Consider the following 121,896-nt stretch of genomic DNA (forward strand, 5'->3'; position numbering starts at 1 on the left):
AGGTAGAGCCCATATTCAGACCAGGTGGTATAACTGTACAGCCTATCCTGCAATACTGAAGCAAATAAACTTCCGTCAAACAAAACGAACAAACAAACAAAACCACTATTCAGTCTTCCAAACACAGAACTGGATGCTCGCTGGGTTAAGTTAGCAGGGCCCTACTGACTACCATGGGACTACATAGCTTCACCACAGCTAGAAAACACATCTTTTCTTAGAGAATGAAAAAGATCTCACTAAAAGAACCTAAGAAGACAACCGGTTCAATGGTAATCATAAAAACTGCAGGACATGTTCAAAGCACATGTCTACCCAGCCTAATACTCTTTCCCTAGTGTCCACCACCGCCTAAAAAAAAATTAAGCACAAGTCACCCTGCCCTCTGTTGGGAAATGTAAAGCAACCCCACTGTCAGCATCTCCACATGAGCAATCTAGAAAGCCTGAGAGTACAAGAGTCTCAGCACACTCAAGTGAACTAAATGGAAATGTATTTCATGGAAATGTTGAAGAGCCTCAACTTGCCTCAAAGCAATGGGACCAGATGGCTTGGGAACAGATGTCATCAACAAGATCAGAACATTAGTGAGATGCGAGAATTTTTGGAGATTACAGATTGTTTTGCTTAGAAAATATATCACATGTTCACATAGCCTTACACAGATTCTGGAGAACTACACTTTAGGAACAGTTCACATGGGTGAGGTATCAAAGTATTTCCTGTCCCAAATACATTAAGGCAGAAAAAAAAAAAAAAAGAGGCAGGGAAAAATCTTGGAATACTCAAATCCAAAGAAGTTTATTATACATTAACATTCTTGCTCACAAGGTACCAAAGAAACTCAGAAAGTGCATTTGAGCTTTCGTATTTCTTAGAAGAAATTGCACTTACTGCATTTTTTCTTTAAATAATATTAGCCAAAATATCTTTACTGCTGTATACAATTTCATTTATTAAAAAATATAGAGAGAGAACAGTTTTGTAGAGAAACAATATATTTACAAAAATAAACACTCTTTAAAAACACTATTCTTAAAAAAAAGTCTGAAAATATTAATGAAAGTTCTACAAAATGTGATTCCCCATACAATGGGAAATAATCACAACACAAGCACAATTATGAAGCTTATAAAGCTCAAACAAGAGTCCTGCTCAGAAACGTCCTCAAGGAAGCCTCTCTCTTGTAAACTACATAGGGAGCTTGACCTCCCTATTTAGGTAGGACTCATACTGACAGGCAGCTCACGAGACTATCCTCTTAAAGACAGGATGAAAATATTTCTCATTGTGATCACGAGAACTGAACAGAAACAGAATGAATTGCCTGGGTGGTCTTCCAAATTAGAAACAATTTTAAAATGATGCATCTTTTCAGTACTCATTCCCAGCAGGAGGAGTTAGAACACAAACTAGTGAGTCTGGAAGAAGCTCTGAGAGTAAAGGAAGGAAATACGTATTTCCTTAAGTTCCAGAAACATAGGCTGAAACTAAGGGAATGATTTGGGGTCAGCCATAAAAAGGCCGATGGTGATTGTGCTCTGGTCCACATTTATTGCTCCAGCAATGAATTGACACTACATGAACTACTAGTTTTTAGGCGTATGTACAGACCTCAAGGAAAAAAAGTAAATGATTAGTACAGGGCAAATAAAAGTAGCTCTGTCCTTTCTCTCTCTGTCAATTGCCAGAACTCAAATACATGCTGAGGAATGTCTACTTGACCCAATGACCCATGCCTTAGCCCCAGAGGCAACTGTAAAGTCTAGAACTTCTGGAGCCCACAAGCACAAAGCTGCTCAAATTACCTGAGGCTGTTTTGCTCATAACTACCATGATTTGGATGCGATGTGATGAAAGCTGCCTGTGCTCCTCCCTACCCTTTGGGCTAACCTTTTGTATTACTGAAGAATGTCAGCAAAGATCAAAATAAGCTTCTAGTGCCCATGTGACCCTATAAAGAGAAGTGGGCATTTTCTGATGAATTTTTCCATTCTTCTTTGTTGCTCAGGTCCATTAAAACAGCTGAGCAGGGCACATCCATAGCAAACGAGATGCAATCAACCACAGCTATCACAGCACTGGACGGGTCAAGTTGTTGCCACGTTCAAGTTGCAAAGAATCTCTGCTGATTTTTGCAGTATCTTCAGATCTTCCAAGCGTAGTGCTTCTACCAAAGACAGGTGTTTTTTGAGGTTTTCTTTATCCCTTTTCAACTGGGAAATCTGGAGTTTATACAAATAGGGTGAAATTACTCAAAATTCACATTAGGACATGAACACAAAATTTGTGGAAAGCTCATCACACAGTATTTTATTATTTATTTTTTTTTAATAAAAGGAAATAATCATCATGTGGATATGAAGCAGAACAAAACCAAGGAGAGGATGGGAAGGGAAACTGTTTACCTGATATCAAGCTCCTAAGTCCATACTATCCTCAAGATGTAGCTCAAGACCAGATTCACCTCATCCTCAGTGCATGCATTTCCTTTGCAAAAGCATGGTTTTCAAAACCCTTTGCCATTACAGCTATCCAACTTCACATTAAATACACGTTGCTTGCCAAAAATCAGAAAGGAAGCAGAGACTGTTTTTCTAAGAGCATAACAGTAACTTGGTCTTGAAGACCTCCCTCACAAATGGCTGGCTGACAAGGGTATTTAGCTTGGCTAGCTTTAATGAACGTACTTTCTGCAGCAAATGTACTCACAGCAGGTCTGTAACATCTTATGTGTCTACTTTATTGGAGTCTACACTTCCTTTTAAGATGTAAATGAAACTTAAGAAATTCAATAAACACATTGATATTGTGGGCAGAGCAAGTTTAAATACTATTCACTTGTTTACAGGGCTTTGTATAAGCTTTGTAACATGGTTCCTCCTTCTGCTGCAGCCACAAATGCTGCTGAGCGATTTATTTAGTTGTGTCAGTCACCCTGGGAACAAACACTACACCACACCAGTGAAGTCAATTCCCCCCACCACCACTCAACCCTAAAATTCTTAACCCTGAAAATCAGACTGCCATACATTTATGCAGGGAGAGAAAGGAATCTGGGCTACCTTGCTCTTCTAACCAAATTACCTGGAGAAGGACACGCTGTGTCTCCTCTGCTAAAAAATGGCATATTTTTGCTGTTATATTCAAAGCCTGCTGTTCGTTTCTGGCTGATATTACATCACCAAGCAGCACTCTCCTCCAGCAAGTACTAGAATCAAAATGTTTGAACAACACACAATCACTCACTGTGTTAACAACTAAATATTAAACACATGGTTATATTCATAATAACATTTCAGGCATAAGGCAAGTAGGGTTAACATGCATAAAAAAGGCACAGAGTGTACAGATATGAGGATGATGAATCAAGCAAGAGAGAGGAGATATTTAATGGTCCAAAGCAGCAGTTCTACCCCTACCCTTTCAGCCAAAGCCTCTAGTCTTCTAGAAGCTTCTAGTGCTTCTAGTCTTTACTGTTATGCCATGCTGCCACCAACTTCAGCAGCACCAGTAAGGACTAAAAGCTATTCAGTCAGGCAGATCTTATTAACATATTGACACATTTCATGTGCCTAAAACCAGTGTCATTGGGATTTATTTTTAGTTCTTATAATCAACTTCTTCCACTCAGCAATCAATGTCTGAAGCATAAATAGCTGCCCAAATCAAAACTAAGAGATAGCCTTTTTGATAACCATTTTATTATTTTTTTTTTAATTTACTATTACAAGAAAAGCTCGGGTAACCATTTTGTATTAAACCTGTGTGAGGCATGCTTGCCATTTGGAACAAATGATCAAAACTTCATTGATAGTCATTGGAGATGACTTTCAGCATCTTAATTGACCTCAGAATATCAGAAGCAAGCATGCAAGGTCAATAGCATATAAGAGTTCCATCAAACCAACAGAAAAATTGTCTGCAGTCTGAAACTTAAAGAAACCTCTGGTTTTTGAAATAGAAACGGAAAACAATGGAGGTGCGTCTAATACAAGAAAGTAAAAGAGCAAAGCAAGAAATAGGCACTCTTCACATTATATACTTTTCTCTGCCTTTCTTCTCTTCCCCTCTCACCTGGAGTCAATCAGACAGACACAGAAGACCCAAACCAGTCCCCAGTATCTCACACACAGGCAGCAAAGAACAAAGGGAAATGACGCATGCACATTGTCTAAATACTCAAAAAGTACTGAAACTTACAATTCATCTGCTCCAAGACTTAACAACTTGAGGGCTGTAAGAAGTCTCCAAGATGGTCCATCCCATCCAAAGGTCAAGTTTCTAAAAGGACAGAAGTGCTGAGATACAGAAAGTATAGGTTGTCTTCTACAGCCTGGTAGTTTTCTTCCTGATAATTATCAACAAGAGAAGATCTGCTCTTCAGAAGTAGAGGATTCCTTGACTAACCTTACCCTGCTGCTTCCCACAACTAGGAGACAGGTTGGGCCTTGAAGCCTGATATTGGTGTTTACCACTTGTATATTCTCTCACAAACAGCAAGCAAATCAGTTTGTTAGATAAAAATGATCTTATGGTGGACTTTGATATCAGAAGCAAAATTTGACTCCCAGAAAAAAAATACAAGAACACTCAACATGGAAACAAAAAACTCCAGATACCTACTGTAAGAAATCATGATCCTTCAGAATAGAAAGTTTTGCATCTCTCTGCTTGTCCAGTGGTGGAAAATATTTGAGGAGAATATCTACAAAAACACATTTAAAATATTTATGTAACTAATATGAAGAAGAAACCACAACCCTCAATTCTGAAATGATATTCCAACTGTATTTGTCACGTAGCTAAAAGACGAAAGATGAAAACTGCTAAATTTGGGAGAATTTGAACATAATCAAAAACGTATTTTGGTAGTGCTCACTACATCTTGAAAGCAATCAGCAACCTGCAGGATTTTATCCTTACAATGGAAATTCTGACTCAAACTGAAGTTATGAAAACCTTTCAGTAATTCCAGTTAGTGGGAATCAGAACTCCATTCTTGAAAACAATGATACAATCTAAGACATCCAGTTAGAAGCTCTATATAAATGGTGGTAAGAATCACAATTTTACAAAAGAAAGAGTTACCAAAACCACTTCCAATTCGAAAATGCCAATCTTTCAATTCTATGCAGTTCAAGGTGGTATCAACTCTACTCCACTTCTCAGAAGTACACAGAAATATTTTGATGGCAATAAAATAGAAGACCACAATGCCTTAATATGTATTGTGCATATATGTATATGCAAGCACATGAACTTCACTATCCTTTAGTTGTTTCTAACCACATCTCCTGTTGAAGACAATGTTAGCTCAGACACTCTGCAGTCTACTCTTGTACCTTTTAGTATCAAGACAATTTATAAATCCAACCTGATGAGACATAAACAGTGCTGTGAGGGTTATCAATGGCAACAAATCCATATTCTAGTAGCAGTCGCTGATTGTCATGAGGTCCATAGCAGATAAATACTTCTTCATATTTTTTGCACTGTGAATTTGTCTGTATTTCATAACTTCTTGCCTGTTCATTAAATGCAGCCTTTACCTTTGAGAAATCAAAAAGTAAAAGTTTTAGTCTTGGCAGAAGATGGGGGAAAAGGAATCAAGCCTTGAATATTTAAAGCCAACAGAACTGAACACTTCTCTAACACAGCAACAATGACAGGGTGCAAACAGATAAGCATTACAGATGTCTGAAAAGGCAACCCATTTGGACAATTTAACACTAGGATTACTCCAAAAATACTAGTACAAAGAACAAACATCAAAACCTTAGTCTACAGGATATGCCTGCCATCCACTCTGTAGACTTACTACAGAAGCCCCAAATAAAAGTGGCCACACGCACACTTTTATGCTGTCCCAGAAATATGCTGGCACAGTCCCATCTCTGTCACCAGGTGGAACTGCTCTGTACATTCTCCTAAGGCTAAAGGTGAAGTAACCCAAGGACTGTGTAACTCAAGATTTGTCTTAGGGAGTTAAGCCTGTGGGGAGAGCAAGGCAGGGTTATATTTACAAGTGGTTCCTCCCAATAGCTACCCTGGAAGCAAATCTCAGCCAGAAATAGAGAGCTCTCCCTGTACCTCTGCTTTACTGAGTAAGAGCCTCCAGGGTACACGTGAACCATGCATGCTCAGACTGCAGGTGTCCTCCAGATAGATAACTTCCCCCCATGAGATCTCTTGCTAACCTCCAGACACTCCTAATCCATCACATAAATGTATACTGCATTGGGATAATACATTCATAAATCAAGAAATTAAGTGATCTATTCTTAGTCTCTTACCTGAACATTTGGACTGTGGTTTAGCAAATCTAAATATGGTGCCAATGCATAAACATCTGGCTCAAGAGAAAAACATTCCCTCTGGGAATGTTTCATGTATATTGTTCTGGTATTTATAGTGCACCAAGCCCACTCTAAGGCACTGTAGTTAAAAATAGTTCCTGTGTTCTCAGCAAATAAAGACTGCAGGGAAGAGAAAAAAGCCTTGGAAGACGTGTACAATTCATGAACCATTGTTCTCTGCTCCTCAGCCTTACTTCTTAAAGGTTCAGGAAGAAGGCTCACTACATCTTGCTCCAAACACACAGGGCAAGTGTATGACTTTGGTAAAACATCAAGATATGGCTTCCACAGAGATTTCTCACCAGCATGCTTCTCTGCTATTAAAAATGTGCACAGTGCTATCAAAGGAGATACAGGAGGCTTCCATCTATTAAAAAAAAAAAAAAAAAAAAAAAAAAAAAAAAGGCAGGTACACAGAGGTGAGTTAGGAAATTGATATAGTAGTATTTTGTCTATCTTTTAATTCTTTGAAATGTTATAAATAACTTCTATTTTAAAGTTCTTTGTAGTTAATTTCCTTTTGATGATTTCAAAGGGGCTTTTGACTTCATTTTACTGAGAAGCTATAAAAGTCAGTTTGCGGTAAAAAATTCAGGTTCACCTGTTGTTGTGTTTTTTTAGTATAGATAACAAGTACTCATGAACCTATTACAGCAAATCATGGACCCAGGAGGGCCACAAGAATGATCAAGGGGCTGAAGCACCTCTCCTGTAAAGACAGGCTAAGGGAGCTGGGGTTGTTCAGCCTGGAGAAGATAAAGCTCAGCGGAGACCTCAGAGCAGCCTTCTAGTACCTAAAGGGAGCCTGCAGGAAAGCTGGGGAAGGACTCCTTTGTCAGGGAGTGCAATGATAGGACAAGGAGTAACGGTTTTAAACTAAGAAAGAGTAGATTTAGATCAGATACAAGCAAGAAGTTCTTTACTCAGAGGTTGAAGAACTGCCACAGACACTGGAACAGGTTGCCCAGAGAAGCTGTGGATGCCCCATCCCTCAAAGTGTTCAAGTCCAGGCTGGATGGAGCCTTAGGCAACCTGGTCTAGTGGGTGGTGTCCCTGCCCATGGCATGGGGACTGGAACTGGGTGGTCTTTAAGGTCCCTTCCAACCCAAACCATGCTGTGATTTTATGATTCAACCCAACATCCAGCACAGGCCTTTGTCCTGAACTTTCTAAAACGCTTGAACTTTCTAAAAGTTCAGGTGATTACTTTGCTGCCTCATGTTATTCACCTTCTTCTATTGAAGCATACTTTCGAATTTGTAAGAAACCATTCATAACTGGCATTTAGGTCCAAGATGGCTCTAGTGGCAGGTCAAGTTCAAACCTGTACCATGCCTCCAGCTCCACCTAGCCGATTATCTGAGCATTCCACATGCAGGAGAGTATGTAAAAAATACAAGTTAGGATACGCAGTTCAAAATTCTACCACCACTTAAGATGATTTATCTACTATTGAGCAACTCACAGGAAGGGTCAGCTGAGAAAGTTGTTTTCCTTTATTGCCACATGTCACTTTTCACTTACTTGATAATGTATTCTCCTAAACAGCTGCTAAGGACGGTGTCCGTGGTGAGTAAGCATTTTTCAGGCAATGAAATAACCAGTTCCCCTGCCTTCAAGGGAACAAAAAAAAGTAAAGGTCAAGTGTAAATGACTCATATACTATGTGATTTATGAAGAGAGAGCCAAGAGAACCCTAATGACAGGAAGCAATCAGATGTGATGTTGAATTTAATGGAAACTAACATGGCTTTAAGACGGTCACTGTCCAGGGAAGGAATGACCTGCAACTAGTATGAACTGTCACCTGCAGAAACTCACCTGTTCACAAAACAGTTTGGTGCCTGGCTCCTCAGCATCACTACCTTCTGTACTATATTTTATAACTGGTCTCACAAACACTGGCTCTTCTATCAACAGAGCAGCATGGAGTAGGGATGTTTAAGGTCATGTCTACCCTGACATTGTTCAAGCTGCCATGTGTGTAAATTAGCTTTCACCCCTAGCTTGAGAGGTACATGTCCATCCCTGTAGGGAGAAGACATAAATCAAGCCAATACTCTCCTCTTCCCATTTCTCTCCTGCATTTCCCTATCCTGTTCGAGTATAGCTGAGCATAGCTCTCATTTCATTAACTGCAGACTTCCAGCTCTGTGGATGATCCAAGCCTCTGGCTTCAACTGCTGGCTCTGGCCCCAAGAACATAGGCTGAGCCAGCATGAGAACCTACACTGTTCTCCACACAGACTCTCCACTGCATCTCCTTCCTATCTCTTGCCATATTCTGTTTCACAAAAGGCTCTGGGTCTAATTTCCCAACATTTGATATGCTATTCTCATGCCAGTTAAGAAACTTCTCCAAAAATATTTTCTGAGAGGCACTCTGCAATTGGAGATCAGTCTTGCTATGCCAGTATCTGAAGGTCAAAGTATTTTTTCTATTATACCCCATTTCTGCTGGGAATGTTAACAAAATTACATTTTTATTACTTGATTATCGACAAAGAAGAGGGCCATTGAAGGGCGGTTAAGGCTGTGGTTTCACATTATGGTTAAGATAATCTAACACCAAATGTTGCTTAAAAGCCTTGACCCCTTCCCTCCATCTCCCTCCCTGACGTGCTATTGCTCCCTTTGTACCACCTGGTCTAACCAAGGTGTGCCATTTCCAGGAGCAAATCTATCAAAGGTAAGGGAGAGTCTTCTACTGGTTTAGCTTCCTGAGGCAATTTATCCCACGAGCAAGGAAACTGCTAGAAGCCAGTGGCTGAGGAAAAATGCACAAAGCAAGAAATGGGCCTGCTCCTTCTGTTTTCAGTTAGCCACTGACTGCCTTAAATTGAAATGTAAGACTGCATACTAAATTGCTGTAAATGAGTATAGTAATGCCCTCATCCAATGAATCCTCAGAGTATATACAATATAATTTTGCAGATATGACAACATTACGATTTCTAGTATCAGGCTAGAAATTACATTCACAATGAGGACTGCAAACACCTTGTCCGGAATTTTGAGTTTCCTTGTTGCAAAAGTCACATTCTGTGATTCAATGATTACAATTTAACGAACCTAGAGGTTAGAGGAATCTAGAGGTTCGTTTAGAGGAGCTCCTGCATTACAATCAACATTACTAACCTGAAGAGCTTTTGTTGTCATCAGTCCTCTTCCTGTATCTGAAGCAGAAACAAAGAGAATGTTTATAGTAAAATACAAGAGACTATGGTAAGCTGCAATAAATTTACAGGCCAACACGGAATAAGTCTGAAAGAACATATATCTCTCTGAAAAATCATAAAAGCCAATTATGGATTGTTGTAAATACACACCACATTTCTTTTTCTCTTTTTACTCTATTTCCCTTTTTACTTTTCTACTATTTTTCAGGACCTGAAGAAAGCCCTTTCCCTGCAACAGTTGTCCAGTTCTAGCAATTACTCAATTCCTTCTTCCCAATTTTTTCTTTAAGCACATCTTTCATCACTGGCTCCTGGCCTTGTTTTCAAAGTTTTAACTTCACTTTACAATTTCTATTTGCAACATTTTTCTCTGATTCATACTACCTTCTCTACTCTCTCTTCAATATTGCAAAAGTTTTTGAAATGCTATCTAATTGAAGAGAAAAAATATGGGTAGATATCTTTACTGTAAAAAGTAGTATATGACTCTGACCTCTAAAATCATTTACTTATCTGTATCACTAGAACTGCTGAACTAGCACAGGAAAATAAAAGGTAAAGAAATGATACCAAGGTTAGATTCCGATACTGGAAGCACTTGAGATGATACTTTCTTATTGAAAACTGTACTATTAACACTTAAAATCTCCATTTCTACAAGGAATTTGGCATAGGTTTACATGTTTTACAGCATACCTGATAACTCTCATAACAGAGTTTTACACAAAAGTATCTCCATATAAGCAACAGTTTACAGTATTTCAGGCCTCCACATACACTTGTTCGTGTTAAAATGACATTAACGTGCACTTACCAAAAGTCCTTAAAAGACTAATGGTAATTTATTTTTTTTTTTTTTTTGCTAATATGTATGATTCAAAGTCAAAGTAGGATTACAACATTCTTAATCAAAAACATGTACCACCAATAAATAATTAGAACATTACCCCGGAATTGTGCTGGTCTTAAATTACTGTCTTCAAACCCTCTGTCTTTCAGCCACTTCTTAAGTTTAATATATTCCAGTTTGTGACTGCAGTTGACTAAAAATGAAAGAGAGGTTTAATGCTATAAAATAGTGCTCTACTATAAAGCAAAACAAATACAAAAATGTGACTGCGTGTTCATAAAAAAAATATATTTTGAACTTTTTAGTACAGCATAACAGAATAGCAAGAAAGGCTCTCCTTGAACTAGCTTACTAAATTCTGGGCCTCTGGGCACTGGGAGCTCTCAGAAGCGTTGGAGTTATTCAACAAATACAAGGGACAAAGAATTTAAGAATAACATGATGCCTCCCAACAGCCACAAAGTAGAGCTCACAGTATTCTGACTGGGAATGTAATGTTAGAATACTTGTATAGGAAAATAAATAAGTAAATAAATAAATCTGAATGTTATTTGTAAAATACAAAAATGTTTGAGAAATGTGCACCATAAAATGATACCTAGATAAACAACTATTTAGCAGTACTTTCAGGGACAGTACCTCCATGCATGAAACTCTGCAAGCGTTTTCTTCTTCTCTTTCGACCTGTCCGGCCTCTGTTTCTCTTCATATTAAGAAACAGATCTCACCTTTTTTAGAGGGCCTGAATTCAGGAAAAAAGAGAAAAAAAAAATATTTAATGACCACTTCAAATGTTGCATGTTTCTTTCATTTCAATAAGAGAAATCAGACCACGGCCTGCTTAATACACAAGCTCTTTAAATTTAAGCAAATGTGCTACAAGCAAACCCATAAACGAGGGCGGGTGATGGGGTGAGAGAAGATGGAAGCCTTTATCTCCAGCATCATCTTGGCCAAGGCATGGCCATAACCGGCTAAAGGAAATGAGACGCGGGTGCTTATATGCACAGAACTAAAACAGTTTCCGAAGAGCAAATATATTAAGAGTTATGGAAAATCAACAGCCAAAAACGGCTGCCCCAGGCACCCACCCAGCTGCCTCCAGCCCACCTGCAACAAGGGGTAAAGTCCCCACCGCCACCAACCCCTTGACCAGCCCACCCGCCCCGGCCCTGCCCGCCGCGGGAGGCGGGGCCCCGGCCGCCATTTTAGGTCCGTGCGCCTGCCCCTGGGGAGCGTGGTCTGTGGCGGGCCGCCAGGTCAACCTCCTGCAGCGCGGTGCTCGGGGTCCAGGGGCAGGCACGCAGAGCCAGAGGTGGGTCGGGGAGTGCTGGCTGCCCCTCGGGTCTGTCCGCAGGGCTCGTCCCGCGGCAGCACGGAGACTCTTGGGGACTTGGGTTGGGTCTTGGCTTGTGGGATGCTTTCTGCTTTTGTTTTAGGGCGAAAAAGGGGCGCTGGGGAGGTGGTGGGCGGCCAGCGGGACATCGGTGTTGAAGCGGGAGGGGAGGCTGGGCATGAGTTGTCCGGCATCTCCGGCGTGATGTGGGTGATTTTTGGGAGCTGGTGAGGGTTTCGTCCTGCTAGGTGCCTGCTCGTGGTTCCTTGCAAGCTCCTTTTGGAAGGGAATAGCAGTTAAAAGTGGACAAAAACTGCTTTTGGAACTTCATTATATGGGTATAATGCAGGTTTTAATGCGCTGCATCCACAAGAAGAGCCGTTTTCTGCAGTGGACTTTATGTCCGAAGCTGTCTGATGTGTTAAATGGAAGAAAAGTTGTGTGAGGGCAATGCATGGTCCTGTTTGTATCCCTCTGAAAACACTAGAACTAGTTCTGCTCGGCACTTCAGGATCAAGCTGCTCCTCTCCTATTTTTCAGCCCTGTTTTCCCAGTTTTGACTTCATCAGTGCTTGACCTGAACCAGCTGAATGCCTTGAAAAAAAGGGGAATGGTCATCCTATAAGGTGTACGTCCAAAAGACTGTAATCCTATCAAAAGTTAAGTTAGCCATGCAGACTAGTGACTTTTAAAGTCCAACCAGTGACAGAGTTCAAACTTTTTAACAGCGAATATATTTCTTTGCTAATACTCCCCACTACTTCACTAAATTAATGTACAGTTGTAGGTTTACATAATTCAAAGAGAAATTCTAAATTGGATTTTTAAGAAAAAAAAAATACTTAAATCCTTTTTCAGATATCCGTTTTGTCCATCAGAGTGTGAAACTTTTCTTGTTTACCATTTGCAGTTACTGTCACTTTGGTGTACGTTCAGAGAGGACAATGTCCAGCGTGGCTGTGGTGACCGGCTCCAACAAGGGGATCGGCTTCGAAATCGTGCGGGCTATGTGCAAGCGGTTCCCAGGGGATGTGTACCTCACAGCCCGGGACCCCGGACGTGGCCAGGAAGCAGTGGCGAAGCTCCAGGAGGAAGGGCTGCATCCTCTCTTCCACCAGCTGGATATTGATGATCCGCAGAGCATCAGAGCTCTGCGGGACTTCCTAAAGCAGAAATATGGAGGTCTGAATGTGCTGGTGAACAATGCAGCGATAGCTTTCAAAGGTAGGAAGCAGACTGGGTTAGTCATATGTGGTATAAAGTTATGTGAAGAAGGTTGGTATATGCATCAAGGGTTTTATAAAGCTGCTTTTATGGGATTTCGGTGCCAACACCGTACTGCTTTTTTTGGCTGGGCAAGCTGCCTGCTATCTCAAGTATGATGAGAGGGTGACGTGAAACAGCTCTTCTGTGAGCACCTGATGGGTTAACTGTGTATGTAAAGATGCTTCCCTGGAGTATTTTATTTGCATTGTGTTCAGAGCGTGCAAATACTCAAGATGCACAGTGCACTTGAGCAAAGGGATTTGTTGCCTTGGTGCACATGAGTTTCATCAGACCTCTGGCAGCCCATTATAGATATGAATGTTGGCCACATTCCTCTGGGATCTGAGTTTTCTGTGTTTTGTGAGCCTTGTACTTTGCTCTGTGCATTATCTGCTCAGGAGTTCAGTTGATAAAAAGAACCTTCAACTCTGCGTGTTCCTGTCACCTTTACTTCTCATTACCTTTCTCAGATTATTCAATTGTCTATAAGACAGTTAATCTAAATCTTGCTGTGCTGAGCAGGAATTTAAACTTTTCATCTCCTAGTAGATAGAAAGGCAGTGAAAGTGAGGAAGGCACCACAGTTATAACGTAGAAGAGTGCATTCTACTTGTAGATGTTTATAAAAACAAATTGAGAATCACGTTAGCTTCAGATGAAGCAAATCGCAAGCATGACTACTAGTTCATTTCCCTGCCAGTAAAAGCTTGCTCTTCTGTTTTTTGGTGTTGTTTATTTTTTGTGTGTGTGGTTTTTTTTTTTTTTAATCTATCTTCTGTTGGGTTTTGTTTTTTTTAATCTTTGCCTGGTCTGTAATTAGGACGTTAACTGTTCAAGCATAGCAAAAGCATTGTTTCATCCACTCACAATATGGGTTAAGGCAGCCTGTCAGGTAGTATGGACCAAACCTCACTTGCTGCTGAAGATGGAGCTTCTTACAAAGTGGAAATGTAGCGAGGGTGTTCTGAAGTCAAGTCATTGTTTATGTTTTGCTTGGTACTCTGCAGGAAAATTGCTCGTGTTAATGATCAGCTCGATAAGGGGCAACTCTTAATAGAATTCAAGTGCATCCTGAAGTGTGGACAAATAGAGCAGTGCTAAAACCTAACAGCAATGGTTAAATGATTGCATCTCTGTCCAAGGTTATTGCACAAAAAAGCCTGCAGGTCTCCAGGCCAGCATTTCTTCAGTTCATAATCAGGGCCCTAGCTCAACCTGCAAGTGACAACACGTTTGAGCTAGACTAGACCATGACTGCCATAGTTGAGGTGCAGTGTGTGTTTCCCCTTGCTGACTTTGCAGCGACCATAGCCTTCACCAGGATGGATACCGGGGCAGCTGAAACAAAAAAAAATAATCCAGAAATCACGCCAGCTAGATTGGCTAGGGCTCATCTATGGGAGATCTCAGGTATATTATTGTATAGATACTGGACAGATAAATCACAGAATTGTTTAGATTGGAAACAACTATAAAGAGCATGAAGTCCAACCATCAACCTAACACTACCAAGTCTGCCACTAAGCCATATCCCTAAAGCACCACATGCACAACTAGGTGAAAATAGCGTGAGCAGTGAGGTGTCTGTTAATTCCTTTACAACAACATAGATTTTTCTATTCATAAATTGCTTCCAGGCGCTTAGAACTTGACTCGTCATGCTGACAATGCACCGTGAGTCAGCAGTAGATCATGTGATGGGTTCCTCTATCACAGTTCTTATCTCTAACTGCTATTGTGTAAGGATCTAACAGAGGTTAGAGAGTTACACCTAAGTATAATTACTTGCTCTGATCCTTATCTCATATTCTGGCTTTAATTCTTGCTTTCTTGGTTTTTGCTGCCATCCCAGAATTTATGGTCTCCTTTCTTGATTGTAGTACTGTGTGTTATTGCAGTCTGTCAAAGATTAGATTTGTCATTATATTGAATTTATTGTTCAGTTTTTGTGCTGCGCTACAGGTAGTCCAGCAAAGTCCTTAGTCCACCAAAAATGTCCCTGTATGAAATGACTGTGTACTCAGGACTTGTTTTCTGGATGAGTTTCTGTGTGTCATTCTAGTAACATTTGTTAAGTCAGGGGAGGGCGTATCAATTGGATGTTACAAGGTTATATTTTGTTTGACAAATGGTTGGGTTTCTGAGAGCAAGGGAATTTTTGGATTGCGTGGATTTTTATCTTTTTCTCCTGTTGTCACAGCTTTTGCAATAGGCTATGGTCCGGCTTTTATCTCTGTTTTAAATGCAACCAAGTGATCTGCTTGAGACTGACTTATTTACAGTTATTTAAGCAGAGTTTTGCAATAAAACCATACCTATGTTAACCAGCAAGTGATCTGTTACTGCTTCTCTGAGTTTACGTAGGTCTGGACTATGGAGACCAAGTGAAGACCTACCTATTTTGTGTAGGTGGCCTTTATCACTGCAGAGATTGAGCTTGTAGCAGATGAGGGAGAATGCTGTCTCTTTAACTTAGTTCCCCTCAAACAGGAGGATGCACAGCATATGGCTTATTGCTGAGCCAAATTGTCAGCTGATGGCACATCCTACCCCACTTTTGGTGGTGGCAAGCTGTCAATTCTGTCTGAGATCACAGCCTTAAGCAGTCCATGGAACTGCACCGTACGATTACCTAAATCAGCTTCTTGCTCTTTCCTAGCTGCTGTTTCCTACTGTTGTGCTTGTGTCAGCACAGATCTGTCAGTTTAGGGAAATGATTTATCACACTGGTATTTATCTGTGGGCTTTTTTGGACTGCAGCAGATGTTATCCCTCACCCTTTACAGAATGTTTTACAGTGTTTGTTGCAATTCTGTACTGCTCTGACTCCCAAGTCCTGTCTGAGAACCCAAAAAGACATGGCAAGAAATGGGTCAGGATATGGAAGCATTTGTCTGCCTTGGTTTTGGATCTTAATGCCAGAGGAGTAGTCAAACTTCTGCATCTTCGGTGGCAGTATCCTGGATTCAGGATCTCTTTTGCTCTCAATTGCCCCTCTTACCCATCCTCTCCCAAAATATGTCAGGATGCTGGCAAAGTGCTGCACTGTGTATTTAAGAGGAGAGGGCACCTCCAAGTTTGCTTGAATGTGGTAGTCACAGTCCATACACTGAGAACTAGATGTGAGCAGGTAGGTCATTGGACAATGATAAGATAAATTTGTTTGTTTTTGTTGGTTGAAATAACTTCCTTTCAAACAGTAATATAATTCTGTTTTGTTTTGTTTTTTCCTCCCTTGCTGCTGCCTCTTACAAAAAGTTAATGACCAAACTCCGTTTGCGGTCCAAGCAGAGGTTACCCTGAAGACAAACTTTTTTGGAACTAGGAATGTTTGCACAGAATTGTTGCCTATCATGAAGCCTTATGGTAAGTGTAACATAACAAGTAGAGAAATAGTTTTATGTGTTTTTTTGGTGCTCATTAACTGGCAAAATCCTGTCATGTCTCAAGCACACTGGATTGAAGTGGAATTTTCATGGCACCCGCAAGAAGAAATGAAGAATTCACACGTTCTTTCCATGCTACTTGTCTACATAAATTATTCTCGCTTTAGAAGGGACATTTTGATGATACAATTAGGATAAGGAGGCCACTAAAAATAGTGTTCCTGTTGGGTTTGATGCGATACACCTGTCCTTGCAACTGAAGAAACCTTCTCGATAGGCTGTTGGTCTGTCTCTATTTAGATCACAGACTTTGCTGTATTTGCAGGTGTTTAGTGATAAAGTTATAAATAGCACTCAACGATGCTTTACACTGCCGTAATTTGGTGGTAGCAGGAGGAACTAGAGGAAAAACTTTACCAAAAATGGTAAATAGAATGGAGGAGACCAGGATAAAGGAAGACAGATGCATCAATAATAAACGGATGTTAGCAGCATGCAAAATAATCTGTACTCATCAGATGACTGTCCTGCACAGAATGCTCCTCTTGTCAAAACCTAGAGTGCTTGAATGCTGCTAATATGTCACAGACAATGTGAAAGGAGGGTATTTGGATCCAATTCCTACATCAAACTCAAAGTTGTTATGCTTGTTGTTGTTTGGTTTTTTTTCTTTCCAATAGCAGTATTTTCAAACTTGTGATTGAGTGATATTTCCATAGATATTTGGATAAGTGCTTGATGCTATAAGTGAAGTGTAGTCTATACTGACATCTAAGTACACCTACAATTTGCATGAGAAAAGGAGTAGATGAGATAAAAGTTGGGAATTCTGAGTCCACAGGGAGGAGGGAAAGGACACAAAGTGAATTTGAGTCAGTAGGTGGGGGAGAATAAAGAGCACCAAAATTGCAATTTAGTCCCCTGTACCAATGGCAAAGAACAGGTATTTTAATAAAGTCATTCACAAAAATGATTAATTTCTGTGGCTTTTAAGGTCTAAATCCTGCATTCGTTCCTTAGTTCATTCTGTGCTGAAGAGCTAGGGGAGAAATAGCTTACTGCAGTTTTGCATGCTGGGATTTGTAGACCATCAGGTATTCTATAAACAAGCTGATACTCTCAACCTAGGAACTAGGTTGCTTTTGCTGTATTATGCATTATTCTGGCGTTTGGGGTATTTTCCTGTGGCACCTTCTTAAGGCTGTTGCAGAACTGAGAATGTTTTCCACCAGAATTTCAAGACTGCATTTAAAGTCTGGCTGCCCTTAACTGAGAAAGCCACTTACTGCTCTGACTGTGCCTACAGACTGTAACAGGCTGTATCCTGCAAGCCTACCTGAAGTTCAGTAGAGAGCTTTTGCAGTTTTTGCACCTTAAATTATCCTTTCTGATGGAATTCACTAGAGGCATTGAACTCTGGGTAGACTGTGATCCTCAGAAGTTCTTCAAAATAGTCCACATAAAATATTTTACAGGTATTCACTTAAGCAGCAAACACACAACTGTAGAGCAAACTTACTTCAAGTTTGGGTGTATTTAGTGTGCATAAATGTAAATATTCTTTATTCTCTTTTTTTTCTCAGGTAGAGTGGTGAATGTCTCTAGCATGGCAAGTAGCTCGGCTCTGGGACGCTGCAGCCAAGAACTACAGAAGAAGTTTCGCAGCGACACAATCACCGAGGAAGAGTTGGTGGAGCTCATGACAAAATTTGTGGAAGATACCAAGAAAAATGTGCATGAGAAAGAGGGGTGGCCAAATACTGCCTATGGGGTGTCCAAAATTGGTGTCACAGTCTTGTCCAGGATTCAAGCCCGGATGTTTAATGAGAAAAGAAAAGGGGACCACATCCTTCTCAATGCCTGCTGCCCTGGGTGGGTAAGAACAGACATGGCAGGTCCTAAGGCCCCTAAATCACCAGAGGAAGGGGCTGAGACCCCAGTTTACTTAGCCCTTTTGCCTTCGGATGCTGATGGTCCTCATGGCCAGTTTGTTAGTGAGAAAACTGTTCAGACCTGGTGATTTTATGGTTAGTGGACCCATGCAAGCGGTAATATGGCTGTGTGCCTTGGTAGTGACACCCCGAGCAGTCTCATCCTTTCCACAGCAGTGTGAGGGTCCTTTGTCATTACGGTGGGGGTTACATTTCCAGTGTTTCTCTAACACTGTGTTTACGCTCAGAATCTTCCCAGCAGCATCTGTTAACCTCGTTAACACGTTAACCTCCGCTGAGGTGCCTGACCTTGTTTACCAGAATTTGGTCTCCATTAAGTCACTGCCAGCCCTTCACTTCTCATGCTACCCCTGAGACAGCCATGGATCTCTGGCATGGGGCTCTGATGAGACAAATGCCTTATGCTTTCTTAGTGCAACAGATCTTTTTGGGAACCACAGGTTCTTGAGTTTGTATGTGATTTCTTAAAGGAGAATTAGTTGTTCGTTTTTTGTTTTTCTCAGAGCTACAATCTAACCAGTTTTTGGGGGAAGCTAATCAGATTCAAACAGAACCACTTGTATAAAAATTCCTTGTCACTACAAAATGGAATTAGGTGAAAATAAAAATTGCACTTGTATACCATTAGTTGGAAAACCTGTCCAGTGGGCTTTATTAATGTGTACGCCAATAAATGATTACTTCTGGACTTCTATTATTGTGATACTAAAAATAGATGTTTGTTGAAAATACACTTTAATTTTTTGCATCCAGACCTGTAGCTGGAATATGTGATGTTTGGAATATATTAAGAGAAAATAAACTATAGAACTGATAATAGCAAACATCTCCAGGACTTCCAGTTCATTTATTGTGCAGTCAGAAGTTTCCTTATTAATAACCCAGATTATGTGTACTCTGTGTAGTAGAGCAATTGAACTATGAATGTTATGTTACTATTATAGGGTAGGGCTGAAATACACATAATTATCAGAGTAAAAATTTTCTCTAAGCAAAATTACAACTAGGGAAAGCAGTGACGTGTAGAGCACCAATTTTTTGAGGGATTTCAAATGTTGGTTGTTGCATTTCAAATGCTTAACCTTGAAAGGGTTGCCCCTGCACTTCAAGCTGGGAGGTGCAGGCATGTCACAGCAGAGGTGTAGGGTGAGGTAGCTGGCTGCAGCAGGTGGGAGCAAGGTGGGTTTAGGTCATCCTCAGGCAATAACTGTGCAGCCTTCTCCATAATACCTGGTTTTGTCCAGCACAAAAGCCGTGGTGGGGGCTCCAAGGCCCTGTCCCATCTTTGCTGCAGGGCAAGATGCACGCAGGACTGTGCTATGCAGGAGGAGGGTGCCACCCTCTTGCTGTGGGAAACTTAAAGGGATGGGGAAGAAATGCACACAAGCCTCGTTAGTTGTGAAAAATTGGTAATGGTTGTGTTGGTTCTTAATCAGGAGTCATCAAGATGATGCCAAAATGGCTTAGCTACCTGGGTTTTACACTGGCTTCCCATGGTATGGTTTGTGTTCAGGGAAGCCTGAGCTCAAAATGCACTGGGCACAATATGTGTGGCTTTAGTGATCGTTTAACAGTGCAGAACAAAGGTGTGATTATTAGTCAGTCTTTAAAGGACACAGTAGCGATTGTTTTTCATCAAGATGGAGATGTTAGCGCAAGTCGAGCCCCTCAGCCAGTTGAAGAGGACGAGTGCTGCCCCAAGAGTCCTCATGCTAATTTATGCTCCATGAAGAAGAAAATCTCCTGAGGCCTGATGTTTAAGGGCAGCAGATCAGTTACAAAATCCCTTCAAAAAGTTTTTAATGCATTTTATGTAGTAACCACAAGCCGTCTACTGTATCATAGCTCCAAATAGAGCTAATAGAGTAACTAAGGAAGAAAAGTGGAAGATAATGTGGTAGTCAATTTCAGAGATGCCATTTTTTGTGGTGAAATTGATAATATTACGGCTTTTTCCAATGCGGACTGAAAGAAGTAACAGAGGACAGACCTTTCCACAGCCTTTGGGTTGAGTGGTGCAGTACTGGAGGAAGGAGAAGCAGCTGTGTGGACCCAACCTCAGCGGCGGGAGGTGGAAACAGGTGTGTTGTGGAAGTAATGAGGCAGAAAATACTGCTTGTTCACAGCAGGGATCAGCAGCAGGAAGGCAGGAGATGCACAGCCCCCTGTGGTAATGGTGTGAGGGCTGTGTCCTGAGAACAGAGCTGGGACTGTGCAGGGCAGGCGTCCAGGGCAGGGCTGTTTGCCAGGAGCAGAAGGAGAGGACAGGCTGTACAACGTGCGTGGCAGGCTGGGCCTTTGGACAGGGCTTGCATTGTTCAACCATCATTTCAGTTTTTTATTTATTTCTTTTTTAGGCTGCTTCCTTGCTTCTCTCCCACGTCCATTATGTGTGAAGTGTTTTGTTGCTTTCAGGTTCTGGCACGCTTGTCGATTGTTTAAGGGTTAGGAAAGGGATAAAATAATGACCTGTTCTACTATATAAATCCTTTACACGTGATTTACTGTTTTTATTTTTACAGCACGTCACTACCATTTTTACTTTGGAATTTATTAGCCGAAGAAAATGCCTGGCAATGCAGTAACTGGAGTGACATGGGACAATAGAGGAATTGGTTTCACAATTGTGAGAGCCCAGTGGGGGCAGTACCTTGGTGATGCCATAGCTTGCACAGGATGCAGTCAGGCAGCAGTGGCAAAATTGGGAATGGAAGCTTTACCTGCTTCCCTATCAGCTGGATATAGACAGTGTGCAGGGCCCCTGGGACTGTCTGAAGGAGAAGTTACAGACATCAAAGTATGCTGATTAATAACGGAGCCATCACTTCCAAAGGGTTGCTGTTTGGCAGAGCTTTGCTTTGGAAAGCCAGTGACCCTTAAAGGTATGGGGGCAACCAGTAAGGAGTCTGGCCTGCTCTAAACCTTTATGACTCTGAAGTGGATTACAGACAGATAATTTCTATCTGAATCTTCTGTGACACTGATGACTGTAGTGTGGACCACACCTTTGTATCCATTATGGTTGCAGTGCAGTGTGTTTGGTTTTTAAAACTCCACTGCAGAGATGCCTAGAGAGGTTGAGGTCAGTTTACATAAAAACATGAAGAAATATACCTAGCTTAACAAGTTGTTTCCTTAAAATTTCATTTAAGTGTTTTCCTATATAAAAAATGAAGATGAAAAGAACTCTGGAAATTTATGTCCACAAATAATTTTAATTGAACCCAACAGTTATGGTAGTATGAAACAACATACTGAATGCTGCAGAGCTCCTCTCAGACTGAAAATATGCGAAGAAAATTTAGATTGTATATGCCCTTCAGTATTACTTAAAACCTTTAAATGCAGAATATAATTGAAACGCCAATCTAACATTAGTACAAAATGTTTGTGGCTTTTTGTCTCAAATAATGAAAAAAGCAAAGGGACAATAACGATGTTTTACATTGTTTAAATTTTTCAGTTTTCATTTTTATTGTGTAAAGATTTCATTTGAAACTGACAACAAAAGAAACCATCAGATGGACAACACTGTGGTCTTGTAGATTGTCTGTAGATTGCTTCACGAAGTTAGCTACCCATAGCACTTAGATCTGAAAGAATGTACCCAACTACACATTTTCCAGTTTCTTCTCCAGAAGAGAACAATTGTTCTCTGCGGTCCCTGCTCACCATGTAGAGTCACATTTACTCTGTATTCTTAAAATCCTACCCTTGCTATCTTCACGTACGCACCCGCACTCAGACACCCTGATCTGATGGGTATTGCCTGTTTTGTTTGATTGAAATTATGAAGTTATTTAAGAGGACAAATGGCAGTAGTGGCTCTGGTTTTATTTCTGAATACATTGGTTTACTTTTTGCTAAGGAGATAAAATACTGAAAACAAGCAACTTGTTAAACTTCACTCAGTAAATAATAAGGAAGCTGTATGTTTTCATTGTAGAAATTTGAGATTTTAAATTTTGAAAAATATTTCTATTAAACAGTAAGAAATAAAATCTGATAGGTGATAAACCCTTGGAGTAGACTTTTCCAGTATGAACCAAAGAGATGTATGTCAACATCACATGAAGGTTAAAGTGATGTTCATTAGATTGAAATGCATCCCGGCCATCTCCAGAGGTGATTACAGTAGTAAATCTACTGCTTGATCCAGTTCCAAGGGTCAGGAGTTATCATGGGCATTTCTGCAATGGTGCATACAACAAATTGATTTATGGCCTTTCCTGATAAAAAGTACTGAATAGTAGTACAATTATGCTTTGAATAGTAGTACATTTTATAGTAGTACAATAATGCTTTGAATTAGCATAGCCTCTGATAAAACAAACAAACAAAAAGCATTCAGAGTTATTTTTTCAACGATTTAAGCAACCAGCAGGTTTGTAAGCACCAGAGCTAAGGAGGTGGGTTGGTCTGGAGTCTGGTTGATTTTGGTGCATGCTCTGATCAAAACTCACCACCAGGCTGAGCACTTCTGTCGCCTTATCAGGAGACCTGTGCCTGCTTGTACCTTATCTGAAACAGCCGCTGCTGCTACAACTGGAACCCCGGGGAGTCTCTTTCCTCTGCTTGCCCATTTCTTTTAAATTCCAGAAGACCTCTGTCTTGTGGCAGAAATGGCAAATGGGTTCAAAAGTTGGGTAGAAATCTTAATGAAATGAACGTAGTTGCCTAGCCATGTGCAACTGGTGCAGCCAAGTGAGACAAATTTGCAGGGGAAAAAGAACTTCTAAAATCATAGCAAACCCTCAGAAGCTAATTTTAAAATATTCTAAGTGACACGCTGTATGCTGGGACAGAAATGTCATGTGTTAAGAACATCATCAAAAATATGAGTTCTTTGCTCAGTCAGGCACATATTCAGAAGCACTGAATTTCATTTCCAGGAATGAATCTACAAGTTTGAAAGGTACAAAAAAATAAAATTGAGAAATTGAAGCTTAAATTGACGGCATTGTCATTTAGAAAGACAAGCTATGTTGATGCCCATAGTACTGAATGTATCTACTGCCATCTATATCAAAGGAAAACTGTTGTATTCAAATGACCAACAAGTTAGTTTATTGTATTAGGAGGGTGCCTCAGATGAGTTTAGAACCTGCTTTTGCATACACTCTACTACCACCCCATTTCTGATAATGTATTGAGAAACTGTAGCAGATCTGTAATAATGCTGTAGATCACTGCAATATGTTTTAGTGTTTTGTCAAGTCACACCTTTATCTGCGGTTATGCAGTGCTTCATGCATACATACCAACCAGAGCACTGTCAGCAGATGCTGACTTCCCAAATGGATGGAATGTGCAATTGCCACATGGGCTGTATCAAAGCTTGTGAATAATTGCCGAGATTTTATAGTTAGATAATGCATGGCCAGTAGCGCTTTTTTAAACCTTTTAGCTTTGAAGAGATGGTGATGTACACAACCGGTGATTAAATGCACACACGGAAGCTTTCCTGCCACCACACCTTGCTTCCATTCTTCTAGCATGTGCACGAAGCAGTCTCATGAACTGCCCTTAGATGTTGCTTTTATTTGCTAGAGGAATATGTCAAATAATACTACTAAAATCTAGTAAGGGGAAAGGCAGGTGTCTCAAGAAAAATTTAGAGTGTATTAACGTAAAACTTACTGGAGATCATCGCTGAAACAGTATCTATCATAATCTTAAAAGCCACGAATGCTATTCTATCTGGAATAACTGAGCAGGCAGGTGGATGTTCCTTGAATTTTTCAGCTACTTTAACTACCAGGATTACATCCCGTCTAGACACACATGCGCACGGAGGCTAAATAGCATATACAAACACATATAATACACAGTATATAAATCCTTGTCTGGCAGGTTCACGTGATTTATTTTCCATGGGCATTATGCTAATTTATTTTTTCACCGTGAGTACGGTGAAAAAGCATATCGACTTTCGAGCATATCGACTTTCTTTGGAATCTTTTGAAAAGGCAGCGGGCAGAGATCCGAGCTCCCCCTCCCCGCCTCACACCGCCACCAGCCGCCATTTTGGGAGCGCCTCCCCCCCGGAGCGCTGGAAGAAGGGGAGACGCTGGGATGTACCATTCCCCTCACCGGTGGGGGGGGACAGGGGAGGAGATAACCCTCTGTAGCGCTCACCGACCCATGCAGCAGGCAATCTTCCCCAGTGAATTAAAAGCGAGTAGAGACAAGAGCCGCCTCCGTGTATCGAGGGCCACCCGAAGCCCTCCCACACCCATCTACCACCACATGCCCCCCTCGGGCTCCATTCAATGGTACCTCCCGGGCTGCCGAAGCGGGCGGGGCCGGGCGGTTCCCCCGCGTTGCCATAGGGACTGCGTGGCCCCGCCCCCCGGCCGCCCGGGACACGTCGCGCCAGGACCGCGCCGCGCCCGCACCGCGGGACCCCAGGTAGCGGCGTGGCGGGAACGGCTCGTGGGAAGGGGGCGAGGGGGGGGGGGCGTCGCGCGGCGGCCGCCGCCATTACGTGATGGGGGCCGTTGGCTCCCCGGCCTCGCGCGGCGGTCGCGTTGTCCCCCGGGTTTAGGGAGACGCCACCTGTCAGCGACCTGCTGCTTTAAAAAATAAATAAACCTTCCATCATCTGTGGGGCATGGGCATGGTTGGGTTTCCCAAAGCTTGCTGGTGTGCCTCCAGTCAGCGAGCCCATCGCTGCTGCTGGGGATGGCAGCCTGCCGCCGTGCTGCCCTTTTGTCAGAGCCAAGTGTCCAAATAAATTATTTTCCCCCCAGTTGAAGTCTTACCGTTGTTATATTTTTCCCTCTTGAGCAGTACCTTCTGTTTTATCCTCAAACTCTATCTAGATTCTACTCAATAGACCAGGTTTTAATGCTCTGAGAATGCTTCAGGCGCGACTATCACAGAATATTTAGATCATCCTTAAGTGCTGTCGATAATGGGATTGATTCGTCTTCAGTTAGTCGATCCCTGCCTTTATTTACCATTAAGAAATGGAGAAACTGGATGTGTTTTGGCAGCAAAGTGGCTGCACGATTCTGAATGGTCTGGGCAGATGCGTTATTTATGAAGCTGGAGGTACTCCTGGCTTGCACGGAGCTTCTGCAGTGCTTCCTAGCTCCTGCTTGCTTTTAGGCAGCATGAACGCAGTTCAGTGGTTAAGGTACTTACAGGAGCAGAGGGAAATAGGTTTTGTTTGTTTTTGTAATCTCCCTGCTGCGAGAAGTACTGCATACATCCTGGTGAAAACAGAAGCTTTTAAAATCTTTACCATGGTGGGGAAAGAAAAAAAAAAAAAAAAAGCAGCACGTGGTCTTCATGGCATTGCCATAATACTATATATGTGTATATATATATATACATATATATATGTATGTTGTGGGTTTTTTTTTTTTTTTTTTTTTTTTAGAGAGATGGTTTTAGGTTGGACAACATGAAGTGGCTGTATTAGCAATGACAGAACCCTACTATCAGGGCACTATCAAAGGCAAAACCTGCCTTTAAAATCATTTGCTGTTTTCGGGTGCATCAGCTGGCATTTTTCTGTTTCTGAGAGTTTGCTACCAAACCCTTATCTCAACGCAGTTATTGTTGTTTGCTAAAGTTTAAGGACAATACACAGTTGCTCATTTTTGTTGTTGTTTTATATTTGTTGTGTTTTTTTATTTATTTATTTATTTTTTAAGGGTGTAGATTACTCAGACTTATTTCTGTGACCTATCAGTAGGGAACTGAATGAAGATACCTTTCAGAAACATAAAATGTTTTTATAGGACTTCATTTACTTTTCTGTCAGTGTTAGAGCATGGGTGGACCTAAGCCTGCCATCCTTAAACCTAAGCATTTGTCTAAGAGATTATTGTGATACTGTCTGTCAGGAGAACTGCTGTCATGGCTAACATAGGAGTGCAGATCTGATTTATAGTATGTAAAATGCAACCAGGCCCATTTCCTTCTGTTCTAAACCAGGTTTCGTTTGCTTTATTTATTTTTTTAACCTAAATGCATTACAGAATATGAAAAAATCAGGCCTGTAAAACTCGTTTTTTCACTCTGTAAAAGCGTGTGAATACATTTTGGTGAGCTATAGGAAGACCTGAACGCATGGCTTGACAGTCCTGCACAACACCTCGAATTATACATCGGCTGCTGACGAGTAGAGATGCTTAGTTGTGAGGGATCCTGCTGCTTTGAGCCCTTTCACAGGATTCCCCTGAAAATTCATATTTAGATATGAAATGTTTCACGTTCCACTGCTACAGTTAACATTTCAAAACACTGCCCAGATAAGTTATGAAAGCTATGTATGTCTCCCTAACCGCTTCTCAGCCTGTTTACAATGAGACTTTTATACTTTCCTTTCCTTTTTTTTTTTTTATTGTGTGACAGTTCCACGTGCATGGAAGGAAAAAAACATGTTTCATAAATAGAAAAATGTGACTGCAAAACCACAAAAACAGGCAGTGGAGAGTTGAAGTCATGCTTGTAAAATGCTTTTCGGCTTCATGTTGCAACTTGATCAGATGACCGGTTTGTTGCAATCTGTCAGTGTTTCTATTTATCTATTGTTATCTTATGATTATTTTTGGTTTGACAGATCTTAAGTTTCCTTTTCCTCTTTGTAACTATGTACATATTTTAGTTTACCAGGAAATTTCACCTTGATATGAGAACCAAAGATGGATCCAGAAGAACAGGAGTTACTTGGCGATTATAGATACAGAAATTATTCTTCAGCAATTGAGAAAGCTTTGAGAAACTTTGAATCATCAAGTGAATGGGCAGACCTTATATCTTCCCTTGGCAAACTCAATAAGGTATGGTGTTAAAGGAAACTTTTTTCATTGATTTATTGTCTTTGTATTGTTATTAAATTTTCTGTAACTTACAGTACATAGCAAAATTGAAAAATCATTCAAGAAATACTCTTTCATATAGGAAGGGGTAATGGAAGCTACTAAATCAGAATCTTTTATATGAATATGAGAAATTCTGGTAAAACCAGCATAGGTTTCATTTGAATGGTGTTTGTTTCCTTTATACAGTTTAAGCCTAATTTAGATTTTACCTTAAAAAATCTTCAGGATGTTGGTTAAATTAGAGCAATCTAGAGCAGCTAAGTAATGCTTTATGTAGGACAAGAGCTCAAAGATTTTAGCATGGCTTTTGAGTCAAAATTCATATTTAAAGATCACACTTAGTTGACCACATCATTGTATTTGGGGAAATAACTGATTTGCTGGTGCATTTTGTATGACCATGGAAAATATGGCTGGACACGGGGAGAAAGAAAAAGACTTGTACAGGAAAACATCTAGGAAGTATGTCTTCTCTTGCCAAGGAATGAGGTGTATGTTATTTGTGTCCCATTTGGTCTATTTTAACATAACGCTTGTCGTGAGTGTACATGGAGCAAGAGTAGTTGCATCATCAAGTAAACAGGGATGGGAGGAGACAACTTGCAGAATTCATAAGGCAGCATCTGTTGTTAGAACAGATGCCCCACATGATTGTGCTGTTGTTGCTAAACCTTAATTTTACAGTTTGCAAAGGGGAGGAGAGTCCAAATCGAAGGTTTTTTTAGGGCAGCCAAGTTCCTTCCTCTTTGTGGAGAGAAGCTGGATTTGCTGTCAATAGGAGTAATGTTTCTGCCTTCACTGTTTCTGCCTTCACTGTTTCTTTCTGATTCCCGCTGAGGGCAATAAGGAGAGATAAAGGCCTTCAGAATGCTTCTCTGGAAAGGGAAAACCACACTTAGGCTTAGAGATTACATACCTATGTCAAGAATTCAGCTTCGACCTTTTATCATGACTTAGGTAAATACACTGAAACTGATTAACACCGATCCAAAACTCTTATGCAGGTACAGAATTGCCAAAACACATAGCAGCACAGCAGAAGCCAAGCAAGAAGGCTTTTAGCTGTTACATCAGTCCATCTGCCATAGTATTTTGTGGACTTAATCATCTTAGGAGCATAAGAGTTGGTAGAGCAATCAACCCCAGTGTTCATCTGCTTCTGCCTGTTATCTGAAAATAGGGATGACAACAGATAAGTCAGGGGAATGTGCCACCAGAAGGAAGATTGTGAAATAAGGCATCAATAGCTATTCTCTTAAATTCTATGATTGCTTGATCTATTATGATCTAAAACATAAATATTGTTGGTGAGTTCTGTTTGTAGAGGGTTCTAACGTAAAGAGCCTAATTTCATCTGCAGTTGGTTTCTTATAACCCAAAGATGAATGAGCAGTGAGAAAGTGGGGAGGAGGAAGTAGACTATCATTATTTTAGTGATAAAAATGTCTTTAAAAACATTTTTTAATGCTGCACGTGAACCTGGGTGTCAGTAACTGGAGAGCAGTGTTGCCTATTGCTAAGCAAACATGAAAATGGAAAGGGAGAGAGAGTGAAGAGGAGTAAGTTGAGGAGTTCTGGGAGGACTTTTCATGCTTTTATAAGCATAAGCTTTATAAGGATCTTTGTATTGCCGACTTCAATTGTGGGTGGTTTTGCTTATGTGCTTGTAATATTTTCTGAGGCTTTTTCTCCTATAGGTAGGCTTCAACAGTTACTTTGTACTATTGAGTCTCACAAGCAGACACCCACATCCCACTTATTGCCATAGAAGTTCAGTAGAATCACTCTTTCAGTGCAAGGGCTGGAGGAACCAGTGCAGTCTCTTCCTACTTAAAGGTGAGGGTAAATAACGGAGGGAGCAAATCCAGATGCTTTTGGCCATGACTAAAAAAGTGATCTTGGAGCTCCTGCTGCTGTTACTTTCGGTGAACAGAGACAGCCATGGTACTTCTTTCTATTACCTGTTTAGCCTTCTCTACTAAGGTTAAACTAAAGGTTCTTTTTCACAGCTTCTCTGTTGCTTCTCTCAATCAAAATTCTGTTTCATGGTGACTTCTAGAACCACAGAAGCAGCAGAGAAACTGGCCAGCTTCAGTCTGAATGATCAGCCAGAGTGGTCAGTTTGTAGATCTCTCAAAAGATTGTGTTTTGCCATTTGAGAGAGGTGAACCTTATCTAACTTTGTCTATATCTCTGCTGTGGACAGCTTTACTTCGAATCACTGTCAGGCAGGGAAAGGTTTTTAGTTAGTTGTGACTCACCTCTTGCTCTTTAAAGTAGGCCAGATGAGTCCTGTCCTAAAACTGCCTGTGTTCCTCACTGACTCTATAGGGAGCCTGAGGTGAATTAATGCAGTTTTGCCTGTGTTTTTTAGCTGACCTAGACATTTAGGGTTATATCAGGTGAATCTCCCCTGCAGCATTTGAACAGAATTGCAGGTACCAAGTGTGAGCATGAATGAAAGTCGGAGGGAAACTTCTTTTAACAAAAGCTAGCATTGGTGAAAGTTGCTATCTTACTTAAGCTACACTCTGAGCTTGCAGGGGAGAGATTTTTGGTTTTAAATTTGTATGGCGTGTGTTATCCCACACCATGGTGATGAGTCCTATCTCTAATTACATAAACGAGTCTTTTAGTAGCTGCAGCCTAAGCTACTTCATGCTTCAAGAGTGGGGTTATTCTCTTCCCATTACTGTTCGTGGATACAGCTTCGAACTATTCTTTTATTATTATTTTTGCAAATTTGCATATGTTTTGTGTTTGGAAAACACTGTTTTGTCGTTAAGGTTTTCAAATCTTCAGCACAGATTGCTGCATCCACAATTGATTTAGAGCTAAATGGGATTGTGCTGTTGTGGATTTTGCTGGCTTGTTCCAACATTGTAATAGGATACAACTGTATACAGCTCTGCAAAGTCTCTTTGATAGAAGAAATTTCTAGGGCTTTTCTTTTTTTTTCCCCTAACCTAGAAATAGGTAGTGGCTCAACATATGCAGGCCTGCCTGTGAAAGAGATGCTTTTAATTTTTATTATTATTTTTTTAATATCCAAAATGCCTGTAGCTCTATTCTGAATTCAAACAGAGTAGAGGGAAAGGGGGGAGAAACTACAAAAACCATTGCTGCTACACAAGTGTTATTTCAGTAGTAACATTTAATGCTACAATATGTCTGTTCTTGAGGGGAGGGAAGAAAAGGATTCTTCTGAAATGCAGAGCCCGTGAGCACAGGCATTAATTACACCAGTTACTTCATATGAGGAGTGTGACTGCCGTGCCTTTATGACAGCCGTTGGCTGAGTTGCAAACATGAGCACCACTTGCCTTCTGTTGAAGACAAGCCTTATATCTTCAAGAAAAGAAGCTTTGCCTTGTAATAGCTTTGTGAAACTTCACACCCAGTGCACAAACACAGTGTACGGGACTAGGGATATGTCTTTTTTTTTTCTTCTTTTGATATAACTCCAGCTCCTAGTTTAGTTTCCTCACTACAGTCTTTGAACTTCACACTGCTATTTTAGTAGAAGCTGGAGCTCTATTTAGATTTTTTTTTTCATACTTATTTGGAATATGGATCAGTGGAAAATGGAATCATAGGCTCTCCTTTATCCCCTCCCAACCAATGTTGACTTAAACAAGAGTATCTCCTGATTGAAGATAATCTTACAGATGGATGTACATGCTGCATTTTTCTAGAATTCTAGTTATGTGAATAAAAATATTTACTTGATTTTCTTATTTATTTTATGTCTAGACAAATTGAGCAAACTGATCTCTAGTGGTTCTATAAAGCAGTGCAGGTTTTCTTAAAACAGTAAACGTGGAAATAAAAATACTCCTGTTTGTGTATGTGTGCCTGTGTTTGTTTAGTGCTTTAGGTCATGTATATACACTGTCATAAAGAGTAAATAGTCCTTTCTTTCTACCCTTTATATCTCATGTTCAAAGAAACTACAAGCGTGGTTATGCATTAGAAAATCTTATGTGTGCATAATATATTCTCTGGTCAGCCATAAAGAAAAAGAACCTTGAAAAAGTTGCAATCTGGATATGCCCGTGGACACAAGTCATTGTTTTGTATGTCTCATTCTATTCATTACGCCAGGAAAAAAATCCTTATTTTAAAATCCAGTGGGAGGTCAAATGCTTCTTGATTTTCTGGGATTGTTGGTTTCTCACTGATCTATGAAAACCAAACCCTGTGATGATCTTACCGTGTGTGGAGTGCTTGCTGACAGTCCAGGCTTCTCCAGCCAACTCTTACTAGGAGTGCCAGTGACATTTAACGCTTCTGCCATCATAGCTGCTAACGTGGAAGGCAGTTGGAGAAAAGGAGAAAAAAGTGGGTGGGCTTCAGCCCATATGTAGCTGAACACCATCAAATCAAGCTCACAAGAATCAAAAGAATGGGTGAATGGTACACGTCAGTTCCCAAGCCCGTGAGGAGAGCTGTCCATCTGCTGTTTTCTACCTAGATAATATTAAATTTTGCCTGGTAGAATATTAAGATGGTATTTGTTCGATCTTAAGATCGGGGAGAAAATATTTACCACTAGCATATTTTTTGTAATTACCTTATTTTGTATATACAGAGGGTGTGGGCAAATATATACCAACCAATATAAACAGAATGTTTCAAAGTCCAGCTTTCAACCTGGTTTTGAAGTTGCTGCAAGACAACAACATATTAAGTATTCTTTTCTCCCTCTCAAATATGAAGATAATGTAATTTCATGTGTAAAATTCTGCTGTATTCTTCAATTCTAGCTTTTAATACCTATTAAAATGCAGATCTCTTTGTGAGGAAGAAAGGAAATTAATGGGCTCCAAATGGCACTTGTACTGTATGTATTTCAGAGTGGTGTGACATTTCTTTCTGTTTTACTGTAGTTACGGACTCACAGCCTTTTTCTTCTTGAATGAAGTTTATTTAATAGAAACTCTTCCCTAACAACTGATTTCTCAGCTTAGGCAGGGCAGCAAATGAGAGATAAAATGCAATGGTAGTGTCGTGGATTCTAACTTCTCGTGGCCACCTACTGCAAAGTCTTAAATGATACACTGCACACACTTTTAAATGTGATGTGTTCTGTGTCTTACTGCTGATATGAGTATTCAGCATTCAGTGTTCAAATGAATGCTGTGGTCATTGCTGAACTATTTTTTTAATTGAGTGAGCGTGGTTTAGCTTATTTGTCCATTGGTTTTTCAAAACCTTTTTCAGGCATGGTAGATGAACATCGAGTTTAAAGCAGCTGCACAGAATAAAGCTGTGGCTTACCCTTTGGGAGAGTCAAGAGTTTGCCTAATCCTGAAAACATCCCAAATGTCGACCTGCAGTAAAACACTTGTTTGCCTTAGCAGATGGTGATCAAAGGCTGAAGTAGCATTTACTTGTAACCTATTTATTTAATCATCTCTTTCTCAATTGCAGAAGCACATTTAATTGCCCTGCTGAAATGCATGCATCGTTTGAAGAAAAGTGTAATCTTCCCAAAGAAAAGTGATACAGCTTGTTTTTCCAGAGACCTGGCCTGTCTGCAATACTTAATTATTTCCTATCCTGAAGGTTTTTTTACTTATACATCTGTACAGTGGCTATAGTTACTAAAGCTTACTGAATATAGCCACACAGGATTATAAGTAACATCAAAGATGCTATTGTCCCATCTAACCATGCCTGCATTAGTGGAAGGGTTGTTTATTTCAGCTATAAGTGAAATGTTGATTTATGAGGAAAGATGGTTATTTAATTCTTATGTTATTACCAGACTCCTCTTGTCACTTCCCCGCTATTATTGGAGATAGGATAAGGGAACACTGTCCCTGTCCCCTCATTTGATTTCCAGTTCCAGTTTCTAGGGACAGCGAGACCAGACTTTTCTCTATTATTCATGACTAATTTATATGGAAACTCAATTGCTGGTTAAGTGTAACAAACTGCATTTATGGGAGAAAACTCTTGAATATGTTATTTAGTTCTCAGTTTGCTAATAGAAAACCTTTGAAATACATTTATATTATATATCATCTTTAACATTACAGCTGTTCATTCTAATCTCCTTTCTGCCACAGGCTCTTCAGAGTAACCTGAAGTATTCTCTGTTGCCAAGGCGTCTGATCATCAGTAAAAGATTATCTCAGTGTTTGCATCCAGCACTACCTAGTGGAGTACATTTAAAGGCACTAGAAACTTATGAAATAATCTTTAAAATAATTGGGACAAAATGGCTCGCCAAGGACTTATTCTTGTACAGGTAAGCTTCTCTTTAAAGGCTTATGCATTTCACACCCTCTTTTAATTGACTAAATTATATTTTTATTCTTTTTTTTTTTTTTTAATAGCTCTGGTTTGTTTCCTCTTCTGGCAAATGCAGCAATGTCAGTGAGGCCTGTTCTTCTTGGTTTATATGAAAAATATTTTCTTCCTCTCCAAAAGTCCCTTCTGCCTGGTCTTCAAGCCTTTGTAATTGGACTGCTGCCTGGACTGGAAGAAGGATCAGAAATTTATGACAGGTGAGAACTAACAGTAATTTAAAAGTAATACACAGTGTTTTGCTTTCTTAGGGAATTCTCGAGGAATTTCTTTTGGCTATCAATGTAAAGAGGTTTGATAAAGGGCTTCTAAGGGTTGAAGAATGAGGAGTCCTTGAAAGATGCAATGAATAGCGTTAAAAACCCTTTCCCCTTCTATTTTCATCTCAGGAGGAGGAAAGGACAGAAGAGGAAAAGGAGGGTTAAAAATAGATGTGTTGAGAGAAGAGAATGAAAAAGCATTTTTAAAAACCCTTCCAAACTCCTGAATAATTAACCTGACTCTCCAAACCACTGCTCTGTGGAAAATTCTATTTAAATGTTGTAACATGAGAGAGCAGCTGAATTGTATCTTCTTTTCAGTCTTTCTATAGCAGATACTTACCCTCAGGTTCTGAAAACATAAGCAAGCGGCAACCCTTCCAGCATCTGTTGAGGAAAAAAGAATCTCACTCATTCCCAGGTACCCCTGGCAGTAATGACAATGACATTTGGTATGATAAAGTCAGGATCAATAAGCGTGCTGAGAAGAGCGCCCATTTGCGTAATGGTTTTATTTCAGTTACGGGAAATGTTTTGTAAGATCTTATAAGAGCTCAACCACTGTAGGTTTCATTCAAATGTTTCTTTGCTTAAACAGTCACTAAACACTGCATTTGTAATGCACTTCCTTCTGTGTTTCCAATCTGGATGTGTTGGCTGCTCTCTGCCCTTTTTGAATGGTAAACTACATACACTACAGTTGATAAAACAGTTCTACATCTAATGCCTCCTCTTAAAAACAATTGTTAAACTGAAGACTTGTATCAGTCGCTGGAGCAGCTAAGAATAGATGGCATGTGTTCTCAGCTTGGTGAATAGCATTCAGTTGGCAACTCCAGATCTGTGGGCACGTGTATACCTCTTACACATCTGCTGTAGAAAGATAAATTTTAGTATGTGCTTTTTGTCAGGCAGGCTCATGAGACACAGTGATGATACATAGTTTTCCTCATTTCCTCAACAGCACTGGTTGTTGAGGACTTGGGAAGAAAGGGAATCTGTTGGAACTAAATTTTCTATCCATCTCGAGCCTTTAAAGGAGTTTCAGCTTATTCTGAAACTGACGTTACGGACTAGTACTAATATATCTCCTGCTGTTCCTGAAAGTGGCAGAAGTACTAGTTCAGGTTGTGTTTCAGCATAGACACTTTCCTTCTAATGCTTAAACATACACACATGCATGGAAAAGAAAAAATGGTTTGAAGGCTACTTTATAAAGAAATGGGTAAAGGTTTGGGATGACTTTTTTTTTCCTCTTCTGTACTGGACTTCTCCCTTTTCACTTCTACATTCCTCATGTGAGATTTCAACACCAGAGTACTGACACAGTTGCCAAAGCAGAGAATGTGCCTTTTAGTCATAGGACCTCCGACATGATTGCCATTCAGTGTACCAGTTCTGTGTGCAATAACTGACAGTGTGTCACTTTATCTCATGTTTTTATTCATTCAAGACTTAAAAGTTGAGCCCGTTGGTTTGTAAGTATGAATATATGGGATATCTGCCAATTTCCAGGCTGATAAAATTGGCTTTCCAAGTCTACTGTTAGCTTAAAGTATTTCCAGTTCAGCATTACATATGTTAAATATTTTGCAATCAGAGCTGCTGCCATAATTTCTTCAGAGCTTACTGTTTGCAGGTGATCACTGTAGAAGTTTCCAAAGTACGCAGAGAAACTTTTTTTCAGTGAGTAGCACAGTGACAAAGTATTGAGGCTAGCATTTTTGTTTGTTTGTTTTTCTTTTTTTTCAATCAGATGCTGGCCATCTTCATGTCAAAAGGGCAATACTGATAATACAAAGAGGATGAAATTAAATGTTGTGACCTAGAATACTAGCTTTGTGTAGAATTGCCTTTGTATGGTATAAAACTGTACTAACAAATCTGTTACTTCATGTCAAATATATTTCTGTACAGAACAGATGCTTTGCTTGTGAAGCTCTCCTTATTAATGGGCAAAGAAGTTTTCTATGGAGCACTCTGGGGCAGTGTTCTGGTCAGCCCGTCCATCAGGCTGCCTGCTTCTCTTTTTGTTGTCAGTCATATCAACAGAGAGCTGTCCGGAAAACAGCAGAAGTACATGCTTGGCACTGATTATAAGCTCACAGTAAGTTCATCACGCTCCTTGTGGAACAGTCTTATCTACCATAATGCCAGCATGCTAGCATGTTGTGTGCCTTCTCTGTGTTGTATTAGAATGGCACACTCTTAAGTCAGAGAAAAAAGGCTGAAAGGTCTACAATTAAGAATTGCTTGATACGATTTCTTCATGTGACCATTGTGTCTGAAATGTACCCGAGAATCTCCCATACAGATTTTGTTTACTCTGCAGAATGCAAATCTACTGAAGTTTCTGTGCTTTTTGACAATCAGTACTGTATAAGACCTTAAAATGTACTACGTTACATATAAAGATATATCTACTTATTCTGAATTATATCTTAGGCAAAATTCTGAATACCTTATATACAATTTATAATGTGGATTTCTCAAGTGTTTACAATCTAGAAGACAATTCTGAAATTTAGTATCTTTTTATTCAGTAAAATAGAAAACTTCAAGAGGTAGTAATTTATTTTCGTGATACAATTACTATAATGCTACCTTATGTAATTAATACCTGAATTTTGTGAGACTGGTAGCTAGTGATACCACATTGTGACATTCTGTATTGTTATAAAACCAAGTATTTTGTAAGTATTAATAATATTTTGACAACATTCCACAAAACGCTTCTTGGGGGATGGGAAGTAAATGTGTAATGTATCCTCTTATTTAAAACAATATTGTTCAATATTTGTAAATAAGATTTGTAAAAAAAAAAAAAATGTTTTTGCTTTATTTTTCTTCTTGTGATTATTTGCAGTGATTGTAGATTAAATATTATCATGAAGTAAAACACCATTGTGCTTTCTTTTCCTTTTACAGATGAAGTCTTTGTGCGTATCAGTACTGGATTCAAATGTTCTTGTGCAAAGAAACACTCTGGAAGTGATTCTCTTCTTCTTCCCATTTTATACAGCTTTGGTAAGAAGACTATTTTAATATTGTCACGTGTGCATTTTGTGCAGAAAAGTATCTTCTTTGGAACCAATCCAGCTGTTATTACCAAATGGCTGAATTTTGTCTGACTTCCAAAATCAGTAAACAGATTTTGCAGGTTTTTTTCTCCTCTGTCAATTTTAATAGGAGCAGAGAGACCTCTGTTACTCAGACCCCTTACAGCTAACTCAGTTTTACATCATCAGAATGCTTCAAATGAAGCTGTGCTTTGATGGTGAAAGTTGTGATAATTGGAAGGTGTTTGAAGTATTCAGGCCTGAGAAGCTGCACAGAGAAAAAATGAGCATTTGGATTTGTCTGTACTAAACTAAGATACTTCTGTGAAAGGCTAGAAAAACAAATACTGCTTAAAACATTAGCTGTTCCCCATCGTTTCCTAACTCACCTAGTAGTATAGTCAGTATTTTGAAGGTACCAAGTAATTTTAAGTCTTAAGACATAACATAATGAAGTCTTCAGTATTTTTAGCTTAACTATGGCTCTGTGCTATAAATATGAAAGTGGTCACACGACGGTCAGATTCCTTTTCTTGAATTTTTTAGTATACAAAATACTGCGTTGTTGATATTTTTTTCCAAGAACACTAATATTACCAATTTAAAAAGCAGCAACAACAACAACACCTCATTACAACTTTGACTTGTTTGAGTATTCACAAACAGCTAAGCTATCTTTGTTTTTCATCCTAGGACTGCGATGAAAGCGCTATTCTGCTGCGCAGGTCTGATTTAGTCCATATTCTGTCAGCAGCTACACAGACATTGCTGAGGAGAGACATGTCACTCAACAGAAGATTATACGCATGGTTGCTAGGTACTGCACAATATACTGCACTATTTAGTGTTCTCAATACCTAAGAAAACTGTTTAGCTGGTTAAAATGTAACATGCAATTTCAGCAGCTAATGGAAGATGATAAAATAAAATGTTGTTTAGCTTCCATTTATGAAGTACCTGTTTGCCAAATGAATGCTTGGTTTTATTGAACAGATTTTCTCTTCAGAGTTGAATTCATTTCACTGCCCTGAATCACCGGGTATCTGATGAGTTATTTCTGGCCTCTTCCACGGTTCACTCAGGAGTAGTTCAGTGCTCTGCAGAGTAGGTTGCTATTTTAAACTAGTCTATTAAAGATTTCTTTGTAGGCTTAATTGTCAAAGGAGTTGTGAAAGAGCTATTGCTTCTCCTCCTTTTTAATGCCAGAGGTGACTAAAAGTGTTATGATGAGTTCTAGCTGCGTAGTTAGTTGCTTGATGGCTGCCCTTGATGACCCATGTCTGGACCTGACTTTGGTTTTGATTTTAAGTTCAAAGTTCAGTATAACACATTTGGATGCCTCAAACTGGGTTATGGGGGCTCTCCTTGGGCAGCACGTGAGTTGCTTTCAACCAAAATGTTAAAATTACAAATGTAAAAAATGCAGTGTTAATTTCAGTACTTGTATAGACAATATGTGTGTAGTGTTCTGTGGTGTATGTAGTTGACTGTAATGCAGTGTTTCTCTGTACCTGTGATGCCTCTGTTTATCTTGTAGGCTCTGATATTAAAGGGGGTACTTTCGCTCCAGACTCAACATCTTCTGAAGACCATGCTATTTATTTTTTTGGAAAATACTCTAAAGATCTTTTAGTTGAGGTTGGTGGTCAGTCTATACAGATATTTTTCTGACCTTTGTAAATTTCAAACTGTGTTTAAAATGTGTTAGCTTGTCCTTCAAAGCTTTCTATCTCTGAATATAGTATCCTCTTAGTGGTTACATTTTCATCTGAGTGCTTGCTGTGCTTTATTTGTCCCGATATTATATGTCCTTACAAATACAAATGGAATCTAATGAAACCAAAGGGTAGCATCTTTGATGAACTACCTGAATTATTTAAGCATGCTTCCCTGAATAAGATCAGCTCTTGAGTGTTCATGATTGGAAGATGTCATTGATTTGTCTACCCTATATGGAAAACTGAAATTCGACTGTAGTTGGTGCTGTACAAAATCAAACTTAGGAAGACTTCAGCGCTTAATAAAATGGCAATCTCTCTTCTATATATAACATTGTGATGTTTTCTTTTTCCTAGAGTTTGGCTGAAATTTTACATCAGAAATTCTCAGAGTCTGATACAGAGGAACAGCATCAAGCCTATTTGAAACCTTTCCGCATCCTAATCAGTCTCCTTGATAAACCTGAAATAGGTAATGTTACTTGTCACATCTGTCCTGACTGCTAAAATCTGTTATAAGTTGGTGTTCATCAGCTTTGGAAGTAGGACTCTGGACAACACCCTGCAGAATTTTGAGTTTGTGTGCGTTGTGCATTACTGTGCAGGGGGACTGTCTTCCTTGCCTTTGAACTGGTTCAGAACAGTGCTCTGGAGCAAGCACCCTTCAGATTATCTCTGGCTTTTCTGAAGAACATTGTGTAGCCTGGAAGTATTGTAACAATAACTTTCTGCTGTGCCCAGACTGCAGTCTGAGGGTCCAGTCTAAAAGAAAACTGTTTCTGCCCTAACCTCAATATTCTGCTCCATTCGTTCCTTGGAGCTTAATCTTTCAAGTTTGATCCATTGGGCATCTTTCCCCCCCCCCCCCCCCCCCATCTTATAAGGAGGCTTCTACATGGAAAACTACCAGTACTGTTTCTGTTTTTCCCTGGACTTGTTTCCAGTGCTTGGCTGTGCTTGTGGGCCTTGCTATAGACTTGCTTCACGCTAGTGTTGATGTTTTTCCAGACACTGTAGGCTGCAACTTCATGGTGCTACTGCTGCCAAAATGGGCAGTGCCATTTACCTGCAGCTGCTCCACCTGGAAATAACCTGTTTGGGGTGTGGGGAGGTGGGGGTGTCTCTGCTGTGGGCGGTACAGTCTGAGACTTAATGACTGAGCTATGAAGCATTTCCTCCTCTTCCCTGCCTGTCACATGTCGGTGCTGTTGTGTACAAGAAGCTCCCTGAGGGTGAGGCCCTGCCAGCCCGCCCTTTAAAGGGCAACTTCTCTTTTCTGTGTCAAAAAAAAAAAAAATCTTAAAAGGACTAGACAGATTTTAGGGTTTCATAGGATTTTGTAAGAACCATGTACAGATAAATCTTTGCAATTATATTATGTGAATCTGATGGGTTATACGTTTTATTTTGCTGACAGTGTTAAACCAAACCACAAATATGGATTATTTTGATGAACTTCGTTATACAGCAATATTCTTTCTCTTTTGATCAGCACACAAATAATTTCTTGAACCTTAAGCTAGTATGACTTTCACTTCCTTTTGAAATTGTTTTAGCAATAGAACTTTATTTTTTAAAAGTAGCAGTAGAAAACATAACAAGAATCTTGGACTTTTTCTGCTACTCTTAGTGATGTATCTTCCTTTTTTTCCCCTGTAGAAACACTCATTGGAATGGTTTAAATATATATTTTTAAATTCAGTATTTGGGGTGTTGTGCATGTTTATTGTTTATACACAATTTCAGATAAAACAAAGAAGTACTGGCCATGAAAATCAGGTGTGGTTGACAGTACACATCTAACTTGAACTTCCACAAGTACATATCTTTTTTTTTTTTTTTCAGATTTTGTTCCTCAAAATTTAATCAAGGCTACTATGATAAATGTGTAGTGGGAAATCTGCTTATTTTCTCATAGATAGAGACATGGTGATTATTCTTGGTATGTGAATTGCAGGTTTATGGTGTGATTATGCCCACTTACAATTGCTGCAGTGTAGGTTTCTTACTGAACTGTCTCAAGTGTAGTGCAGCATCAGTGCTATTTCTTCCCAGATGTTACTTTTAAAAGTTCATAAAAATGAAACACCAGAGTGGTATTAACTAAAGTTTAGAAACAAAAACCACCACCACCACTAAAAAACTAAGTAGTTAAGTTCATTTTGACTGAGATGTGTCAAAAACATTGACATTTTAAAAAGCCACATAAACATTTTCCTCATACTTCAGGAATCTTGGTATTTTTGTTGTTGTTAATGTTTTTGTTGTTGTTGTTGTTTTGGTCTAGTAACCGCTAATTTAAATTTAAGTAAACTTTTAACTGAACTGCCTGGCACAATTACGGGATACTTTTTTTTTCTTTCGATTGTAGGGCCACAGGTTGTTGGGGATCTGTTCCTTGAAGTTATTAGAGCCTTTTATTCCTACTGCAAAGATGCTCTTGGTTCTGATCTCAAACTAAGCTACAATCAAAGTGGCAACGTACTTGCAAGGTACAACTACAAGTTTGCAATTATGAACTGAAATCATACCATATATGCTAAGCCAACTTCCTTTAAATAAGTTAATAATATTACTTAAGTTAATATTATTGTATAAAAGACCAGATTTCTTACGACTTTCCAGGTGTTTTACACACATAGGTGATTTCTCTTTGATTAGCACAGAAAAAAATGGAGTACACTGCATGGCATTGGTGTTGATTAAATAAGGTTTGATTTCTTTCATCTTGGAGAAAGATACTCAAAATTTAGCCATTCCAGTTTGATGTAGCTCTTGATTTAAAGCAATCATTTTTTTGTAGATTGCAGAGTAAGAAGGAAAAAAGTTTTTAGAATGCATTAGTTACTATATAACATGCATGCTCTTAAAATCCTCACTGACATCTTTTTCTTTTTTTCCATTTTCTTTCTCCTTTTACACAGTGCAATCAAAGAGAACAAAAATGCTTCGGAAATTGTCAAAACAGTCAATTTGCTGATCACATCCTTAAGCACGGATTTCCTTTGGGATTACATGACCAAATGTTTTGAAGACTGTTTCAGGTGTTTGTTATTAAACAATAACATCCCTCTCCATCCCCTGAAAATGCTGCTTAACAGATATCTATATAAGATCATAAAGAAATTTTATCAAAATATATTTTGGTAGGGCCTTAATATATGTTAGCATGCAACATAAATATCCATCTCATTCTAAAATAATTCAGAAATTCAATCAAGTAATCAATTGCATGAAAAAATAACCTGGAAGAAAATAACAACAAAAGAAGTGATGTTCAAAAATGGCAGCTGAGGGTGGGAAAGACTTAAGAGGGAAGATATTGTTCTTCCAATGAAGACAAAGAAACTGTTTTTGAGGAAAAAGATAACTTTTGTTTCCTTTTAAATGTAAGACATTAAGTTATACTTAAATTAATAAGATAGTCTGTAGAGATTTGATCTGAAAACTAGAAGCACTTTAGCATCTCACATACAAGCTGCCATTTAGGTGGTTTTAACAGAATGGTTTATGCTGCTGTATTAGAAGTCCCATTTTACTTTGCCTTAGAAGGCCTAGGTCAGTATTTTGTACTTATTTTGCTGAAACCTATTTTACTGTAATAAGAATTTTGATATGAAAAGAGTTTACAAAATGAAGTTTCTCTCCATGCCAGAAACAAATCTACAAAGACGAGATACCCTCTGGAAAATGTTAGTACTCCTCCTACAATTTCAGAGCTCTGTACACTATTGGTGTTTCTTCTTGACGTGATTCCTTTGGTAAGGCAAACTTGCAGTTAACTACTTAAACATCTTTAGATACTTGAAAACAAATAATTTGTATTGTGACTACATAAAATGGAAATAAGCAAATGAGCAGGCATGTGTGTATGCATGACATGTCCTGCAAAGTATAGTTGCGTGTGCTTTTATATAGCTATCCTTGCTATTGCCTAGCAAAATGAAAATTTTTTTCCTTTTCAAATATGGTGATTCTTTGAAAGGAATGAAAATGTGTATTTTTTTTTGTTTGTTTGTTCTTGGGTAAATCATTTGCTGGGACTTTGTCTCTTAGTAGCTTACTGATTATCCTAAAACATTTGGGGAATTATTTGTTTTTTATCATACAGAATAAAAGAAGAAAGAATAGCACCGAATCAGATTTTTACAGTTTAACTATTCGTGAACCGATGTTATCAATGATTAACTAGTGCTGCTACACAGCTGAATAATTATGTCTGATAACTATTTTAAACAATTCTTATTTATTTTAGGAACTCTACTCTGAAGTGCAGACTCAGTATCTTCCCCAGATGCTCAGTTATATGGTGCAATCTCTCTCAGAAAACATGGAAGTATTAAGTTTACCTGAACTCACTCATGCCTTAAGGACCTGTTTTAAGGTGCTTAGCAAAGTACAAATGCCCCCTTCCTATTTGGACGTTGAGACAGGCAGTGGAAATGGGGTAGGTATTTCTCCAGTACTTATAGACGTTATAGTTAATAGTGACAAACCTTATTTTTAAATGCTAATTCTCTAAATGTCAATGTTAAACGCAGCAGTAAAGATTTTCAAAGCTTATCTCCTTTTGCCCCTTTAAGAGCTGCTCAGTGTCCTATAATTCATATTGGGCATCCATTTATGACTTGTTTGAATTACTCGTGAGGATGAAGGAGTCTCGTCTGAAACTGGGGCTATAATCCAACCTCTTGAGAAGAATGTGATCTTAACCATTTGAAAAGGCACATGGCGTCATGCAGTTCTTAAGAGTTGCCAGGTCAAGCCCAGCATTACAGCTGGTTGGGTCCGTAAGGCTTTAAACTGATATTTTAGTTTAACACAATGTGGTATTATTTGGGTGCAGGAGACCATGACAGCGAATGAGGAATAGATGGTGTGAAGCAGTCACACAAGCACAGCCTGGCAAAGTTTTGAAGTAGAACAAAGAAATGCATCTGGCTGGAAATAATCAGATATAAGTAATACTGTTCCAGTGATGAATTGTTTTTAAGGAAACATTTCTATTTGCCAAGTATTTGTAGACACGGATCTGTTGATGTTTGATGAGTCAAGGATTGTGAGGTCTACATAAACATTTGTTACGTTTTAAATGCTATTGAATTGGACTGCTTATCAGTACTGATTTTATTAAAGTAATCTGCGTCTGGAAATTGCAGTTACTATTTCTTGTTTTTTTTCCTTTCATTGCTGTTTCTATTTGCTTGCCACAGTTCACATACTTTAAAATGATCAATGTAGTGCCACATTAACCACATTACTGTTTCTGTTTTAGAGCCCAGTGAAAAGGGACAGTGGGGATGTAACCTTGGAGACCAAGTCAGTGCTGCAGGAAGAGGATGAGACTCCGTTCCCTCCCCTGAAGTCAGAAGACAGTGGCATTGGTCTAAGCACTTCTTCCCCAGAGCTCTCTCAGCACTTAGGGGTGCCAACTGTGACCCTTGAGAGAGATGATGTCTGGAAAAAAGGGGGGAGCATGCAGAAGACTTTGCACTGCATCCAAGAGCTGCTTGCCAAGTTTGCCAGTAAATACATTTTTGGGGTGCAGTTTCAAGAAGCAAGTAATGAAAGCATCTCAGCAATGAGTCTGGAGGGAAAAGAGAAAAAAGAAAACGGCTACAGATTACCTGAAAGTGCTAGCAAGAAAAAGAGTGCATGGGAAGCAAAGCAAATGACTGTACCTCAGTTTAAACAAATACTTTCAGACTTGTTCTCAGTTCGAGGATCACCGTTCAAGAACAAGAGTTCCCATCTTCTTTCTTCTGAACACAACTCTGGTAATAAAAAAGAAAAGGAAGAAGAGTGGGACTTAGAGCAAGTGATGCTTGTCTTGGGACCCCTTAGAGGTGACTGCAAGGAAGCTTTCGCTGCAGCTTGTCATCTGTTGTTGGATTGTACCACGTTCCCAGTCTACCTGTCAGAGGAGGAGATGGAACAGCTGTATCTCTCTTTGTTTCAGATTCCTGGTAAGAAAAGATTCCTTTGCTGGACAAAAACTTGCACATCTGAGAGTGCAACTAACAGCGTGAGCTCACTTACTTGCAAGAGTTGTGACTGGTAGTAACACCTTTTGACAGGGCTGAATGCAAGTTGCTTGTGAATTTGAGAGTTACCACATCAGTATGTGTTCTGTGTCTTGGAGCTGAGGGACAGTTTTTCTCAAGCTTTTTAAATGCATGTTCTTTTGAAAGCTTTCACTACTAAACTTGTAGACGAAGGGCTGAAAAGGTCTTGTGGCCTGGAGAGTTTGTGGCAGGGTTCAGGAGCTTCAACAAACCCCCCCAAAAAACAAAAGAGAGGGAGAGAGAAGTGTTGGACGCAAGCAGAGTAGATGTAAAGCTGGAGCTCCAAACCATAACAGAAGCAAGCAGAACAGTCCTTTCCCTTACCCTCGAAGTTGAAAGGAATTTGATTCAAGCTAACGTATAAGAATAGTCTTGTATAATTGGAGGGCCTGTTTGTGCTGGGAGTTTTCATTAGTTTTAGCAGCAGCAATTACTGGCCTGAAGGCTTGTTGGCAAGATGGGCTTGTAGTGAATGGAGAGGTGGGAAACTGGAACTTTGGGTTCTCCACCTCATTAAAAATTTCTGCTGTCTTCCTGGGAAAGTAGTGATATGCTTATCATCTGCATGGGTGAGCTGTCTGCTTGACATGGACACTTTCACATATTTTCAGTGCTTTCCACATGGTCAGCAATGTACTTAGAAGATTTGCTTTCATGATTATGTTCCTTTGGAATATTGTGCTAGGATTATTGGTTATTTTCAAAGTCATTTTCAACTGCACAGCCTGGAGAATAGAGTAAGGTTTAAAGGCAGGAGAGAACCTATAATAAAAGGTCTGGGTTGAATGCAAAGCAGAATGCAATACAGGACAGGTGTTCATTTTTTCATGGTGGTAAACAGTTCAAACATTTGGCTTTGTAGCCAGAGGTAGGAATTCATACTTGAGACTGTCTCCAGTCAAGTCCTAATAAAACTTTATCTGATTATTCGCTTAGGAGAGGCAACAGTGACTTGACCTGCTGTTAGCCATATCAATTCCTTGTGTACTTTATGGTTGCTGAAATGTTAAGCCTCAATGCTACTGCAGAGAGCATCACTGGAGCAGCAGGTTTCTGTTGTTAGTTTCGAAAGTGACAGCTGAAAAACAGCAGCTGTAAAACTATTTGGGAGTAAACAAACTGGAAAGCAGAAATCCATTAGTTAGTGGGTCACAGAGGTCCTGTGAGAGCTTTCTGCTGGAAGAAGCAGGGGAAAGAGTATAGTTTGCTTTGAAGCAACCTCTTCACAGTTGGATTTGAGCAATCATCTTTGTCTCTGGGCTCTGTGAGCTTGATTGAAGAATTCTTGGAAATATGACCGACATTTAGAGTATTCAAACTTTTTTTTTCTCGCTTATCTTCCAAGGAGGTTGCGATGCCAGCTTCCCTCTGTGGCTGAAGTCTTTAATGACGGTATGCTGCTGTGTGAACGACTGCTATGTTCAGAACGTGTCCATCTTCACGCTGCTGGAGGTGATCAACCATTCCCAGTCGCTGGCGCTTGTGATAGAAGACAGAATGAAGCGATACAAAGTCTCTGGGCACAACCCCTTCCTTGGAAAGCTGCAGATGGTCACGCTTCCTCCCATTGCTCCTGGAGTTCTGAAGATCATCTCGGAGAAAACGGATTTCTACCAGGTATCAATATTCTTTTTTCTTTATTGCCCAACTACACTCTACATCCAGGGATGGGGTGGGGAAGGAAACATTGATATGAATGTTTGGGGCAGTATATTTATGTTGCAATGACACTGCTGGTGTTTCTGTTGTTGTTGTTGTTTGTTTGTTTTTATTGTTGTTGTTTTTTTGCTTCCATAAGTGTTTTAAAGCAATTTTATTCTTATTCATGTGCTTCGCAACAGGATGTTCAAAAGTGACAGGTTATGTTTGAATTGCATTTTGGTTTCTGTGCCCAGATTCTAAGGGTGGAGGCAGTTGATTTCTGACTTGAAGGGCTAGGTTTCCTTAGCCTAAACACTAGGCTTTGGAGAACTTTGATACCACTCAGAGACATTTTTGGATAAGAGGCAATATTAGTAGGTGAATGATAACAAGAACGTGCCCTTCTCCTTGTTTTCAGTATATCTATTTCGAAGACGCTTTCCTTATCCTGATCATTTATTGATATGAGGGTTGGTTCCAGGCTCTTACTGTTAATTACTGTGCTTACAGCTGCTGTGCCTGACACACGTATAATCTGTAATAGAAGCAGAAGGTGCTTTCCTCAGCTTGTGGTGCACGTCCCTTTGAATTACCTATCCTGTAACACCAGGTTAGGAATGTTGCATTCCTTTAGGTTCGAGTGTGTGACCTGAATTCTTGCTCTTTGCTAAACTAAGATTTGGAAATCCTTTTCAGTAATGGAGTACTTTTATGCAATAGAAAGCTTTTAAGTCAGTGAAGAAATTATGTTGTTGTTGTTAATATTATTTTATTTATTGTTGTTACTGTACCCTAGAGAGTAGCCTGTGTGCTCTGGAATCAGCTGAACAAAGAGACCCGGGAACATCATATTGCCTGTGTGGAACTGTTCTACAGGCTGCATTGCTTGGCACCATCAGCAAATATCTGCGAAGACATTATATGCCATGCGCTTTTGGATCATGATAAGGTAGGTTCTGTGCTCACTGAAGCCCCATCATCACTTGAGACAGTGTTGTTCCAATGCTTCCCAGACTATTTCTGGTCCCTTCCATCCCAGCTCTTCGCTTCCATGGTCCCTCTGTTTCTCAGGAGTCCAGCAGACTCCCTGTCCACTCCACTGCGACTCCCTGGGACTGATTCATCATGAGACTACAGCTAACTTTAACCCCCAGATGCAAGCTGTATCAGTCAATGCTGGAGCGTTTTTTGTTTTGGCCCAACTAATGTAGCATCTGAAAGCTTGCATTTTTTGTCCTTGTTTCCAAAATGACCCAGCTACACGACTAAGTCTCGGATCATTTTGTCTTCTGTTGATTTTTTTCTAAACTTCATATTTGAACCAAACTTTTTTTTTTTAACATGTAGGTATGTGCCAGCAAAATCTTGACCCTTTAGTATTTAGTTCTTATATTAAGTAAGCAGTGCTTAAACTAAGTCAGTTCTTAATTACTTTACTCATCTAGTTTAATGACAAAACAGTTCTTTAATAATCTAGAATTCATTTGTGAGAAGCATCTTGCACAACAAAACTTACAATGACGTTCTTCAGTGTTGTTTTCATACCTTCTCACTTGCAATTTTGAAACTTAAGTTTGGAAATCTTTTTAAAACCTTTTAAGCAAAATTGCCAATTCTAAACACTAACTTATATAGCAGTGCATTCTTATTTGTCATCTAACTTTCAAACCTCCCTAGCACCAAACATAGTCTAAATGTTTACACATTAGAGTCCTGAAATACATTTCTGGTGTATTGGCAGATCTTTTTTTTTCTTCTGCAAACACTGTAGCTGTTAAGTTTTGGTTGTGCATTTGTGGATATATGGCATTGGATTTTAGCCTATTGTAAAATGAACACGTGCTCTCAAACTACCTGAGAAGGATTAGTGTTTGTCTACAGAACATATTGTTTTGCTAGAAGTTTAAAAATCACTAAAACTTTACTCAGAGATAAATGCTGCAAAAAAATAATGTATCTGTCTTGTTTCCTTGAAAAGGGGACAAGGCTGGAAGCACTGTTCAGATTTTCTGTCATGTGGCATCTGACCAGAGAGATCCAAGGCAGCAGAGTAACTTCTCACAATCGGTCCTTTGATAGGTATTTTCCATTTTCACTGGTTTGGACTAATGTTTATGCTTTGTTCTGTTCTTTTTTTCTGAGCTGGAAAAAACGCTTGCTGTAGAGACATGCAAGCAAAAGGAAGATCTTCACTTGCACTATTGCTTGTGCTGAATATGCATGGTGCACTGAAGAGTGCTTTTACGTTCTTGTATGGAGGAAGTTTTTGTAAAAATAGAACAAGCTTTATGTATGAAGAGTAACTTCAAGCAGACAAGTTCCTGCTTAGCAGACACTTTTTCTCTTGGAGTGGGTTAGACTTTTTCCAAACAAAATAGAACCAACACAAAGAAAAAAATGTTATTTTCGTTTTGAGTGACTTCCTATTTATGAGATCATAGCTTTTATACAAAAATGGAGACAAAAGCAGTAAAAGTCTTTCTCAGTATATATGTGAAAGAACTTTGAAGCATGCTTTTCTTCTACAGTGTGAAAATATGTATGGCCTTGCTTCTGCAATTGCATGTGTAGTAGAAGAAAAAATGTGCATGATCAAGCTGTTGGTAGCAGAGATGAGCTATTGGCTGACGCTTGCTTGAACATGCGCTAAACCTGTTCCCTGCCACTACTTTGTTGTTTGCATTAATTTTTTTAGGGATTTCAATTGTTCTTATTCGTTCTGGTTTCTCTGTTCAGGTCTCTGTTTGTGGTACTGGACAGTCTCAATTGTTCAGATGGCGCAATTGGTGCTGCAGCACAGGGCTGGCTGATCCGTGCTCTCTCACTTAATGATGTTGCACGGATTCTTGAACCAGTCCTGCTGCTGCTGCTTCATCCAAAGACACAACGCACGTCCATCCACTACATCAAACAGAAAAATTCAGCAGGTAACACTGTTCTTGGGCTGAAACTGTAAGTGTTGGCATAGCATTACATACTCCTGAACACCTACTGAAGGTGGTCTCTGAACTGATGGCATCCTATTACTGAATAATAGTAATAACTGGCCTCAGTTCTGTAGGTTCCTCCTCATCCAAGTACCTCTGGGGATGCCTAAAGCAGAGTTCATGAGTAAGTCATGCTAGTTCAAGGCCTAATGACACTTTCTGTTACAGTGGCTGCTCCTACACTGTTGGTTTAGATTGCTTCTTGCTTTGCTCTGGGATCTTGTCCCACACTTCTCGTTGCCATTCCCAGATGATCCACACTGCATGTGCATTCACTGTTCACAGGATCCCTTCTCAAGCAAAATTAAGTCTGCAGCCAAATGGAATTCAGGAGCAGTTTGGTGACTGCGTCAGTCCAGGAACTGTTCCAGTAGGCAGGATGGACAGGCAAACCTTACTCTCTGCCCGGTCTCACCCTAGCAGACCAAGCACCCTCATACCAGATTTCTTTATTCAGATTACGTCTCTTGTTATTGATTCCCCTGGCATCGTGCTAACACAATCAGACAGGTTGTGAAGCACACCTTGCTGTTTTGGGCGCGCACGCACACAACCCTAATTCTGCCAACTTCTGAAGATTAAACTGTCTTTGTCCAAAGATCATCCATCTTGATTCAAGAGGAGAGTTGACCCCTTGTGGTATACAGCTTGAGGTATCCCACAGCTAGAATGTAGAAGCAAAGAGGGGGTTTTGCAGTTGAGGATCACCTCCAGCCACCAACATTTAGGAATATGCCAGGGAGTCTTTATCTTGAGTGACTGAATTTGACAGTTAGGAGATGTTCATCTTAAGATTTATGATGAGAGCCATTATGAACCACATATGATCCTGTGAAAAATGTGGAACAGACAACTACTGTGACAGAAAACTCTGGGGAGTAGGTGGAGAACACTGAGATGTAAGTACAGACTCAGGGTTTGCTCCAAGCATGGAGTCCTCTGAAGGCTGGCAGTCTATTCAGCTGTGGGATTGCTGGGAGCAGTGTGGATATGAGATGTCCTGCATTATATGGCCCAAGTCAAGGTTCTTTCCTGGAGCAGATCGGGAAGATAGCATAGAAGCGTCCATTACTTTCTTCGAAACAAAACTTCTGTGTCATCTGTCTCTTTCATTACTGTTAACCTAGCTGTCTGCTTGCATAATTGTTTTTCTGTCTTGATTGGTAAGTAATTAGATGGCAGACACTTATAGCATCCAAAGGGAGTTGTTTAATAGATGCTATACAAACACAGAGCTAATATATCCCTTCCTTGTTCCACAGCATGAAAACAAGGAAAACATTAGCTCTTAAAAAATAACAACAATAACTTCAGTTCTTAACCTTCTAATTTCCTTGATCTCAACAAACATTTTATGCTCAGAAAGCATAAAAAAGATTGTCACAACTAGGGAATCGTAGCATAAGAGAAACAACACGTTTAGGTTTTTGATCCTCTTGCACTTAGAGTAGGTTAGTACTGCTCTACAACTTTTAAAAAAAAAATCTTACCTCAAAATTTTTTTTTTCCTCATTGCAATTAATAGACTATTTTAAATCTTTTATTATTTCTTACAATGATTTATTCCATGTAGAGGATATTTGTATAATGGCTCATTATATGCTCTTCTTGATTTTTTTTTTTCCAGAAGATATGCATGTTTGGCTTCACAAGAAAAAGGCCTCGTTGAAAGAGTCTGGTATCTCTGAGAGCAATTCTGAGGAAAACCTTCCATTGAGCCAGTTTACTACCGTGGATAGAGAAGCAATTTGGGCAGAAGTGGAAAAAGATCCAGAGAAGCCAGAGTTAAAAACTGAACAGTTTGGATTGCAAGAGGCATCACTTTCAGTAACTTCACAAGAGGTAGATGGTGACCAAGACAATAGTGAGCACACGGAATCAGCAGACACCAGCACAGGCCATGACAGTGAAAATACATCTTCTTTTTCTCCTTCTCTGGAGCTGCAGGAAGTGAGCAATGAGGACAATGACAGTGCTGCAGCTGATGGCAAAGAGGCCACAAACCATGCAGGTTCCTTCCATGCATCCCTTCCTGAAAGCTCCAAGTCTAGTGTAGCGCTAAACCTTGTGCGTGCTGACTCCGAGAGGACTCAAGCATCCGAATCTCTGTCAAGTGATGAAGAGCTGGACTTGGAGCTCCAGGAAATTACCAACTCTAAGTTGCTCAAGCAGCAGAAGGAAAAACAAGAGATGATTGAGGCTCTGTTCAAACATATGCTGTTATATTTGCAACCTTATGATTCCAAGAGGGTATTATATGCTTTTTCTGTTCTGGAGGCAGTGCTTAAAACAAACCCTAAGGAATTTATTGAAGCTGTAGCTAGCACTAGCATGGATACCAGTTCCACAGCACATTTGAATCTTATTTACAATCTCTTAGCTCGCCATCAGGAGGCTCTAGTCGGGCAGAGTTTTTATGGCAAGCTTCAGACTCAGTCCCCAACCATGTGTCCCCATTCTCTTCTAATAGAGTTGCTCACTTACCTCTGTCTCAGTTTCCTGCGTTCGTACTATCCGTGCTACTTGAAGGTTACACACAGAGACGTGCTTGGCAACAGAGACGTTCAGGTAAAAAGTGTGGAAGTCTTGATTAGAATGATGACCCAGCTGGCTACCATGGCAAAGGCAGCAGAGAGTAAGAATGTAGAGTTCATACGCAACTTGCTTGGAAGATGCAAAATTCAGGAGTTTGTTCTTCTTTCTTTGTCTGCATCTATGTACACAAGTCAGAAGCGGTACGAACTGCTTATGGCAGAGGGAGTTCATAATGTGCCTGAAGAAGATCTTTTTGAAGAGAGCCTAATCAATTTTGGACATGATCAAATATGGAGCGAACACCCTCTGCAGATTGAGTTGCTGAAGCTGTTGCAGGTACTGATTATCTTGGAGCACCATCTTGGACAGACTCAGGAGGAGCAGGAGAATCAACCAGATCTCTCCAAGGAATGGCAGCAGGCTCTTAATTTCCAGCAGGCTATCGGTGCGATGCAGTATGTCTATCCACACCCAATAACTTCACAGGGATTATTCGTCTCTGCTGTTGTTAGAGGTTTGCAACCAGAGTATGGCTATGGGATGCATCCCACTTGGGTAGGCTTGGTCACATCTTCCCTGCCCTATTTTGGAAAGTCTTTAGGCTGGACTGTGGCACCATTTGTTGTACAGATATGTAAAAACCTGGATGAGCTTGTCAAACAGTATGAAAATGAAGCTGTGAAGACATCCATGAAAACATCTGCAAGGTAAGAGTTAGCAGTGTGGGATTTATTATGCTGAAACTTGTTTTTAAGTTCCCCTTACTACAGAGTAGTGCATAGTAACTTACTCGTTTAGCACTGTAGCTCCCAGAGTTTGATTCTGAAACCCTGCTGCATATGCAGGCATCTGTCCCTTGAGCCCAGATGAGGCGGATGCAGTACTGTCACAGTAGGACTCACTGCAGTCGGATGAAGAGAGGAAAGGGGACCAGCAGCAAGAATGACCGGCAGCTGTGATGCTGCTTGCCATCCAAGTACAAAGAAGTGCCCAGTTCTGACAAGACTCAGGATGTTGGAGGACTAACTGGGGATAGAGACCCTGCAGAAGAAAAATACAGTGATACTGTTGAGAACAGTCAGTAAGTGAAAGGAGTAAGGAGAAATAACATTAAAGATTTATGGTGAGGTGGGGAAATCTGTTCTTAAAGATCTAGACGAGGAATTGGGGTTGTCCAAGCATAGTCTGTGAATTGTCTGTTCTGATATTCCAGAATTCCTTAACTATCGGATAGAAATAGATCTCTCTTGGAATTTTTACTCACGGAAATGCTGCTTGGCCTGCTGAGCTCTTTTATTTTTATTTTTTTCTCCAAAGCTTAACCACTAAAAGAGAGAATGTTACGCCTGATTACCCACTAACCCTTTTGGAAGGTCTGACAACTATTGGTCACTTCTGCCTTCTGGATCACCCTAATCAAACTAAAAAGGTAACTGCTTAATGCCTACCACTTGCTTGACACCACGGCACCAGTTCATCAAAGCATGCATCCCTTTTTACTCAGAGGTGATTATAAATCAATAAAGGAGAGCTTGAACAAGAAAGATAGCCTTAAAGAAGCCTGATAACACATCAAAGCAAGTGAATTAAGTAAAAGTGTAAGGGAGGGGGGCTGAACTTAGTTCTTTTTTATTTGAAGAAAGGAAAGTTAGTTTTAAGTAAAGTCATTTATGACAATCATAGTCACACAAATACTAGTGGCATGCAGCTTGTCTGTAGTTGCTTTGTCATTAACAAAATTTTCTGGTTTTGTTTGAGTTGATAACATGCTTTCTGATGTATTCCCTACATTTTTGTTCTCATAACATCTGGCATAAGAGGATGTTATCTTAACAATTTTCAAGACAAATTGATTCTCTGTGACCCAAAATGGTCAACAGCAAACTCAATAGACTTTAATAGCAGCAGTATAATTCAGAAATAGAACAGCTGAATTATTTTTAAAGTTGTCATTACAAAAGAGTCTCCTAATTACAGAATGAGAACACTCTGTGGTGCATAATATGATGTATTTTAATATTCATATTTTTGCTTTCCTAGTCATTAGCTGAGCCTGCAAACCTGAGAAATGCTAGGAACGCCATTTTGGAAGAATTGCCTCGTATTATTAATACTATGGCCCTTCTTTGGAGCATTATAAAGAGGGAAGACTCTCAGAAAAGACCAACTGACTTCTTTGGAACAACTAAAGGCTCTTCCTCAGTGTACTTTAAAGCAACCAAAGTAGGAGTTCTTTTAAACTGCTGTATATCTCATCATCCCTGTCATCTCCTCCCTCACTAGTGCATTTTACATAAAGTTCATAGAAATAGCTTTGCCATTTCCAGAATGGTACTGGGGCATAAAGAATTTTTGAAGAACTCTTACGAGCTCCTGACTTGCACAGTATCTACAGTATCCTCCTACAAAAGCAGGTTTTTTACATATTCCTTCTGCCCATCCTGGTCCCTTACCTGACCTTTTTATTTATTTATTTGCATGCGTGTGTGTGTATGTGTTTTTTTTTTCTATGAGCTTCTGTTACTAATTGTTGTAGAGCTAAACAGTTGTCTGCACCTTCTGCAGGTGGTAGAGCATCTACCTGAGGGAATAAAAATACTACAGGCTTTTCCCTTTTTCTGTAGATATTAGAAAATTATAGTAGCGAAAAGTATGTGTAGGAGAAAAACCAACACAATAAGTTTTTATATTTTGCAGTCTGTTTTCTAACATATGTGCCTCCCTTCTCTAAGAAGGACATGTAACTCATAGGCAAATTAGCAAAACTGGCCTGACTGCCGAACATACAAAGAGATTCTTTTGTTATTGTGTATTTTGTGAACATCTTTGGAAAAGGAAGAATGTTTTGAGGACTGAGTTAGCCTTTACCTTCCAAAGTTAAAAGGAATATTTTCTTGTTCTCCCCTCTATAGACATTAAGAACTAAAATACTGGACTTCATGAATCCATTGACAGCACAACTTGGAATCCAGTTAATGGCGGCAATTGCAGCAGTGTGGAATAGCAAGAAACCTCATAGGAATCAAAGTAAAATGAAGGTAAAACTAAAGATAGGAACTCTGGACTTGTTTATAGGTTGCTTGATGGTTGTTTTTTTGTTGGTGGTGGTGTGTTGTTTTTTTCTTTTTGGTTGGTTGGTTGTTTTACAATTGACAAAGGCAAATCTAAAATGTTTTTGTTTATATGCAATTCCACAAAAGCACCAGGGCTACAATTAAATCTAAGTAAATAATCAGATAAAAATGACAATCTAGCAGTTTATCTGATAGTAATAACCATTTTTTATTCAGTAATGGATTGTAATCTTAGGATTACAACTTGCCAATTTTACTTTAAATATCTTGGATCAGCTCTGTTTCCAGAGAAACTTTAGAGATGTAATATTCTCTGGAACTAAGTGTGTATTCAGAGCAGAAGATCTTTTCTGCTTTTGTTTGGGCATGCTGAAATTCATACAATCATAGAATCATCTGGGTTGAAAAAGACTTTCAAGATCATTAAGTCCAACCATCAGCCTGAGCTACCAAGTCCTATCATTAAACTACATCTCCCTTAGAGCCACATCTACCTCTGTCTTAAATACCTCTAGGGATGGGGGATCCACCACTTCCCTGGGCAGCCTGCTCCATTGTTGACCACCCTTTCCGAGAAGAAATTCTTCCTAATACCCAGTCTAAGCCTCTCCTGGTGCAACTTGAGTCTATTTCCTCACATCCTATAACTTGTCACCTGAGAAAAAAGACCAACACCTTCTTTGCTGCAGCCTTCTTTCAAGTAGCTGTAGAGAGCAATGAAGTCTCCCCTAAGCCTACTCTTCTCCAAACTAACCCCAGTTCCCTCAGTTGCTCCTAATAAGTCTTGTTTTATAGTCCCTTCACCAGCTCTGTTGCTCTTCTCTGCACACGCATGAGCACCTCAATGTCCTTCCTTTAGTGAGGGCCCCAAACTGAACACAGTACTCGAGGTGCGGTCTCACGGGTGCTGCGGATGAGGGAATGATCGCTTCTCTGGGCCTGCTGGCCATGCAATTTCTGATGCAGGCCAGGATTGGGAGAAACATCTCAATTTTCTTCAGACAGGATCTTCTGTGAAGCTATTTTATTCACAATTGCAATGGCGGGTGTCCTGTCAATCAGGAGAGCATTTTAGTAAGCAAATCATAACCTTTTATTCTTTATTAACTGATGCCTGATCACCTGCCCTGTTTCCTCATTGGCTGGGTACTACAGGTTCACAAGCTACTTGACACTCCTCTATACCATATATGTGCAATTATTTTTTTTTCAACCCTTTAATTTCTCCTTTCTTATGTTTTGAGAACTTGTGATCTTTGTTTTACTGTTCTCACACTGCTCATCCCGTTTTTCTCAAGCTTCTACCTTATTTTGTAACAGTGATGCCTTCTACTGTCCACTTATCTACTTAGCATTTCTCCTTATTATGACTGCACAACTACCTTGGAATACAGAAAAGTAATTCTCTATTGCAAAAACACAACTTTATTTCTCACAGGATGCCATTGGCTTTCTTTGCCACCTGAGCACACTGCTGGCTCATGTTCAGCTGGCTGTCAACCAGCACCCCCAGGTTCTTTTCTGCCAGGCAACTTCCCAACCAGTCTTCCCCAAGCCTATATAACTGCATCAGGTTGTTAGAACCCAGGTGCAGGACCCAGCACTTAATTGTCTTCATGAAGGTGTTGGGAGAAATCTGTCTGTGGGGAGATTTCGCACGGTTGATTTGACTTCTGTCATTTAAGTTTTGTTTAAGTAACGATATTTGAGTTGTTACATGGAAAGCTGCTTTTCAGCTTTGTGGCTTACGTGGTACAGCGATCTGACAAATGCGGTTTTTGTTTTGTTTCATCAGATTCTTCCAGTGGCTAGCGCATCGCAGCTTATTCTTGTGGACTTAATATGTGCACTTAACACATTGAAAATTGATACCATATTACATCTAGTCAAAGAAGTAGTCAAGAAACCATCACAAATCAAGGGTGAAGAGGTAACCAGGAAGATAATTTTGTTTTCTTAATACATTGGAATAGACCTAGAATAGCATACGTTAGATGTTGTTAGAAGGAAAGTTACTTTTTAAGTGTGAAATTTGCTTTTGTTCCTGTTATGTTTTCCAGAATGTGGGTTTCTGTAATCAACCAGTATAAGTAGATTCTTTTTGCTGGAAAAGTATTTTTGCTATAAAATACCTTAAAAAGGTATAAAATACCTATAAAATACCTTAAAAAGGTATTTTTGCTAGAAAAGTTGCTGGTAACGAAAAGGTGGAGCGTCCTCTGATATTAGAGATAATGGCTCAGTGACATGTTTCTATTCCTTTACCCTTATCTGAACAGTTAGAAGTACTTTATGCTGACTCTATTTTCCATTTGGCTTTCAAGGAAGACAGTACTGCTGTGATGCATGCCATCATGGGAGCTCATACAGCTCTGAAAAACTGTAGTGGGTATCAGAAGTAATGTGACTACTTCTAAACAGGGGTCCTCTATTAGAGCTCAGAATTCCCTTGTAGTGTTGTGTAGATAGTTGTATCGTGGCTGATCACCTGTTGGGAGTACCAGTGGCTTCTTAGAAGGGTTGTGTTTTCCAGCAGCTTGGGCTTTCTGTTCTTTTGAGAGCAAATAACTGCATTTTTGCTTTTATTTTCCAGAAATCCTCTCTTGTAGATATTCCAATGCTGCAGTTCAGTTATGCTTTCATTCAAAGGTAATTTGGTTATTTAAGATAATTTTCTGTTTTACTTGAAGTATTATGATAACAGCTAGCATTACTATTTTTGCTTTACTTTGATCTTTGAGTCACAATGTCACAGAACACCTTTGCGCAGGGAATAGTTATTGCCACTTCACTGTTAAGTGATGGATAGACACAGAATAAATGGGCTATGACATTTTGTTCCATTAATCTGTTGATAATGCCAGTCTGAAAGTCTAATTTAATACTACTAGAGCAATATACCTCAGACATCCAATTAGCAAGACACTTGTTTGAGTTCTTAGGACCTTTCTCCTTATTTGGTCCGTGTTGCCAGATGAATCAACAGAGAATTTGTACATTTCCTTCCTCTTCAGAAAGGCACAATAAAATTGCTATGGCTGCAGTCTGTGCTGGGCATTTAGCGGGTCAGACAGCTGATTGGAAATACTCTTTTAATCAAAACTTTTCCTCATACACTTGCCTTTTCTTGTATGGATTTATTAGACTGTACAATGTACTGTATGCAGTAAGCTATGGAGATAAAGTAAGCTGGCAGGCAGTGGAGTTAGCTAAACTTTATGCTTTTTATTCCCCCTGGAGAACCACCACTTTCACAGTGCTGGCATACTGCACGTGCTGCTAGCATTTACTGATGCTAGCACACACATATGGCGTGTGGCACCAGATCCTTATACCATACTGCTGGATCAGTTAGGAATGTGCAGGATTTGAAGGGCTGATATTGATGGAAGCTTTTGGGCCACCAAGTTACACATGTATGTTGTTTTCTGCTTTAACTCTTAACTTCTGACTTGGGTGTGTTTGGTGTGCTTTTTTTGGTAGACTGCCTGTCTCAGCATTGCAGGAGAACTTCCAGTCCTTATTAGGACTTCTGAAGGAGTCTGTGCAGTTGAACTTGGCTCCTCCTGGGCACTTTCTGCTTCTCAGGTACTGCATAAGAGAGAAGAAGGCTTATTGAGGTACCAAGTAGACCTATCCAATTGCTAACTCAGATTGAATTGATTTTCCCACAGTACTCTGAATGACTTTGTGACTAGGACACCTACGCTAGAAAACAAAAAAGACCAAAAAGACTTGCAGGTACAGTCTACACGTGTATAACTTTTTCTTCCAGTTCATACTTCTGGCACTGTTTACCTAAGTAAAAGTGGAGATGGCCTAATGTGTACTTTGTATCCAAGTTCACCTGTCTTTTTAGAATGTTTGAATGTGCATTCACATGTTATAACATACACCCAGTAAATATGGGGAGACTGAAATATGGGAGACATGATGCATGGAGTGTCTCTAACAAAATGTTGCCAAAATTCATGAAAACACAGTGGCAGCTGTGGACTGTTCAAAGCTGTTTTCCCAGGATGATTATATGATTTTTCTCAGAGTTTAAATCAAAACATAAATCTGCTGTTCATGAGTTCGTGTCATGTGTGTAAGTATTGAAATCTCGAAACTAAAATTAGTAGCATTATTTATCCTTGCAGCTTATAGCTGGATTTGGCAGTGTAAATGACTATTGGCTCACGTTTCTGTAAAGAAGGGTTGGGGTAGAGCAAGGTTCTCTTCCTCTACCAACTGTGGTTTCACTAGAACAGTTTAAGCACTACCCATGTAGGTGCAGTTTTGGTTTTGAGCCAACCTAACACTTTTTATGAGGTGAGACAATGTTATGGCCTCTGTGCCAACACTTCTTTGACTCTCCACTTCTGCTTCAGAGACTGGCCAGCGAAATGGCAGTCGTTATAAAACGGACTGTTTTGCCATCTTATCTTTTAGCCTCTTCACACATGACCTCTGCTTTCATTTGGATCCTTGGAATTTGGTTTCCCTAGAGTGACCAGCTTTTCATTTCACTTGGAATAAAATGTGCTAAAATGTGACTATGAATATAGTTTGATGCAATGTCTGTCTTACCCCTATCATAAAGAATTAAATATGGACAGATGAGTTTCTATAAAATGGAACTCAGCCTCACTTAATGCTCTCTAAATTTGAAAGGAAGAAAAAGGAACTAACAGTTTTCAAAACAAGACAGACATTTGCATACCATTTCTGAGGGGCTGAACAATTCAGATCATGTCTTTGATGGATGACATCTAATGCAGAAAGAGTGTAGGGACCGATGCTGAACAGACGCTGTATTAGTGGTAATGACTTGCGTGGAAAATCATTACCAAAACTTCCATGCTAATCTAACTTATTTTTTTTTCCTGCTTCCCATTTTCATGCCTTGCTTTATTTGAAGTGAGCAGTAGTTTATCTTGAGAGTGCATATTGGTAAATAGATCAGAAAAGTATTTATGTTTCTAAGAGATAAAAGTGCCTACTTTTGATCATCCTCACAAGTTCCATGTAAAAAAGGACTTCACTGGATTGCCCAGGTAACAGTAGGCTTCGTCTGATTGTCTGGCTTCATCATATTGTCTGGTTATTTTATAGGAGGTGACCCAAAAAATTTTGGAGGCTGTAGGGACTGTTGCTGGTTCTTCTCTGGAACAGACCAGTTGGCTGAGTCGTAACTTGGAGGTGAAAGCTCAGCCTCAGATTTTACCAGATGAGTTCAACGTTGAAGATACGAATGGTAATGTGATTTTATCTGACTTCCCATTGCTTTCTCTCTTCTGCTTAAGTCAGTAAAGAGTACAATGTGTCAGTGTGTAGTTTGCATGAGAATGAAGTAATACAGATGAAAAGTGAAAGTAAAAATATTCATTGCCCTCCACTAACAGTGCCAACATAAGTGGGTTTAATAAATACCTACATACTGTATGTAATAGGGAGAACTTACCACAGGTGCATGTAATACATGGGACAGAACAGCATGAGGCATGAAGGATGTCATTGTGGCAAGACGCCCAGGAGCATTTCATTGTAATACAAACATGCAAGGAACAGTTCTGTTTGGGAAGAAAATTAGCAAACCGCAAAATTTAACCATGTCATGTCTGAAGTCAAAACTAAACAATTGATTTTGCCTCTTGCAGATACTTCAGTGGCACCATCGTCAATGGTTTCTGCCTCTGCTCCTTCAATATACAGCGTCCAAGCTCTTTCACTCCTTGCAGAAGTAAGTAGGATCCAGAGTACCAGTTGCTGTTCTCATCCATGGTTATTTATTGATATTATTGAGCAGAGGAATACATTAGGTTTTTCTGGTAAGCTAAATGGGAGCTTAAAAAAAAATGAGCTTAAATATTTAATGAGGCATCTCACATGTGCACACATCCTATCTTGAAACATAACATGTTTTTCTCCTTTGTGAGAAACCTACCATAGGGTTAATGAGACATTCTTTTCATTTTTAAGGTTCTTGCTTCTCTTTTGGACATGGTCTACCGGAGTGATGAGAAGGAGAAAGCTGTGCCATTGATTTCCCGTCTACTATATTATGTATTTCCTTATCTACGCAACCACAGGTGACTTCTCTCTTAGCACATCTGGTTTTTATTACGTCTGATTTTGACCACACTGTAGGACTTCTGCTCTTCTTCTCAGGAGTGCTTAATATAGTCAAGGGGAACTGTAAGAGTTGGAGATCTGAAGTACAAAGTCTCATACAAATAATTTTCTAATTTAGTCATCAACTGTATGGAACAGGCAAGCGTGTTGCCCCCTTCCTGTATCTTCCTGTACCGTGATCTTTTGATCTAGAAAATTATCCGTAGTGTCACTAACAAGTGAAGGTTTCACCAAGGAAGGGGTGAAACCCCTTCCTTTATGAGCCGTAGTCCTGTAAAACTGTGCTCAGAGACTGCTGTCCTGAATGATACCCCAGAAGAGCTTCTTTCTCTGCTCACTATGGAAGATCTAGGGAATGAGGCATAGTCAGTTTATCATGATGGTGGTGAGGCGCTGGCACAGGTTGCCCAGAGAAGCTGTGGATGCCCCATCCCTGCAGGTGCTCAAGGCCAGGCTGGATGAGGCTTTGGGCAACCTGGTGTGGTGGGAGGTGTCCCTGCCCGTGGCAGAGGGGTTGGAACCAGATGGTCTTTGAGGTCCTTTCCAACTCAAACCATTCTGTGGTTCTGCCATTTGAATGATGAGCCATCCTCCACAACAGGGTAATACAAAACTTCCTTTTTGCGAGCATATCTTGTATATTGAGTAAGTTTACACTCTGCCCAACCAAACTCATGCAGCAATAGCAGACATTGCTGGGTTTTGCACTGAGTTATGTCTCTGTGCTTTTAGAATGATTTTCTTGACCATTCTCTTTGCTGTAATGGACAAACGGAATTCAGGGTAATGCTTGATGACTGTGTTTACATTAGCAATTTTGTTAGAGCAGTAGTTTAGTTTTGAAGTGAATGCTGTGATTTGTCTCCATTTGGAGGGCCTTGACTGCATCCCTTCTCAACTAAAAGTCGTACTCCTGTTAGTTTGAGTGCCACCACTCTAACCTGAAACCTGAGTTTAGCCATGGTCGGAGCAGCTGCTGTAGCCAAGATTCCTGGGAAGGTCTTTGGTGTATGTGTCCTCTGCAGAATAAAGGTGCCAGAGGACAAGCATCAGTTCATGGAGGGTCCCTTCTCCGTGCTCCTACCAGTTTACACTTGGGCCCGTTACACCTTCACTGTTGTGCCTTACTGAGCCTATTGACCAGTTTGGAAACTTATTTTTGGGGAAGTTTTGAACCACACCTGTAGTGGAGACAGGCAGTGCTGTGATACGTCTAATCCAAAACCGTCTCCGTAGACAAGGAACACTGGAAATGTGAGGAGCTTCTGTATAAACTGTTTTGATCAACTGATCTCCTACTGCTGTGAGTTATGAGCTAATGCAGACATAGCCTACCTGTTACTGAGATAATCTGGTTAGAAGTTCTGGGGAGCCCAGTTAGTTTTCTGAGTACATAAATTTAACTTTTTAAAGATTGATATTTATTATTATTGTTCTCTTCGCCCAGTACCTACAACATTCCTAGTTTCCGTGCTGGTTCTCAGTTGCTCGGCTCATTGAGTGGATATGCCTACACCAAGCGAGCCTGGAAAAAAGAAGTTCTCGAGCTGTATATGGATCCAGCTTTTTTCCAAATGGACACTTCATGCAACCAGTAAGACGTGAGACTGTAGCGCTCCAAGACTCTATTCTATGATTTGCAAAGGAAGGCTTAAAGGGGAACGGGCTAATATTGAAAATTCTCTTTAGTGCATTCTTACAGAATTGAGTAACGGTAAAAATGGGACTCAACAACTTACTATACTAAATGGATTATAAGCACTTAAAATTTCTTTATTGTGCAGAAGAAAAAATGTGTCTCATTCTGATAATTCCCCTTAGTGATTTGAGAACCACATATAATAGAGAAGAAGGACCTAGAATGTAGTATGTTTTAAAATCCGTAAGATACTGCATTCTGAATACACTTTGGAAACTGTTTCCTAGTATGAAATGTTTGACAAAATGTTTTGAGGTGAATCAACACCAAAGCTTTCTCTGGTTGTCTAATTCCTTCTATATCTTATACAGTTGGAGATCCATTATTGATCATCTTCTAACACACGAGAAAACTATGTTTAAAGACTTGATGAGTAAGTACTAGCTACTTTTGACTTATTTCTACATTAATTTGAAATGTATTTGCTTTTCAGCTATTAGTTGTATTCTTAATAATGTATTGATAAAATGCAGACAGTGCTACAGCTGCATAATTGATTGTTAACAACTTTATTCTCTGCTAAAAACTAAACTAAGTTTGCTAAATTGACTCTGTATTTTGGTACCATTTAAAATATACCATAAGTATTTTTGTTCAACAGACATTAATATTGGACTCCTACAAGCACATTTGACCATAATTTTAAGTTTTTGAAGTGTGACTGTAGCAGTTGTTAGAAAAGCAAGGAGACTTTGGCTAATTTTGCATGCATCTGTGTAGTGCATAGTGCTGCAGAAATATAGTGCACCTGTGCAGCAAACCTTTGAGCAACATGCTTTGATCTCTAATTCAGGCTTGAGGACAGTGCAGAAGATTAAGTCCTTGGGGAAGAGGTGACTTAGGACCCCTTGAATTTGCCTGGAGCTTTGAAAGAAGCAGCAGCTTTTGTCCCTTTTCAGACCTTTTAAGAGTAGTTGAAGGGTTACAATGCAAAACTGTTAATTTTAAATAAGATATATAGTTTTTAACTTACTGTCTCAGTTTCTGCTCAGTACATCTTGAGAGCACTCCTCTCTGGATTTAAGAGGCTGAAAAGAGAAGGAGATTCATGCATATTAGGACGGAGAGGGCCTGAAAATACTGGGTAGCCTCATTTGAGCTGCAGTGTTTGCTTCATGTAATTTTCCCACTAGTGTGAGTGGATCTGGATCAACACCAATATATTATTCCAATCTGTAGACCTAAAGAGAGTTTATATTTTTAAAGTATCTCAGGACATTGAAATTATTTTAATCCCAAATCACAAGAAGTTTGTATATGGTAGATAAGAAGTAATTCTTATATGTTCTAGATATGCAGAGCAGCGCCTTAAAACTCTACCCAAGTATTGAGCAAAAAGCAATGTTGTTAAAGCGGCAAGCTTTTGCTGTCTTCAGTGGAGAAACTGATCAGTATCATCTCTATCTTCCCTTAATACAAGGTAAAATTTGTGGTCTTTTCATCTGCCTTTTTTATTCAGCTGTAATACATACATAAATTGTGTAAGAAAGAAATGTCATACTTCCGTTTTTTATAAAAAGTTCTCAACAAAATTTATAATACTGTGAATCTCTGAATTCTACCCAAAACAGTCTCATTAAGAGAGAGACAGGAATCTGCATACCCAAAGCCTTTTGCCTACAAATATAAGTGGAAACAGGATTATTTTGTGGCAGTCTACCAGCCTCCCTTGGGTTATTGTTCCCCTCAAATGTCAGTTTTGACATAATTTTGTCCAATATAAAAACCCCCTACGTTTTCAGACTTCTTCTGAACGACATACTTGTTACTAGAGTGCAAGGGACTGAAACTGAAAGCAAAAATTTTATCTTGTCACCTTCTGTATTTTTGATTTCCTGGAACAATGTGTGTTCTAGAAAATAATACTGTTTTTTTTCTTCACTTTTTGAATGTTTGTTTCAGAACGACTGTCTGAGAACCTCCGGGTTGGACAGACTTCACTAGTTGCCGCACAGATGTTTCTCTTCTTCAGAGTTCTTTTGTTAAGGATTTCTCCTCAACATCTAACCTCATTGTGGCCAATTATGGTGACTGAATTGGTAAGGAATAAGTAGTAACTTGAAACTAGTTTGTCTTTGTTTGCATTTTGTCTTTTTCTTCTTCTCAAATATACCCATTGTTTGAAAAAGGAAATGTTTTCAGAGGTCTACATTAGTTTGATAATTTGGGAAAATAATTAACCTTGTCTTTAGGAAATACATTTTTGACTGATGTTGCTGTTGTTGCTAATGTAGTGTCTTGCATGACTTAACTCGTTTCAAGTCATGAAAGTAAACCAAGAGCCTGCTATTCCTTTTATTACTTACACTACTATGTGAAGCATATCTTCTAATGATTGTGTTGTATGAACATTTTGGCATCCCCATAACTTATTTATTTTTTTCAAGATTCAGACATTTCTACAACTGGAAGAAGATTTAACTGAGGAAGATGAACCATCAAAGTAAGAATTACCATTTCTCTGATGAAAGCTTGTGAAACTCGTTAAAGCTGTTAGCAATTGTGCTTGTTCTGTATCTACTTTTAAAAAATTTTTCCTCAGGGATAGGAAAGAGACAGCAGGATGTTTGTAATTGCAGTCATGTATTTCTGGCACTAATGAATCAGTTTAGGATTTTTTTCCAGCAGCTAAAATAGTTCTAGATGCAAAGAATGGTACTTAATAGTTGCATACAAAAATAGAAGAGATGCCAAGTAAGTGTTTTGGATATTTTAACATTTTGATGTTTTTTTTTCTGAATATTTTAGATACCAGTTCTCTGCTTACAGCCTCTTTTTATATTAATCCCAGTGTTAATACAGATTAAAAAAAAAATAAGGCTTTTGTTGCACATAGGTACAGGTGCACATTTTGTGTAAATGTAGATGATGTTTTCCTTTAGCTTAATGAAAAATGTTGGATTTGTGTTTTAATTGTGCATTTCTCAATTGTAACTAACGCAGAAGCAACAGCAAAATAAGCAAACATAAAGTCTCAGGTGATGGCAGTGGACCTGACATCCAGCAGAATGAGCTATCCTTGTACTTATCAGCTTGTAAGTTTTTGGACACAGCACTTTCATTTCCACCCGACAGGATGCAGTTGTTTCAAATGTAAGTCTTCTAATTACTTAAGTGGTCTCCAAGTCATGTCTGTTCTTGTCCTTTAAAGTAATTTCAGATATATTTTTTTCTAGAGTTAATTTTTCCATTTGTTCTTTTTACAAGTGCGAACACTGAAGCAAGGATAAAAGTAATTTGGGGGTATTTAGAAAAACACTTTGGTCTTGTCAGTGTAAGAGGATTTTACTTCATTTGAAGATTCCCTCACCAGAAAAATATAGAGAAGAGAAAAACAGATTGCTCTTTGTTTTCCCTTTGCGTACACTTGGGATTTTTTTTGAGCTGGTTGCATATAAGTACTGACATGATAGTAACTTGCCTGTTCGTTAAGTTTGGCTCTGGTAATAGCATAACATTATATGTACGACAGCTCATTCTGTGAACAAACCAGTGCTCTGCTAAACTACATGTGATTCAAATGGAATTGTTCTACCTGTTTTCTTACCAATGTATTCCATTTGTTTCAGGTACAAATGGGCATTCGTCCCAGAGGTGGACACAGAGTCATCTGATGTGACTTCTCATTTTGTAGAAAATCATCAAGAATGCAGACCACATATAGTAAGAATCATGGATCTGCTAAAGAAGAAATACAGGGTAAAGAAAAAATGCTTTACTTGAGTCCTTTTTTTTTTTTTTTCTTTTGAGGCTGTTAATGTACTTTTCTAAATAAGTGGTAAGCTTATAAGTTAGGCAAGAAGTTTTTAGATATTATAATAATATTCCTGGGGCTTTTAAAAATGTATCTGCTTGCTTTCATAAATAGATCTTGAAGATGTCAGATTTCTTTTGAGTGTGGAGTGGCAATTTTCCTTGTTCCCTTAAATCTGCCCACGGGTTTGAACAATTTGTCTCAGACAGACAGGACTGGTATTTATAAAAACAGCACACTGTTCTTTGGCAAAAATAAAAATGTTTACCATAATAGCATTTTAAATTACCATTAAGGTTTAGGATTAGGATTAATCCTAATCCTAAAATTTAGCATTAGGATTGATACTTGCAGAAAAAAGGAAGAGGGGCATCACTTGGTATTTATTAGAGTTAACTCTGTATTCTGCAGCTGTTTGATAGGGGCTTCTAAAGTCTAGTCCAGATTGACAGTATTCTGAAAATGTAAGACTTCCATTTAATGGCAGCTCAAACCTGAACGTAAAAATAACTCAGTATACCATCTATACAATTTGTATTGTGATAGAGCTGTAGGCTGTGGATCTCTCAGTATAAAAACAAGCATATAGTACAGGCTTCAAATAAGCCATATTTAGTAGAATGTTGTTTCAGTGCAGAAATGTTGGTAAACCTTGGTTTGCATACTTGCAGGAAAAAAACAACACTAATGAGGGAATTTCCAAGAGGCACAAATTTCCTCTTTTGAACTTCCGCACTATATCAAGCATCACCCAGCTTATGCCCTTCTTCAAGACTCTGTGTTGTGCATTTACAACGAATGGGAGTGAATCCCAGCATTCACATACTTCTGCATCTCTCCCTGTGGACTATGTTGGCAGTAATGGCATAAAGATCTTGCAACAGCTTGAAGAGAGCGTTGAATGTGACTTCATTGAAAACATGGAAAGTTAAGCTGCATGTCAGACGCTTCACTTGTGGTGGATAAATAGCAAAATATATATATATATATATATACTGCAATTCTTCTTTTTGCCAGTTTTGAAACTACATTTGGGATTTCTTCCTGCTTTTCTACAGTGTACTTCTTTCCAGTTGGTGTTAAAAAGCAGGATTCTTAAGTTTCTGGGGAGATGGGAAGGAGGAAGTGCAGTGTAGTGGTAATTTACCATAGTTACTGTATTCTTTTCCTTGTTTTCAATGTGAAGGATTAAAAAGATTGTAAATAATGGAAGAATATTTTTGAGTTGGTGAAGGTAGCAACTGTACCATTTATCCAGCAACTTCTCAAGTAAGTACTTTAAAATACTTTTGGAACTGTGTTCTGAAAGTAAATTTGAGAAAAAAATAATATTGCATGTCAGCATACAATCAGTTTGCAGAAGAGCCATTTCATGATGTTAAAGCCCCCTTCTATTATGCCTTTCTTTAACTTGTCCTAACGCTTACCAACTTCTAAACAAATAATTTAAATTTGAAGCAGGTGTATTTTATAAGCCTTTGCATTGTGCAAGTAACTGCAAACTTACCATGTTTGTAATTTCAGCTTTGTATTATAATAGCATTCTTCAGGATTAGTGATTCCTAAATAAAAAGCAAACACATGCATAAAAGGCAAACCTATGCAGTAACATTTTATAATTTGCACTACTTTGAGGGCTTTTGATTTTAATTTGTTTATTAAGAATATTCTAATTCAGTTTTTAAATGAAAGAACTTTTGTTCTTTCAGCGTCTAAGATCACTTTGCGACTTGTGAAATGCAGTTAAATGAAGATAATCCTGTAAAAATATAAATTGCTGTAGACTGACAGCCTAATTAAAGTGAAAAGAAAAATCATTTTTTAAAGGACACTTTTTATACAAACGGATGTATTTGGCTGTTCCTAGGTGTTAACAGAGGTAGGGAGGTCATTCTCAGTGCCATGACTATAGTATTGTTCCCTGTGCAGCTGCTTTTGGTGCTGCACTGCTTCCACCATCCGGGATGTGGAAGAGGGTGATTAGTTCTGCCACCAAATAGTGAGGAGGTGAACTCCACTGAATTTTCATATTTAGTGGCTTTTCTGACTGAATTTGCAATGCTGATTTGTCTAAGAGGGAAGTTTGTCATAGTTTTTGTGGTGAAAAGCTTTGTCTGCTCTTTTATTTAAGCACCTTTGTTTCTAGAGAAATGGGTTTGTTAGATATGCCTGCAGACTGGTACGTGCTTCTTGTTTTATTTGGAACAACTGAGGTAAATGTACTTGGTGTTGGACTACATCATTATTGTTTTCTTTTTTTGTTATTAAAAAAAAAAGGGACATGCCAAATGAATGTGTTAATGTCACTGCGTCATGAGGTCAGGGATTTTTGCAAAACTCACACAAGATGGAATGTTATTCTGCAGTGTTTTTTACCTACAGATGTACGAGTCCATCTTTGGATTATAAACTAAATCTATGAAATGCTGAACATGCTTTACTGTGATAATACTGTAATGCTGTATGAAGGTAACATTGTAACAGGCTTATGCTAACCTTAGTTTCTGTGAATTTTTACAGTAAGGAGAGTAACGGATGAGTGTAATATTGTGTAGTCAGTAGACTAGGAATGTGAATTACTTGTTTTCATGTAATTTATTAACAATCTAATGCTGTTGGAATAAGCACAAGTGCAAAAAATTGTTTTTAAGTATCACTTGAAAGTTGGAGCAGATATTTTTTAAATAATTTTGTTCATTACTTTCATAAATATAGTGATTTTTTTAAAAAAGAATATTGCTGATACTCAGGATGACTTGGTAGTTGTACTTTCATCTTTCTGTTGGTTGCATTCCATACTTAGGGAGTTCTTTTAAAATTCTGATGATCTGCTGCCAAATCTCCTGTTAAAAATCTAACACAATCTAACAACTTTTTGCCACTGAACCTTTTGCTTTGTGTTCTCCTATAAGCTATAAACCTGTGTCTTCACTTAGTTTCCTCGCTAACTAAAGGTGTTGAAGCAGTAACTTGGAGGGTTTTGTCATCTTTCCCTTTGAAAGGGAATGTCCCATTCTGGCTGCCTGTACTTGGGACATGCAGGGGATCAAACATCAGTTACTCCTCTGCCCTGCCGCCCAGGCTGTGGTGGTGAGCATTAAAACTAGAATCTGTGACCTAGGAGTGTAGAACTCCGTGACTTCTAAGATGATGTTACCTTCTACAAAAATACCACCTGCTTCTTCTCTCTTGCCATCTGTGCGTACTTTTGCCTTTGTTCTGTGGTTCTGCAGATCGCTGCTTTAAATGGCCTCAGATATTTGGCTTGCAGAAGCATTTCACTGAAGCAGAATCTAATTCGTCAGAGGAAAAAGTCTTTTAAAACTTACTAAATAAGCTGATCTTGTGTCATAAAAGGGGTGTGGACAAAGAGGAAAGGGTTCTAACTAAAACAGTCCTACTTGGGTGGCAGAAGCTTGCAGTTAAAGTTATCTCTAACAGTGTAACTTTATTCCTCTTCTACATGGGGCTGACTGTAGCTGTTTTAATTTTAATACTACATCTGCTAAATCCACAGCAAGGAGGAGGTTGTACTACTCTAAAACTGGTACCACCACCACAACTGTCTGAGTTGACCATGGATACATCTGAAAAACTTTAGCCTCAAACTCAGTACCAAGAGTTGGAGAGGAAATGCCTCTTCTGTGTTGTGTAGTTTTTGCTTGTTTTCAGAATAACTAAGCTTAGCTTTCCCTCTTGGATACTTCAGCTTTGGGTTAGCATAGCAGCAGTGCATGATACATAGAGGGAAAAGTATTTAAATATTCACAAGAGTTTCCTTTTCCTGAAGGGAAGAAAAATACAGTTGGTACAACCAAGATAACTGCCAAAGAATAGCAGAACTTTAAATACAGAGCATTGAAAAATGGTTAAGTGTGTTCAATACTACATTTGAATGTAATTCTTCTAATAATATTAAATGTTATTTTGAAATACCTCTTCAAATGCAGTTCTCATTTTTAGACTACCTTTACTGCTCACAGACCATCTTTATTTTTTTTCTGACTCTGTAAAAGCTCTCGAATTCGCTCTCAGTGTGTGATGGCTTAGTCTGGATCCCTACAGCTGTGTCTCTGGGCTGGCCCATGCACATCCCCACAGGGAAGGACTGTACCACCACCTCCCCAGTCTTCTCATCACAAGCCCCTCTGATGTCCCCATCATTCACATTCCTGAACTTTCCACCCTGAGATCTCAGTCCTGTGCTGCTGGGACAAGTTTCCAGGATTTCTGCACCTTGAAGAAGCAAGCAGAGCTACCTGGTGAAGGAAGTTGCTGCTGCAGAATCAGAGGATTGCTGACCAAGCGGCTGACAGGCACTGACCGCCTGTTTGGAGGAAGTGCCTCTCCCCAGGGAGACAGGGGCTGCTGCTGCAGAGTGCATTCGTTCTCTGTGCACCACGGATTTCAGAGTTTCAGGCTCTGTGCGTTGGTATGTCCAGGTTAAATGCCCTGAAGGTACTGTCTCTTCATTTGAAAGGAAGAGAACTCTTCTGTACAAATGAGCTTGAGAAGGTGTAAGGCTAGAGAAGTATGGTTTCAATTACTTTGATGTATAAGCTGCTTTTCAGATTTCACTTTCTCCTGAGTCTTTGCACATCTTTCATAAGGTAGAGCAATGTATCTTGCACCTGAAAAGCTACTAATGTTCAGTTACTGCAATGATTTTCTAAATACCCAGTGTATGTTGCATGTTTGCTGAGGAAGGCTGTAGTGTAGACTGATTTAGTAATACTGAGGCACTGAATGCCTCCTAAGTACCTGCTTAATCAAATAAAAATTAGCAGGGCTGGTCATTTAGGTTTGGCACACCTCCATCTTTTGCAATTACTATCCCAGGGCAGCTTATCCACTTATTAAACCATAGCTGTCTCCCGATGCTCGGTTTCCAAAAATTCAGCAGGAGCTGATGGCAGCCGTGACTGCCCAGCGGACCAGGTCTCTTGGTTCTGCTCCTGCAAACAGAGCAAAGGAGTGGCAGGAGCAGGCTGATGGTGAAAAATGGTTGTTCGAAACTGACAGCACTTCCAGGTTAGAGGAGCCTGAGGTATGTTTTCCACGATAACTCCCAGAGCAGGGCTTTCACTGCAACCCCAGGGCTGCCAGTAATCTCCTTTATGTTTATGGGAAGGCTTGCTAGGCCCCACCTCAAAAATAATAAAAAAATAATCATGAATTATAGGCTTTTGTTGGAGAAAGCTTTTCAAGGTCTTCTGAAGGCTTTTCCTCAGCTAAGGGTGAGTGGCCTGTCAGGTTTCAGTCACCATGAATTGCTGTATCTCAGGCTTTTATTTTGGACCTTTTCTCCCGTGATGTGTACCTATATCTGTGGGTGGATGTTTGTTTTTCTCTCCAACCACAGTAACAGCTCCTTTCTAACAGCAGAACTATGAGATTATAGAATGAAAACCTGGGAGGATGACAAAGGGAGCTGGAGAGCAACTCCCAGCTTGATTACAATAGCCACCAGGGAGCTTCCCAGCTATAAAAGCATGTAAAACAATCGGTTATTTAAAGTTCTCCAGGAAGAAAATTAGTAGTCTGGACTCAAGGTAAGTAGCTATGTGCTGCTCAAAATACCTGCAAATAGCTGAAACAGTAACTTTGATGAAACACCTGAGGAATTTTCTGTGGGTAAATAGTAGGTGAAGTATGAATTCTGGCCTCTAGTCCTCTTGCATTTTGCAATGTTACCTGTATGCCACTTGATAGAACACAGGTGGTGCTAAACCTTCAATCAGGGAGGCTCGTGCTGAGCGTCTTTCTTAATTGTCTGACTTATTTCATAAATAAAGGCACTGGAATTTGACCTCAGTGCTGTCTTTGACAAACACAGGCCCGACCCAGTGGAAAAGGGGGAAGGGAGCTGTGCAATCTTTGTTATGCAAGTGTATCTGACAGACCAGCTGCGGTGAGCAAGGGCAATCAAAGCCATCTGATCAAACTTTTGGTCCTTACCGTGCATGCTGGGGCTTGCAGCTGAGCTTGTTCTGCTGGGCAAAAGCAAACAGTTGCAGGTCACAACTCTATTACTCCATCCCAATTATGCCTTTAGAGGGTGTGCTCACCAGCTAACCAGCATTACACTTCTGATCGGGTCGGAACAGATGCGATGCGATGCTACAGCTGCAGGAGAGAGCGTGGAGCAGCAGCGGGGTTTTATAGGACTTGTTCCTTCCTAGGCTGTAGATAAGGAGCACAGCAAAACACCCCAAGGAGAGGCAACACCTGGGTTACCTCACCTGGGGGGGATCTGATGATAAGGAAGCTCCAGGCAGCATCTTTCTTTTACAATAAATCACACCTTTAATAGTAACGTTTTGCTGACTCGGTGGGGTCTTTAGGTCATGTGGGCGTGTGTTTTTTTAACTATTAGGGCCTCACGAAGTTAGTTGTTTTTACTCGGAGGAAAAAGGGCGGCAGTGTCAGAAACGGGCATTTCACACAGGGGCGGCTGGGGCAGGTCTGGAAACTAGGGCACGAACCGTTTGGGACAGCTCTGCCCTGAAACAGGGAGAAAATATAAATAAAAACGGAAAAAAAAATAAGCGAAGGAGCCCCCGCCCTGCCCCGTGCCTCAGGCGGGGCGCGGGGCGGGGCCCAGCGGCCGCCCCGCCCCGCCCCTGCCCGGGAGCGGCCGGGCTCGGAGCCGCCGGAAGTGCGCGCGCTGGGCGCTCCCCGCCGCCTCCCCGCTCCCGGCCCGGCGCTGGCTGCGGCCCCCAAGATGGCGGCGAAGACGCAGGGCGGCATCCGCCTCAGCGCGGTGAGCGGCGCCCGGGCGGGGGGCTCCGGATCGCCTCCGAGCGGCTCTGCAGGGCCCGAGGGGGGCTGAGGGGAACCGGGGGGATCTGGGGAGCACCGGGGGAGGGCGGAGGAGGAGGAGGGGAGGAAGGGAACGGGAGAGGGGAGGCCGAGAGAAGCGCCCCCCCCCCTCCCCCCCACCGGGCCGGGGCCAGGAGATGGCGGCGGGGGCCGGGGCCCTGGGGGGGGGGGCCGGGGCGAGGCTCCTCAACGCCTCGGGGCGAAACGGGACGCTTGTGGCTTTCGGGGTGACTGTTGTGAGCCGCCCTGGGGATTGTAAACATCGCCGGGCCGCGGCAGTTCGGGGCCGTGGCCGCGAATCTGGGCTGGGGTCGTGCGCCGGGGGGGGATCTGAGCCGAGGGTCTCCTCAGGGACAGCAGCCGGCGGTGGCTGCCCCGCGCTGGGCAGAGGTTGCCCGCAGATGTCATCTGCCTGCAGCGCTGCTGCAGCCGCGCTTTCGGTTTGGCCCTCGAGCTGTCGCCAGGGGTTTGGACTGCACGGGCTGCCTGGTGCGCTCGGGCAGGGAAGGGCTCGCCCAGCTCTTCGGCTTCTCCTGCTTTGGGAACAGAGAAACGAGAGCTGTCCCGTGGTTTCAGTAGCTTTCTTAAAGGAGGGGAGAAATGCACCAGCATTAATACCTGTACTTGCAAAAACTGCATGATACAGGCCAGGCTGCAGTTTAGAACTGATCTCACTTTGGCAGACTTCTGCAGAATCTCCCCTAGAATTGGTGCAATAATTAACTTTCAGAGTTATTTTTAGGGTTCTGCTTATTTTTTTTGTCAGTAGTCATTACTTTAAACATACATTCGGTGTGTCTTCAGTCAAAGCTGTGATTTCTCCTTAAGTTTTCAGTAAAGAAATGAAGCAGCTGATACAGTTTCTGGTTTGCTTGTTCCTAACAGAGCCTTTTATACAGTTGGGCACTGTTTCCCAGAAAAAAAACCAACACAAAACTGACAGTCACCACCTCTTCTGTCAGCAGCTGTGCTTTAGAAATACGTTGGGTTTCACCAAAACATTTTCATTGGTTTCAGAAGCATGCATGAACCGCACAGGTAGTGCAGGCAGGCCTGGCTGCTCGTTCCCACCCTGGCATTTATCTCTTGCTGTTGCTCTGGTAACGTGTTTTTTTTCTCAGTTGCGTGATGAGACAGATCAGGAAGTGATCCAGATTAAAAATAAGATTTAAAAAATTAGTTTTAATTTGGAGCAGTGCCATAATGTGGTTCGCTATGTTATCATGCAGCCGTGCTAGCATAACTGGCAGGGAGGCGGAAGGCATGTAGCAGGAAAGAAGGAAGCAACCTGATGGAAGAAAAGTGGGAGGAAGAGGATGGTAGCAGGGCTGTTCCCCCCAAAGTTGCAAAGTTCATCTAAAATACAAGACTGTTCAGTAGTTACATTATTTTTGCATGACTTGTACTCTTTAAGAGATGGGATAGTTGCATTTTTCTTGGAGCACCAGAATTCCCAAAGCTGCCTGTCATTTTCAAAGGTAAACTGCTTTGTTCTTTAATATTTGCTCATCGTAAATGCAGGGGACTCCTTAGTGCAGCTGAGTCTTTTTATAACATGAACCGTACGTGCAGTTTGAAGGAGGTGGAGGTTTAGCTCTGTGTTCTGAAGGGATTTTGCTGCACTTGCTTTCAGGATAAAAAATGAAGCAGCCAACCAAAACCCACTTGCTAACAAAATCTATTGGGCCCAGCGCTCAGCGCAGCTGGATCACCTCAGCTGCAGTCATACTAAAATAGCCCAAAGTGAGCGTTCACCTGGGGAGTAACTTTCTGACTGTATTCGTTGGAAATGCGATTATTCACAGAGCTAATTAAAGTAGCGATTTGATGAAATGAAGTGTTGGGGACAAAACGGGCTCCAGTAATTCCCGCTGAGCTCTCCCTCGGTTGTGCTGGCAGCCAGCTGGATGTGCTCTGAGGCAAGCTAGGGAGCTAATGGCCTTACGGTGCTTGTCTCCATTTTTTTTAAAGCTGTTTTCATCTTGTGTCGGTGTTTTGCAGCCCTGCATTAGCAAGCGGTGCTGTCTGCTGGGAGGCAGATGTTCCCACTAACCACCCTGGGGGATGCCTGCCTTTTGCTGGCGGAGCTTTAGAGCCAAGAGCCGGTTTCTGATGGTTCCCATGGCCACATCCGTGTCTTCTAGTTTCCCGTAACTGTTCACATTCCCACCATCGTGTATCACGTCTCAGCCTTTTTCAAAGCCTTATCAAATGAAGTAGTGTCCCAGGAGATCAGCACGCGTTTGTTTATAAGAGATGGGGTTTCCTTATGATGCTATTCTTCTCAACGTCAGCCGCTGGTACGCAGCAGTGAAGTGAAGGATGGAGAAGCTCTGTATTACTCAGGCACTCACTGCGTGAAGAGATTTTTTTGCTGGGCACACATCCACTTTGCTCTGTGGAAAAAAGGACATTTGGCTGTAAGAGTCAGTTTTAGTGGTGCCGAGGCTCCTTCTTTCATCAATGTTACTTGACCAGGGAGGGCCACAACTTTGAATTCACACCTTTTAAAACTACAGTCAGGACTTTTTTCCAAGTCAATATTGCTGAGGTTACAGTGCCAGTGGTTACTGTGGGGTCCCGGTCTTCCTTCTGCATGACAGGAGTCTCTCGCTGGCTAGCAGCAAAGAAATATTTAAGCAGTGAGCTGAGCAGATGCTAAATATTTGAATGTGTACCTGTGTGGGGGTGGTTTTGTTTGATTTTTTTTGTTTGTTTTGTGTTAGTATCATGTTTTGACAAGGAGGAATTTGGGGTTTGGAAGGGAGTGGGTGGAATCCAATTGTTCCTGGTGTATTTTGATTATCATCATTTTAGAAGGCAAAGGAACAAATGCTGCCAGTACTGTGAAAGGTTGAAGTGAAGAGAACAGATCCTTAGATCTGCTGACCCATGATATGGTACAGAATGAAACCGAAAGGTCTGCTGGAGCATGTGCCATGGTACACGTGAGGCTCCCAGTACTTGGCTCGATGTCATCTTGATAGATTCTGAATTGTTTGAAAGCATCTGGTGTGAACTTGAAAGGAGCACGGTGACTGGGGCTGGTTCGGTTTACTGGAGTTTATAAAAGTGGGATTTTAAAACACAGATGGCACTGAAGAATGTAGAGCCCACTCGTACTTGCAGCCTAGCTTGGTGGAGAAATAGAGGGGTTAAGCTGCAGTCTGAAAGCATGCTCTGCGCTCTTCGTGACCTTTGAATCAAGGTGAGATTTCTTGGCAATTTATGTTGATCCGAACCAGGGCTGCTGCTGCGCTCCCACCACGGCACTTGGCTCGCAGCTCTGGAACTTGCTCTTAGCATTATTCTTTTCTCTGATAAGTGGATTTGGAGACTTGAAGTGGTTGCTTGCGTTTATTTCGACTTTACTAATTATACGAAAGTGATTGTCGGTGTAGTAGTTCTGTAAAATGTATTAAGTGAGGATATGGGTGTACTTTATATATAAAATCAGAAAATATTTTAAAATATGGATTGTGTTTTCTGATGCAGCTGCACCGTACAAGGGCTTTTTCCAGTGTTGTGTATTCATAGGTACTGATTTTTATGAACATAACTGTGCCGGTAAGGCTTAAACATACACATGTATATGCACTGGGTTTGTGCTAAAGGCCTTGTAAAAGTATAATTACAGATATTTTAAGTGGTAATGCAAGTACAGCTATCACTTTCAGCAGTTATACTTTCCCCAAACGTTGCATTGACAAATCCTGAAGTTGTATGGATATCTACTGGTTTTCATGTTCTTTTGATCTAGGTGAATGCGTGCAAACCCAGGCTCTTGTGAATTACTTGAGAATACTTTGTCACTGACATCTGCAAGATGTGTCCCATAAACAAGTGTATTTTGCATGTTGTCATCTAATCCAAGTAGTGGCTGCATTCCTGTGGTAGCATCTGATCATAAGTGTCTAAAATCTCTGAGCTTGAATTGCCAACAGTATAAACTGCTAGGTGAGAAAGCCTGATGGGTCCCATTAACAGGTGATTTTGATCAACAAAGGCAAAAGGAGCAATGAGATAGCAAGTCACTGAGGGTGTGGGGTGCTGTGCCCTTTCCCAGATCCATACTTGTGGTTTAAGGTTTACATTTTTAATGTTTGAGTGCTTGTGTTTCTCTTGCTGGTTTTGGACTAAGGCTTTGATGTTTTTTGTAACTTCTTGTTTGAAGTACACAAACTAATGCCATTTTTTCTGGTTCATTTCAGCTTTGTCCAAAGTTCTTGCATACCAACTCCACCAGTCACACCTGGCCTTTCAGTGCAGTTGCGGAACTTATAGGTATGTGGATCAGTAGTTGCCTGAGTACTTGATTGTAATACCTCTTCTTCTTGTTGTAAAACTTTGTTTTTCTTCCCTTCAGGTAAGGAAACCCTGTTGTTATCATTCAGAATCTTACAGAAATCTTGTTTGGGTACAGTCAGACAGATTGACTTCATTCTTTCTTGACAGCATGTGTACTATCTGACATCTGTTGCGGGGGCCTTCTAGGACTTGGTATTTTCTTCTTACTGAGTTTATTGAAGCTTGCCAAATGCAGAGGACAGTGGGGCCAAGAGAATCCTTTCTCTTCTAGTCCACCAAATGCAGGCCTATTGCTCTTCACTGTTCCCAGTCTCAGCCAGCAGTATGACTGAGCACAAATTCCAAGGATGTGCCTGCACACTTATGTGCTGTACAGACACAGCTGGCGACAGGCAGTTTCGCACAGACTGAAGGATGATGGCTTTGCAAGAACCCACATAAACACAAAATGTGAACAGACCAAATGGCCTTGTTCTGTTCCTGTTTGATGGTTAACCACATTTAAATGTTGTTAGTGGCACATGCGCATTATTCTTGGTCACTTAACTCTCATATTTACCCACGTTTCTGGGTATTTTGCTAAGACCTGGAGTCCTTCCAGTTACTGTGTCCAGACTTTTTACCAGACTGGCTTTTTACCAGTCTCTGGCTTAGACCTTGGATCTCTGCAGTTTCTGGTTTCTTCCAGCTTGTTGACTTGTCCGTCTTCATGTTGGCTAGCAGAACAAATGCGTACAGGCACACATTCAGATTAGAGAGCACACTCATGTAGGAAATAGAAATAAAGTTTAGTGAGAACGTACAACAGAGTGGCAAAGGTTCCAACCGCAGCAGTGTACTGAACAGCTTTCACGCAGTCAGCCTGTGTTATTCCCACTCTTCCATCGCTTCCATTACCCTGTGTGTTTTTTCCATCCATTTAGACCTTTCCCTTTCCTTCACTTCAGTGTTTCCTCAAAATATCCACCAGTAATTTCTGCACATGGACACAGTATTTCTGAAACATCCTTATTTTATTCTTTTGGATTACGAATTTTCTGGTTGAACATCTTCAGGGTTACACTTGAGTGGTTCCTTTGAATGGTTGGTCCATCGATGTCCTAAGAATCCTGGTTTTTGTAATTGTCTCTATCATCTGCTGTTTGTTGGGGTTTGAGTGTGTTTGATCTATTAGCTCCTGTTTATTGTCGTGCTTTTTATTTTGAATAGCCATGGACTGGATATTCTCAGAGTTGTATGTTCCCTGAGTTGGGGGATGATTAGCTTACTTTCTCTAGCTGGTTTCTCGAAATAAAGGCGTGGTATGGAAAGATTTGCTCAGCTTATCAAGCAGTTTGCTTTTGCCAAAGGGAGCAACTCTTCTGGTCACATTCTTTAGCTTCCTGTGCTCTAGTTCTATCAGTTCGTAAGCCAGAAGAAAAGTAACCTAGCAAAAAAAAAAGAAATTTTCTGCTAGATAAGGAGAGAGTTGTCACAAGGAAACAAGAACCACATGACTAGCTGTTTCGGTGGTAAGTCATGACTGACATGTTAAGTCATTTCATCTGTCTTATGCCATACCTGTCTGGAATTAACACATTTGTGCTGTGCAAGGCTTGTGAGCTGCCTTCTTCCTTCCTTTGCCTCTCTTGTCATATGTTTTGCTGTAAAAAAAGGTACAGAAGCATAGTAGCAACGTGCTGGGTGTAAAGGCTTCTAGTTAGTTGATTTTGTAATCTGTCTTTCTCATGCTATGTGAGGCTATGCTATAAGCCAAATATCAAGCAGTAATAATAGCAATAGTAATAAATAACTTTACAGAGGCCTGAGATTTAGTTTAAGCTGTAATTCCTTTTATAGGCTGTAGGGTTGGCTTGAGCTGTTGGGTTTTGCCACTCAGTTGAACCTGCAAAACAGACAGGGAGGTAGGGATACTGCTTCCTACTGTGCAGTCACATCACAGCTCCCCCAGCCTCCAAATGCCGTGAGCACCACAGAGATGGTGGGAAGAGAAGCTAGGAAGCATTTCTAGTGCAGATGAGATTTAAACCAGCTTTGCAAACAAGAAATACCCGTGGAACCATGATTTCAGTTGCACTTAGAGTAGAAATGCTGCAGGCTCCTTCAAATCCAGTGAGTAGGAAGGATGGGGTATAGCATTTTATACTTCTCTTCTGTGAAAGTCTGAAAGTCACACCTTCTTAGATCTGAAAAACCTGTGGTAGCAGGATATATATTTGTGACTGTCAACTCTGCTGATAAAGAACCTATATGGTAGTAAAGCAGCAGTAATTTTTTTCACCTAATTTCCTGCACGTGTGGAGTCAAAATTTTAGCTTTCACAGAACAATCTGAGATGGGGGGGGGAAGGTGTTGGCTTCAGGTTTTTGTTTTCTTTTTTTAATGTCTCAAAGTTGATTATCTGAAGTTGTGATAGTACTTCAAAGCTGATTTCCCAATCAAAAAGCCTACTGCAGGTAAGATATTTTTGCTGCCAGGTATATTAGTGATGAGCTGTTGTCTGCATTTCACGCAGTAACCTGTCCTCCTAGAAGTCAGTCAGAGGAGGTGTTTGGGTGGATTGGAGAAAAGTGAATGTTGCAACAGCTGCTTGGGAAACAGGAAACAAAACTAGAAACTTGTCTGGGTTTTGTTTTCAATTTCAACCGCTCATTTCATTCTGTTTCAACCACTTGTCTCAGACTGAGTTTTTAACTGTCTAGTACTGTTGTCTGGAATAGCTGGAGAACTTTGTTTTGTTTTCAGGCATGGTTTGCGGACTTCTGACGCAGCTGTTTCATTGTAATGTTTTGATCTAATGTTGTCAACTATAAAGAGGTTAATACTTTAGGAGACTTAATTTTTAGCGCATTTACTTATTTTAAAGCTTCTAATAATAATAATTAAAAATACATATATTTGCTTCTGTGTAAAACTTGGCTACTATTCAGTGACTTTTCTGAGAAATGCATCTCTGTGCCAGCACATGACTTCTGCAACTATTACGTACCTAACCGCGGAACTGAAAAATTGCTGCAATCTTAGAGCTCTGTTAGGATCTGCACAAATGCAGAATTGAGAGCCCATGATGCCGTATTCACCAAATAAAAGTTTGTGTGAGCACAGCATAATAATAAAGTTAGGGACAGCAATTCCTTATAACTGTTTGGCGGTGTTGCAAGACAAGCATTTGGTGGATTTTTTGTGGGGGAATACCTACCAGATGACACACTATTGCATGCCACATAAGCGTTTAAATAACTTTGGAAGAGTTGCTACCTGACATCTTCACTGGAATTAAGCACTTTAACTGTAAACATATTTTAAAGTGTTAAATTCTTGCAATTTTTTTTAGTATTCTGTTCTTATTTGCTTTTTTTTTTTTTTTTGCCATCTTCAGATAATGCTTATGATCCAGATGTGAGCGCTAAGCAGATATGGATAGACAAAACAGTGATAAATGACAATATATGCTTGACATTCACTGATAATGGAAATGGTATGAACACAGAGAAGCTGCACAAAATGCTAAGGTAGATAACCCTCTTTTGCAATTTCTTTTCTTGTAAAGATTCCAATTTCTAGTCGTGTTATTGCTCAGCTCATTCCTTCCTATCATATGTAATCTACTAAGCTCGTTTTTAAATTAAGCACTTCTGAAGGTGAGTGATTATCCAAATGAGGTTCTAGAAGAGACAGGTGCTAGTATAGCTTTCATGCAGCTTTGGAGATGTATTTTATCTCCTAATTTCCTTTTATCCTTTATATAAACATTCCCACTTAATTTTCTGTGCAGGTGTTGTGCCAGGTAAACTCTGTAGTGTCCTTCAGTGGAGCTAAGGAGAATCATTTCCTCCTTCAAGCTTGCTTTAGACTAAATTAGTGAACAAGAGACAAAGGAATATTCAATTCAAACCCTTTGGAGTATAGAAAATAGAAGGTGTTCTGGAAAAGTTAAGGGAGTGGGAGTTAAATTGGTGTGGATTGTCATTTTACCTTTTAATATTCTAAAGAGTTGAACTGTTCTTTTTGCAGTTCCTGTTTCTACAGTTAGTAAAGAGGTTGCTGTTCAAGCTTCTTTAGTATAAAATATATTCTTCTGCCTTCAGTAAATCTCTAGGTTTAAACTTGAGGAAGTTTGACTTCAAATTACTTCCTTTTTCTATAAGGTATAATAATTAATAACTTACTTGTGAAATCCCATGCTCCAAACACAGTTACGCATTTTACTGCATTCTACTTTAAATGCAATGAGAAGTTACCAATGGAAAATTTGTAGATCAATTTTTAAGCTAGGGAAGGAAGAAAAAAACCCACAACCCGAAGGGGCTTTTCTCACAACTTATTGTGAAGCCATGGGGTAACTATTAGAAACCTGTGTGAAAGCAGATAATTCCAGGCATATGATATTTCTTATCGATACTTGAAAGATGAATCTACCTCTGAATTCTTGCACTGTGATTTTAGCAACTTTATATAGGTTGTATTTCTCCAGATTTATGTTAGCTGTTCATTGTTTAACTGCATGGCAGTACCTGATCTCTAAAACAAGAGATGAACTCAATGTGTTTAAGTCTAAGTTAATACATTTTGAATGCATCTTTTGGGTTTTCAAGTGCTGCGGGGCTTTTTACACTCTTTCAATGTATTTTTACATTTCAGCTTTGGCTTCAGTGAGAAATCTGTTATGAATGGCCGTGTTCCAGTGGGACTGTATGGAAATGGGTTTAAATCGGGGTCCATGCGCCTGGGAAAAGATGCGATAGTCTTCACCAAGAATGGGGAAACCATGAGTGTTGGCCTGTTATCTCAGACCTTCCTTGAGGTCACAAAAGCAGAGCATGTCATGGTTCCTATAGTGACATTCAACAACCAACATATCCTTTCAATAACTTATGAGCAAAAATTTGTGTATATATGCAAAACTTGGGTGATGACATCCTTGAAGGAAATCTCCTTACCTTTACAGATAACCTTCTACCCATCTTACAATTTATTTAGACTAATGTGTTAAAATCTTTACAGTTGTAGGAGATCTGAGATGTGGAATGAGAGCCTGTGAGAGGTAGAGGATTCTGTTGCCGAAGTTTGCTCATCTTTTGAAATTTTTTTTTTTCTTTTTAATTCAAAGTTATTTTCATTAACGTAATGCTTACGACAGATAAGTGATCCAACAGAATCCAAAAACAGCCTGAAGGCCATCTTATCACATTCTTTATTTCCTACTGAGGAGAAATTACTGGCAGAGCTAGATGCTATCATGGGGAAGAAGGGAACAAGAATTATAATTTGGAATCTTAGAAGGTAAGATGAAGTCCAGTCTCTTATCTCACATTTCATTTGTTATTTACTCAGTGTATGCAAATATACAAGGGTTGTTTTTTTTGTAGAGTAACTCCAAAAGACTGGAGAGTTAGCTGCAGTTGGGGAAACCAGACTCAAACTCATGTATCTGGAGGGTGGTAGTGTTGCATGAGAACTGTTGCTAATCTCAAATAGCAAAGGAGGAAGGAGAGTGTGAAGTACTTCATATTTCCCTTTGATAAAATACCGTTAATTTTGCCAGAAGAAAAACTGAAATAGATGAATTATAAATGTAGTATCTCAAACTGATGTGGCAAGATTTAGACCTTCCTAAACTTATTTACTGTTTGTTGTAATGTAAACAGAATTCCAAGTAAGTAGTTACTTATTTTCATCTACTTAAGTATGTGGGATTGTTTTCAGCAGTATGGATTTCCAACCTTTTCTAGCTTGGGCTTACTGCTTTTTTTTTTTTTTTTTTTTTTTTTTAATCTGTTGTAGCAGTGGCAGCTGGATGCCATCATTTCCCATCTTTCCCATTCCTCTCTTTCTTGCATGGTTGCTGCTGTCTTACTAGCAGGGAACCTGTTTGATGGTCTGTCTGGAAAAGCTTTATCACTCCTTTAACAGTGATAGAGATAATTGGTTGGGAGTGTACTTCCTTGTACTGTGTTCTTAAGTGTTCAGCTTACTGGAGTTTTAAATACCTAAAATAACGAGGTATCCATCAGAAGCAATTTTGAGCTGTTTCATGGTTCAGTAGATTTGGCAGGAAAACAGCTTGTTTTTCAGTTTATTTTCCTCTGTAGGAAAAAAAAAAAAAAAGTGTATCCCACCCAGAGTGGGATAACTACAGACAAAATGTTATAGGACAGTACATTATAGCAAATGAAAGTTTTTTTTGTTTTTTTTTTTTTCTTATTTCATTAACTACTTCTGTGTTTTAGGGACCTTAAAGCACCTTTAGGATAGTACATTTTAATGCAAGAAAGCTGAAGGTAACAGTCAGGTATTACTAATTTTGATCATTTCTCCTTGCCATGTACATCATAAGAAAAATTTTCTCTCTTTTACAGTTCAAAAACTAAGTTGTGTTATCCAGATAAACTTCCATTTATTTTTAAGAATGAGGACTTTTAGGAATGTGCATCACTTTTTGTATTTTCTTTTGTTCAAGAAAGAAAGTCAGCTAACTATGCAGGGTAACTTTCATGCTCTGAATTAGAGAGTCTTCATTGGAAGTTGTGGAAGAAAACACTTGAGGACTTTTTTTATTGTTGTTTGTAATATGCTGCAACTAAATCTACTTTCAAAAACTCAACAGAGCTGTTTCAATATTAATACTTTATTGCTGGAGTATTTTTCAAACTACGAAATATCAGAGTTATGCAAAACTTCTGTTAGTTGCAACTAAATAAAAGAAACCATCTGTTGAGCTCTGCAATAAGAAATCACAATGAAGTATTATTGAGTTAGAAAGTTGTAGTGTGTCACTTCTGCAGCAATAAAAACCTTAGGAAGGCAATTTTCAGCGTTAAGAATTCCTTGATTTAGAAAGAATGCATGCATCTTGGCTCATCCATTATTTACAGTTTATACTGGCTACTTTTATTAATGAAGCGCAACCTGTTTAGAATACAATTAGAACTTAGGAAAGTTTCATTTTTTGTCTCTGCTCTCATATTCCTGGGGTTTCAAAAAGAAGCTGGTGAATTTGTGAATTTTAACGTGTCTGTGAAGAAAAACACTAAAGGAATTCTGTTTCTTTCATCTTTGTGATATATTCTGGGTTCACCTCAATATCTTTTTTTTCCTTTTCATAATTACTATATTTTTATCTTATTTCTTAGAGATAAAAATGAAAAAACGGAGTTTGACTTTGACAAGGATAAATATGACATCAGAATTCCAGAAGACTTAGATGAAACAGGGAAAAGAGGATATAAAAAACAAGAGAGGCTAGATCAGATTGTTCCAGAAAGTGACTACTCACTACGAGTATGTATGCTTTTTTCATTTATTTGTTTTGTGGAAAGTGAAAGATGTGCGCTTCTGTTTTAACATCATATACCATACTTCAGAGGTGGTGATTGGAAACAAAAAGAAAGACAAATGTCTATAAATGTTAAGGCAACGTGTCGACACTATTTGAAAAACATGAAACATGTTTGTGGACTTGTGTAAACACTTGCTGTTTTTTCAGAAGAAAATTACTGTTTTTGATGACTCTTCACAAATAAACTTTTGCTAGTTTTCAGCTGGTGCAGTGTCCATTCTGCATTTCAAAAGAGATCAAGGAACTGGGAAGCAGTTCCAGTAGAAGACCATGTCTGCAGGCTAATTATTACAGTTTATGCTGTTGATCCCATAGCCTTTGAAGGTGATTTCTTTTTTTGTAAGAAAGTGCACCTGGAAATACTAGGTGTTCTGGGCACTTCTTTTGAATAATATTCAGTAATATTGTTCCAGTTGAAGTGCAACGTTCAATTATTCTAAGACTCATTGAAGTCATAAATCCACTTCAAATACTGAAGGTGTAAATGTGATGAATGAAAGGCAGACTAAAATTCATGGATTGACACGCCCATGAGTAAGCTGTGTAGTTTGATAAGGCAGTCATTTGGAACAAAGTTAACAATTGCCTTTTCTTTTTTTTCTTTTAAAGCTTGTAATAGAATATTAAAGATCTCAGTAGGGAATAAGAATACAGGCTTTTGCATCTGAGCATGATTGAGAGCTCTTAATGATAAAAGTGCGTCTTCAGACACCTGATTAACTTGTCATGTTCATAAAAGTTCTCCTTCAATTGGAGTTCATGTGATTTTGCACACCCTAGGCACACTTGCATTTCCTGGGTTTTGTGGATTCAAGTGTGTGCATGTGGGGGGACTTGACACAAATGAGTTCATAACATTTTAATGAAAACCTGGGATAGTCTTTCCAACATAGTGTGTATTGTAAAATACTCATATCTTGATGTTTTTTTTTATTGGTGTGGGTTTTTTGGGGGGGATAGGGAAGGTCTTTTTGTCTTTTTGAGTAACAGGAATTACTGTGTGTTTTGCAGGCTTACTGCAGTATTTTGTATCTGAAGCCAAGAATGCAGATCATTCTGCGAGGACAAAAAGTAAAAACACAGCTGGTTTCCAAAAGCCTTGCTTTCATTGAACGTGATATATATAGGCCAAAATTTTTGAATGTATCCTTTGATAAGTCACAGTGGCATCGAGTACACCCTCAGCAAGTTTGCAGATGACACCAAGCTGAGTGGTTCAGTTGATACCAAAGAAGGAAGGGATGGAAGGGCTGCCACCCAAAGGGACCTGGACAGGCTGGAGAATTGCACCCATATGAACCTAATGAGGTTCAACAAGTCCAAGTGCAAGGTGCTGCACCTGGGTTGGGGCAATCTCAGGCATGAGCAGAGGCTGGGAGAGGAACTCCTTGAGAGCAGCCATACAGAGAAGGACTTGGGGGTTCTGGTGGATGAAAAGCTTGACATGAGCCAGCAGTGTGTGCTTGCAGCCCAGTCTAGAGGAGGGCTACAAAGATGCTCAGAGGGCTGGAGCACCCCTCCTATGAAGAAAGGCTGAGAGAGCTGGGGATATTCAACCTGGAGAAGGCTCTGGGTACGCCTCATTGTGGCCTTTCAGTACTTAAAGGGGTCTTATAAAAAAAGATGGAGAAGGACTCTCTACTTCGGTAGATGATGATAGAACAAGGGGGAGTGGTCTTAAACTAAAAGAGGACGTTTAGACTAGATGTTAGGAAGAAATTCTTCACTGTGAGGATGGTGAGGCTCTGGCATAGGTTTCCCAGAGGAGCTGTGGATGCCCCATCCCTGGAGGTGTTCGAGGCCAGGCTGGATGGGGCCTTAGGCAACCTAATCTGGTGGGTGGCATCCCTGCCTATGGCAGGGGAAGTGGAGTTAGATGATCTTTAAGTTCCCTTCCAACCTAAGCTGCTCTATGATATAACAATAGCTTACATACAAAGTATGTATTATGTTTCCATTCTGCTGGGAATGTTGCAGCTATTATTTTTTGTAGTGGTGTTGTTTTTTGTTTTGTTTTTGTGTTGGTTTTTTTTTTTTTTTTTTTTGTAATGACATACTAAAGAAATTGTCTCAGTATATTTAAAAATAAAAAGAAATTCAAGGACCCAGTTTAGAATGAGCACTCAAAGTAAATACAGTTTTGTGTTACAAGACATTAACCAGACTTTTCCTTAATATCTGGTAAAAGGCTAAAACTGTAAGAATTACGTTTGGATTTAACTGCAGAAACAAAGATCATTATGGAATCATGATGTACCATAAAAACAGACTCATCAAAGCTTATGAAAGAGTTGGCTGTCAGCTAAAGGTAGGAATTTAAGCTGAAAAATATTTTAACATCATTACAAATCATTCTCACTCCAATGCTGAAATGCTGGTTTCTTTTTAAGAGTACAGCTGGAAACTAGTATATTGATGCAGCTTTTTTAATAGCATCTTACTTTACTTTGCACCTCTGTTAAAAATTGCATTAAATTGTATGCAGTTGTCTTTATCCAGGGGAGGTGTTTTGTCAAGAGTTGTGGTTTGGGGGGGGGAGGGTGGTGGTTTCTTGGAGACTGGTGATAAGCAGAAAGTTTTTTACTTGTGTATATAAGTTACGATTACCTTTGACAAAGTCTTACGGTTTTAGCATGGAATTTGGTGTGTCTTTTTTTTTTTTTTCTTCTCCTGATAGATCTTAATCTCTTTCAGGCAAATAACATGGGTGTTGGTGTAGTTGGAATTATTGAGTGCAACTTCCTAAAACCAACTCATAACAAACAAGATTTTGATTACACAAATGAATACAGGTAAACATGTATTTTTTATAAGCTTTTTGTTGAATACTGTCATTCACTGTGAAATACTTGACCATAAAAGGTTTCTTAACCTCTTTAGTAAGAGTGAATGGTTATATTCCACCATTAAACTGCATGATTGTTCCAAACAGTAGGGGTAGGGCGTTCACATCTATGCTGGTCGTGCTGCATTCATTGTGCAGTCGGTGAAATCAAGGCTATGTATGACACATGCCATTTTAAAGTGCGTGCCTTTAGAAGTGGTTGGATGCAACTCTGCCCTTTGCTGATTGTAGAATGAGCCCACAATCGCTAGCTTGAGGCTGCTTGTGTAGTAGATGACTAAAATTGTGAGGTATGAATCCCATACTATTAACTACTCATAACAGTTTCTTAAGCAGTTTTCTGGACATTTTTGAGCTGTTCTTTTCAGTTTCTTTTGTAAGTGTGGATTTGAATGTCCTGAGGTCCTTGTCTACCTGACAGAGCATTTAAAATACAAGATACCCTAAAGGCAGCTGTGATCGGGAATGTAGCTTCATTCCAGTTGTTATTTCTAGCTCAGGGCTGCTGCTTCTCACATCTGCACCCATCCCATCAGTCAGTATGTAGTGTGGTATTTCTTTTGGTTGCTCTTTGAACCTGATTGAGAATCTAGTCTGATTTGAAAGAAAAAATAAAAATCAGAAGTGTTTTTAATCCAGGTGAATTTCCTAGCCTGTGTACACTGCTTTGCTGTGACTTGGTTGTGCTGGCATTACGGGAGGCATGGAGGGAAGGAAGGGATGGAGGGTGTGAATTATCTAAGAAGAAAAGCTGTCCAGGGAAAATGTTCTAGGTGCAAACCTTGCGAGTTTTTCTACTCTAATTTCTTTCCTTTCATGATGACAAGGCTGTTTTCTGTGTTGCTTCATATTAAGGCATATTAGGAGCAACCACCTCCTCCAACAGCCCTGTCCCAGGCCTCCCTCCTGCCCAGCCTGGGGACCCAGGCTCTCTGCACAGGCTGCCACTTTCCCATAGGCAGGCTGAACTGGTAGGGAAGCTGAGCACGTATCCCTGAGATGCAGCCACACAAAACGCTGATGTGGCTGGTTACACACACACATGAAAAACATGGACATAGACAGCCAAGTACCCTCCTGTCTCCTCAACTCATAGAGATTGAAGGTCCCTAGTGATGGCAGACATGTGACACTTTATATTCACAAGCAGACACAAATTCACAGATCCCTTGAGTACTGTCACATTTGCATGCTTGTCCCACAGACACACCATGTTCACAAGTGCCCACGGATATACCACCATAGACCCTTGCTCACTTGATACCTGGCCTGGAGCTGGGGCTTCCTACTCACTGGAAATCCAGCTTGTAGTTTGCTGGTGAATACACGTGCATATCCCCATGCACACCAAGCCTGAGGAAGGTACAGACACCTTCCTCCACACACCCCCAACAACTGGCACCAGGCGCGTTGGCTGTGACCTGCAGCCCTATTCCAGCATCTGGCATGGAGCACCATACTCCCAATGGTCCCACACTTGCTGCTTTTTGTGACAAACGGTGTTCCCACCCCAGTAACTGGACGTTGAAGACCCCAACACTCACTCCAGTAGCTGACTACAGGCCAGGGGTGACCACACACCCAGTCTGACTCCAGTAGCTGGCACCAAATCCATTCACAGTGGTGCCCCCCTGTACTGGCACTTTGTGCCCAAAATCTGAAGGACCCTCCTTTGACTCCAGGAGCTGTGGCCCATCCAACCACCAAGGACCCTAGCTTACTCTGGCAGCCAGCACTGCAGGATGAGGTGCCCGCACCCCAAGTCTTACTCCAGTAGCTGACACCAATTTCCACTCTCATGCATGGATCTTACCAGCATCTGGCATTTAGTCCTTGCAGGGCACATACACGATGCAGACAGAATGCAACACAGAGATAGCTAAGACTTAATAAGGGGATAGGAAATACTTCAGGCATCAGGTGCAGACATCTGTTAGCCAAGCATGCTGATAGTCCTTGTTTTATGTGTAATCTGAACTCTTTTTATACCCTTTTTTGTTTAACTCCCCCATTTTTGCTCCCTCTTCCCCTGCACGTTGCCTCATTAGTTGGCATAGTTCCCCTGACCTCCCTCCAACTACCTAGGCCTTCAGGTTTGCATCCTTACTGGTTTCTTGATAAGCCTGTCAATTAGTGTGACTGTCCAGGGTTGTTTCAGTTAATACTAGTCGGTTGGGTTTTACGGTTCTCTGTATTTATCTCCTTCCCTTTCCTCATCCTCCCAACCGAAAAAATAAACATTCTTACACTCCACATGTGCTTAACAATTAGTGTGACTGACCGGGTTTGTTCTTATCACCTCCTCCCTTATCATGTGTCAGTCAGGTCTGCCTCTGTGCTTGTTTATGGCTCCTTTGACCAGACATGCTTAAAGGAGCAGATTTCCCTTCTGCCTATCCTAACACTTGGTTTTAACGTGGACCTAATTTGGGGGTATTGACTTGCAGACGTAGGTGGGAGTAGACTTTTTGATAGGAGAAGTCATTAGCTTTTTCAAGCTGTGTGTTTTGCCCTTCAACCAGTTGTTGGTGTTCCCCTGACAAGGACAGCTGAACTGTCCATGGAGCTCTTCCCAGTTTGCTGATTTATATGCAGCTCTGCTTAGAAAGGTAACCCAGAAACCTCATCAGAGTGCTGTCACAAATTAAGCTGTTAATTGTAGCAGTTTAGACTTCCCCTGCTATAGCTCCTGGTCATTCCTGCTGTTGAAACAACATCTCTTAGTGGAGAAGGAGCAAGCCTGATAGTTGGGAAGATGACTGTTGCAGCCACGACAGTTAATCTGCCTGTGTTTTTAAGTAGTACTCACAGCACACTGTTTGCAGTCTTCCTTGCAGTGATACTGCCAGCTTTAAGCAGTCCCTGCGTCTGCTGCTGTTACACGAGCAGAGCTATTGAGAACACATGTTAAAGCAGACCAGGGAATCATTCTAACGATAACATAGCTCTTGTGCTCGTTTTTAAGTACAACTGTTCCCTGAACCGTTTCCTTTGTGGTTGCACTAACAGTTCCTTTGACAGAGGATATGCTATAGGATAGTCGTTTGTGTTAACCAAATTTTACACTGTGTTCCCACAGGCTGGCACAGTGAGCATTGAATGTTTTACTTGGTTTTTGATGGCTTTTTTTTTTTTTTTTTTACTTGTAATATGGACATGGAGGTACTTAAAGATCTTTGTGTATAGGTCTTTCTACAAAGATTGCTGGTACAGGTTTTCAGAAGCAGCCCAGAACAGAAATGAAAACCTGAGGCTGTAATTTGGTGATCAGTGTAAGCTGACCTGTCTCTCTCCCCTCACCGAAAGAGACACGATTCAGTCCAAGTATTGCTGCTCATTTCTGCCCTTGTGCTACTTCCTTTTTCTGGCACCAAAATTCATAACTTGGGTTTGGAGGTTATCCAGATGGAAGCTTTCTAGGCCAGACTAGGTCACTGCCGAGACATTTGTGTTAGTTCAAAGCATGGGGTTGTGTAGGTATTGGAATAAGCTGGGAGGGGAGGGACTGGCACACAGTCTCTGGTTTTCCAGTCACTTAACTCTGACGTAAATCAGCATGCTGATAATAGGCGGTCTTACCCTTACCTCACCTGTGGGGCTCGTTGATCCTCTTCCACACCACTCCTTGCTGTGTGCCAGCTCTGGCAGTCGTGCCACTGCATGATAAGTCCTGATCAGGAAACTAATCCAGCTAAAAATGAATATAGGGGAAAACTGGCCTGCTTCTTTTACCAGCATGTAGAGTATATACTACACTAATGTGAATGTATGTAGTATTGCTGTAGGTCAGTTTATAGTAGTCATGAAGCTATAGACACACGCAGCCAAATACCCGCCTCAGTGACAGGTTGACAGAGGCAGTTTGGTATCATGATTTTTGTAGGATTGAAGCTTAGCTGATGATTTGGCTTCAGGGTTTGCACTGTACATGCACAGTGCTTCTGAATCAAGGACTCGCTGTTTCAGTTTAAAACTGTCTTTGTGTTCCAAGTAAAATTTCTTGTGATTTCCTAGCTGACAAACATGACTTCTCGCAATTCTGAACTTCTAGGGTTTGCTAAATGCAAAAAGCTCACTGTTGTGCAAAAGGAAATACTCATGTTCATATGCTTATTATTTCAGCGTAGTTTTAACAATGTTATTTCTGTTCTAAAATTTTATTATTTAAGGTGTTTTTAAAAACTTTTGGTTTTAGACTCACAATAGCGGCTCTCGGAGAAAAGCTTAATGATTACTGGAATGAAATGAAAGCAAAGAAAAATGAAGAATATCCGTTAGCTTTGCCAGTTGAGGAGATCCAGTGAGTATCACTTTTAAATAGAAGAACTTTATATACTGTTATTACTATGTTATGCTCCATCACGAAAATAACCTTTTATTGTAAAAGTTTCATTTTTTTCATTACAGAAAGCAGCCTGATCAGACGTGGGTACAATGTGATGCATGTCTGAAGTGGCGGAAGCTTCCAGATGGAATAGAGCACTTGCCAGAAAAGTGGTACTGCTCGCTGAACCCTGATCCACAATTCCGGTAAAATCTGATTTAGATAAATATCAAACTATTGCTTTTACTTTTTATTATATCACCTAATGTAAGTATGTATGCTAAGTTCTTTATATTGCCCTTTTTTCCCTTAACTCAGGGATTGTAATGTGCCAGAAGAACCAGAAGATGATGACTTAATACATCCCACGTATGAGAAAACTTATAAGAAAAAGTGAGTACTAGAGACTGCCTTGTAAGTGTGTCCACACTAGAAAAATAATGTGAAAGCTAAACACCGTTTTCTTTCACCTGTTGTATGATTGCAACCATTCTGGGAACATATCCATCAGAAAATAGCGCCCTGCAATCAAGACCTGATCATAGCAGTGACTAGCTGAATAGTATTTTTCTTCTCTCCATTGTTAGCATGTTGACAGGACCTTCAAATTTCTCTCTTTGACTAATGCTTGTTTTCCATCTTAAGTAAAAATTAGAAAGTTCATAGCAGAACAGGTCCCTCTCATTTAATAACTAGTGAGGTGAATAGTGCAAGAAGCTGGTGTTCACTACGGTTCTCAGAGGGGTGGTGTTCCATAGTAGTAAGCAGTATGAGGATAGTTCGTGATGTTAGAGAGAAACAGTCCCTTCAGTCCCTTATATCCGTTAGGAGCCCTTGTCTAGGTAACTGTTTTCAAGGCCCGCATCGAAGCAGCTGAATACCTCATTGCATTTATTTAAGTAATGGGAAGATTATTAGCCAAGGTGTATGCAAAAAAAATGATTTGAGCAATTTTAATGAATTGCTGGTTTGCATTCTAGAAGACTTTTTTTTTTACTGGTTTAAACAATTTTTAAAAATAAATCTTAATCTCAGAGAGAACTTGTTTGAAGTTAGGCTAAATTTAAACTACAGTAGTTTCTAAGATCATGCAGAAAATTTTCATTCAGTAAAGTAGAATATGTTAGAAATGTAGCTAGCCAAATAATGTGTATTGTGTTTAGTCTTAGATGTAAGTTGATCTGGTTTCACAATGAATTAACACTTTGAATCTAAGCTCTCTTTTTTCTTTTTTCCTTGCTCCTGTGCAGAGACAGGGAAAAAATGAAGAGACGGCTGGACTACGGTCACCAGGTAACTTGGCTGAAGTCGATAGGAAACTGACGTTGGTAACGGAGTTATTCTTTCTGGCAACAGTAGTCTGCAGTTTGATCCAGTAGGCCAGGCTTTGATTTAGGTTGCCTTAACTAGTGGTCAGCTGATTAGATCAACAGCCTGTTTTGTTTTGATGGTAATATAGGCTATATTCACTCTTAGTAAACCAAAAATCCCCTATCTTTGCTGTCCAATGATAGGAAATGCACCATTGAGTGCTATTCCATACTGAACAAAGAGTTTGAAGGGGACAAAACTGCCTCACGAAATAGTACTAGAAAAGATGTCAGTAAAGGATAGCTATTTTTATGACGTGATATCTGATTGTTGAAAGTGGGTTTGTTGTAGAGGGAAATGTGATGAGACAAAACCAAAGGTTTTATGGGGAAAAAAAAAAAAGTTGGGGCTGTCGTAAGTGTAGAACTTGTAGTAGCTGTATTTTTGAAAGCTTGTGTTGCAAGGAGGCACTCAAATTCAAATGGAATGCAGATGGAAATCAGAAAGATTTAGTAATGGACATGTGTAGATAGGAAATTTGTTTCTGAGTTACAAAGTGAGATTTAGGTTGTTCTCTAACTGTTAACCTCAGATCACTCGATTTCTGGAGAAGAGATTTTGCATTTGTTAGTTTTAATCCATCTACTTCATTGTATTAATTCTCCTGCAGTTAATTTTATCCAAGTAGAGAAGTAATTTCTAAAAGTAAAATGGTTTTGTTCATTTTGGACAAACTGAATTAATTATGAGCAACGTAACAGAAACGTCTGTCCCATATTTTGTGTATGATGGTCAGGCTTCAGACATAGCTACAGAGCTGCTTGGAAAAAACTCTTCCCCAGGATTCTACATGGTACTTAAAAATAGCTATTTCTGTTTCTATTCTTCTATAGAAGGACTTGTAAGATCAGAAAGATTTATTGCCAGAAAGCAGCTGTGCATGGGGAGGACTGTGCAGCTGGAGTCCTCTGAGAAGCAGCAATTTGTAATTAAGATATAAAAAAACCTTGCTGCTTTCTAATATTTCTATGCTTAAGATATGCACTAAAAAGTAAAATTAAAACCAGCATTGGAGAGACACAAAGGAAACAATAATTGATACAGATCAGTAGAGTTTAGTTGTGTTTTTTGTTGTTATTCTTTGCATATGTGATTATTAAGCTGAGGAAACCGAGGTTTTTAAAAGGAGTCTAGTCCACCTTTCTTATTGCAAAATATTGAGCCAGGGGTCAAGGGGATTGCTATATGGAGATGTATATTGCAATACATATGTTGTGTACTGCAAGGATACAGAAGCAGAAATGTCTAAGTGTTTTCAGATAGTTAATAGAACTACCTAAACCTATTCTGAAGAACTTACTAATATCTCTTTCCATTCTTAACTAACATTATCTTATAGATCAATAATGAAATGTTTTTAAAAACACCTGTTTCCTCAAGTAAAGACTTTAAAACGTTCTCAGCTGTGAGTGGAAAGGAAGCTGTTCCAAGAGCACTTTTACCAGAAACATCAAATGCTTCTGTCAGAAGACCTCTGCTTGTTTCAAACAGATCAATATCTTCACCTCATTCTGATTCTGACAACAGGTTAGTGAACCTATACAAAATAGAATCCTATTTATCCCTAATAATTTTTTTAATGGAAGTGATGGTGTAGTGTATAGACCCATCTTTGGGTCACAGCTGCCAAAGTTTGTATGTCACTTCTGGTACTATAGGGAGAACCACGTTAATTGAAGATACCTAGAAACCTTGTCAAGAAGAAAAAGGAAAGCAGCAAAAAAACACGGTGTACTGGCAAGGAAAATTGCTTAGTGGTTTGTCTTACTTTAGGAAAAGGCTGCATTGTGTTAAGCTCACTCTACAGTATGTTTTACTTAACCTCTGTTACAGGTCTTCTATATCCCTAAATGTTGAGTCTGTCTCAAAATAATGTATGAAAGTAATAACCTAGTGGGAATGTCAGCAATTGTTTTTACAGGAAAGGTATTTATTGTGTCTACTGACCTTAAGATGTGCTGCAGGGAGACATCTCTTTCTACTGAGTAGCAGTTTTGAATTGTGCTTATAGAAATGCTAAAACATAGTTTAAAACAAATGACTTTGCAGTATTTGAACAATACAGTAACCAATTTAATATTTTCTTCCTCAGTCTGAAACGGAAGACACCTGGCTGTGTCACACCTGTGTCTTTAAAAACACCTAGATTAAATGAGAGAATATTCAACAACCATGATGATGACGATGATGTCATTATTTTAGAGGAGAGCAGCACTCCAAAGCCTTCAGCAGATTCTGATGTTCCAGTGGTAAAAACTGAATGTATTAATGTGGACCAGGATGAGAAGCAGATAGAAAACTGTGATGTCGGAGAACCTTGCAGCGCGACTGCTTCAGATTCAAAAAGTGAACAGTTGACCTCTGCAACACAGACGGATGTCCCAAATTTAGTGGTTAAAAAGGAAGAGATGGAAGATGAGACTGAAATTCCAATTCCCAGTGTAGAAGTGGAAATTAAGCAGCACAATGTAGATTCTGAGACATCTGCAGATCTTGGAAATGAACTGAGAAATCAGCTGCAATTAGTAAACAAAGAAAAAGAAATGTACCAAAACAAATGTGAGGTATTAACCAAGCAAGTAGAAACACTGGAACAGAGGATACTAGAAATGAATAATAAGTATGTGAAAAAAGAAATGTGCCATCAGTCAACTGAGACAATTTCTTCGTTTGCAGAAGAAAATGTTCATGAAAAAAGTTTGGCAGAAGTAAGCGTGCTATATGAACAGGCCTTAGAAGAAATAGCAAAACTAAAAGAACAATGCAGTACTCTGCAGAACTTAAAGACTGAATGCAGCAAGTGTGCTGATGGTGAAAGTAAGAGTGAGGTCGACGAAATTGCTGTACAGCTAGACGACGTTTTCAGGCAACTGGACAAATGCAGCATTGAGAGAGACAGTTACAAAAGTGAGGTATGTTTGTTAAAATGGGGATATGCTTCAAAATGACAATTAAAAATGTAAATTTCCATCTTCTTGAAGGGGTGTTTCATAGCAGTCCTAGTACTTAACATGTTGTTTAGTTAAATTCAGTCTATTAACTAATCAAGACACCTAAAAGGGGCTAATTTAGTCTAGAATCTTAGGGGTTTTTTGCTTCCATTGATAGAAAAAAAGCAAACCTGAGAGTCTGACAAAGTTGGTTTAGAGTGCAGTGTGTTCAGCTGGCTGCACAAAAGCAGTTTGTCTAATTTGCCATATTGTAAAATTTCCCTGAAAAGTTAAATTAAAAGCAGTCAACAAATAGTTTTTGGTTATATTTAACCGCCACAAATTCGTATGATGTGTAAAATTATTTATTTTGATTTAATTTCCAGATTGAAATGCTACAAGTGGAAAAAAATAAAATTGCCTGTCAATGTGAAGAACTCAAAGCAGAAATCGCACAGTTAAAAGCTTCAATTCCGCAAGCGGTAGCACGAGCAAATGATTCTACAACCAGTAATGTAGAAGAGACTGTAAATTTTTCTGACGGAGAAAGGTATCAATTTTGTTCTTTCTAGATTATATCAAACAAGATTCTGTTTGGTTGATTGTATCTGAAAGACCTTGATTGAAGGTCATGTCTGATAATCGTATAATAAAACTTGGTGTTTGGAATTCTTTTCTACTGCCTTTTGTGACTCCCAGCTCAGTAACATTCATGCTCCATCTCTTCGTCAAGTAATTTTTTTTAATGGTTCAGGTATTTGTTTGAGCAGCATTGACCATTGCACAATAGAATCCCCTACTGACACTTCTTTAAATATTGACAATGTTGTAAGATAATTTCTAGTCACAATTTACAGAACAAGAAAAGAGAGAAAGAAGGCAAGAAAGAGGGTGATCATTAGTATATGCTGTATAGATGAACTTCGCTTTTGCATGCTATTTTTCTTTCTTGAATCATCTGTACCCTGCTGGAAAGAGTGTTTTCAATTTTGGAACTGATTTGTCCTCCCATATAACAACTTGCTGCAGAGCAGTCCTATGGAACTAGGTCATCTCCAGGGTATATCTTGGCACTAAACAGGAGTTTATGCTTTCAAGTCAAGATTTTGCTGCTCTCCATTAGTAGAAATAAACACACAAAAGGAGCACATGCACGAGGTGGAAGGAAGGATGATTAGTCCAGCAGGAATATAGACACACTGCCTGAGCATGTCAGATGGAATTGAAAGCCAAAGCTCAGCTGGAGTTAAAACTAGTAAGGTCTGTCAAGGAGAAGCAAGAAGGGCTCCTGTAAGCACAGTACCAGCAACTGGAAAACAGAAAATTATGGGCCTGCTGCTCTGTGAGGCAGAGGCCTTGTGGACAAAGGATGTGAGGTACCTGAGACACATCACTGAAGTACTCAGTACCTCCTTTACCTTCATTTTCACTGGTGAGGGCTGTCCTCTGGCCCCCAAGGTCCATGAGCCTAATTGTTAATTGAAGCATTGCCTGTAGGAAAGGGTGACTGAATTATGGGATCACTTCAGCAAATTCAACACATGCAAGCAAGTCTGTGGAACCAGGTGACAAGCATCAGAGGGAGCTGATCAACTGAGAGTTGGCCTTGTGATGAAGTTTGTGGCAGTCAGTTGTGTCCAGAAGTTGGTGGCAGTCAATTAAGCTTCCTAATGCCTGGAAAAAGGCAGTTGTCATGCCCGTATTCAGGACAGGCAGATAGGAGGATCTGAACTACAGACTGGTCAGCATAACCTCAGTCCTCAGGAAGACAGTGTACAGATCTGCCTGGATGCCACATGCAGCCTCACAGTAGTCAAGGTGATCAGAAACAGCCAGCGTGGATTTACTGAGGGCAAACAGTGCCTCTCCAGCCTCATTATATGTTACAATGAGATGACCAGCTCTGTGGATAAGGGGAAAGTGGGCCTTCATTTTAGGAAAGTCTTCCATGGGGGCTGCCATAATATCATAACCAAAATTTGTGAGCTATGATTCGGATAGGTAGAGTAGGAGGTGGGTTGTAAAACTAGCCAGTCCGATAAGTTTGGGGATCAATATCAAGGCCAATCATTGTTAATGCCTTCATTAATGGCCTGGATGGCAGCAAAATGAATTTGGTAGATTCTCAGTGACACCAGATTGGAGGGGGACCACCGATATGCTGGAAGGTGGGGATGTTGTTGAGGGACCTCAACAAGTTGGCTGAAAGAAACCTCACAGAAGTTCAACAAAGCCGCAGTGACGTTTTTCAGCTGGGCTGGGAACAACCCATGCAGTTGAACAAGGTGGAGGCTCCTCCTGGGCGGGTTGTGGGGGATTAGAGGTTTGAATGTGAGTCAACAGTGCGCTCTTGTGGTGGGAGGGCCCGGTGCCTGCTGGGCTCTGCTGGCGAGAGTTCAGCCTGCATTTCGAGGGAAGTGATTGTTGCCCTCTGCTGGGCTCTGTGAGACCAGACAGAGTGTTTGGGGCTCCCTGGTGTATAAAAAACACCGGCCACTGCAGGGCACCAAGATAATTAGGGGCTTGAAGCATCTGATATACAGGGGGATGCTGAGGGAAATAGCCTTAAGAAGAAAAAGCTGCCTTGAGATCTGGTTTCTCAGTGCTTTCTTCTGCAGCTGGATGTGGCTGTAGAAAAGATGAAGCCTGGCTTCTGGTGAGCACAGCGATGGGATGAGAGGCGATAGAAACAAGCTGCAAGAAAAGATTCTGTTTAAGCTTTTTTTCTTATATCCACAGTGAGGGCAGTCAAACTCTGGAAAAGGGACCCGGGGAATCTGAGGAATCTCTGCCTGTGGAGATTTTCCAATTTGATTTGAGTTAGCCCTTCTTTCAATATGTGTTGAAGGGAGTGGATGACCTCTAGAGACCCCTTTCAACCAAGTTTTTCTGGGGTTCAATTTCCCCTTCACCTGCCAACATTTCATTTTCTGCTTACTGTATCTGACTGGAAGAATTAGCAAATACATGCATTGCTTGTGGTGGAAGTTACAAGTGCTACTGGGATTTGATGGCACCATGAAGACAGGCTACTAATAAAGGATAGTGATGGTAGAAGGAAATGCTCAAGAAAAGGAATGGATGATATGGAAGCAATTTGATCAGGAAGACTACAGAGTAGTTGAACCAGGAAAGAAAGCAAAAAGAGGAGGAATAGTATTTTCCATGTACTGGAACTCCTACCTTAATTCCTCTTTATAATTTAAAGTCTTTGGACAAGCTACTCTTTCTTGCCTTCTCTTTTTTTTCTTGACTTTTTCTCTTCTTTTGTTCCCATTGGTGGTGGTAGTTTGTGATTATAGATGTATAAAAATACTGTGTTTTTTTTTTTTTTAATACTGTTTTGAGAAATAAAGAAGTATTGTGGGGTAGAGGATTGTGCTAGTGCTTATTTACTAACTTAAATGGAAGTATTAAACTTCTTTTCAGAATTCTTAGTATCCCTTTGAAGCTAAGGAAATGTACACCTTTAAAATTAAAAACTCGAGAATCAGCTTTGAAAAATCAGTAGATCTTGAAATTATCTTGTTGCAGTTTCAGTTTCCTTTTGGCTTACGGAAGTCATGCACAGAGCCTTTGCATTATTGAATATTAGTCCAGCTTCGTTAATTAAATTTGTGTGTATTTTAACATGAAAATTCATCTATACCTAAACATATCAAATTATTTCTTCACAGCCTGAAACTACGCTCCCTTCGAGTGAATGTTGGACAACTTTTGGCTACAATCATGCCTGATCTAGACTTGCAGCAAGTAAATTATGATATTGATGTGGTAGATGAAATTTTAGGACAAGTTGTAGAACAAATGCATGAAATCAGTAGTACTTAGTATCTTAAGATTTTAGCAGTCTCTTATTTGTTCTTCCATTATAACCTTTGTATAGGCTCAAAAGTGTAAATACTGCTTCTTCACTTTATATATTTGACATAGTTTGATCGATAAGTGTATATACTCTATGCATTTAGATGTTCCCACAGATACAGTGGGGGTTATCTTAACTTCCTCTTAAAGGAACACTGTCAATATTGACCAACCCCAATGTACTTAATTAAGGATTTTGCTTTTAAAATGTATTTGTAATTAAATTTGCAAATATTTTTATGATTAGGAATCTTAATACTTTTCTACAAAAGTTTTGGTTGACTTTTGGTCTTATATAAGCATTGATACTTGCAATTTTTTCCTCTTCTGAAATTGAAGCAGTGGAATATATTAAAAATGCAAAAAGAGCCTTCCTTGGTTTCCTTCTCAGAACAAACCTCGGTGATGTTATTGTAAACTACAGTATTTTCATTACTATCAAAAACGTTGTATGTTGCATTAATGTTCTAGAAATGTGACTAATAGATAACATTTTTGCCCATATTGGCAATATTTGTGTTTTTACTACCAAAAGAGGAAAAAATTCCTTAAGGGTCTCATCCTGAAAGTGGGTGATCTTTGACTCCCTTTTGGATTTTTTGGTGCCACTTAGGAACATTGTGTACATAATCTTGCAGCATAAACAAAGCCATGGGATATTTCAGCCTTTTAAGTCTTGGAGACCACGTACTTGTGTGTGTCCTGCCCTTGCTACTTGATTGTTGTTTCCTAGGGTTTGTTTCTGTGTTTGAGTGCAGTGGGAAGGATGTTTGGTTCTAGCGTTTGTAGTTCCTATCTGAACATCTGTAGGTCCCATCTGAATGCAACAGTGCTGGTTCCCAAGTCTAGTACGTACCAGTACATGGGTTCAAGTGGTTGGTTTTCAACATGCAGCTCTTGCCCACTTCTTTCCAAGTCAGAGGCATCCGACGGAATGGGAATGATTCTGGTGGCCTACTGGAGAGAATGTATCAAAAGCTAGGGTTGGACTCCCAGAGGACCTCAGCTGTAGCATCAGCTCTTGAGACTTTAAGGCGTTTTTTCGGGGCAGCCCAGTGCTGAAACGGAATGACAAAGAGGTTCTGTGATGTATACAAATGCTTGTATATGTTATCTTGGGGGGTGGGGGCAAGTTTCTCTAGCATTAAACACGTATTCTGCCCTGGAGTCTTTCAGGCTGGCATGTGAGGGTGCTGAGACTCATTTCCAGAACTTACTTTCTTTCTATCAATGTGCCATGCTGTGTATAAATGGGTCAGACTACTGAATCCTTGATCATCTGGTTGAAATAGAAATACTTCGAAAAGGAGGCATGTCTTATCTGTGGTGTGTAACTACACAGTAAGCTAAAGCTGAAAGTGTTCAAATACAATTTTTTTATACCCTCTTGAAGTTTAGACATCCTTTAGAGTTGCTCTTTTTTTTTTTCCTTTAACCTCCTTAAATGTTTCACAGCAACTATTAAGCCACTAGTACTATGCTCTAATGCTCACGCAAACTTCCTGGAGGAAATGGTGCTGAGACAAAACGTTATTACAGTGGTGACAGTATTCTCGGCCTGTTGCATGCTTTTCCTTTCAAGTTGTCATGAATGAGAAGAGGTGGCAAAGACAGCGCATCTACCTTCTACGTCTGGTATTACTCCAAAAAGTGATCAAGAAAAATGGTTCTTGCTTTAAAAAAAAATAAAAATCATGAAACTGCATCCAGTGTTTTCATACCTAGGAGTTCTACTTTTTGTCAAGCCAGTGATTTTGGCTTTTGCACTGCTAACTGTCCTGAATAAAAGGCAGATGATCCAATTAAGTTGTAGCTCAGTTTCTCGCAATGGGTAGCATTTCAATTTAAAGAGGCTATCTGTTTTCAAATGCCAATAAGGATCACGCGATTCTGTTGTACTTTGTAATGGCTAAATTGAATGTTTGATTTTTGAAGAGGTGGCTGTAATATAACTTTGTATGACTTTTAAAAAGTTTATATTTCCCATTTATTGGTGTGTAGTTTTCCATTTATTTATTACGTTTCATCAGCTCCCGTAGTTGAGTTTATTGTAGGTGACTGTCAAAATATAGCATATGTCTATATTAAAAATTGAAAATTTACAATGTACATTTACACTTTGATGAACAGTGGACTAATGGAAATGGTTTTTATTTACCTGTTAAAATGTATTTTTTGTAAAAAATTTCAAAAAATAATAAAAAAAAAAAAAAAGAAAATAAATTTGAGTTTGCTGGATCAAAACCTGAGGCTGTTTTTGTTTATAAATAAATGCTCTGCAGCATGGCTGGAGTTTCTGCCTTATTTCAGAAAGCGGGGCGACCCTGGGTGGGAGGAGAAGGCTTAGGCAGGTCCCCTGTGCCCTCTATTTAGATGTTCTTTTCTTAAAAAAATAAAAAAATAAAAATAATAATAATAAAAACGTTTCGGGCTGTTGTCGCCGCCCGCCGCCATGGCGCCACCCCGCCGGGGGGCGCTGCCCCACCTCAGGCGCAGCCCGGCCGCTGGGGCGCGGCTGCGCAGGCGCGGTAGGGGCGGGGCGAGCGGGAGCGGGAAACGCGCTCGCGGGCGGGAGCGGGGCCGGGCCGTGCGGCGCCGCGGGTAGGGGCGGGGGGCGCGCGGCGGCCGTTAGCGGCCGTTGGCGGCGGTTGGGCCGTGAGGTGAGGTGAGGTGAGCGGCGCGGCGCCTCGCTGCGTTCCCTTCAGGGAGCCATGAAGGTGATCACGTGTGAAATAGCCTGGCATAACAAGGAGCCCGTGTACAGCTTGGACTTCCAGCGCGGAGCCGACGGCAAGATCAACCGGCTGGCCTCGGCCGGCGTCGACACGGCCGTCCGCGTGAGTAGCGCCCCGGGCGGGCGGGCGGTGTTGGGAGACCCCTCCTCAGCCTCCTGGGGGTCGGCTCCGGGCACGGCAGATGGCTGAGGAGCGTAAGCCCCGAGAGATGCGGCGGTGAGGTGCACCGTCGTAAAGGCAGACGGTTGCTTTCTGTCATAAAACTCCCTGATGCACATTGTTCCTGTCAGTCAGTAATCATTATTTTTTTCTGTTAAAAGTAAGGCCTGATCGGAAAGCTTTGGGAAAATGAGTGCACTGAGGGAGTGACGTTCTTTTTAAATGCATCTTAGTCATCTCCTTAAATAAAGTTAATGGGCTAGTGAGGCATAGTTTTCTTTTTGCCTCCCTTTCTTTTGGAACTAAAACTGAAACAGAGTAGGTTCCCATCCTGCTGGGCTGTTCGTTTCCTTTTATGTCCCTTCAGTATCCAGGCATGGTGGTTTGCCATTTAAAAAAAAAAAAAAAAAAGGAAAAAAAAAGAAAAAATTGACTTGTTTGCTAAAAACCCTACTGCTAACCCCTTCGATTTTCCTCAAACTCATCTTGCCATAAAGAAGGATTCCAAACCAGGAGCTTCCCTGTGCTCCTTGGTAACAAACTCCCTCACAAGGAATTCATGCAGGTTTTCTGCTATGTGAGTATGTATCCATCCATCAGTCTTGGGTCATTTTACCTTTTAAATATCTTCTGAGCCTGCTTATGGTTTTGTCAGTCTTCACTCACCCGATATATTTGAAAAAGAAATAAAATATTGTAATGAGGTCTCACTACATGTGGAATAAGCAGGTAAATGGAGATTTTTCTTTTTCATATTGTTACTGCTGCATTTTCTTAATGGAGAGATATTGTGGTTTAGCAGAGGATCTGAGAGGCGAAGATCAGGCATCCTTTCAATCTGGACTGTTTGGATTTTTTTCCAGTAGAGATAAGGGTGGTTTTTTTTTTGTGTTTTTTTTTTTTGTTTGTTTGTTTTTGATTGTTACTATTTGTGTTTGTTGTTGTAGTCCCATAATATTAAAATCACTATCTATAGACATGTCTAATTCACTTGAAGGTGGAGGTTGTTCATGAAAGATAAGAAAATGATGTCATGATGTCGTGTGTTTGATTGGTTTTTAAATTTATTGGAAATACTTGGTAATATATTTCATCAGACTAAAATAATACTGCAATATAATTACAGCTGTAGCTTGTAGAGGGAAAAATACTGTGCTATTGCAGCTTTAGCTGTCAGAGTTTCAAATTGTAACTTCAGAATGACTGCCCAAGGAGTAAATTGTGAATCCTTGTAGTGATGAACACAGCGTACATCTTGTTTCTGAAAACTACCTGTAATGCTTTTGTAACTAGATATGGAAAGTGGAAAAAGGACCGGATGGAAAAGCTATTGTGGAATTCTTGTCCAACCTCGCCCGCCATACCAAAGCAGTAAATGTTGTGCGCTTCTCCCCCAGTGGTGAGATCCTAGCGTCTGGTGGAGATGGTGAGTGATAATGCATAATGAAGCTAACCTAAAGAAGCTGTTTGTGCGTCTGGTGAGTGGAGGGGGGAAGTGAACGTGGGGAAATGAACATTCATGCCTGTTTCTTGCACTTCTATCTGTGGACTCCTGTGTGCCCTCTGATTGTAGTTGGGGAATGCTTGTCATGCAGTTCCTAAATAAGTTCTCACTGTCTGTGTGTCTGAGAGGATGTATTCCAGATACAAAATAGTTGCTGTCTCTGTTTCAGAGGCGGGGAGACTGAGTGTATTGCCTAGCATCATACTGAGACGCTGTGGCAGAATCTGTAAATTTAGCCCTGTCCGTCCAGGGCCGTGTAGGTTCTTCAGTTGCAGTAGGGACAGCGTTAGGTGGGTGGGTGAGACAGAGCTGAGTGTTACCTGCCTCACTGGAAGATTTTCAAAAGCCTGAAGTGCAGAACCATAGCTAGCTCTAACCAAAAGTAAATTGAAAAGTAAGTATTTAACTCTCTTACTCCTGGGAACCCCTGTATTCTTTTTATTAGCATTACATAAAAAATACATAGATTAAAATCAGTAGCTCACACTGGAGGAGGGTAAAGCAGTCTCTTCTTCCTCATCACAAATTAAGGCTTGGTTTTCATGTGTCATATGTGAGATAACTGTAATGTTAAACTAAATGTAACGTATTAACAAAATGAGTGGAAAAGAAGGCTTCATAGTATTTCTTTGACAGATGCTGTTATTTTGTTGTGGAAGCTGAATGATAGCAAAGAACTGGAACCACTGGCTTTTCAGGATGAAGATGAAGCACAGCTCAACAAGGAGAACTGGACGGTTGTTAAAACTTTAAGGTAGTTCAATATTTTTTGTCTTGAGTTCTGTTCTGGGTTTTTGATTCTGCACTGGCTTTTGTCATATGGTACAGTCTTCTGCTCAGTGTATTTAGAAATTCAGTACTCTCTAAGATTTGTTTACTCCAATGTTTGTCCTTTTAGCATCTTTTATTTTTTTCTTTTGATGCAGTGCCAACCTGCATCCTCTTAGTTAAGGCATTTACGTGACTTAATTTACATGACATGACTGATGTGCTCTGAAACTGGTTCCTGAGATCTGCAGTCACTTTAAGTTTAACATGTGTGTGTATATATATGTGTACATCTATGTGTATAAAGAAAATGTGAAGTTTTATTTATTAACTTCAGTGGAAATTTTGATCATTATTAAAGCAAAAAATGTCAGTAGTTGAAATGGTTCATTGAAATTTGCCAGCTGTGAAGCTTTCACTTGCTGTGAAGCTAGACCAGTCTTACTCAACCGATTCTTTTTAATAGTTCAAAATCCAATGTATTATTATTCAAACTTATTATTATTCAATAATAATTATTCAATTCAAACCTATTATTATTTGAACTATTATTCATATTATTATAGTATTCAAACTACATAGTAAAATATACACACTGTGCCTGTTAAGTCTAGGTCAGTATTAGCTGACAGTGACTAAGGCATTAAACCAATGCTGGCAGTTGGAATGTGTTCTGTTCTCACTCAGCAGAAAATTGAAGAAAATAAGTGGTTCTGAAGTACTTCTTGATGAGCAGTATTTATACCTGCTCCATTTTCTGTGTAGTACCTGTTAAAAGTTTTGGTCTCTGTCTATACTGATCAAATTGCTAAGAATTTACACTATGTTACAAAAAATAAGCAACTGTGCTATACATAACTGTTAAGAGTCCTTGCAACTGTCCTGGTGTATGTGCGAACAGTTTCAAACATGGTAGTGTAATTGCATGAAGCACTTGCAGGATACTTAGGAGCATCAAGCTCTTAAAGCAAACCAAGCCAACCCCCCTTCCATAAATTTAGCATTGCAAAAATTAAAAATTTCAAGCTATGACACTGTATGGCAAATCTTTAAACTTCAGGCAATACAAATTGGTTTCAATGAAGTCTTTCTAGGTGGTTCTGAATATCTTACAATGTTTGTTCAGTTGCATCTATATCAACCTTAATTTTCTGTATTTCATATAGTTCTGGTGAGTGTGCATATTTGTTTATTGCTCTTAAAAAAATCATAAACATGCAGTAAAGTCATCTTGAATAGTGACGCTTCTAGGCTTCTTTGGTGTAGCGTTCTGTTTGTACAGATCCTACAACTCTTCATTTGCAGATCTTTAGATATAAATTCATAATTTCAAATGCAAGGTTTTTATTGTCTGTGGGGAAAAAAGGAACGTTGAAAAGGCAGGTTTATGTTGAATAGAAGGTAGGTTGTGCTTTTAAAAGCATTCTATCGTCTCCTGAATATGGAAATTTTATAGAAGCTGAAAATCTTGCTGTTCATTTTACTTCCATGATTTTTTTATTTGTATCTCTGATTTATTTATTTTTTTAACCTGAAATTGTGCAAAACTTTTATGTTTACGTGTATCTGTTCACCTTAATAATTGGTTTCTTCTCTGCTGGCTTCTAGAGGTCACTTAGAAGATGTGTATGATATTTGTTGGACTTCTGATGGAAATTACATGGCATCTGCTTCTGTAGATAACACAGCGATAATGTGGGATGTCAATAAAGGTAAATGCTGTTTCTTATTTGTGGCTTCACTACTGTCTTAGGGTATTTACCAAAATTATTTATTTATTGTCTTAGGGTATTTACCAAAATAGTTAAAAATGTTTTCTTTTTGTGAGAGCAGTCCACTTAGTTGCTAAACTTCTGGAATTGTGAGGCAGGTAGCCCAGCACATAAAGATAAACTCTAATATGAGGGTATCTAATCACTTAATACTATGTCATCTCTTCACCTCAGGTGACTGGGAAAGCAAACAGCACCCCTTTTCTTTGCCAAAGCTCCTATACAAATGTCTTGTGTATCATTTGCTCACCTCCCCCCACCCCTCCCAACAAACAAAAGTAAACAAGTAACTAACTGCCTTGGTCAAAACCATGAAGAACGTTTAGCATGTAGGCTGTGTCTTTTTGCAAGATGTGACACTTTTTTAGGCTCTGTTCAGCAAAACACTTCTGTTTTTTCTCATTCTGCTGCTACGGAATTGCACATATTCTCTGAGAGCAGCCCATCTATAGAAGTTCCTTTCGACCATCCCAGAATATTTAGCACTCTGCAGTTTCTAGCCATGTATGTATGTAGTAACCAGTTAGGTTAGGTTGCTTGACAGTGGGTTGGTGTTTTCTTATTAGTAGCGTGGTCGTTACTTTTAATTTTAATCTAACATGGAAATATTTGACTTTCACTCGGGTTAAACTTTAATCTTGCATTTCGTATGCTTAGTATCTAATAAAAAAATAAAGTAGGATCCAGGATTATTTCTCAGTTCCTACGCCCATGGAAGTATGAATGTTCTGCTGCTGACATTTTTTCATGTTCTTGGTTTGGATGCTTAATATCTCTCCCATCCTAACTGTTCACATACACTCCTTTACCATAAATACAAGAATGTTCAACTAAGTGTGTATGTGCTCAGAGCTTAAGTATGTGCAGGTAGATGGTGATGGAATGTCCTGCATTTTGGACTGCCTGTGACAACTTTAAATGGACATATCTATTCAAACTTTTACTAAAAAAAGCTGGATATCCTTTTATGTTACTTACATAATATATGTGTAATGTCTTCCGCTCTCGCTGCTTTCTTTTAGCACTAAATCATTGCTACAGAGGAGTTTTGTGTCTTCTAAGTGGAAACAACTGATAAGTTGGAAGTAAGAAGCCGTTAATGGAAAATGTAGGCTTTTTGGTTGAAGTTGAAGGTACATGAAAGTAAAGAGCTTCAAGGAGAGCTTCTTATAATATCCAGGCTAACAGCTTGCATGGTCTTAAAAAAAAAATGTCAGGAAGAAAATGAATAATAAAAATCCATAGGGCTGTTTAGTACAAAGACAACATCACTAGCCTTAGAAATCCTACAGGCACAAACTGTTGGCAACTCTCAGGGCATCCTGGAGAAATATCATTATGTGCTTTCTTCTTAGACTCTTAGGCATGTGTTGTTGGTCGCTGTCTGAGAACAACTGGGCCAGAAGGACTTCGGGAATTAGGCAGCATGGCCTCAGCTCTTTGTGTAATCTTTTCAAAGAGCTGTTCCTTTGAAACAAAGTGATACTACGATACTAGAAGAAAGTCTGTGACTGGTATTTAAAACATAGTATTTCACGAGAATTTTCTGTAACTTTACCTCATCATGATGCTTTGGATTTGTGACATTCATGTTAGGTCAGAGGGTTCAAGCCTTCCAAAGATCTTCATGACCAGTGAGCTGTTGAAGAGCACGAGCTAGCACTACTGTAGAGGTATTTCTGAAAGCTATGTGTGTGGAAGCCATCAGTCAGTCTGTGTGCAGTATATTTTTTCAGTGCCTGCTCAGCAGAGTAGGTGAGTTTCCACAGCCCCAGAGAGCAGCGCCTGGCTACCTAGCCCCAGCTGAAAGCTGTGTTTTAGTGCTGGAATTTCTGGCTCTGTATTCAGCCAAAGATAGTTAATTTTTGAGGAGTACTGTAGACTTTCATGAAACTTTTTTTTCTAATCAGAAAGGTTTTGAAATATATCATCTTGCACATTTGATGCCTGAACCAAGCTGCTTATCTGAGTTAGTTTGTAGGGAACAAGTCTTAAATTAGCATGTACCAATTGGCTGCATTTATGTCTAAGAGTCTGTTGTATGTCTAGGATATTTCTGTTTCCAACATTCTTGTCAGGTACCATCAAAATAAGGTTGTCTAAAAAAATATATTTGTTTACATTTTAAAACATCTTGCCTTGTTTTATTTCTGAAATGAAGAAATGTTTTTAAAACACATTTGAATTCAGAACTTGGAAACTGTTTGTAATTTCAGGGCAGAAGGTTTCAATATTAAATGAACACAAGAGTTATGTCCAAGGAATAACCTGGGATCCGCTAGGCCAGTACATTGCAACTCTGAGTTGTGATAGGTGAGCTGATGGTCTAAGTGTTTTGCCTTAGAATTCTTGAGATAAATGTGACTTTTACCTGTGTTCAGACTGTTGTCTAAAAAGGTTGATGTGAAAGCAACATTATAATTCAGTTACTTTTTGCTTGTGGTAAATGATTCCTGAGGTCTGAGTGTCTTTTCTAAATGTCAAGTAAGCTTATATAACCTTTTTTAGAAAATTGTCTTCAGGAAATAAGCTTTCATGATATCAGAGATACCAGATACATCTTAAGAGATTGCTGCATTCTCTGATTGTCAGTGAGCTACTAAGTCCATCCTTGTCAATGCATTTTAGAGAAAGATATAAACAGGTTAAGAAATCAGTTACAAATATTTTTTTTTCGCTGATATATTTCTTTCGCCCTCTTGCTCCCTCCATCCCAAGCAGTTTTGTAAGTGATGTCATTGGGAAAGCAAACACACACTTCATAAACTTGGCCTTTGTCAGAACTCAGCAGTTCAGCTTAAGCTGTCTAGGGCATGTGTGCTGCTCAGGAGGGGTCGCAGCTGGCTAATAAATGTGTGTCATTTGGCACCAGTTGCAAGGAAAATTACTGTAGTAGTGGAAAAGTAGTTTTGATTTAAGATTTGCAATAGGCTTAGAAAAATGATGAGTTAATGGCTGCTAGGTCATTATGAGCCTCTGTTTTCTGGTAATCAGTTATGTGAAATTTGTGTGCTTCTATTAAAACAAACAGCAGTGAAACACAAACCGGTATAACCCAGTGAAGGCTTCAGTGGGTGTCTGAGCTGGCAAAAAGGATGGGATGGTGGGACCAGCAGTTGGATTTGTTTTGGCTACCTGCTGTTTACTGAAACAAAGTGGAGTTCAAACTCTGTGTAGTTAGACTCTGGTTTTCATGTCTTCCAACGGAAACTGAATTAAAGCCTAGAAATGTAACTAGTTGTCTCTGAGGCGAGTTCCTATTCCACGGGAACATATTAGCTACTACAGCACAGGTAGGAGTGGCGTGGCTGTTCACTGTCCGTTAATTCCCTTATTCCTCTATGAATGCACATAAAATCATATGATAGTACTTTACAAACCTCATTTAATTAAATAGTTGGCAGTGATTAATTGCTTGCTTAGCCATAAAGACATGTCCTCCCTGGCGGTGTCTCATGAACAGAGTTATAATTACTGGGTGATTGTCATTTATTTTTGGCAGTCTTGACTGAGAAGTGAGATGTTTTAATGCTGTGTAAATCTTGAGGTGAAGGGAAGCTGGTTACAGCTAACTGTGCCCTCCACCATGTAGGGTCCTGCGAGTATACAACACACAAACCAGGCGCGTAGCATTCAACGTTACCAAGATGCCATCTGGGTCGGGAGCTGAAGGAGAGGTACGTTGTGCTGCTGCTACTGGAGAATATGCTGGGTGCTATTCTGTATGACTTACTCTGTTCTCCGAAACTAAAGGGGCAAATATTTTCTATTCAAGTAATCCACATATCAAATAGTTTTGTCTGTATCTAACTTCTACATTTTGTGAGTAGAGACCTCTTCAGGTTTCTTCTGTCGTTGTAGAAGTGACTAACAGTACCTGATGCTTTTGATCTCTTGCAAGTTCAGCTGAATAAAGTAGTAACACAGCATCTTTGGCTGTAAATGATAAAAATGGCATAGAAAAAATAGTATGTGTGATGAATTTTTAATAGACTTAAAACATGTTGGTCAGAGTGTGGCTGTACATTTATTAATGGATATGACAGAGCATTAATCTTTTTGTAAATTTCAGGCTGTTGAATTTAAAAGGGGGTCTGGTTTTTAAGAAAAATAGGATTAGAATTTCCTAAATTTTCACTAATTTTTAAGAGGGAACTTTTTTTCCCTCACAAATAATTCAAAGTAAAATAACACTTCTAAGCTAGCTATAGCCTTTTTAATTCCTTTTATTCCTTTCTATTTTTTTTTGTGAAATATTTGTAACAGTTTTATAGAGACTAAAGAACAGACCTGAGAAAAGTCTCTCTGCCATTATAGAAGCTTTCCTTAAACCTCTACTCCTAGAGTTAAAATTAAATGCCTAACGAACAGGTTTTTACACTGACTCTTACATAATGTTCTCCAGGTTATTAATACTTCTTGATTACTGGTCTAATGTGGCCGCTCTTAGAGTGTTTTGATTAGCTGAAGAGGGATCAGCGTTATTTTTCTTAGCTGTGAAGAATTTATTGCAAAGGGGGAAAATAAGTTTGAAGGAATCATGGTTTCTGAAATATTTATATTTTATTTTAAAAGCTGTGTGAGGTTGGACTGTACAACTAGATGACTTTTTGTGCTTGGATTCCAGCTGACATATTCGTGGCACTTCTTGCAATATTTTCAATGTTACAGGCTAGGAGCTATCGGATGTTTCATGATGACAGCATGAAGTCATTTTTCCGCAGACTCAGTTTTACTCCTGATGGTTCCTTATTACTCACTCCAGGTATGTAAGAACATGTAATGTTTATTATACTTTACTTTGAATGTGCATTAGGATTACTTTCAAACTGCTAGGGGATGCTTATTTGAATTGTGCCGTTACTCCTTAATCATCTTCCTGTTGAAGGATATAGACACTCCACAATACTCATTCATTATCAGTCCAGAACCTCAACCTTCTCTGGTGATAAAAGTTGTATTTGTGGCATTTTTCTTAACTGAAACGTGCATTGAAACAATACAGCTCTGTTTAAATAGAAACGAAGAACAATGAGTGGTTTCTTTTGACTGTCAGGTCTCTCATCATTTTTATCCTTTTTAAAAAACATTCTGCAGTCATAGTAGAAATAACATTGGAAGGAGGGGATCAGTTTGCCCACATAAGCTCTGCTTTTATAGGTGTCTGGCATCATCAAAAAGAAGCTTTGAGCGGGAAGTGTATAAGGGAAACACAAACAGCATTAAATAAATATTTGGGATGCCTTTTTAAGTTGTATTCAGGTTGCACAGCTCTTGCCCAACTGACAAGTCTAATTCCTGAGAAGTAAAATGTTTATAGGCAGAAAGTGTGTACTCAGTACCTTTTTGACTTGATGCATAATGTTTCTACCTCTGTTTTTGCAGCTGGCTGTGTTGAATCAGGAGAAAATGTAACAAACACCACATATGTTTTCTCCAGAAACAATCTTAAAAGGTAGAGTTTAATAAGATCAAAAATCCTTTTATTAAAAAAAATAATCAAATGCTGATTTCTAAAATACTTACTCTTCACAAAAGGCCTATAGGTCATCTGCCCTGTCCTGGAAAGGCAACTCTTGCTGTTCGCTGCTGCCCAGTCTACTTTGAGTTGAGACGAGCACTTAATAAAGGTACTGTACATCCTTTGGGGATTATGATTTTTACAGCAAACGTGAAAAGGCCAGTGTGGCTGTTTATATTCAGGCCATATGATTTTATTCCCAAGCCTTTTAACATTCCTTAAGATAGTGTTGTACCACATCTTAGAAACTGTTTCCTGATTCTAAGACCCTGAATTCACCTCAAATACCTTGTGAATAGCTTTTGATACAGCAAATAAACTTCTTACTTGGCCTTGTAGGCTACAGAAATACTGCTTAGCATTTTCCTTTAACTTTTAATAATTTTCTGTGAATAAAAGTAAATAACTTGGCTTAGCACTAAAGGAGCAACCCAGTGAAATATTTTCTTTTAGTCCCAACTACCCACATCACAGAAATGCCACAGCGTTGGTGTAGTTTGCAACAACCATTGATGTTTATTTAAGGAAGCCAAACTTGAAGCAATGCTGGTGTTACAGGCCAGAACAAGAGTTCTGAGGAGGGGAAGAATGGTATGAAGTTGCATGAGAACTGTGCTGGTATATGTGATGGTATAAATTTATGGTGACTTTAAAGTATTTCCTAAGGTTAGTTTGTTTTGCCTTTGGTATTAAGGTGCATTAAGAATTTAAACTGGACAATATGACAGACAAAACAAAATATTACCAACTTAGATAAACTAAATTTCTTCTGACTTCTCTCTCTTAAGTTAAACAATGGAGGACAATCTTTAGGTAATAGAAGCGTTAGTGCTTGGCATTAAGTTTTGTTTTGTAGAAGTGCCATCTTCTCAGCCATTATCTTGATGAATAATTAAATCTTTGTTTGGGTTCATGACTAACTAGTGTGTTGACTGCCCTTTAATGAACACAAGAAAGAATTCTCAGTGTTTTCATTTCTTTACATTCTAGATGAAAGTAGTCAGAAATCATCTCCTGCTCTGTTGAATTTGCCCTATCGCTTGGTATTTGCTGTTGCATCAGAAGATTCTGTGCTTTTTTATGATACTGAGCAGTCTTTCCCCTTTGGCTATGTTTCTAACATACATTATCACACCCTCAGTGACATTTCATGGTATGTAACTGTTAGATTCTTAAAAGTTGTGATGGGGGGGGAAGGGGAGGTTGTCCTTCTTATACACTGAGGCTCTGCACAACTTCCTGTGTCTTGCTTTATTTTTGTATTTAATTTATGAAACATCTTTGGTCACTATCATTGTGATATCTGAACAGCAAGTCATCTCTTTTGCCCTGTAAGCTGGAGAATTACAGTTCTTTGATTGGGAAACAAGGTGCAAGCAGCCAAAGGACAAGTAGATAGCATTGTACAGACAAATAGAAAATTTGTACAAATGCTAATGTACTTAGTTGCCTTTGGCAAGTACTCATTGTCCAGGCAGTGTTACTGGTAATAATCATGTTATTCAGAAATTTCAAAGGTCATCTCTGTGCTCAGGTATCTGTGTCCTGGTCAAATTACATTTTATCTGCACAGTTCTGCTTGGTGGTTCTTCATGTACTACTTCTGAGTAATTTATCTGGCATGATGCAGGAAGTCCAAACTGGAGCTGAAAATTGAAGCCAAGTCTTGCAAACAGGATAATCCCTCTGCTGGACTACGCCTTTCTAGCTAGTATTCCTAAGCTGGAAGCCTGTATCAGAAGTTACAGCTGATGCTCAGAAACTGAAAATCATTGTGTGTCAGGAGGAGGGGAGCAGAAGAGAATAGAAAATCATGGTTTTTTTATCAGTGGTTGATACTACTTGAAATAAGTACCATGGGCCTGCCCATATGAGCACCACAGTGATTCTGAGCAGAGGCATCTCTGCTTAGCACGGCAATCATAGCTAAAGAGCTTAAACTGCTCTGGTGGTCTGAATGGGCAGACTTAAGCAATATTTCAGAAACTGTGGCTGAAGGGGTTTTGTGCCTGCAATTGAACTGTGCCTGCTGAGATGAATGCATAATACCAGTGACCACAGACAAGGCCAGAGAGATTAAATCAGATGTGAAGGCCAGACTTGAAGATCTTTGGTTCGTTTGAATTGCATGTCTTTCACTTGAATGCAGTTTTATTTAGATGTTTGCATGTACTCGGGGAAGGGAAGAGGAACAGATTTGTGTTACAGAAGGAGGGGGGTGGGAGTTGAAGAAAAAAGTTTTAACTTTTTTTAATGGAAAAAACAAATCCAAATAGGTCCAGTGATGGAGCCTTTCTTGCAATTTCTTCCACGGATGGATACTGTTCATTTGTTACCTTTGAGAAGGATGAACTGGGAATACCACTGAAGGAGAAGCCTCAGATAAATGTCAAGACTCCTGGTGCAACAGAGAAGAAAGTGAAGAAGAGTCAGTGTCACAAAGCCATTTCCCCAGGCTCTAGGCTGACCGAGGGGACTCCTCCCAGCACTCCCACCCTCCAACCTAAGACACTTGCAGGTGCTGGTAAGGACTTGCCTTCCACACCTGCTGGCGTAAAAAATGTTCCAGTCCCATCTTCAGACGAGAGGAAAATAAGCCAGCCAGCCAGCCAGAGTACTAAAGTAAACCAGCCCAAGAGGATTACTCTCAACACTTTGCAAGCATGGAGCAAGACGCCAAGGTGAGATTTATATTGCCGTTTGCAGTCATAAATCTGAAGGCCAAGACAAGCTGTGCTTGTGCTGCATTTAAAGGTTTGAGGTTTAGACATAAATTCCTAGCCTTGTGTCTTGGTGGTAGCTGTCTTGACATGGAACTTCTTGTTCCAGCTGTACTGCAGCTAAAAGGTCAGAATGTCTCTCAAATCCTAAATGTACAGTTCTTGCCTTTCTATCTAAAACGTGAAGAAGTAGCAAAGTTAACCTGACCGTAACACGTCCGTCCCATCTGTATGGGAACTAACAAGTGAAAAAGGTTTTAAGTAGTTGAAAGTTACTGTTGTCCGGAGGGCAGGGTGACAGCACAAATTAATCTTCCTGGGTTTTTGAGAGAGAAGCTATATTTTATCATGTTAGCTAATTATGTTACGAGTGTTTTCTTATAGTAGTGTTTGTGGGACTGCCAGTGGTATTTTCTTATAGTCCAGTTAATCTTCTGTCACCCTTGTGCTTATTTCTAAGTGCTATCCAGAAGATATTTAGCAGAAGAAAATAGAAAATCTGATGAGTGTGTTGTAAAGAAAGGACGACTTTTTTTTTTTCCTCCACTAGAGAATTGTTAGTGGACTTCATAGGGCAAAAGAATTCCCTAGAGTTTTAACAGTCTAAGGTGTTAACGTGGACAAGGCTAGCAGAGGAATGGTAAGCTGTTGCAGCAGAATTAAAAGCCTTAACAGGTGTCAAGAAACAGGCTAAAATCCTTACCTTTGCAAACAGTCTTAACTTGAAAATATTTCACCAAAATAATATCTTCTGAAGGTCTGTTTTACATAACATATGCAAAAGTACTTTCCAGTGAAAAAGATAAATGTCTACTTAAAGTACTTCTAAAAATGCCCTGCTCATCATATGATAATAAGAAGAAAAGCATAATAACATACATCTAAACAACAGTAAATTTAAAGGATTCTATGTATAGTATATGTTCAAATAAAGTGGCAGTGAAAGCTTTAAGTACTTGAACTATTTCTGCTCTTTTAAAGGAGAATAAACTTGATAACACTGAAGCCAGATACACCAACCTCAGCATGTACAGATACAGTTCCTTTACCTCCTTCTTCAGAACAGGAACATGGTAAGCTTTTGTGGCTATTAGTATCCAGAAAAGATTTTTGCCAATCATTTTTTTTTCCATTGCGGACTTCTCTTACAAGTTATAAAAGTCAAATCAAGCACAAACCTAAAACTCATAGATTTTAAAGCTTCTTCATTGTCTGGGTGTGATTGAAAAGTTCTTTTGACAGTATGAAGAATGGTGTTCTCACTATGGTTTCTCAGGTAGCTGCTCATACATCACTACAGTTTAATAGTAATGGGAACATTAGCTGGCAGTTGAAATGCTAAAGAGTAAGCTTCCTTGGACGTGATGTCCTCCAGGTCACACAGGTAGGTTTTAAGGAGACTTTCTGCCCTTGTACTTTGAGCATGTAATTGTTTCAGGTGTTGGTCTCTCTCAAACAGGTTTCTTTCATGAGTGCTTAATTGTTAGTGAATCCAGCAAGCCAGTTCACTTCCTTAATCTGACTTCACTGAGCTTAAATGACTTTCATATCTGCCTGTTTCAGAGAGGCAACTACCATCTGATGACAGTCTTCAAAATCCCCCAGCATCTAAACGTCCTAGAACAGAGGAAATGCCTCTTTCTGCATCTGCTGAAGATCAAATCACCTGCAAAACAAACAAGTAACGCCAGTATATTAGTAGACCCTTCAGTTTGAAGGTGATGCAGCCATATCTGAGAGCACATTTCTTTTTGCAAATGTTAAATCCTCAATTCCTGATTAAAGTACCATATGCACATTTGACATAGTGCTGTGAAGAAAGAAACTGGCAGTAGAAGACTGAAACAGAGGTTTCAGGAATAAAATTTCTACTGGCAGTAGAAGACACAGGTTTGCAGAAGAGGAAATAGTTGTGAAGTGACTTCGAAGTGTAGTTCTACTTCTTGAAGACAACATTCTTTAAGAAATGCAGCATCTCAAGGAAATCATGAAAATCTGGTTATTGAAAAGCTGTACAGTAACCTAAGAGTTTCCATAAGAAGTCCTTAAGTTGACATTTATAAAGTATTATGTCTTCCAGCAGCCTGTCTGGCAAATGAGTAGAATTTCTAAGGGATTAAATGAATTCGTAATGATTGGATGTGTCTTAAGAAAAAGGAAAAAAACAGACATCAAAAGCCCTGAAACTTTCATTCAGGCAGCTTGGCTTATACATTGTAGCAATGTGCAAAATAATTAACACTCTACAGTACATGTGGAATGGAAGCAGATGTTCAATATGCTGTGAATGCAGCAGCATGCAATATGACTGAAGCAAATCAGAACCTAAAACTGCGAGAAACAAGAAAGCTAAAGGAAGAAACCCTCCGAAGACCTGTTAAACGTATTAAACAGTGGAAGAAAGTTCGCAGTTGTTCAGCGCCTGTATTTACAAAAAGGTAGACATGAGATTTTCCTGAGGCAGCAGGATTTGAGTGTATACATTAAAATGACATGAAAAGGTTTCCCCTTTTTTTCCAAATCTAACTCCTTTGACCAATAAAATATAATATAAAACCAGTGTATAATAAACTTTTTAAAGTTCATTTATTTAATACTTGCTTTATTATTAAACAAAGAGCTGAAAATTGAAAATGAGACCCAAATCTTCGAAAACCACTACACTTACTTTTCTCTGGTGTGCAGACTAAGACTCCAGAAGTAGAATGCTCAGCTGCAGTAGTCTGAGCTTATCTACTTCATTACTTTTGTTTAATATCAGGTACTTATATGTAAGAAGATAATACTTAAAATGTGAATGGTTGTTCTAGTTTATGATAACATGTAGAAGTTTTTGAATAGAATTTTCTCTTGTGATTTAGCCCACACATATCATGTGAAGTTCTGAAATACATGGGAAGGGAGAGGTGCAATAGATATTAAAGGTCTTTGATTTTAATTCTTCCCTGGATTTGGTTGATTTTAAGCTGTGTAATTAGTGTTTATTTTCTGACAGTTTCTAAGAAATTGGACAAATACATTAGAGAAGCAGAAATAGAAATGTTTCAGAAGTGATTCACAAAAATGTCACAAGGAAGAAATACTAGCGAACACCTATTCCAGAAAGCAAGCTTGAAACAAATTATGTGCAATCATATGTATAAATCATATTTCAATGGAAATTAATTAGTAAAAAGTTGTAGGAAACTAACTGTATCTTTGGTTTAAACCAATGAGATAAGGATGGAACTTCATTAGACTTGTCACAACCTGTTTTTTTCTTACAATGAGGAATATGAAGACTGTTACCATGCAAAGGTGTATCTGAAATGTTTTCTGTCTTCCCAAAAGTTTATAGAACAAAAATTTGTAGAGAAATCTGAATTGATAGCTAAAGCAGATATCTGTAGCTAACACAAAACGGCATGACCAGCAACAGATGTTTTCTTCAGCATGAGCTGTAAGAAAGCTGGCATTTCATCTTTCTGTAGGACAGTGACCTGCTTAATATTGCAGTAGTTTGTTCTGTTGCACTGCAAAAAATTAATTGAATTCAAACTTAGACTTTGAAATATTAATTGTAAAATTATACTCTTTTTTTTACTTTTTTTTTTCTTTTTTTTTTTACACAAAGTTCATTTCATCATAAATTACTCTTTCTGTTGAAAGCTAGTTGGTTAGATATATTATTTTAGTGTTAATGGCATATCTGGCATCTGGCCTTTGTGGTCTTCAGGTGCAATTAATTACCAGAGGATTCATCTTTATTTCATACCACACCCATACAGGTGATATCCATTTTTGTTTCTGTAGTTATTTAGCATGTTTTCCCTTTGCTTTACAATATAATTGGAGTGGTAAATGTATCGTGGCTTCCACTGCTTCCATTGGGAGATTATTTCCACATCATCATCTCTGTCATAATGCTCTACTTGGTATTTTGTCTTCCCTAATGGGACTTATTTTCAATGCAAACCAGTGCAATGTTTTTGGCTGGGACAAAGAAAATTTTCTTTCTAGAGGCTCAATGCTGTGTTTTGACGACAATAGTGGTGGTAACACATTGATGTTTTAGTTGCTGCAGAGCAGAGCTTACACAGAGCCAAAGACTTGGCTGCTTCTCATGCTGCCCTTCCTGCAACCACGCTGGAGGTGCACCAGGCGCTGGGGGGGGACACAGCCAGGACAGCTGGCCCGGACCACCCAAAGGGATGTCCCCTACCACAGGCATGAGGCTCAGCAATAAAACTGGGGGAAAGAAGGAGGAAGGGGGGCACGTTTGGAGTGATGGCATTTGTCTTCCCAAGAAACCATTAGGCGCAATGAGCACCACTTTCCTGGAGGTGACTGAATGTCTGCGTGCCCATGGGAAGTAGGGAATGAATTCGCTGTTGTGCTTTGCTTTTTTTTGTGCAGCTTTTGCTTTACCTAGTAAACTGTTTTTATCTTGACTCACGAGTTCTTGTGCTTTTACCTCTCTGAGTCTTCCCCATCCCACCTGGGGAGAATGACCAAATGGCTCTGTGATGTTGAGCTGCCTGCTGGGGCTAAACCACAACATCCTTTTCCTAAGAAGTGGGTAATGCTTTTTTTTCTCAGTCATGTGTTAGACTTGGTTCTAAGACAGAACCCGCCCTGTGCTATTTCAGTTCTTTCTTGACTGTCTGGCAAGTTCTGCATAGCTGTAATTCTTTTAAACATAGCCTTTTGTTCAGATCTGACTTGTGTTATTTTTTTTTCATGCTTCAAATGGACCCTGAATTCATATTCCAGTAGTGAGCATGGCATAGGTCTTCCTAGGAGACATTTTGCTCAGTGCGTTTTCTGAGAATCTTATCTACTCTAAGGACATTTGCCCTTCTTGTACTATCTTGATGAGGTTGCATCAAGATAAAGGAAGAAGTGACCTGTCAGTATCTCCTTTCAATCTTGCAACAGTAAGAAGAAGGAGCTACACACATAAAAAGTCTCTCCTGCAAGAGGCACTAAATCACTTTTGAACACTGGGAACTGCAGAACTCCTCACTGGGTGTCCAAACCGTGCATCCAGTCAAAGTATTTTATTACCTGTGTATGTCAATATCCCACAGACAAATTCCCTGAAAGACCAAATAAACAGGGTTTTGATCTCAGTTTACATTTTCTGAGGTGAAAGCAGCATGGTCTTCTGTACCTGTTGGACCATGACGAACATATGTGGATTACTGAGCCTAAGTCTCTTTTTCCAGTCCTGCAAATGGTGGCTGTGGCTCAGAGTGAAACGCTAAGGACAAAGACCCTTGGTAGTCTCAGGCCTGTGACAATGCTCTCCTTAGTGACTCAGATGTGCAGAATATGGCAAAAAAATGCAGGTGAAGACTTGACACACTTTTTTCAGATTGGAGCTGTACCCAATACTGGCACATTAGTCAATGAATAGAAACTTCAGGGCATTTTACCCATTCTGTCCTTGCCAGAGACTTCCAGCTCAATATCTGACAACTCAATACCTGAGTTGTTCCGTGTGGTGCTGGAGGTACCACAGCTGTTTGTCAGTATTTCCAGACTCAAGCACTTAACAGCTCAGTAAATCGATTTCAAGGGCTCGCAGATTTGTATGTGGCTGGTAACTTCCCTGTTTTTCAGAGAAGGTGTGATAAATGCAAATCGGTGTCGTGCCTGCTTGGTGCTGATTCAGCTGCCTTCTTACTGTAAGCCTCAGTTTGTGATTCAGGCGATGAGCTCCCGGAGGGATTCCAAGGAGTGCTGTGTCATGAGGAAAAAGCACTCACGTTTTTCTATTTTTACTTGCAAGATTGTCTTCACCCATGAAGAGTGCAATTTTAATTTGCCTACCTTCTCTATTTTTCTCATGGGAAATGTTGTGCCTCTTTCCAGAGGTGCAGACTCCCCAACACGTGGGCAGTGTCTGGAGCACTGACTTCTGTCAGCTGTCAGTGATGTTTCTGTAGCATACGTGTACCTCACAGGGAGGTGTACATTCTGTAATGTGACTTTGGGGTCACCTTGAGACCTTAGGGAATCTTACCAGTCACTTCACAGCCTCTTAAACTATTTTTTTTAAATCTCAATTAGAAGGACGCGGAGCCCAGGGTTATGGCACAGATCACTTACAGAGGGCACCAGAAATTCTGACATTCTGATGTTCTTCCATCAACATCCCCATCAGTGCAATCATGAACCGTGTATTTCAGTTGTTGCCTCACTCCTGGTTTTCTTGCACTAAGGGCAGATACCTCTCAGTCACTGAGCTTTAAGGCTTTTGGATTCTGGATAGCTCAGTTACTTGTTCTGCTTTGCAATCCTTTCAACCTATGCTTCTTGGAGGTTCCCTCTTGTAAGAGTTTGCTAGGACTGTTGGCCATACATGCTTGATTTAAACCAAGAAATGAACTCCCTCCACTTTAGGGGAATTGCCCTTTAATCCATTTATCTGGAGCTTAGGCTATCTCACACATTTCCAGTATGTAGAAATATAAGAGCCATAATAAGAGCCTTTCAGATTGTCAAAAAGTCTGTGTCACGATCTGGCATCAAATGGAATAG

General features: G+C 39.7%; 5 protein-coding genes across 16 annotated transcripts; 4 read left to right on the plus strand and 1 right to left on the minus strand.

Annotated features, from left to right (window-relative positions):
• Positions 1-782: 782 nt before the first annotated feature.
• Positions 783-11,598, minus strand: SETD4 (SET domain containing 4). 7 transcript variants are annotated; one of them, XM_072026801.1, is made up of 11 exons: positions 11,550-11,598; positions 11,028-11,130; positions 10,486-10,581; positions 9,498-9,535; positions 7,884-7,972; positions 6,297-6,726; positions 5,378-5,552; positions 4,627-4,708; positions 4,204-4,284; positions 3,088-3,211; positions 783-2,225 (listed from the first exon to the last, which is right to left on the minus strand). In XM_072026801.1, the coding sequence occupies exons 2-11, from the start codon at positions 11,095-11,097 to the stop codon at positions 2,091-2,093; spliced, it is 1,320 nt and encodes a 439-aa protein (XP_071882902.1). In that variant the 5' UTR covers positions 11,098-11,130; positions 11,550-11,598; the 3' UTR covers positions 783-2,090. The 7 variants fall into 7 exon arrangements, 6 of the variants coding, with proteins under 6 accessions (XP_071882902.1, XP_005012940.3, XP_005012939.3 ...); XM_005012883.6 differs by having other exon boundaries at positions 11,480-11,554; XM_005012882.6 differs by having other exon boundaries at positions 11,499-11,551.
• LOC101794661 (carbonyl reductase [NADPH] 1) lies at positions 11,570-19,156 on the plus strand. 2 transcript variants are annotated; one of them, XM_005012881.5, is made up of 4 exons: positions 11,570-11,703; positions 12,635-12,948; positions 16,249-16,356; positions 17,960-19,156. In XM_005012881.5, exons 2-4 carry the CDS (start codon positions 12,669-12,671, stop codon positions 18,394-18,396), a joined length of 825 nt encoding a protein of 274 aa, XP_005012938.3. In that variant the 5' UTR covers positions 11,570-11,703; positions 12,635-12,668; the 3' UTR covers positions 18,397-19,156. The 2 variants fall into 2 exon arrangements, with proteins under 2 accessions (XP_005012938.3, XP_012948778.1); XM_013093324.5 differs by lacking the exon at positions 11,570-11,703 and adding an exon at positions 12,329-12,352.
• A 5,443-nt stretch (positions 19,157-24,599) lies between these two features.
• Positions 24,600-70,334, plus strand: DOP1B (DOP1 leucine zipper like protein B). 5 transcript variants are annotated; one of them, XM_027449128.3, is made up of 37 exons: positions 24,600-24,739; positions 26,949-27,123; positions 33,240-33,421; positions 33,510-33,680; positions 35,658-35,847; positions 36,669-36,767; positions 37,493-37,616; positions 38,337-38,437; positions 38,875-38,989; positions 40,889-41,009; positions 41,442-41,561; positions 42,173-42,278; positions 42,773-42,964; positions 43,793-44,483; positions 45,928-46,199; positions 47,020-47,172; positions 48,202-48,302; positions 48,960-49,150; positions 50,838-52,452; positions 53,063-53,174; positions 53,786-53,968; positions 54,658-54,783; positions 56,615-56,749; positions 57,413-57,468; positions 58,303-58,407; positions 58,494-58,560; positions 59,917-60,058; positions 60,462-60,544; positions 60,784-60,893; positions 62,384-62,530; positions 62,947-63,008; positions 63,927-64,055; positions 64,538-64,674; positions 65,023-65,078; positions 65,579-65,728; positions 66,205-66,334; positions 67,061-70,334. In XM_027449128.3, exons 2-37 carry the CDS (start codon positions 26,986-26,988, stop codon positions 67,319-67,321), a joined length of 6,873 nt encoding a protein of 2,290 aa, XP_027304929.3. In that variant the 5' UTR covers positions 24,600-24,739; positions 26,949-26,985; the 3' UTR covers positions 67,322-70,334. The 5 variants fall into 5 exon arrangements, with proteins under 5 accessions (XP_027304929.3, XP_027304932.3, XP_027304931.3 ...); XM_027449131.3 differs by having other exon boundaries at positions 50,841-52,452; XM_027449130.3 differs by having other exon boundaries at positions 24,645-24,739; positions 26,957-27,123.
• A 2,660-nt stretch (positions 70,335-72,994) lies between these two features.
• Positions 72,995-102,478, plus strand: MORC3 (MORC family CW-type zinc finger 3). Its single transcript, XM_072026855.1, has 17 exons — positions 72,995-73,152; positions 77,423-77,495; positions 80,899-81,031; positions 82,161-82,373; positions 82,653-82,802; positions 84,653-84,800; positions 85,870-86,001; positions 87,047-87,166; positions 87,553-87,650; positions 91,899-92,003; positions 92,111-92,233; positions 92,346-92,420; positions 93,278-93,320; positions 94,738-94,925; positions 95,491-96,310; positions 96,715-96,878; positions 100,006-102,478. Exons 1-17 carry the CDS (start codon positions 73,114-73,116, stop codon positions 100,157-100,159), a joined length of 2,778 nt encoding a protein of 925 aa, XP_071882956.1. The 5' UTR covers positions 72,995-73,113; the 3' UTR covers positions 100,160-102,478.
• Positions 102,479-102,755: 277 nt separating this feature from the next.
• CHAF1B (chromatin assembly factor 1 subunit B) lies at positions 102,756-117,960 on the plus strand. Its single transcript, XM_013093321.5, has 13 exons — positions 102,756-103,029; positions 104,380-104,512; positions 105,227-105,344; positions 106,967-107,070; positions 109,347-109,443; positions 110,723-110,807; positions 111,802-111,895; positions 112,516-112,585; positions 112,669-112,760; positions 113,642-113,804; positions 114,928-115,332; positions 116,353-116,444; positions 116,935-117,960. The coding sequence occupies exons 1-13, from the start codon at positions 102,904-102,906 to the stop codon at positions 117,054-117,056; spliced, it is 1,701 nt and encodes a 566-aa protein (XP_012948775.2). The 5' UTR covers positions 102,756-102,903; the 3' UTR covers positions 117,057-117,960.
• The last annotated feature ends 3,936 nt before the right edge of the window (positions 117,961-121,896 follow it).

The sequence above is a fragment of the Anas platyrhynchos genome, chromosome 1 (assembly GCF_047663525.1).
Source record: "Anas platyrhynchos isolate ZD024472 breed Pekin duck chromosome 1, IASCAAS_PekinDuck_T2T, whole genome shotgun sequence".
In the NCBI taxonomy this organism is placed as follows: Eukaryota; Metazoa; Chordata; class Aves; order Anseriformes; family Anatidae; genus Anas; species Anas platyrhynchos.

Bases quoted from the DNA above. Each gene is read 5' to 3' on its own strand.
- SETD4 (XM_072026801.1), bottom strand. From the start codon at position 11,097: ATGAAGAGAAACAGAGGCCGGACAGGTCGAAAGAGAAGAAGAAAACGC. The intron at 7,973-9,497 runs GTTAGTAATGTT...GTTCCCTTGAAG, and splicing joins TGACAACAAAAGCTCTTCAG to GCAGGGGAACTGGTTATTTC. The intron at 4,709-5,377 runs GTTGGATTTATA...GTGTTTTTGTAG, and splicing joins CACTGTTTATGTCTCATCAG to ATATTCTCCTCAAATATTTT.
- LOC101794661 (XM_005012881.5), top strand. From the start codon at position 12,669: ATGTCCAGCGTGGCTGTGGTGACCGGCTCCAACAAGGGGATCGGCTTC. The intron at 12,949-16,248 runs GTAGGAAGCAGA...TCTTACAAAAAG, and splicing joins TGCAGCGATAGCTTTCAAAG to TTAATGACCAAACTCCGTTT. The intron at 16,357-17,959 runs GTAAGTGTAACA...TTTTTTTCTCAG, and splicing joins GCCTATCATGAAGCCTTATG to GTAGAGTGGTGAATGTCTCT.
- DOP1B (XM_027449128.3), top strand. From the start codon at position 26,986: ATGGATCCAGAAGAACAGGAGTTACTTGGCGATTATAGATACAGAAAT. The intron at 33,422-33,509 runs GTAAGCTTCTCT...TTTTTTTAATAG, and splicing joins AAGGACTTATTCTTGTACAG to CTCTGGTTTGTTTCCTCTTC. The intron at 42,965-43,792 runs GTAGGTATTTCT...TTTCTGTTTTAG, and splicing joins AGACAGGCAGTGGAAATGGG to AGCCCAGTGAAAAGGGACAG.
- MORC3 (XM_072026855.1), top strand. From the start codon at position 73,114: ATGGCGGCGAAGACGCAGGGCGGCATCCGCCTCAGCGCG. The intron at 82,374-82,652 runs ACATATCCTTTC...AACGTAATGCTT, and splicing joins ATAGTGACATTCAACAACCA to ACGACAGATAAGTGATCCAA. The intron at 86,002-87,046 runs GTATCCTTTGAT...ATCTGGTAAAAG, and splicing joins ATAGGCCAAAATTTTTGAAT to GCTAAAACTGTAAGAATTAC.
- CHAF1B (XM_013093321.5), top strand. From the start codon at position 102,904: ATGAAGGTGATCACGTGTGAAATAGCCTGGCATAACAAGGAGCCCGTG. The intron at 105,345-106,966 runs GTAGTTCAATAT...GCTGGCTTCTAG, and splicing joins ACGGTTGTTAAAACTTTAAG to AGGTCACTTAGAAGATGTGT. The intron at 112,586-112,668 runs GTAGAGTTTAAT...TCTTCACAAAAG, and splicing joins TCCAGAAACAATCTTAAAAG to GCCTATAGGTCATCTGCCCT.